The following is a 144,179-nucleotide window of genomic DNA, read 5'->3' as shown; positions in this document are numbered from 1 at the left end:
TTATTTTTTTGCCTACCAATCTTTCTTTCTCTCGCTTTACCTATATTTACCCATCTATTTACCTATTTATCTTTCTACGCCTTAGATGCACATGGTATGTTTCAACAGATCTTCAAAAATTGTCATTTGTTGTGGGCCTAAATGATGGAATATATTTTTTCACTTCTGTGTTTTAAGAAGGATCATATATAATTTTATTTTATAGTACTGGAGTCAAACCTAGGACCTTATGCATGTTAGGCAAGCACTCTACCACTAAGCTATATCCAAGCTGGTTTTCCACTCCCTAGAGAAAGAGTCTCATTAGTAGGTTGCCCAGGTTGGCCTAAGTTTGTGATCCTCCTGAGTAACTAGGATTACAGGCACGTGCCACTGCACCCAGCTAGGTCATGTATAATTTTGATAAAATATATCAAGGATAACAGATTGAGTTGGTGTAGTGTATTCTTGGTTATCAAAAAATACTCATGTAGCTTCGGGATTTTGAGTTGGTGAATATTCATGATGTGTGGAAAAGCATGATACACACCACAATCTCAATCACACAAAATGGGATATTGTGTATATATATATATATATATATATATATATATATATGCACATAACCTAGAGGGACACGTCCAACTAAGCTTCTTGTGACTGGATGACTTTGTTCTTTGCTTATGTTTTTTTTTCCCTGTAATGTATGATTTACTTTTAAAAATAAAAATTATTTTAAAAACTATATATATATATATATATATATATATATATATATATATATATAAATTCTGCAAAAATCAAGCTTTCTTTTTTTTTAACAAAGGAATTTTTCCCACTTTATTCTGGAAATATTTTGTAACTATGCACAAGGAAAAATGAATACCTGCCCCCATACCCAAGCAATAATAGAACTTATGTTCCAAGCTTTTGATTTTACTATAATTATGAAGCGAGATGGTAATGGTGTAATTGTGAAATCAATATCCACACCTCTCGTCATACATCTTCCAGAAAGCAATATTTTAAGATCGGTAGTCTCATTTTCTTTTTGTCAAAGGGAATGTTTAACCTCACTAACAAATACATTTAAAAACAGATAGGGAATATTTTATCCTCATTTCATAGGTGAGTAAACAGCGTCCAAGGTAATAATAGACCTAAATAGTAGTAGAGCAGGGACTAGAACTGAAATGTTCTAATTTTCAGACCAGATGTTCCCAGAGAAAGACTGTTATTGTTATTTTCCCCTTGTTGAATATGACTGGTTTTCATGGCAATAAGACAGCCAACAAATACCCAGCAGAGCCATTGGTTCATAGAATTTTAGACTTGCAAGGGACCTTAGGGATTGTCTTCTGTGCAAATTCTGCAGAGGGCCCTCAGCAATCTCCTCTCTCAGCCCAAGCTGCAGTGAGGGTGGGCCTCCAGGCTCCCATTGCAGCCCAAACCTCCTTTTTCCCTCTTATCTGGTTTACATATTAATGCTCCACATAAGACTTCCTCTGAAAAAGAGACATGGCTTCCACAAATAGGTTTAACATCACTGGTAGTCTAATCTTACAGAAATAGAGAGGTGATTTAATATAATTGTGGCAAAGTGAGGACATTTTAAGAAGTACCAACCAATTCACAGGAGAATAAGCAATCTTGGACCAAACTTATTTTGGGACTGGGTGATTTCATTCCATTTAGGAGCAGCTGTTTTTCTGAATTCACATTTCTCCTTTTTTTCTAAACCACTAACTCCCCAACCCAAGTGCACAGACTGTACCAATCTTATGTGGTCAAGAAATTATAGATTTGATACATGAATAAGAAGCAGAGAAAATTTTCAAACATTTTGTTTTATCATGGTTCATGTTCTAGCTTTGAACATCATCAAGCCAGGAGCAGCTGGCTTGATGCAATTTTAAAATATGGGTCCGGTTAAAAGTAGCAGGAACCTTCTTTGACATGAATATCACTATGTTTCTGAGGTTGATGAAGTTGGCTGAATGCAAGTTGTAGGCAATATAACAATATATATTGATCAAGTGCTTTATAGATAATAATGAGCAAAGGAGCATTTGGTCCCCTTAGCTGGGTACAAGCTTTAGAATGATATATACCCAGTCTCACTTAGCAGCTGGGAAACCTCAAGCAAGTCCACTTAGCCTACTGGTACTCAGTTTTGTCATCTGTGAAATGGAACTATTATGAGGACCAGATGTAATGTCATGAGATCTTCCTCAAGACATTTTAGTTTCCTTTCCTTCTCCTTCTTGGGATGTTGAATAAGTGACATTTTATTAATTTAATTTAACTCTATTTTAAATATACAATAGTACAAGCCATAATATTTGGTAAATTACTTCTTTAACAAAGAATTATTTTGCAATTGAATCAAAGCCAGTTGTCAATACATTGCAAGGAAAAGGCCCCTGGGCCAATAACTGTTTTATTATACTTAAGTGGAAATTTACGAAATAACCATTTTTTATAGTCACAGTGACTAAATGGATTTTTGGTGCTGAATAAACTATAACCTCTCTCAGATCATTTCCTCATCCATTAGATGAACTTAGATAACCCCATTCATTCACTGATGAAACGATTTGCATGTGCCTATTATGTGGCAGGCATTTTTCAGGTGATGACCATATAGTAAGGAACATGACATTCCTTACCTTGTGGAGCTATTCAATAAAAGAGACATATGATAAGAAAATAAAGACTGGGGATATAGCTCAGTTGGTAGAGTGCTTGCCTCACATGCACAAGGCTCTGGGTTCAATACACAGCACCATCAAAAAAATAAAATAAAGTTATTGATAATAAAATCTGTTCAGGTAATGATAAAGTATTTGGTGAGTAGGTGATCTCTTGAGTTTTGCTTTGACTAGAAGATGATAAAATACCAGGCTATTCTTGTAATAAAGTATAATTATTTTTCTTACTGAATTAGTTTAATACAAGATATACCTATAGATAAACTTGCAACTTCCTTAAAGTAGAAAAAAGTACTATCACACAGGAGATTTGAGAAAGAACATTTAATAAATCTTAAATAAAAGAATTCAGAGGATTCTAGTGGTAAATATGTTAGGCTGCATGTGTGAAAGTTGTCCAAATCAAATGGAGTTGCTTGTGTCAAACAAACAAATTTTGAAAAGCCAGAATGTTATGAAGGAGGGAACCTCATGCACATATACTGATAACAAGAACTATCACAAAAAAACTGCCAGAACAATGATTTTGTATTAAGACCATCATGACAGTACACAAAGAGTACTTCTACAGGGATGTCTGTCCAATAACTGCCTGTTCAACCTTGGTCTGGAAATGCCCTTTTTCATTGTTCTTTATGGCAAAGGATATTGTTTCAGAATAACGTATGCAATTCTCATTTTGCCTTTAAAAGTTTCCCTTTACCCTGTCACTTTTGAATATTCCCCTAGTTTTTGTAGCATGCATGGAAATGCTCCTTGCTTATTTCCAGATAAATATCATTATTTTTTAGAGAACCTCTTTCTGTTTGTTATTTAGATTGCCATATGAAACCTAGAAAGATCCAATAATGGTTTAAAGAATCAGGGGTTTATTTTTCTCATGATCAGGAGTCAAATGCAGTTGCTCCAGGGCTTGTCGGGCACCACAGTGCCATCAGGACAGACTGCTGCAGCTATCTTTATCAAACATCGTCTTTGCCTGTTGCTTGCTGGTTGCAAGATGGCAGGTGACACATCTTTCTTCAATACTGCACCAATGTTTCAGGCAGAAAGACAGTTGGAGAAAAAGACTAAAAAACAACTGCCAACTTAATTCTTCTCCTTTTAAAGAGTTTATCCAGAAGCCCCACCCAGCAACTCATTAGGCGGAACAAGACCACCCCTACATGGTGGGCACAAGCCTACCCTAAACAAATTCAAAATTATGTTACTAGGAGGAGGGGGAGGATCAACACTGGCTAGAGAACTGGCAGTATCTACCACAGGATGGACAGACTAAGAAATATGAATCTGAACATCTGTGAGACAAACATTTAGCAAGGAAAATCACCACCAAAAGAAATTTTTGACATGAATCTTCTATAGCAAACTTTGTCTGGCATACAAATGACCTCCAATTCCCTACTTCAAGTTCTGCCTCCCAAGGATTTGTTTGCTTAAGTTCCATTTGTTATTATTGACTAAAGTAAACCCCACTTGTGATATCAACTCCAAGGCTTAGTTTGAATAAATATGGAAGCATCCCGTTTATCTTCAATGATTTTCTATTTTATTTCTTCCACATAGATGTGATGAGGCTTATAAACAAATGAAACCAAAGGATGAAGTAAATAGCCTAAGGAGTCATGTTGAAAGAGAAGCACAAGAAAATAAAATCCAAGACAGGTGAAAGGCACAGAAGACCTTGGGATTATGATAGTATTATGCCAGACCTTAGGATTAAAGGTGTGGGCATCCATTCATTACCTGCTGAACTCTAGCAAACTAAATATTTTCATAATGTCTCATTAACATGTTAAATGAAATTCACCATCCAAATAAAAAATGAGCTACAATGAATACACAGATGTGTACCGAGTTTGATAGGTGGGTGACTGTCACAGCTTCCTGCAAGCATAACCTCATTTTGCTGTTCAGAGACATTCTGGAGCAGAAAGGCAGGTACAGGTATACAAGCCATGCGTGAGGTTCTCCTGCATGAAGCTGTAGAAGCTGAGGGCCTGGTGTCTGCAGCGGTGGCTGGAAGAGAGGAAGTGGAGTAATGTTTGAGGCCACCGATCCACAGACCCACTCTTCTGAACCAGATGTTCTTGTGCTAAAACCTGGGAATATACATTAATAGGTTCCTTGGTGATTCATATAGACTCCAAAGTTTCAAGAATAAGTCTACATTAGTATTTCTCAGATGCTGTTCCTGACCTTCCATATCACAATCTTTGTCAGGGGGCGGGGGAGGGTTAAATAATAAGTAATGAACAGTGTGGAATTGAAAATTATGTTTTCTGGTAAAAACCTAAGCGTGTAGGTATTTGGCATACCATATTTCACCACATAATTGTCACAGGTTTTATGCCAATTTTTTTTTTTGCAAAAATGTTGCGTGTGACCATTGTGTGAAGATTTTTTTTTTAATTGTGCCAGTATTACTTAAAAATTATTTATTACTAAACTGTCTTTGATGCAAGATTAAATGCATGGAATAGCTATGAATATACATTAAAATTGAATAGTCCAAATGGACCACATCATTTCTTTGGAACAGTTTAGTGAATATTTTTCCTACTCTAAAAAACTAAAAAAGTTAATACTTTAGTTGTTATTGATTTGTGCATCCTAGCCAAAATATTGCACTTGAGAAATTTTTCTATAGTGTTGTGAAATATAGGTTTACAAAATTTAATCTTCTGTGTCCAAAAATTCTGTAGTGTTATTATTGGTTTCATTATCCGATATGCCATCTTCAGTGCCACTCATATAAGATGTGTCTACTATTAATCCTGCAGTGATCTAAACAAATTGACTTTGGGAAATATACTGACAATGTGCATGCACTGAGAATTCTGGGTTTGTGGTTCTCAGTGTGCAAGGAGACAAATGCACCTCCATAGGCCGCTGGTGAATACATTGCTACTCTGTTTACCTTTTAAGCAGTGTGACCCACAGAATGCTACTATGTGACACTGGATGAAAGATCATAAACTAATTTTTGGACTGAAAAAACGAGGGTTTGATGATTATGCAAAGATGATGATGTTTATGCAGCAAAATACTGTAGACACTTAGGGGTGGGTCCAAATACTTTAATAATGAGCAAGGTGAGCTAGGGACTTGTTTTTTAAAAACGGATATAGCAAAGGTGATGCCATACCATTTCTAAGATTAGGTTGCAAAAACACTGGCTTCTGGCTCGCCCCCTCTTGCTCTCTCTGAGGAAAGGCTGCTGCCACACGTGATCTGCCTACAAAGAAGCTCACGTGGCAAGGAACAGAAGACAGACTCTGACCAACATCTGGTGAGGAACTGAGGCTTTTGGATGAACCACCCAGAAGGAACTGAATTCTGCAAACAACCTATGCACGAGCTTGGAAGCATCAAGTCAACAATACCCAGTTATAACTTCACTGAGGCCTTGAAAGAGACCTCCAGACACTGAACTAAGCTACACCTGCCTCCCTGACACAAAGACTGTCCAAGCAGCTGCTAACTTTGGAGGATAAATTTGGTACCCAGCAAAGAATAATTAATACAAGAATGCTCCATGCAAAAATCTTACCAGTTTTTAACATTTTGGCCCATTAAAGAATGTCTTGATCATATGAGATTTTCATTCATGTGGAATACCTTCTTTGTTTTTTCTTTCCTGTGTATTTGGGGGGGTGGGATACTGGGGATTGAACCCAGGAAAATTCTGCCTCTGAGTTACATCCCCAGACCCATTGTATTTTGAGACAATCTCATTAAGTTGCTAAGGATGGCTTCAAACTTGGAATCCTCCTGCCTCAGCCTCCTAAGTAGCTGGAATTACAGGTGTGCACTGTCATGCCACAATTGGACTACTTTATTTCTTGATATTGTCCATAAACAAAAAAAGTTACTGCATAGTACAAAGTTTGACCAGTCGTAATTGACCAACCCCCAAGCTAGTCAGAGAGCAAATGTAAATCCCCAACACAGAGGTGCTAACTAAACAGTAAGAGCAGAACTGAATTGATAGATCAGGGGTAACTGAGAACTCTGAAGGATAGGAAGTGAGACTCCACTTGATCCCCTAAGTCTGTAGTTTTCAACCTTGGCACGAATCAGAATCATGGAGTGGGGCGGGGGCTTGTTAAACTACAGATTGCTGGTGCCCGTCTCCAGAGTTTCTGATTCAGTAGTTCTGAGATGAGGACAAAAATTCGCATTTCTAACAAGTTTGATGATGTCAATGCTGCTGGTCCAAAGATCACACTTGGAACTACCTTCACGCTAGTTCTTCCAGACCACTCATAAGGCACCAGAGAAAAGCAAGGCAGAAAGGAGTCAGACTTGAAGCAACTATGAGGCTCTTGCTGAGGTAATTAGGTGGAGGTATTGGGGAGAAAGGAGCCTTGTGACCAGGGGAAATTGAAAAAGGAAATATTGAAAGGGCTGGTTAACTTCTTCACTTCTCCTCCAAATGTTGCAGTTTAAACAGTCCCTCTAGCTACAGAGGGAGAAATAAAATTATACTGTTATTCCTAATGAAACAGCCACGCAGCCAAGTTCGCTGGGCATTGGGAAATGAAGTCCCATTCAGCACAGCTCTTACCAGTCAGATGCTCTGAGCACTCTTTACTGCTATAATTAACTCTACCCATTCTGTTTACCTGATAGAATTGTTTTGGGGCTTCCAGATGGCCCTGGCTTCCTCCAGGATTATCAGCAGGAGATCCTGAAAGCCATTCAAACCCTTCAGATGTATGCCTGATCTGATTTATGCCATTTTGGAACATGGTGAAATTTTCCCTATTGGCATCCGTCGACTCTATTTCCAAGTTGAAAATGATTCAAGAAGTCAAGAGTATGTGATCGTTTTATTCTTGGGTTGTTTTTGAAACACATTTATTTTCTTGATGTTCCAAAGACAGTGATGTTAATAGAGTACTTTCCAAAGCACACAGACCCAGGGGGGGGGGTGCCCATTTCCAGGTTTGTGGCATCTATTAGCAGATGTCACAAGCAATGGCAGTGTACTAGTAAACAGAGAAGGCCTTTTTATCTGCACCTTGGCTTGTTCACTTGAAGACTTGCTTCCCTTTGCATTTTCCTTATAATTCCTTCCAAACAATTCAAGAGTTCTGGTGTAGCTAGGATAATGTCTAAGTGACAATTTCAGATGCCAACTTATTTTTGTAATTTGGGCCTTGGCTGCCTTCAAGTGATTTCTAGTGCTGAGACAATGCCTCTAGAACCTGCAGCACAAGAGCATTGTGCAGAGATATTCTGGTTATTTACAGAGAAAGGAGGGAGCAAAACACCTTGAGGGATAAGATGATAGAAATTTAACTCCAGGAAACTTCCAGTCTAGCATGGAGAGAAACATTTGTGAGCAAGAAGACTGGTATAACATTTTTGGGCTAAAACACAGTATCCCAAGTGAAAATTGCACATTTTAAAAGTTTTTTTTTTTTTAAACCAATTAGCATACCAGCGACTTGGGTTCAAAGCCAACCTCAGCAACTTAGAGAGGCCCTAAACAACTTAGCTAAAAAAATTTAAAAAATAAAAAAAAGACTGGGTATGCAGCTCAGTAGTTAAGCTCCCCTGGATATCATGCTAAGCAAAGTAAGCCAATCCCCCAAAACCAAAGGCCAAACGTTTTCTCTGATAAGTGGATGTTGATTCATAATGGGAGTGGGGGCATGGGAAGAATGGAGGAACTATAGATTGGGCAGAGGGGAGGGAAGGGAGGGGAGGAGTACAGGCATGGGAAAGATGGTGGAATAAGATGGACATTACTACCCTATATATGGGTATGATTGCATGAATGGTGCGACTCTATATCACGTACAACCAGAGAAATGGAAAGTTGTGCTCCATTTGTGTAAAAAATAAAATTAATTAAAAAAATATATAAATCATGAATTATCTCATTTCTAGAGGCTGCTCCTATATAATGATTGTTTATAATGTTTTGCCAACTGCTAGAATATTCAATATTATAACTAAAATTAACATAAAAGGACTCCCATATATGAAGATATATGAAGTCACATAACAGGAATGAACACTTTCTCCTCAAATATAGGGACTGGTTTTTACCTTTTTAAAATAAAGGTTTACAAAATGACATGAGGCAAGGACCTTGGGAATGTGTCTCATTTAACTGTTCTTTAACATAATATATCCTTTATGACTTGTTTTCTTAGATAATGATCAACATCTGCTATATGTCTTTCTAATCTGAAATGAAATTTATGTTCTGCAAGATGGTGATGGCAGAAGATGTAGCAAGATTTGCATTTGTTCTGTTTACCTATTTTTAAAGTAAAACCATCTTATCAATATTTCTAATATTAAAAAAAGAAAAAACAAACAAAAACCAGTTAGCATAATTAATTTCCAATATTATCAAGTTGTTGTTGTTGTTGATTCCATGATAGAAACAAATAGAGACCTAGATCTGAAAAGTGAACAACAGAAGGAATTCTTTTTTTTTTTTTTTTTTTTTTTTTAGTACTAGAGATTGAGCCAAGGGGCATTTTACCACTGAGCCACATTTTTAGTCTTTCTTTATTTTTTCGTTTGAGACAAAGTTTCTGAGGGTCTAAGTTGCTGAGGCTGGACTTGAACTTGGTGATATTCCTGCCTCAGCCTCCTAAGTGGCTGGGATTACAGGCACGCACCACCATGCCCTGCAAGGGAATTCTTTGCTGCCTCCCCCTCCCCTTACTTAGTAATCAAACTTATTTCTTGAATAAACATTTTAACAAGCAAGTGCCCTGATTTCCCTCACTCCCTTCTCTCCCTGGCCTCCTTGGCACAGAACTTGTTTGCTATGATTTGAATATCTCCTCCAAAACTCAGTTGGAGATTTAATTGCCATTTCAACAGTAGTAAGAGGTGGGAATTTTAAGAGGTTTTTAGGTCATTAGGGCTCTGCCCTCGTGAATGGATTAACCCATTAAGTCCCCAGCTTTCAATTCAGTATTTCAACAAAATAAACCAAGTGCATTAAAATTGGTTGGAAATCATAATCTAGAGCTTATGTATCCTTTATATATATTCTCACATACATCCATAAGGAAATACATTTTCTAAACATTCTAATCATTCACCTATTACTTTTCTCAAAAGAAAAGAACTCTAAAAACTTAGTATTTATTTCAAAAGTTACCATATGTGGTTTATTTGTGGCTCAGTTTAAGTTTTTTAGGTGTCTCACTTCTGGGATGATGGGTCTTAACAAGTTAATGCTGGGGAGTAGGTTTCTGATAAAAAGGATGACTTCGACCCTATTTCCTGCCTCAGGTGTGCTTGCTTGCCCTCTGCCACATTGTGATGCAGCCTGTAAGCCCTTGCCAGATGTGGGCACCCTGCTCTTATATTTCCAGACTACAGAACTATGACCCAAATAAACCTCTATTCTTTGTAAATGACCCAGTCTGTGGTATTCTACTATAGCAATGAAAACAGATGACAACAATACTAAGCATTTATATGCTCATTTACTAAGAGCAAAGCATCCACTTATATAGATAGTTGTAATCTTTTGTTTCAACATCAGCTTTTAGAAATAAACCCTCTCTTCGGGGTGCTAACAGGTATATTTGCAAGCTAAACTACTTATTTTTTTTTAAGTTGCAGTATAAAACCCTTTTATGCCAAGATAATGAGGGGTATTTGCTGACAGAATGGCCATGCATTATCGCAGGTTTCCCACCCTGTCATGATGCTGAGGCTAATGTTCATATGAAACTTCTCTCTGGAAGTTTCAAGGTAAACCTGCTTCAGAAATCCGTATGCAGTTCCTCAGGGGACAACCTCCTTTACAATTTAAAGCTTATGAAATGACCAAAAGCTTTCCAAAGCATGGATTTCCCTGGGTCTTTTAGATTGTTACACTGTTCATTTTCTCACATCCATCAGACATTCAGCTCCTGGCAACCCAGACCCACGAGTCCATTCACTTCCCATGGAGTTGTTTACATCTACTTTGAAGGTCTTTTCAGTTAACCTTTTTCCTGACCCACCCTACAATTTCCTCTGGTTTGTTATTTGACATAGTATCCAAATAATTGACCTAAGTCATTTACTTCCTTCCTATAAAAGCTTTTCACTGCTACCACCAGGCTCTTATAGAAGTCTGTCTTTCTGAGCAAGGATTCAAGATTTTCTTTATTCTGGACCCTGGTACACAGTCTCCAGAGTAAAACCCTGTGTTTTGAGCTGCTTGTTGGGGGATGGGGCAGGTATGAGTACAAACTCAGCTACAGTGTGGTATGACATAATTAATCCGTGAGTACCAAGAATAATGAGATCTAAAGCAAACAAAACATTTCATGGGAAGGGCCTTCTGAGGTTATAATCACCAGGCAAGTGCAATTAATTTCAGTGTGTTACTTGTTTCTGTGAGAGGAGCTTATTTTCTAAAATGGTTTGTTTACCTCTGAAAACTACTTATAGTCAATTATTTTAATAAGCCTTATGTTTATCAACATTACAAAGGCAAAGTCAAAAGATCACAAACACCAAATCAGTGAATTCTGAATCTAAGGAGTGGAAGCATCACTGGATTTACCCAAAGCAGAGATGGGGTATGTGTTTTAATTTTCTCAAGTAGCACCGAAGGCATCCCCCAATCTCCTGCTCCTAAGGCAAACTAATCCTTTCAGACTTCACCAGTCCTAGCTCTGGGTCCTGGAGTCTAGGTTATTACTCAATATTTGCCCTTTTCTCTCCTGGAAAATCCCTAATATTTAGTGCTTTTTCATATCTAAACTGTGCTAGTGTCTCAAGTCGACCTTGATAAAGAATTTCCCAAATGTGAAACTGGCACCAAGAAGTGTTTTTAAATTGGCAGATGAAACAGATCTGAGAATATTACCATTAGTTCCCCGAAGCCAGTTCTCCTAGTGACAAGGTATGAATTTGGGTAGATGACTAGATAGTCTGAGATGGAGACTGGGGTTAACAAACTAGAGTTCTGTGTCCTAAATGTCCAAGTGATCCACCAGTCACGTAATCTGAGCCTGATAATAATAGAAATACAAATGAATAATGTCACGTTTGAGCTCTTTGACAATAAGATATGAACATGAGCTGAATGTCAGGAGATATGAATATAACCCTGATACCTTCACTAATTATCATCTATATTAAAGACCTATTCAATGCAATGGTTTTATGTATATATGTATGTATTTATACAAGTATTTTGTGATACTGAGGGTAGAAATTAAGGGCACTTTACCACTGAGCTACAATTCCAGATCTTTTAAATTTTTTTTTTTTAAATTTTAAGATAGGGTCTTGCCAATGCTGGCCTCAAATTTGCAATCCTCCTGCCTCAGCCTTCCAAACAGCTGGGACTACAGGCATGCACCACTGCGCCCACCATTACAATGGCATTATAAGTCAGTGGAACCTTCTGCTCAAAAACAGGTCAGGGTGTGGAAGGTTCATTCCACCATCTGTTATTCCATCAGTAAAGTTCTACTCTTTAATTTTGACAGATGAATCCTCTACTGAAATACAAATATCCCCTGAAGGAATTATGCTAATCTCTTATCAGTTGACATAAACAGTTTGTATTTTAGCAAAGATTAGTACAAATGCAACACAAGCAGGGGAGGGAAGGGAAAACTCAGGCTGACAAGGGAGGGAGGAGAAAACTGAAACAAATTCTGTTACATGTATAAAACGGCTTGTTATAAGGACAACTTTATTTCTGCTTGCAATTACTCCTGTTGGCCATCTGGGGATAAAGGTTGGTGGCTTTCTGGATCATGAGGTGAGATTTTTCAACTTTGGTGATGAACAACAGCAGCCTTGGAACTTGCTAGCCTCAAGGCATGTTCGTCTTCCTTTCATTGGTTAAAAAAAAAAAATCACATTTGCTTGATTTTCACAAAGTGCTCAGCTGTCCAACTGTCATTTTCACCGGGGACGCTCAACAACACAGAAAAGCATAACACGTGACCCCTATTTACCTTTCTCTTTTCATGAAAATCTGTAATACCAAAACTATCCCTAATGCCAGAATTGATAGGAGAGTTGCATTTTGAAAACAAAAGGTAGGGAGGACCTATTTTAGATTTTCTTCCTGGCAGTCCAAAATGTCTAGCCATCACCACTAATTGAATTAACAGGCAAAATGAACCCCGAATAGCTAGTACAAAGGAAGGAAGTTATAAATACCAACAGTGGCCTCAGGCCAATTATAAAAACAGGCACAATAGCAGCCACTCATATTTTCTTCCTGACACACATAATTATGGATGACAAATACCCCATTTCCTCGTTTCAAATAAGGTATACTGATGATGGTTAGCTTTATATCATAATTCTTAGGTTACAGAATATCCAAGAGATATTCTTTCTAAAGTAGAAGAATTAACATTGCCCAGAGATGGGTCTGAAAAAGGGGACTCTAATTTCCCCTTTCAGAGAGATTTTGAGCATGTTTCCATTTGCACAAAAGTAGAAGCATTCTATTAGGTAGAAGCATGTTCAGATTGCTATTGTTTAAATCAAAATATGGGTTGAAGGTGAGTATTGATGTTAAGTGGCCAAAGGGGTGGACTGTAATAGCTCTGCTGATTGCTCTTGGTACATATTCCAAACTCCTCACAGAGAGTCTTCCTGTACTGCAGAAACCAGAGAAAGAGAGTGAAAAAAAAAAAAAAATGGCATTTCTGGGCCAGGTGCACCCCGAAATCCCAGATATAATAAAGGTATTTACAAAAGGTATAATAAAGAGATGTATTTAAAAAGAAAGAAAGAAAGAAAGAACTTAAACCTCTGGGGCTAAAAATAAGAGATAAGAACAATATTTTGAAAGCTGTCCAGTGCCAGTGAAGAAAGGAAAGAAGTAAAATAAATAAATAAATAAATACATTACAGAATTTTCATAATTTTCAAGAATTAGTGGTACTAGGTAACATGGGAACTGGGGTAAAAGGAAACCTAAGGCTGAAATAAGGACTAGATGAAAGATGCTGGAGAGGCAGTAAGAGCTCTGAGCGCCTTCCACACTCCACATTGCTGGGTAACTGCCCCCCACCCCCCACCCCATTCCCTAGCAGAGCCTGCAGGTTTGCTTGCAATGGAGGGAAGAATGGGCATTGGAACTAGGGAATGCCAGGTCCCACTGAGGGCTGGGTTCTATAACAACAAATGGCCCACCCCGGTGTCCCAAAAGTGAACCTGTAAGTTATAAGTCCCCAGGCAGGATAGAAAAAAATAGGAAATAGGAAGGAGACATGAAGAAAGACAAGAAAGAAAATATTTAAATTCAGAAGTTCTGCATACTTTTCCAGGTCTGTCAAGAGAGTCTCTCTTCCAGGCCTGTTACTTCCAAATTCCTAGGAAATCTGTAAATCTACCTGTGCACTGTTAATTAACTCCCCCACTAAACCAATTATGCTGTGAGAGATACCATATTCTGAGGAACCTATAATTCAAGGAATTTTCCGGGTGCTATATACCAATCAGATAATGAAAACCAAGTCAGCTTGAAGATCCTAAGAATGACCAGACCATCAGAATCCCAAGATCAATGGAGTGATAGCACTCCTACATACCTTTCCGTCCCCACCCTTCACCAAGTTTCCTTTAAAAGAAAAGCCAGGAAAGCCAAAATTGGGTCTCTTACTCTCCAGATGGTCCACATCACATCATCCCTTGATTGCATATGCCTCACTGTATCTGCAGTCTCTTGAGACTGTCCTCATGCTCCCTTGAATGTGTGTCTACTTTTCTGAGTAAACCTCTGTCTGTGCTTGATTGAAATTCTTTCTCATTGTGTATGCCAAGAACCCAGCTAGTCCTGAGCTGAATTTTGCCTTCTCTCTGGGAACTCCTTGGGCCCTTCTTGGGAGACACTTCTTCTCCCATGGCAGTCCCACTCAGGCTTTCAGTGTTTTCATTTTTCACTTTAGTTGTTTAACTATGGCTTTTTGTTATTGTTGTTGTTCTTGTACTAGAAATTGAACCCAATGGAGCTTCACACCCCCAGCCCTTTTTATTTTTTTAAAATTTTAAGACAAGGTCTTGCTGAGTTGCTTAGGGCCTCCCTCAGTTGCTGAGACTGACCTTGAACTTGCAATCCTCCTGCCGCAGCCTCCTGAGCTGCTGGAATTACAGGTGTGTGCCACCAGACCTGGCTAAGTATGACTTTCCTTTTTTTAAACTTATAATTTAGACAGTAGAGCAATGCACAGAACTTGAGTGTACAGTCTAAGCAGTTTTGACAAACGCATGCACCCAAGTAACTCACACCACTACCAGAATATGGAACATTTCCAGCAACCAGAAAATTAGTTCCTTTATTTATTTATTTTGGTACTGGGGTTTAAACCTAGGGGTGCTTAACCACTGAGCCATATCTCCAGCCCTTTATATTTTTTATTTTGAGACCAGGTCTCTCTAAGTTACTTAAGGCCTTGCTAAATTGCTGAGGCTGGCCTTGAATTTGAGATCCTCCTGCCTTAGCCTCCTGAGTAGTGGGGATTACAGGTGTGAGCCACCATGCCCAGCTTATCCCTTACTTTAAATCACGAATAGACAACTAAGAATTACCCACTTTCTCAGGCAAGATGCTATCATCAAGATGCTAAAGACTAGAGCAAGAAAATAGAAAAAAAGAAAAATAGTAGCTTAGAAGAAAGAACTTTATTTAGGCAAAATAAATCATACTTTAAAAAAATTATATTAATATCCTTGGGGAGATTAGGTTCTGCACATCGAATGCTATGAAAAAAAAATGAAAGAACAATAACAAAGAAAGAGCTCTTAGATGTTGAAAACCTAATAATAGCAATAAAAAAATTTTTTAAAAAGCAATAGAAATTTTGAAAGAGAAAGTTGAAGAAATTTCCCAGAAAACAGAGCAAAAAGACCAAAAGAAGAAAAATAGGAGAAGTGGAGTCTGGTCAGGAAATCCAAAATCTAAATATCAAAGGAGAAGAAAACAACAATGAATAATTCAAAAGCATTTATTCAGGGTTTCCAGACTTCAAGGGCCACTGGTTGCCCAACAGAAAGGGTGAAAATTAGATTCACATAGATAATGCCCTACAAAACCCATTGAATACAAGGAGAAAATGCAACCAAAAAATGGTGAGATATGGGGCCTGGGGATTTAACTCACTCCTCTGTGGAGTGCTTGCCTCACATGCACAAGATCCTTGGTTCAATCCCCAGCACTGAAAAAAAGAGAGAAAGAAAGAAAAGAAAAGAAAAAGAAAATACCAGCAATCAAAATTTATTCAGATTTCTCAGTTTGTAACATTTGAAACTAGAAGTCAATAGCCATGATGGCACATAGCTATAATTCCAGCTACTCCAGAGGCTGAGGAAGGAAGATTACAGTACGAGGCCAGCCTTAGCAATTTAAAGACACTGTCCCAAAATAAAATAAAATGGTCTAAGGATATAATTCAGTGGTAGATTGGCTGTGGGTTCCATCCCCAGTATCCCGCCCCCCCCCCAAAAAGAGGGAAAGAACCTTAAAGTCAGTGGAACAAAGCCTTCAAAATTCTAAAAAAAAAAAAAAAAAATGTAATCTATAATTATCTATATAGGGGCCTCACCAATAGAGCAGGAAAGTAGTTAATGATGTTTTCAGACATCCAAGATCTCAAAAAATTTAGCCTCTAAATACTCTCTTTCAAAAAGCTACTGGATAATGTGCTCTATCAAATTGTCAAAAGTACATCAAAATATGCTATCAACAGAGTAAAAGAATAACCCTCAGAAGGAGAGAAATATTTGCAAGTCTGATAACCCCTAAATTAAAAAAAAAACTGATTTAAAAATAGGCAAAAGACTAAGACATGTCTTTAAAAAAGATTCACAAATGGTCAATATGCACAAGAAAAGATGCTTAACATCATTACTCATTAGGGAAATGGAAATCAAAACTGCAAAGAGATATTACCTCATATTCATTAGGATAGCTACTATAAAAAATATAGAATAGTTGGCAAGAATTTGGAGAATTTGGAACATTTGTGCACTGTTGGTGGGAAAATAAAATGGTACCACCACTGTGAAAACAGTATGGAGTTTCCTCAAAAAATTAAAAATAGAATTACCATATGATCTCTCAATTCTACTTCTGGGTATATGCCCAAGAGGATTGAAAGTAAATTCTTAAAGAGGTATTTGTATACTTTTGTTCATAGCAGCATAATTCATAATAAGAAAAGCATAATAACAACTTTATTGTCCACTGATGGATGAATGGATGAGCAAAATGTATACTCATAAAAAGAAATAGTATTCAACCTTTTAAAAAGGAAACTGTGCATCATGCTAAGTAAAATACATCCATCACAAAACGACAAATACTGTACGATTCCACTTATATGAGGTGCTTATATGAGTAATCAAAAACATAAAGACAGACACTACACTGAGGCTGGGGCTGGGGCTGTAGCTTAGTGGCAGAGTGCTTGTCTGGAATGTGTGAGGCACTGGGTTCGATCCTTAGCACTGTATAAAATAAACAAATGAAATAAAGGCATCTGTTCATGTACAAATACAAAACAAACAAACAAACAAAAAACAGACACTAGACTTGCTGTTGTCAGGGGCTGGAGGGAGGAGGGAATGAGAAATTATTGCTTAATGGGTAAAGAGTTTTATGAGATTAAAAAGTTCTGGAGATGCACCATTCTTGTCTTTATACATGTACTTAGGGTAATAAATTCCATTTCATTTCACAGTCTTTCCTTCCCCCATGCCCCCTCCCTTCTCTCCGTCCCCTTTTCCCTATCTAAAGTTCATCTATTTCTCCCATGCTCCCTCACCCCATCCTCATTATGAATCAGCCTCCTTATATCAGAGAAAACATTCGGCATTTGGTTTTTTGGGATTGGCTAACTTCACTTAGCATTATATTCTCCAACTCCATCCATTTACCTGCAAATGCCATGATTTTATTCTATTTTAATGCTGAGTAATATTCCATTGTGTATATATACCACATTTTCTTGATCCATTCATCTGTTGAAGGGTATCTAGTTTGGTTCCATAATTTAACTATTGTAAATTGTGCTGCTATAAACATTGATGTGGCTGCATCCTTGTAGTATGTGGCTTTTAAGTCCTTTGGGTATAAACAGAAGAGTGGGATAGCTGGGTTAAATGATAGCTCCATGGGCTGGGGATGTGGCTCAGGTGGTAATGTGCTTGTCTGGCATGCACAGGGCAGTGGGTTTGATCCTCTGCACCACATAAAAATAAAATAAAGATGTTTTGTGTCCACCTAAAACTGAAAAATAAATATTAAAAAATTCTCTCTCTCTCTCTCTCTCTCTCTCTCTCTCTCTCTCTCCCCTCTTAAAAAAAAAAAAAATGATAGCTCCATTCCCAGTTTTCCAAGGAATCTCCACACTGCTTTCCATCTCGGCTGTACCGATTTTCAGTCCCACCAACAATGTATTAGTGTGATTTCCCTAAGGTAGTATTGATTTGCATTTTTCTAATTGCTGGAGATGGAGACGGATAGTGACAATGGTTGAGGAATATTATAATGCATTTAATACCACTTAATACACATTTTAAAAATAGTTAAGTTAGGATAACACCTATCAGACCCCCCTCTCACCCCTCAAGAGCTCTGGCTCTTTTCTTTTCACTTGAATAAATACTTTTATGCTCAAAAAAAAAAAAAAAAAAGGTTAGTTTTGTTTGTTTGTTTGTTTAACTGGGGATTGAACTCAGTGTTATTTTACAACTGAGTTAGTCCTCAGCCTTTTATTTTTTATTTTGAGATAGGATATCACTAAGTTGCTGAGGCCGGTCTCAAACTTGCAGTATTCCTTCCTCAGCCTTCTGAACTGCTGGTATTACAGATGTGTGCCATAGTGCTTCAGCTATGTTAATAAATTTATGTATATTTTACATAAATATGTATATTTTACCATTCTAAAAAAAAGTGGAAAATAAAACACAAGGAGAAAAATGTCTCTGGTTCCTATAAACTGTTAGATCACCCTGGTATTTGCTGTACTTATATTCTGTGCTTTGCCTTTGTGACATTTAAAACAATAATTAATGATTATTTGTGTTAAAAAAAAAAACCTTATACTTCTCATTCTCCCTTGCAACTGGTTCTAGATGTAAAATAGACTGCACCAATTAGATGCATTGTGCAAGATTTGGGAAGCAGAAGGAGTAGGTACCACATCCTCTCTGGTGTTGCTGCTGACAGTTGTGGTCACAGAATGACTGGGACTTTCTGCAACAGTAACCTAGTGTGCGGGAATTGGCTTTACAGATGTTAAGAAGCAGTAGTGGCAGTTTCCTAATCCCTACATCACAGCCTCTGTGATGTGATTTTTTTTTTTTGTACTGGAGATTGAACTCAGGGGCACGCAACCACTGAGCCACATCTTCAGAGACAGAGTCTCACTGAGTTGCTTAGCACCTCATTGTTGCTGAGGCTGGCTTTGAACTTGTGATCTTCCTGTTTCAGCTTCCCGAGCCACTGGGATTACAGGCATGGACCACTGCGCCTGGCTGTGATGTGTTCTCTTTTTTTAAAGACAAGTTTTGTTCTTTTAAAAAAATTTTTTTTGTAGTTGTAGATGTATACAATACCTTTATTTTATTTACTTATCTTTATGTGGTGCTGAGGATCGAACCCAGGGCTTCACACATGCTAGGCAAGCGCTCTACCACTGAGCTACAACCCCAGCCCTGTGATGTGTTCTTAAATGAACAATTTCAGAGGGGGCTTGAATTCTCCACCTTCCTGACAACTACACTCCCTGGCAGGGCAGTTCAGTGATAAAGTTCCAATAAACATAATAAAGAGCCCAAACTATCCCACTCCTATCAGCCTCCCAACAATTCTGTAAGCACCTAAGTCCCTGCATTCAGTGCTCTTTTGCTTGAAATAGGCAGAGTGGTTTGTTTCCTATAACTAAACTTTAACTGATAGAATTGATTATATGGAATTTTCAATAGAAAACCTACAAACCAGAAGGGTATAGTGTGCATGCCTGTACTCTTATTCACTAAGGAAGATGAGGTAGGAGGACCTTGGATTCAAGGCCACCCTTAGCAATTTAGAGAGACCCTGTATCAAAGTTAAAAAAAAAATAATAAAGTTCTGGAATGGCTAGGTGCAGGGGCTTATGTATGCCTGTGGTCTCAGCTACTTGTACTTGGGAGGCTGAGGCAGGAGGATCCTGAGTTCAAAGCCAGCCTCAGCAACTTAGTGAGGCCCTTAACAACTTACCAAGACTCTGTCTCAAAATAAATTTTAAAAGGACTGGGGATGTGACTCTGTGGTTGAGCATCCCTGGGTTCAATCTCCAATACTGTAATAATAATAATAATAATAATAGTAATTATCATTATTATACATTTTTTAAAAAGCAAAACTTACTTTTAAATCATTATAGTAATTTATTTGTGTCTCTTCTATGCACTATATGCTACCAAAATGAGTGTTATGGTGCTAAACAATTCAGAATCATCTATGGGATTCTCTTTTTTGTGTGCTAACTAGTGGCACATCAAAAAGTACACATCAAATATCAAATCAGGGTCAGCATGTTTAAATTTGTTTTTAAAGTTTATTCTGAACATAGACTGAATAAATTAGTTGGTATTAAGAAGACCTTTATTTTATTCATTTATTTACATGTGGTGCTGAGAATTGAACCCAGTGCCTCACACGTGTAAGGCAAGTGCACTACCACTGAGCCACAATCCCAGCCCAAGGATTATTTTCAACAAAGCATATTTTGTATGATTTTAATTGAAGAAATGAATATGATTGGCAGGATGGTGGCTTATTGTACTTCTTGAGTATTTTCTAATTAAGTAATTAAAAGGTATGTCAAAGAAAACTAGATGGTTCCAGGGTTCACTTTTCTGTGACTCAGCATTCCTAAATGACTCTTAACATGTGGTTGGGGTGGGGGCAATTAGGACAGCTACTGGCCCATAACAGTAACAGGTTCCTTACCTTTCCTTCATGATGATACTGTGGGAGATAAGGATGATTCTGATTCTCTTTACTTTGTTCCCAATGTGAATTGGATAGCGTGTGAATAAAAAAGGATGAAACATGGGAAATGATAACCACAGAGGACCACGGAGCATACCATTGAGATAATTTGTTTATTTTGGAGGCAGTTTTTTATATTTACATTTAATACAGTGACATTTTTGTATGTGCTTTTAGAAGAGGAACATCGATGGATAAGAGAGCAATTGACTAAGAAATCACAGCTGTCTGTAAATGCAGACACACAAATTCTGGCACAGAACAAACAACAGCAAACATCTGAGTCTGAGTTTTCAGAAATTTATTCTACATTAATGAGGTCGCCATTCAGGGCAGAGTAAGACAGAATTGCTTTGACTCTCAGGCCTATTGAAGACTGACTGGAGCTTTCGATTCTTGACCATATGTGAATTATCCACTTGGCAGATCACTGTTTCCTTGAAATTCAGCCAGCATAACCCCAAGTGACCTGTTCTGCCTAAGTTATTTTTAGGAAACACTAACTTATTTAAACACTAGACTATGCAAAACCATATGGGGTGAATATGTCAGAGATTTAAAACACACACACACACACACACACACTAAAACTAAAGGTTTTTGGGGGATCATGTAGAGTTTTGGAATTAAAGTTATCTTAAGAGCTTTTGTCCAATAGGTTCATTTTATAGCTGACAAAACAAGCACAGTGAGGTTTACTGACTTGCCAAGAATAACCTTTAATTGTGAAATTAACATGTTTAAATCTTAGCTTCCCTTCCATTAGCCTGCACATAAGGGCATTTTGGGAATTATTTTTAGAATTCTCTGTGATATGGGGGAAATGATCCAAGGCCAGACCAAAGTTCCTAAAAACAGAACTGGACTCCAGAGACCACGGGCTGACACCCTGAGGTCAGTGGCAGGAGGACAGAGCCTGCCAGGTGTCCCTTTGCTTGTCTTTATCAGCCGGGGCTGTGATGAGTGTTTAGAGACTGTCCTCTTTCCTTTCATTTTATTTTGTAACTGAGACTGTTTATTGCTGTATTGTATGTCTTTCCTGCAAGTACACCTCAGTTGCGTTCTCTGAGCTATGTAATCTTAGGGACGCGGAGGACCCACAGGAGGCTGGAGAAACAACCCAGAAGCTAATTGAGCATGCGCCAAAACTGCTAGAGCCGGAGGAGAGTGACGCTCATCGCGTATATTTAGTGCTGCTGAGCAGCTGGGTGCCAGAAATTGTGAAACTTCATGCCGTGGAAGCTGCTCAATGGTGGCCTGTGGGGGACCTGCAAGGAACCAGCAAGGGAACCAGTAGGGAGGCAAGATGGTCTGCAGTTGGAGGCTTATGTCTATTTGGAGATGCATGTAGATTTTAAAAGTCTGCACCATCTCATGCCCAAGGATAGCTACTATTAAAACACAACAAAACACAAAACATAAAAAGTGTTAGCTAGGATGTGGGGAAATTCTTAGCACTGTGCGCTTCTGTGGAAAGTAAAATGGTGCAGTCCCTATGGAAAACAGTATGGAGGTTGCTCAAAAAAAACTAAAAATAGGACTACCACATGATCTGACCATTTCTCTTTTGGTTATTTGCCCGAAAGAATTGCAAGTAGGGACTTGAATAAATATCTGTTCACTCATGAAACAATGCAAGTGTCCATCAACAGAGGAATGAATAAGCAAAATGTGGTATGTACATATGATAGAATATTATTTAGCCTTATAAAGAAACAAAATTCTGAGACATGCTACCACCTGGATGAACCTTGAGGACATTATGATATGTGAAATCAGCCAGTCACAAAAGATGAATACTGTATGATTCCGCTTATGTGAGGTAGCTAGTCCAAAATCACAGAGACAGAAAGTAAAAGAATAATGGTGGCTAGGGATTGAGGAAAGGAGGAATGGGGAGTTATTGTGAGCAGTTTTGCCAGACAAAAAAAAAAGTTCTAGAGATTGATGGTGGTGACAGTAGCCGAACAAGGTGAATGCACTTAATACCACCACACTATACAATTAAAAATGGGTAAGATGGTGTATTAGCCAGCTTTCCATCACTATGATAAGCTATCTGACATAGTCACTTATAAAGAAAAGGAGAGCCAGGTATGGTGGTGCACACTTGTAATCTCATCTATTTGGGAGGCTTGATGCAAGAGGATCACAAGGCATTTTTAAGAGACCCTTTCTCAAAATAAAATAAAAAGGGCTGGGGATTGTAGATTAGTGGTGTCACACTTGTCTAGGATATGTAACCTATCCCGCCCTTCCATCTCCAGTAGGGTGGGGGGGGGGGGGGGAAAGAGAGAGGTTTTGAAGTTCATGAACAAGATGCCTGCTTCAGCTCTTTTCTGGTGAGGACCTCATAGGAAATGGTGGATGATGGAGTATGTGCAGAAGAAGGAAAACACCTCAAACAGGAAGCAGAGACTAGGGGTGCACCACCCCGTTGGAGGGAAAATTTTCAATTGACCTAAGTACTCCCCAGCTAGGTCCTATCTCTTAAAAATTCCACCATACCCAATATTACCACCCAGGGGACAAAGCCTTCAATCACAGTGGACCCTTGGGGGACACTTGAACTATACCCAAGCCACAGCAGGTAGTAAAATTTTTGTGATTTTTTTTACCACCATTTTGAAAAAAGGAAATCTGCAATATTCCTAAAATGTATATTAATTGAAAATGTCAAGTATTCAAAGTTCTTTTTTAATTCAAAGAAAGACCACAGACATCTTCCAACCATTCTTCCCTTTGTTCCTTCTTTCTTCCCTTTCTTCCTGCATCCTTCCCTCATTCCTTCCTTCAGACATCTATGGGGTACTTAATATATGCCAAATCTTTTATCAGAACCTCCAATAAAATATACTATGCCCTGCTCATAGTCTGGCAGGGAGACTCCCTAGGTAAACAGACACAGTCATCTATGAATTCGAGTGACCTCTGATAATGTGTGCAGTTTCCCATGGGATCTTGGAGAAAAAATAGCTAATGCAATCTTGGAGATGAAAGGAAATCTTGTTGAAATTTGGGATTCCTAACTGAAGTCTTGAAGGGCAAATAGAAGTCAGCCAGCTAAAGAAGGGAAAAACATGTAAACTATCATAACAGCATCTGTAATAACATTTTTATAGTAACAACACTGCAATGCATATGTTCTTTATCCAACTAATGCTTATTTAACACCAGGTTCTAGGTGCTAGAATATGGAAGTGAGCAACTACATGTATGTAAATACACAGTATTATCAAATTGTGGTAAGAGTTATGGAGAAGAATAGATTGTGGGGGAGGAAAGGGAGTTTTGAAATGAGAGAGAGATGTCACATTAATTTTTCCATGGTGGCTGGGGAGGGCCTTGCTTCAAATGACATTCGAGCAGAGGAATGAAGGCAGGGAGGAAGGAGCCTAGAGAAAAGAAGTGGAGGCCAAGGGAATAGCAGGTGCGAAGTTTCTGAGGTGGGAGCATGCTGGGTGTGGTTAGAGGACAGGGGCTGGAGTAGAGGAGGAAGAGGGAGAGTATTTGCAGAGGAATTCAGGGCAGAAGGAGGGCAATGCCATTTTATAGGGCATTTGAGGCCACTGGAGGACATTGGCATGTATTATTTGTGAGATGGGAGACACTGGAGGGTTTGGAGAAGAGGAATGTTACGATTTGACTCGGGCTTGAAAGGGAATATTTTATCTGCTCTGTTGAGAAGACTGGAAGGACCAAGAATGGAAATAGTGTCACTGATTGAGAGAATATGGCAACAATCCAAGAAAAATCAATGGTGGCTTGGACCGGGATGGCAGTAGTTGATATTGTTATAATTCAAATATATGTTGAAGGTGGGGTCAATAAGATTTGCTAATAGTTTGGATAGCAAGGGTGAAAGAAAGCAAAATAGTCATGATTGACTCCCAAATTATTGGTCTTTTAAGTGGAAGCCTAGAAATTACATTTATTGAGATGGGAGGCCTGTGGATAAGCAGGTTTGGGGTGAGAGTAGATAGGGAATCAGACAATTGGTTTTGGACACATCAAGTTTGACATCCCTATTAGACATCCATATGGAGGTATCACATGTGTGATATAAAAAGATCCAAAATTCAGAGGAAAAATTCAGCTGAAGGCATAAATCAGAAGTTCCCTGCCTGTGTTGGTTCAAAGTCATGATACTGGAAGAGATCGCTGAGAGAGGAAGTATTGAGAGAGAAGATGTCTAATGACTCAGCCAAAGGGTACTCCAGTAGTCAAAGGTCAGGGAGAGAAGGAGGAACCAGCAAAGAATACTGAGAAAGAGCAGCCACAGACATAAAAGGAGAACCCAGAGTGTCTTCACAATCAAGCAAAAAGTGCCTGTTTCAAGAGAGTGAGCAACTGTGTCAAATGCTGAAATGAGGTCAAATACAACAGGGTCTGAGATTTGGCAATTGCACTTAGCAGCATGAAGGTCAGTAGTGAGTGACCTTCTTGAGAGCTGTTTTGGTAGGGTGGTAGGGTGTGTGTTTGGAGCACAACTGAGAGAAAATAGCTTTTAACTATTTGGATTCTCTGGTTGGTCTCCTTATCTATAAATTTAGAAGCATGTTAGTACCTTTCCCATAGAGTTGTTATAAAATTTAAAGGAAGTAGCTGGGCATAGTGGTGCATGCCTGTAAACAGCAGCTCAAGAGGCTGAGGCAAGAGGATCACGAGTTCAGACGAGATCAGGCGTGTTCAGGGTGGTATGGCCATAGATGGAGGATCATGAGTTCAAAGCCAGCCTCAGCAAAAGCGAGGTGCTAAGCAACTCGGTGAGACCCTGTAAAATTCAAAATAGGGCTAAGGATGTGGCTCAGTGGTCGAGTCCCCCTCTGTGGTTGAGTTCAATCCCTAGTTCCCCCTCCAAAAAAAAAACACATTTAAAGGAAGTAACACATTTGAAGTGCCTGGTAAAGATCGAATATGAAGTCCTTCATCTGTATTAGCTATTATTGTTTATATTATTCTTTTAGATTTCAACCATTCAAAAGAAAATTTACACTACTTATCTTTACCTTTCTTAAGTTAATCAACCTTTTCTGAAAAGTTTAGGTAAGAATTGCCACATGTAATGACTTTTTTATATTTCTTTCTTTAAATATAGAAATAAAGTGAGGGTATAATAAACAAATACAAAAAAGAGAAGGGGAAGATATAGACAAGACTTAGGGATAGATATAGACAAGACTCCTTTAACGAGTTTTGTTGCCAAGAAGACCAGAAAAATTGCATGCTTGCTGGAGTGTTTTATTTTATTTTAAGATGAGAGAAATAGAGGAAATGATTCAGTCAAGAGGGAAAAGTGAATGATACAGGATAGGAAGGGGTATCACCAAGAGGGAAGAAGGAATGTAATCAGGTGTCAGATACAGATTTGGCCTTACAGATGCAGCCAGTTCATCTGGGTTGGAAGGCCAGCAGCATCTACAAGTGTAGATGCAGGTGGGTGGGAGATGGAACAGGGGGCATGGGTGGAGTTTCTCTTCATGGCTTTTTCCTGCTTTCTTAGTAAGATATGCTGCAAGATCCTCAGCTGAGGGTAAGTAGGGGAGAGATGTCAGGACTGAGAAAAGATGTGAGAAGCGAGATACTTATGGAAGAGAAAAGGAAAATAAATATCTTTGAGGGGTGAAGGATCTCCTGGCAGCCCTGAGCCTAATGGAGATTGGTGCTAAGGAATTGAAAGGGAGACTAGGGAACGTGTTTTCCAGTCATGTTTAACTGGGTGGATGATGATTCAGAGGAGGTAGAAAATTGACATTATCAGGTTTGGGATTTTGTCAGGCAAGAATAAAGGGTGATTGTAGGAACCATGCAAACTAAGTGGGAAAGCAAGGAGATGAGGCTCTGAGGAGGTGAGGGATAGTGAAGTGGTAGAATCCTGACGGGGTACTTGAAGCAGGCAGTGACTAGTTAGGAGACAGGTCGGAGGTTGGGTTTCAGAGATGAGAGAGAGGTTGTGGCTATTGGTAGTGACAATGCATGATTTCAGGTGGAGGATGAGACTCCATTAGAGAGGAGAGGCAGAGGCCAAAGACTGGAGAAGACAGTGGACAGGAAAGATCATCTGCATGTGGTAGGAATTAACAGGATTATCTTTGGAGAAAGAGGCAATAAGACAGGGTGAACCTCTTCAAGGAACAATGAAGGGTGACCCCAGGACCCAGAAAAGATTGGCAGCTGTTTAGACGAATGTAGAGATTCAAACTTTGGTTGGAGATGATGTGGAAAGAGGGTGAGTTTAGGAAGAGGGAGGGACAGAGTTCCAAAAGCAGCTGCACAGCGGTTACTTATCCCCCCTCAAGCCCAGCTGGAACACGAGATGTGGCAGGAAAAGCAGCCTTCACTTGAGAAAATTGCTAAAGAAGCCAGGCCTATGGAGGACCCAGGCCTGTGAGGATGCTAGTTTTCAGTTCGGCCAAGAAAGTGAAGGAAATATAGGAATTTTTGCTGAGCAAGTTGTTGATTTTCTCTAAGCCTGTTTCCCAACTGGAAGGTAGAGCCATGTATCATCATCATCATCATCATCATCATCATCATCATCATCATCATCTCTGTGATATGAGTTAAGTACTTGGAAAGTATGCAATGGTGAGGAACCTTGGGATGGAGAAAGAGCAGTGCCTCTAGTAGAGGACTGCCCTGTCCCAGAAGAGAGACATTACCCACAGCTGAGCACTCGAGTGTGTGCCCGGTTGGCATGAGTTCTGTCTCCCCCTTGGGAGCAGGAATCATTCTCACGGTTATTCTGAATCTCCTAGAGTGCCTAATCTAGGGCTAGGGAACAAAGGTGGCATCTTGGACCTGCTGCCTGCCTGGTCTGGGTTTTTAGGTTGGGAAACCACTTCTGAATCTTCACCACTCTGAAAACAAATAATCTGTAGTTTTGTAGAAATGCCAGGGACAGTTCTGATTGGACCCTACCAAACAATGTTTTTTTGACTGAACATTCAATAAAGTCTTCTCTGGTTAAGAAGGACACAAAACTAGAGGTCCTGAGATTACTTAATTGCACTTTAAGAAAGCTCTGTGCCTGCAACACTAATTCTAGCCAGCTGCTTCACACATGCCCATTAATGGCCATGACAGAACAATTAATTATTCACCACATAACTTGTAGAGAAGGTGGGGTAGAGGTGCTATCACCAGCTGTCAGAGTTAGTATATTATTCTTTACCAATTTCTACCTTACAGAATCAGCTAGAACAAGGGCGCTGAGCCAGAAAAAATGTAGGTTAGCTTTGCCCACCATTAAAAAAAAAGGGTGGTGGTGGGGGGGGAAGCAGATATGGTGGTGCACACCTGTAATCCCAATTACTTGGGAGGATAAGGTGGGAGGATTGCCAATTTGAGGTCAGCCTGGGTAATTTAGTGAGACCTTGTCTCAAAATAAAATTAGGAAAAAGGGCTGTGGGTGTAGCTCAGTAGTAAAGCACCCTGGGTTTCATCCCCAGTACCACATACACACAAAAATATCACATAAACTGATGGAAGACAGAAAGATAGATAGATGGAGACATATAAGAACATAAATATGGTAAAATGTTAATTACAGAATGGAGGCAGTTATAAGTTTGCTATATCAATTTTTCTAAAAAATATTAATAATAAACTGAAATAATTCATACTGATTAATTAATATATAATAAGTACTAGTAACAAATAAATGTATAATATAGTTTTTTAACCTAGTAACTAATAAAACATTTAAAAGTTTTCATAATTAAATGCTGAAGGGTAAAAGTGGCAGAATGGTTCTTCCCAGGCCAACTGGGTTATTTTACAGATGAGGAAACTAATGCTCAGAGAGCATGTCTGATCCTATTATTCCACTCTTCAGAAGGTTCCCAATTCCCTTTACAATAAAATCCAAGCTCTTTGGCTTGTCACACAAAGCACTTCATAACCTGTCCTCTGACCACATGTTTAATCCTCTAAGCAAAAGAACAGAGCTGTAATGAAACACTCAGGCCAATAATTTGGTGCTCTTTCAATACAATTGTATTTAAAACTAATTTTTACTTATCAAAGCAATATATGTACATAGAGTAAAAGGTCAAATAATGCCAACAGGCTTATAATAAAACACAACAGTATTTTCATGCAGTCCTGCCCCACCATCACCACCCTATTATCCAGAGACAATTATGTCCAGTTTTTAAAGCTATTTCTATTTCCTTTCATGTTTCTGAGTTTGTGATTCTCTCTTTATTCATCAAGTTAGCTATTATCTATTGAGGTCCTCTCAGTGTAGGTGAGGCTAGTAGTGTTCTTACTCTTTCCCTGCCCCATCCCATATTCTTCCAACATAATTGTACCATTCTTCAGTTTAAATCCAAAAATTTGGTATAATTAATATGACTGTAAATACGGTTTGCTGATGAATCAAAAAGTATATTGTGGCTGTGGTGCATGCCTGTAATCCCAGTGGCTCAGGAGGCTGAGACAAGAGGATGGTGAGTTCTGAAGCCAGATTTAAAGTTAGGTAGTCAGTGTAGTTAGGTAAATCGGGTCTAATACCGAGTGAAATCTAAAATGGAGGCCATGCTGGCAATGATTCCGGGAAATGCAGGACAACTCAAGGAATGTTAATGAAGTCCGAAAAGGCCCTAGGCCAAAGTCCACCTCAAAGAAATGTTAATGAACAGCCCCCAGCAAAAAGGTGCTGACTCAGAAGTCCTTCCTGACCAGATTACTTCTTTGGCCCACCTGTGTCCCACCCCTAGGTCCTTCCCACCTACATTCCATCACTGAAAGAACTATAAAAAGGGGAGACAACATCCCTTCCACGGATTCCACCTCTTGGGTCCCCTTCTTCCTCCGGGAGAAGTCTTTTCTGCTGTCCTTTAATAAACTTCTAATTTCTACTCTGACCTTGCCTCGGCATGCTTCTTTGGTGTTATTCTTCAACATTGGGGAAGCAAGAACTCGTCACCAGTCAACAGCGGTAACAGTTCAACGACAGCCTCAGCAATGGCGAGGTACTAAGCAACTCAGTGAGACCCTGTCTCTAAATAAAATATAAAATAGGGCTGGGGATGTGGCTCAGTGGTCAAATACCCCTGAGTTCAATCCCCAGTACACACACAAAAGTATATTGTGGAAGGTACAGTGGAACATGCCTATAATCCCAGCTACTCGGGAGGCTAAAGCAGAAGGATCACAAGTTAGAGCCCAGCCTGGGCAACTTAGTGAGACCATGTCTCAAAATACAAATAAAAAGGGTTGGGAATGTAGTTTACTGATAGCATATCCATGGATTCAGTCCTCAGTACCACCATGACCACAACAAAAGAATAAAAAAGAAGCATATTGTGACTACATTTTCTTTCTCGTGTGCCTTTTATTTTCTCTGAAAGTTGATAATTGCCTTGGGTTTTGTTGTTGTTGTTGCTGTTTAGATTTGATTAAACTAATTATAAGTCTTCCTATACACACCAATGATTCTTTAAAACACTTCTCAGTACAGATTTTTTTTCTTGCTGGTAGCATCCTTCTCAGAGCCCTCTATCCCACTTAATTCACCTAGTTGCTTTCTAGGCCCACCACATAGCCTAGTCTTTTCTGTCCTGTATCTTCTGAGACTTCCTTTTGCTATCATTCTGGAAATGCCCTTTACCCCACTCATGTATTGGATCCCCTGTTCCCTGGATCCACTATGTTCTTTCTTGGTTTATTTCCTCTCTGACAGATTTTATCATCTAGTAGCTTTCTGAGAAAGTGTATGTGAAAAGAACATCTTTTTGTGATTTTATATGTATGAAAATACATATACTCAAGCTAGGTTTGGTGGTGCACACCTGTAATCCCAGCAGCTCGGGAGACTGAGGCAGGAAGATCAAAAGTTCAAAGCCAGGCTCAGCAACTGTGAGGCACTAAACAACTCAGTGAAACCCTGTCTCAAAATAAAATACAAAATAGGGCTGGGGATGTGGCTCAGTGGTTGAATGCCCCTGACTTCAATCCCCAGTTTAAAGGAAAAAAAAAAAAATATATATATATATATATATATATCCTCACCCATAATCAATAGTTTGTTTTGGTGAATGAATATAGATTTATAGGTTGAAAATCAATTTTACACATTTTTTAAGTGGCATTACTTCATTAGCCTCTAGCTCTCATTCTGGTTGTGATACCTCCAGTAACAAGTCCTGCTTCTTCACATGTTGAAGTATAACATTAGAGAAACACTCTGAGGTAAGGTTTATTTAAAAAGAGGTAACATCAACTTCGTCCAGGAGGGAGCAGAAGGCCATAGCTGGTATCCTGGTATCCTCTTAAGCTTCCTTTCTCCTGTTCTCTTCCCCTGATCTCTCTCCTTCCTGCTTACTGGACTAGGCCCAGGGGATGCCTGGTGGATGGCCAAAAGGTGAGAAGCAGATGGGCTAGAGGGGCCTAGCTGGAGTTATCTGGGCAGGAAGGGGGCGTAATTAACAACTCCCTGTAGGGAGACAATCTGTGGGACAGGTTACCTTAGCAACAGGTTGGAGCACAGGCAGGTTATCTTGATCAGGGTGGAGGAAGGGCTCCAAAGGAATTAACATTTCAATTCCTCCATTCTCTGGATCCAACCCTTGCCTATCTGCCTGTCTAATACTGGCTTCAGTTGCTGAGAAGTCCAGTAACTTTCTTTCCCTCAGACAGTGGGAATTATTCTTTTTTTCTTTCTCTGAAAGCTTTGCTTCCTCCCACCACCCAAGTTGTGGTTGTTACTGTTCTAGTTTCTAATTGCCTTATTGGAGGAGTCGTTCACACCTCCAGTGATCTTTGTTCATACAGTTAGAAGTTAAAATAATGTAGTTATAAGCTATTTGGAAGCTATTTGTGTGGGGGCGGCTTTGTCTTTTGGTGGCCTTCATAGTAACATAAGCAAGTAGTTAGCTAGCTTCTTCCTTTAGTATCCTTAAGTTTTAGTGTAGGTAGGTCTCCTCTCCAGTGTTCAGAGAAGGTCTTATCCCTGGAGTTCAGTTTCTCTATGGAAGAATCACCCAATGTCCTGTGAAAGAAGGGGAGGGAGAGGGTGTCATTGAACCTGACAGTGAAGAGCACTGAAGTAGTATTATGGTTTGGCTCTTAAATGTCCTCCAAAACTCACATGTTTAAGGCTTGATACTCAAAGTGGCAGTGTCCAGAGGTAGGGCTTTTAGGAGGTGAATAGGCTCATGTGGGCTCTGACATCACCAATAGATTAATCCACTCTTAGATTCATAACAGGCTGTTGGAACTTGGTGGAAACTGGAAGGTGGGGCCTATTTGGAGGGAGTAGGTCATTGGGTGTGTGCCCTTGAAGGGTGTATTTTATCTCTGGCCCTTTCTCTCTCTTTTTCTGTCTCTCTCCTTCCTGGCTGTCACAAGGTGACCATCTTTGCTCCTCCATACACTCTGTTCCATGATATTTGGCTTCACCACGGGACCAGAAACAAAGGAGTCAAGTAAGTGTAGATTGAAACCTCTGAAACCATGAACCAAAATAAATCTTTCTTCCTATAAGTTGATTTTTCTCAGGTATTTTGTCACAGCAATGAAAAGCTGACTAATTCAGGTTCTTACTTCCCACTTTACAGACTCTAGGACTTCACTGACAGCTTTCTAGACTTCTTTCCCAAGATTTCTAACTGATATTCTTCAGAGATTTTCATCTTCCTGCCTTGTAGAGTGGATGGGAACCTAGAGGTTTAGCTGTTCCTTACACACTTTTATTTTTTCAGTGCTGGGAATTGAACCCAGAGCCTTGCACGTGCCAGGCAAGTGCTTGGCCACTGAGGCAGAAATACAATGACAATTTTTCTAAATTGTATTTTGAGACAGGGTCTCTCTAAGTTGCCAAGGCTGGCCTAGAACTTATGATCCTCTTGCCTCAGCCTCCTAAGTGACTATGATTACAAGCATGTGCCACCAGGTCTGGCTTCCATATACAATCTTTAATTATGTCTGTTTTTACTCCCTTTTCTGGCCTCTGCTTTCCAGGTACCTGGTGCTACCAATTCCTGAACCTTTGAGTTCAGGGGAGAGAATCAGCTCCTTTAGATTAACATGGTCCTGGGCAGGGACTTTAGTTTGGCTTCCTTTTTCTTGCTTTAGAGTCACAATTGTCCCCACAATTGTTTGCTAAAGATAAACTCCATTATTATTGTTGTTGTTGATTTAAGGACCTGCTTTATGAGGGCAGTGGGGGAGAGGACCAGCTTTACTCTCTTGTCTTATAACTGGAAGTCTTCCATCCAAATGGATATTCTTTATTATATGTTGTGTGTCCCCCCACACCCATACTGGGCACTGGACCCAGGGGCGCTCTACCACTGAGCTACATTATTTTTCATTTTGAGACTAGGTCTCACTAAGTTGCCCAGGATGACCTTGAACTTGACCTGCCTTAGTCTCTTGAGTCACTGGGATCATAAACATGCACCACCATGCTCATCATTTTTTAAAATTTTTTGTTCAAGAAGGTATTTGTTTTTGTTTTGATTTTTTGTAGTAAAGATTGAACCCAGGGGTGGTCTGCCACTCAGCCATATCCCCATTCTTTTCATTTATTTATTTATTTATTTTTATTTTGAGACAAAGTGTTGCTAAATTGCCCAGGCTGGACCTGAACTTGTGATCCTTTTTTCCTTGGCCTAACGAATAGGGCATTGCTTGATGGAGGGTAGTGGGGGATTTCAAGGGCAGTGCCCTGAAATTTTAAGGGTGCCCCACCATGCCTGGCTGTTTAAAAGCTATTAGAGAAAGCCTTTGGGTGTTCCATGGAGAAATGGTAGAGACAAGGAACAGCTCTGCCTCTGCTAGTAAACCTTACAGTTTGAACAAACTTAGGCCAAAGGGGAGTGGAGTGACTTACATAACTAAACCGCTGAAAGGACAGGGCTGGGTCTTAAGAGAACAAGGCTCTTCCTCCTGTCAGGACTTTTTCTAGAGGTGGTTCCATTCTCTAACTGGTGGGGAATGACTTGGGCTGGCACCGTCACACTAACACCATCAGAGAGGAAAGAACTGTCCTCACTGTCACTCTGCTATCCAAGGAAATAACCAAGGGAAGTTTTTTGACTGCCTAAGCTTACAACATAGGTTCACCCTTCTGGGCCCTTTATAAGTTCCATTTGGACTACAAGAGAAAAAGAAAAGTGTCAAGTCCCCAAAAGAAGGGGAAGCCGTTAATACAAATGCTACCTGGGGACATCATCCATGTCCTGCATATTTATTGCATTGTTGACTGACAGCTCAGCATTGACCCTAAATGAAGTTTTCCTTGGACAAGATGGCTGGAAAATATAAGGTTCAGTTACTACTCACTTCCCAAATACCAATGAGCAACTATTGTATGACACTGGGTACTAGGAACTAAAAGACAAATAAAACCCTGTCCTTGACCTCCAGGAACTCACAGTGTAATTGTAAGAGAGCCTGCAAACAGACTGAGTGCCACAATCCAGATGACCAGAGGACAGAGAGAGAAAGGAAACTGTACTTTCCTCTGTGGGAAAGTATTTTGGAGTGGTGATACAAGCTGAGTTTTAAAAAACATAAATATGAGTTCACCAGACAATTGGGAAGAGGGAAAACACTCTAAGCAGAGGGAGAAGTCTTTTGTATTTGCTTGTTCAAAAAATATTTATTGAGCACTACCAGATACGTGGCACTAAGTAGACATTAGGGATGTAATTCTGAACAAAACAAAATCCCTGTTTTTTTAAGTTTGTAGTATGATGAAATCAGACAACCACATTATCAAACAAATATCTAATCACAAACTGTGATAACTGTCATGGAAGGAAAGTAATAAAGAAGTAGGAGTATTTGGGGGGAAGGGGTCATCACATGGTGTATTCAAGGAACCAGACAGTTCCAAACCAATGGCCAGATAAGAACAGAAGCTCTAAATGTCTTGGACAGGGTAAGAAGTCCATTGCTCTAATTTTACCCTTAGGCATGTTCCATGCTTATAAAATAACTCTTCAACCCCTGGACAGAAAATTACGAATTCTAGAGTTCTTTCCCTCTATCAGCAAATTTAGCTTATCTGAGGATTTTAAACTTGCTTTTGAAAATTATGGAGACTCAAGTCCAACCTGCTGTCATACTGAAGCCTGCAAGCCCTCCCATCATGTTCCAGTCCATCTGGACTTTCTCAGACTCCTCCAGTGAGTTTTTATTTTTTAACTTCTCCAAACAATTTAGTGTCATAAGACACCTCCAACTTAGAGTTCACCTCTTCCTGCTGAATGCGTTAAGGACAACAACAGTTGGAGACATTTTTAACAGTTGACTTTGGATTACTCTCTCTTCTACTTTAAAAACGACTTATATTTTTTATTCCCATTTAGCAAACCAAGGCTGCCAAGATTTGTCTTTATATGTGATATCACCAAGTTGTGGTGAGTCAATGGACTACCCCACAAAGCACCAGCTTTCTGATAATGTCAGGTTAGATTCTTTTAAGTCACAGGCTTAATATCTGCCCTGTCTCAATTCGCATTTCCAAAAGATACCCCCCTGAAGCAGCCTATTAAAGGCTTCACCTAGAGATCAAGTCCGGGAGTACCCAGAACAACTACCTAGTATCCTCAGCAAAGATGCAAAGTAGGTATTGTTTGTCTGTTTGTAGCCCACATCTTTGCCTCTCCCATGTGTCTTCTTCTCAACCCCCGTGTTTGTGCTCCTAGCTCTAGTGAAAAACTCCTTTAGAGGGAGGCATGGGGAGAGAGATGAAAAGAACTGTCTTGGAGTGACTCTGACAATTAATCATCCTGCCTGGGAGTACAGAATGTCCATGCATACACACCCAGACTGTTCTTACACATCTTGAAAGAAAGGCCCTTAGGGAAGGAGAAAGGAGCCTGTGGGAACAAGATAAGTGAGCAAAGAGGTTCCGTTGCAGAGGATCTCTGCTGAGAACTCTGCCTTTGGGAGCAGAAAAGGAGCCATCTGTATTTCTGGCTACCAGATAAAGATAAAGTTGGGCACCAGATAAGCCTTTTGGAAACTTGGTAACTTCCTAATGTTATTATTTTTGCCTCCCCTCTCTGTTTCCCCATGTAATTTGGAGATCAGCCTCAGCAACTCAGTGAGACCCTGTCTCAAAATAAATATAAAAAGGGCTGGGGATATGGCTCAGTGGTTGAATGCTCCTGGATTCAATCCTTGGTACCAAAATAAAAATTAAAAAAAAAAAAAACAACACTTTTTTTTTTTTTGAGAGGGCCTGTGTGCTTATTTAGATGCTCAGAAAGAGGAGATATAGCCCAATCCACATCCATTCTTGGAGGAAAATGAGAGCTAGGAACTCAAGAGTTTAACTAGGAAGAGTTTTAGAGTTCTGCACCAATCTTGAGAGCAGTACATCCTTATCCCCCCAGAGATCCATGATTTTAAATTAATTCTCCTTCCTTACCTCTAATCCAAGCTTGAACAAAATGGGAAGAGAGAGTGCCTGGAACACCATGAGAGAATTGAAGAAGGTTTCACAGAGGAGGGAGATGCCTAACAGCTTTTAAATTTGGTATCATCTCTAATCAAAAAATTGTAAGCTATCTATATATCATCCATGGAGCCTGGTCAGTCTCCATGGGATCTCAGGGCAAGCATAATTTTCCAAAAGGAATACCTACTTTGTATTTCATTCTTGGAAGAAGGCAGGGCAGAGCCTTTCCCAAGAGACATAACAAGTGGAAGAATGTTTTAGAGTCTGCTAGATCCACTTCAGAACCCTTGATTTCCTTGCATTTATTCCCAAGGGTGATTCTATTCACCAAGTATAAATGGCAAACACTTTACATTAATGACTTCAGTGTGAGTTCCTGAGCTCTACAGAGTTGTGGTTATGAGGGTGGCTTCGGCAGTCTGCCTGTGTTAGAATCCATGCCTCCTTCACTTAATATAGTGTTATCTTGAGCAAATATCTAAATTCCCTAAGCCTGTACAATGAGGATTATAAACCCTTGACATGGCCAGACTAACAGCAGTACAGACCTGACTGCTGCTAAAATAACAACAAATATAATAATCCAAATTGGGCACATCACTTACATAGCAAAGACAATTGACAGGCCTAATCCTGAGTGGGCAGATACCACTTGCAGATAGCTCAGCACTTATATAATACCTAGTGGATAAAGCCAAACATTAGCAACTCATAAGAAACACCTTAAGACTCTTTTCTTAATACAGAAGAGAGCTGGTTTGTGGTTTTCAGCTTTTAAAGATGTGGTAGCTAACCCCAAGCTGGCCCCTCAACAATCCACACCTCCAGATATTTATGCCCTTGGAGAGTCCTCTCCCACTTAGTATCAGAGTTGGTCTATATGATGGCTAGACAATGGCAAAAATGATGGATGTCATTTCTGAGCTAAGTAATAAAGACATTGTGGCTTCCCCCTGCTTTCTCTTGGACTACTCTTTCTGGAGGATTCCATAGCTGCAGGCTTGGGAAAGAGACCTATGAGACCTGAGGTCTTTGCCAACATCTAGGAAGTAACTGAGGCTCTTGCCAAAAGCTACAAGGGTCAGCCTTCTTGAAAGCCACTCCTGCAGCACCGGTCAAACCTTCTGATGACTGTGGCCTTGGCTGACATCTTGAAAGCAACCTAGTGAGAAACCTGGAGCCTGAAACATGCAGAAGACCTACGTCCAGATTCCCAACCCCCAGAAACTATAAGATAATGAATATTTGTAGTTTTTAGGAGGTAACAGCAATAGACACCTAGTATAAAATGTTTTCTCACTCTTAAGCCTCAGCCTCCAGAGCCAATTCTCCTGTATTATTGACCAGTAGCAGCAGAACTACCTACTCAGAGATTACTCTCTGGGAAGACTAAGCAGAATACTACATGCAAAGGGCTTAGTTGAGCCTAGTACATGGTCAGCATTCAGCCAATGCCACTTACCACTACTACAAAGAAGTATAGGCCTGTGGGCAGTTGTGAGGAGTTGCTCTGGATCTTGGCGCCTGGAAGTCTTAGGGCACAGCATAAAGAGTGAAGACTTAGAGGGAAGGGAATGGACAGGAAATCCTATGGCATCTTTCCACTCTAAATAGCTTACAGGGAGCAAGTGCCTAGCTGCGAAGCAAGGCTCCCTTCCATGGGAGCAAGAGGAACGGTATGGAGGAGGAACATTCCCTTTTCTTGGTCCTAAATTATTAAACAGTATCAAAAAAATGTAGAAAACATTTGTACTAAGTAAAGAAAAGAAACAGGAAATTAAAGTGGTGGAAATCATCTTTATCTGCTTAATTTTGTCCTGAATCTACCTTGCTTATTTGCAGCTTCTATTGGGCCAATTAGAAGGCGTGCTGAGAAACACTCCTTTTGTACACAGCCGTGCACTTTGCAGCTCAGTACAAAGCACAAAGATATGGTCTAGTATCTGCTTGTGGCCTAGTCCACCAGATACAATCTACACGGAAATGTGGTAAGCTTTGGGGGTTGCAAGCTAGGAGGATGATTATCAGGCCGTTCATACTCAGCGGAACCACACCAGAAGGGAGTTTTAGACACACACACACACACACACACACAGTAAAGGACCTGATCTGAAAGTTTGTCAATTAGTGTGACAAACTAAAGTGATTAGAGAGGAGAGAAACTGAAGAACAAGAGCCCAGAGTGGCAGACAACTAAGTAAAACAGGTCTGTTGGAGCAATGTTGGAACTAATTTGGTGAATGTGAAGTTTTTTTTTTGGAACCAGGGATTGAACTGAGGGTATTTAACCACTGAGCCACATCCCCAGCCCTTTTTATTTTTTTATTTTGAGGCAGGGTCTCACTAAGTTGCTTAGGGCCTCACTAAGTTGCTGAGGCTGGCCTCTAACTTGAGATTCTCCTGTCTCTGCCCCTGGAGGTGTGCATCACTACACCTGGCTTGAAGCACTATTCTTAACTACACTAGAAGAAGCATCACAATTTTTTTTTTCTGTTTTCCTCACCATTGCGTTCCTGTTGCCCAAAATCAGAGCTTGGCACATAATAGGTACTTGGTAAATATTTGTTGAAGAAATTAATGAATTTGTGACTTAACATGGCTCAAGATCAGTAGGGGTAAATTTCAGAAAACCTATTACTATTATTTTTTCACTGCTGGGGATTGAACTAAGGAGCACTCTACTACTGAACTACATCATCAGCACTTTGTAGTTACTAGTAGTAGTAGTAATAGTATCATTTTGAGACAGGGTTTTGCTAAGTTGTTGAGGCTGGCCTCAAACTTACAATCCTTCTGCCTAAGCCTCCTAGTTGCTATGATTGTAAGTGTACCACTGTACCCATCAAAAAACCTAATATGCAAGGGTATGAACAGATTTATTCTAGATTATGCCATCTCCCATATAATTCAAGAGTCAAATGTGCATTATGTATTCCACTTGGAGACTTGGATTTCAAGTTTTCTTGTTTCAAAACTTTGAGATCCACTCACTTATTAAAGAATTAGAGAGAGTATTGTAGTTTTGTGGGTTGTAGAAATAGAAGAGAGAAACAAACTGGCTATTTCTAAAACGTTTTATGAGAAAATTATAGTTTGAACTCATAGGTCAACATAGAATTAATTGTCCCTTGGGGTTGTAAGGTACCATATTTTTAAGGATAGAAATATTCAGCTCGTAGTCTAACACATGGGACCTCAAATGATTTACCACCTTTTCAGAAACTGCTTTGATAAGACCAACTCTTTAACTCAGGCAAAGATTCGACCAGATTGCTCCATAGCTGTTGTTTCATTTGTCTGAATAAAGCAGAAATCTAAGCAATTGTAATATCTTTCCTCTGCTATTCCTGGTAAAGAAGAGAGACATACGTGAACTCCGTTTGACTAGAATCCTTTAGACTCTATCCTTAGGATTTTGAATCATTTCAAAAGTCTCTTGCTGAGTAAACAAATCTCTCCACACAGGGAGATATCACAATAGAAAGTTTACATCAGAATCCTTGTGAGAAGGAGTCAGTCCTCCACTGTCTGTCCACAGTTGAGTTGGTCTGAGCTTCTTCAGAGCTTGATTTGGGAGTAGAACTGTCATCTGAAGCCATTTTGCGTTGAATGACAGCCATCTGCTTGCCATGTGCCCTTTTTATTTGAACAAACAAAACAATCACCCCACATGAAACCCATTAATTAGTATCCTTCCAAGACACTTAGCCTAACTCAGAGCAATAACCCCTCTCGCTGCAATTCTTTGGGTATCAAGAATGGACCATGATGAGCACACCTCGGAAGTATTGGAAATGTTTGTGTGTTTCTAACATGAAAAAACATCCCTGATCATCATTTTTGGAAACTTTTATCTTCCCATCTGTCTGTAATCGGATTACTCATAAGATGCACAAAGAGTGGGTGAACAATTATTTACATGAACACTGGCTTAAAGCACTAAATTTTGACCATACTAATCCTGGTTTAAAATGCTGTATGATTTGCTATAATCCTCTATTTATAGTCATGATATGTTTTCTTATCTTCACAGATAATCCACTATCTAAGTATAAGGATTTGGGGATAGTGACTAAAAGGAGAGAATCAAATCCATTTATTCAGAAAGCATTATTATACCTGCTAGATATTGGCTTAGTACCAACAGTGGTTTCAGAGGTGATTTTATAAGTTTTTGTTTTGTGTGTGTGTGTGTGTGTGTGTGTGTGTGTGGTCCTGGGAAGCTTTATCACTGAGCTACATCTCCAGTCTTTTTAAATTTTTTATTCTGAAACAAGGTCTCCATAAATTGCTCAGGTGACCTTGAATTTGCAATCCTCCTGTCTCAGCTTGTCTGAGTCACTGGGATTACAGACATACACTACATATTCAGCATAATTTTATACTCTTTGAAAGCAATCCTGTAACTTTTACACTTTCTTCCTCATTCAGAAGGTACCTGCAGCTATGCATCTATCAATTGCCTTCTTTATTTTAAATTTATTCTTTTTAGATATACATGACAGTAGAAAGTATTTTGACATATATACGTGGAGTATGACTTATTGTATTGGGATCTTATTTTGTGGTTGAACATGATGTGGAGTTACACTGATTGTCTATTTACATATGAACATAGGAAAATAATGTCTGATTCATTCTACTGTCTTTCCTATTCCCATTCCCGCTCCCTTCCCTTCATTCCCCTTTGTCTAATTCAATGAACTTCTATCTCCTGCCGCCCCCCTGCCATTAATTCTAACATTATATGCAGCCTTGTACCAATTTGCACTATAATTACATTTTAAGCCAAAAGTTTTATAATTCTTCTATACGTACATTTTAAAGTTTGGACAATTAGTCTAAAGCAAATATGATCCCTTTTTTTTTTTTTTGACATGGGATTTCATTATGTTGCTCTAGCTGGTCTTGAACTCCTGGGCTCCAGTGACTTTCCTGCCTCAGCCTTCCAAGTAGCTGAGATTATAGGCATGTGCCACTGTAGCCGGTTTATATTCTTCTTCTTAGTTCTCCTTTCTGTCAAAGATTATGTTGTCAAAACAAATAAAACCAGAAAAACACGGTACTTAGAGAACCAATGCTACTGTTTGTCATAGTACTATAAAATTTTCCATTTCAACACTGTTGATGAAAGTGAGAACAACCCATGAGAAGGAGCCAGATTCCCAGGCTTGCACATACTATTATTGATTAAACAAAAAGAGCAAGTGGTGAGAAAGTTTCAACATCAAAAAAGAGAATTACAAAGGCAAAGGTTTACAGCTTTGGCTCTACCCCCCGCCTTTGAGGAATCTCCCTTGGGGGTAAAGACACTAGGGTGACTACTGCTTTAAATAAAATTCCTCTTAGAACTACTATGAATGCAGGGAAGAGAAACAGGCCTTAATAAACGCACCCACACATACACATATCCACACGTACATATGCACAGTAGGTGCATACAAATGCCCATATTATATAACATGATTTATGTCTGAGGGAAGGTAATGGGAGGAAGCCGGGGAACCAAAGGGAAGCTTTGTGTGAAGCTCCTCCCACCTCAGGACTTTGAAAGGTTCTGTGTGGCCTTTTGAAGTAAGTGCTTCTCTAAAAGGAAAGAATTCATACCTGTGAGCCTGTTTTTGTTTGTTTGTTTGTTTGTTTTCCCCACTAAACAGCAGAATGCATGCACTGGGAACTCTTTTTAGACAAAGAGTAGTTTAGCTCTGGATACTGCTAGAAAGTTAGGGGTTTGGGGGGTACGTAATTTGAAGAAGAAAATAAAGTTAACCTGTTGTTTTGTTTTTCCTTATTCCAACCACTGAAGTTCACCTTTCCTAAGAGCACAAACTTCTCACAGGTGAGATTTGGTCCCCCAGTAAATATTACTTGATTGAATGAATGGATGAATTGAAAGATCAACCAATGATATCCATCAGTATTTTTCTTTAAGAGAGAGAGAGAATTTTAACACTTATTTTTTTAGTTTTCGGCAGACACAACATCTTTGTTTGTATGTGGTGCTGAGGATCAAACCCCGGCCGCTCGCGTGCCAGGCGAGCGCGCTACCGCTACCGCTTGAGCCACATCCCCAGCCCAGATATCCATCAGTATTGAGGGTTTTCTGTATGTAGTGGAGAACAGAAGAAAGTGCAAGAGGTGATTGTTGCCTATAGGAAACTTTGGAGATGCAAAGTTAACATTCATAAAGTGACTGGGAAACAATATGCAATATTAATAATGGTGATTATAAAAGCCGGTTTATAAGTATTTCAATTTGTCCTGCTCTTATAATGCCTGAAGAACAGAGAAATGATGCTGAGCTAGGCCTTCAAAGAATTGATGGGAAGGCTGGGCATGGTGGCACACACCTGTAATTCCAGCTTTGGAGGCAAGAGGATCATGAGTTCAAAGCCAGCCTCAGCAACTTAGAAAGTCCCTAAGCAACTCAACGAGACCTTGTCTCAAAAAAAAAAAAAAAAAAAAAAAGAAGGACTGTGGATGTAATGTAGTTTAGTGATTAAGAGCCCCTGGGTTCAATCCCCAGTTTAAAAAAAAAAAAAATGAATTGACGGGGTTACAGGGGCATTTCCTCAGACTCTCTGGGGCTGGTTCTTATAATATAAAAGTTTAAAAATGTGTTAACTCTGTCTGTCAGACCTACCTGTAAGAGCAGCACTGTCTTCTCTAGGAGCAGAAAAACACAAAGAATGATTTTATAGTATAGTTATGGTCCCCATATGTTTCTCATTTGTTTGTTTTTGTTTTGAGGTCCCAGGGATTGAATGCAGAGGGCTTTACTGCTAAGCTGCACTCCCAGACCTTTTTATTTTTTTATTTTGAGACGTGGTCTTGCTAAGTTGCTGAGGCTAACCTCAAACTTCCAGTTCTTCTGCCTGACCTGACTCAGCTTCCAGGGTAGCTGAGATTACCAACATACACCATCTGCCCAACAGTGACCATATATTTAGAGCTTCCAAGTCCAGTCTTAAAATAGGACATCATGTTTGAAATTGACACTCTAGAAAAATTTATGCTCAATAAATACTTGTAAATTATCTGATATGTATCCTGCAGCCCTCTTTTTGTTGTTGTTGTTAAGGGGGGGTACCACAGATTGAAACCAGGGGGGCTTAACTACTGAGCAACATTCCCGACCCTTTTTATTTTATTTTTTCATTTGAGACAGGATCTCACTAAGTTACTTAAGCCCTCACTATTTACTGAGGCTGGCTTTGAACTTGCAATCCTCCTGCCTCAGCCTCCTGAGTCTCTATGATTATAGGCTTGTGCCACTGTGCCCAGCCTGCAGCCCTCTTGATGCTTATTTAAGGTGAGCTCATTTCAGGTGACCAGTTATTGTGACACATAGTAGACTTCAGTTCTTTGCTTTTTTTGAATACTTCAAGAAAGTCAGTCTTCATAGAGAGCTTTGCTGGAGGCTTACATATTGGGGTTTCAAATTGATCTCAAGGTAAGTTTTAGCAGTATAAAGTCCAAAGATCAATGGATTCGATGGATCAAAGCTCTTTTGTTTGTCTAATCTGAATGGAGCAAGGCTGTAGACCTGACCAGATAGTGAGGGATTCTCTTGCTTCTCATATTTGGTGGTGTCACCATACTAATGCTACCATACCTATATAGGAGTTTTGCTGAATGTGGGGTGTTTGTTTGTTTGGTTGGTTGGTTGATTTTTTTTTTTTTGCAGAAATATGCTTGAATGGCAAAATATTTTTATTTTCTACATTTCTGGCATCTTGCTTGTTTTCTTCCTAAACTGTTCTTAAGCCAGGCTGCATTTAAAATAAATATTTGTATGGAATATTAGTCAGCCATAAAGAAGAATAAAATATGGCATTTGCCTGTAAATGAATGGAACTGGAGACTGTCATGCTAAATAAAAGAAGCCAATCCCAAAAAACCAAAGCCTGAATGTTCTCTGATATGCAGATGCTAACACACAATAAGTTGGGGAGGTAAGAATAGAAGTTCATTGGATTAGACAAAGGGGAAGAATGGGAAAGGGAGGGGGATGGGAATAGGAAAGACAGTAGAATGAATCAGACATAACTTTCCTATGTTAGTGTATGAATACACAACCAGTGTAATTCCACATCATGTGCAACCAGAAGGATGGGAAATTATACTCCATGTATGTGTGATATGTTAAAATACACTCTACTGTCATGTATATCTAAAGATAAGAAATAAAAAAAGAAGTTGAAAAGTAAATAAAATAAAATAAATGTTTGTTATTCCAAGAAGGGGCTTTATGAAATTTAACGGAGAAATGGGGTCACCTGAGGATGTTTGGAAGACATTGACTAGTGTCCTAAAATAAAACAATATACAGCTTTCTAAGCGTTTTGTGTTTTGCACTGCTTTCAAAAAAGAACAGCAAACTGGGTTTAGTAGTGTACACCTGTAATTCCAACAATTTAGGTGGCTAAGACAGTAGGCTTGCAAGTTTGAGGCCAATTTGGTAACAACTTAGCAAGTGCCTGTCTCAAAATAATATAAAAAGTACTAGGGATATAGCTTAGCTGTAGAGCACTTGTGTAGCATATGCAAAACCCTGGTGCAATCCCCAGTACCACCGGAAACACCAAAACCAAAACCAAAACAAACAAAAAGAGCTTTTAAAAAACAGATTAAAAATACACAAAGCAAGCGTATAGTTTAATGTGTCATTATAAGGCAGACACCTTTGTAACCATCATCAAGGCCAAGAAACAGAACTCTGCAAACCCAAAACCCACACAGAAGCCTTTTCATATGCTTGTTTTAATGATGGTCCCCACAGCCCCCAGAGTAACCACTTTCTGAGTACTGAAGCCATCCTTATTTTCTTTACAGTATTACAAAACTTCCAAATGTACATCCCTAAATTATAATTTAACCCTATTTTATTTAAATTTTTTTTATTTTAAATCTCTTTTAAGCTAAGATTCCTTTTTTTTTTTTTTTTTTTGGTTTGGTAATAGATGTTGAACCCAGGGGTGCTTAACCACTGAGCCACATCCCTAGCCCTTTTTATTTTGAGAGGGGTAATCTTACTTGTGATCCTCTTGCCTCAGCCTCCCAAGCCACTGGCGTCTGCCACCACACTTGACTCCTTCTGTCGTTCTTTTAACACCTTATCTGTGAAAGAAACCAGACCATGTGACCTGCATACAAGTTCCTCTGGATCTTTATTTTCTGCATATGGGCAGCTAGACCCAGAGGTAGGATCAGACTCAACACTGATCCCTTTGGGAAGACAAGGTGATGGTGTTTTCTTTTACACATGTCACACGTGCCTGAAACATATGTCTGATTCTCCCTTTTTCTGACATCAGCAGCTTTCGGTTTAATCATAATATCCATTAATTCATCAGGGGTTGAAAAGTGGTCATACTCTAATTCTATTATTCTTTTTATTAGCTGAAATAGTTTTATATAAAGATACTTCCCCTCATTTACTATTTAGTGACATAATGGCGTTGTTCATGCAAGAAAGGTACAATAATCACTTGATTCTTTCCCAGTATAGGAGTGAAGACAATAAATTAGCTTCCTATCATCCTCCAAAGGAACCCAATTTAAGAGAAACAAATAGAATAGGATGTTGCTTGGTGGTAGAATACTTGCCTAGGATGCATGAGGGCCTGGATTTGATCCCTGGCACTGCCAAAAAAGAAAGAAAGAAAGAAAGAAAGAAAGAAAGAAAGAAAGAAAGAAAGAAAGAAAGAAAGGTAGGAAGGAAGGAAAGAAAAGAAACAACCAACAATATATATATATGTATAGAAATTTGTGTATGTGTGTATATATAATTTTGAACACATGAATTTAAATATAATTGATGGATTTATTCAATTATTATCAATTTTGTTTTTTTTTTCTTTTTTTATTGGTTGTTCAAAACATTACAAAACTCTTGACATATCACATTTCATACATTTGATTCAAGTGGGTTATGAACTCCCATTTTTACCCGGTATACAGATTGCAGAATCACATCGGTTACACCTCCACGTTTTTACATACTGCCATACTAGTGACCCTTGTATTCTGCTATCTTTCCTATCCTCTACTATCCCCCTTCCCTCCCCTCCCATCTTCTCTCTCTGCCCCATCTACTGTAATTCATTTCTCTCCATTGTTTTTTTTTCCCTTTCCCCTCACTTCCTCTTATATGTAATTTTGTATAACAATGAGGGTCTCCTTCCATTTCCATGCAATTTCCCTTCTCTCTCCCTTTCCCTCCCACCTCTCGTCCCTGTTTAATGTTAATCTTTTTCTCATGCTCTTCCTCCCTGCTCTGTTCTTAGTTGCTCTCCTTATATCAAAGAAGACATTTGGCATTTGTTTTTTAGGGATTGGCTGGCTTCACTTAGCATAATCTGCTCTAATGCCATCCATTTCCCTGCAAATTCCATGATTTTGTCATTTTTTAGTGCAGAGTAATACTCCATGGTGTATAAATGCCACATTTTTAATCCATTCATCTATTGAAGGGCATCTAAGTTGGTTCCACAGTCTAACTATTGTGAATTGTGCTGCTATGAACATCGATGTAGCAGTATCCCTATAGTATGCTCTTTTAAGGTCTTCAGGGAATAAGGTCCGAGAAGGGCAATAGCTGGGTCAAATGGTGGTTCCATTCCCAGCTTTCCAAGGAATCTCCATACTGCTTTCCAAATTGGCCGCATCAATTTGCAGTCCCACCAGCAATGTACAAGTGTACCCTTTTCCCCACATCCTCGCCAGCACTTGTTGTTTGACTTCATAATGGCTGCCAATCTTACTGGAGTGAGATGGTATCTTAGGGTGCTTTTGATTTGCATTTCTCTGACTGCTAGAGATGGTGAGCATTTTTTCATGTACTTGTTGATTGATTGTATATCCTCCTCTGAGAAGTGTCTGTTCAGGTCCTTGGCCCATTTGTTGATTGGGTTATTTGTCTTCTTATTGTTTAATTTTTTGAGTTTTTTGTATACTCTGGATAGTAGGGCTCTATCTGAAGTGTGAGGAGTAAAGATTTGTTCCCAGGATGTAGGCTCCCTATTTACCTCTCTTATTGTTTCTCTTGCTGAGAAAAAACTTTTTAGTTTGAGTAAGTCCCATTTGTTGATTCTAGTTATTAACTCTTGTGCTATGGGTGTCCTATTAAGGAATTTGGAGCCCAACCCCACAATATGTAGATCGGAGCCAACTTTTTCTTCTATCAGACGCAGAGTCTCTGATTTGATATCAAGCTCCTTGATCCATTTTGAGTTAACTTTTGTGCATGGTGAGAGAAAGGGATTTAGTTTCATTTTGTTGCATATGGATTTCCAGTTTTCCCAGCATCATTTGTTGAAGATGCTATCCTTCCTCCATTGCATGCTTTTAGCCCCTTTATCAAATATAAGATAGTTGTAATTTTGTGGATTGGTTTCTGTGTCCTCTATTCTGTACCATTGGTCCACCCGCCTGTTTTGGTACCAGTACCATGCTGTTTTTGTTACTATTGCTCTGTAGTACAGTTTGAAATCTGGTATCGCTATACCTCCTGATTCACACTTCCTGCTTAGAATTGCTTTTGCTATTCTGGATCTTTTATTTTTCCATATGAATTTCATGATTGCTTTATCTATTTCTACAAGAAATGCCATTGGGATTTTGATTGGCATTGCATTGAACCTATAGAGAACTTTTGGTAATATCGCCATTTTGATGATGTTAGTTCTGCCTATCCATGAACAGGGTATATTTTTCCATCTTCTAAGATCTTCTTCTATTTCTCTCTTTAGGGTTCTGTAGTTTTCATTGTATAAATCTTTCACCTCTTTTGTTAGGTTGATTCCCAAGTATTTTTTTTTTTTGAGGATATTGTGCATGGGTTCCTCATTTCCATTTCAGAAGACTTGTCGCTGATATACAGGAATGCCTTTGATTTATGCATGTTGATTTTATATCCTGCCACTTTGCTGAATTCATTTATTAGCTCTAGTAGTTTCTTTGTAGACCCTTTTGGATCTTCTAGGTATAGGATCATATCATCCGCAAATAGTGATAATTTAAGTTCTTCTTTTCCTATCTTAATGCCTTTAATTTCTTTTGTCTGTCTAATTGCTCTGGCCAGTATTTTGAGAACTATATTGAATAGAAGTGGTGAGAGAGGGCATCCCTGTCTTGTTCCAGATTTTAGAGGGAATGCCTTCAGTTTTTCTCCATTCAGAATGATGCTAGCCTGAGGCTTAGCATAGATAGCTTTTACAATGTTGAGGTAAGTTCCTGTTATCCCTAGTTTTTCTAGTGTTTTGAACATAAAGGGATGCTGTACTTTGTCGAATGCTTTTTCTGCGTCTATTGAGATGATCATATGGTTCTTATCTTTAAGTCTATTGATGTGGTGAATAACATTTATTGATTTCCATATATTGAACCAGCCTTGCATCCCAGGGATGAATCCTACTTGATCATGGTGCACAATCTTTTTGATATGTTTTTGTATCCGATTTGCCAGAATTTTATTGAGGATTTTTGCATCTAAATTCATTAGGGATATTGGTCTGTAGTTTTCTTTCTTTGAGGTGTCTTTATCTGGTTTGGGAATCAGGGTGATATTGGCCTCATAGAATGAATTTGGAAGTTCTCCCTCTTTTTCTATCTCCTGAAATAGATTGTAGAGTATTGGTATTAGTTCTTCTTTAAAGTTCTTGTAAAACTCTGCTGTATATCCATCTGGTCCTGGGATTTTCTTGGTTGGTAGTCTTTTGATGACTTCTTCTATTTCCTCACTTGATATTGGTCTGTTTAGGTTGTTTATATCATCCTGACTCAATCTGGGTAGTTCATATGTCTTAAGGAATTTATCGATGCCTTCACTATCTTCTATTTTACTAGAGTATAGGGTTTCAAAATAATTTCTAATTATCTTCTGTATTTCTGAATTGTCTGTTGTGATGTTGCCTTTTTCATCCCGTAAGCTAGTAATTTGGGTTCTCTCTCTTCTTCTCTTTGTTAGCATGGCTAGTGGTCTATCAATCTTATTTATTTTTTCAAACAACCAACTTTTAGTTTTGTCAATTTTTTCGATTGTTTCTTTTGTTTCGAATTTAAATATAATTGATGGGTTTATTCAATTATTATCAACTTTGAAACCCAGGTTATAATTGTTCTACCTTTGGCCAGTGGGAGCCTCTTTAGATTGCTCTGGGTCTTAGAACATGACCTTCGTAGGTCTTGTCAGCTTCTTCACCATCTAGTATGACACTATCTAGTATCTAGTATGATGAGATATTTGAACAGTTCCTGCCTGTTATGGGCTGAATTCTATCCCCAAAAATTTATATGTTGAAATTCTAACCACTGATATCTTAAGATCTGACCTTATTAGGAAAATAGGATCTTTACAAAGGTAACAAAGTTAAGGTGGGATCATTAGAATGGGTCCTAATTTAATATGACTGGTGACCTTATCAAAAGGGGGAGTTGAGGAACTGAAATACCTTTGGCTAGATATGGCAGCCATCTGAAAGCCAAGGAGAAAGGCCTGGTACAGATCTTCCTACTCAGAGCCTGTAAAAGGGACCAACCCTGCCAACACCTTGATTTTGGACTTCTTTTCTATTCCCCTGAACTGTAAAAGAATCAATTTTTGTTGTTTCAGCTGCTTAGTTTGTAGTATTTGATTACAATAGCCCTAGTAAATGCATATATTTTCCATGGAAATCAGCCTTTCTCCAAGGAGCCCTCATTTCTCTTAGTGAGAAATAGTATTAGAGGATTTCAAAACCACAAACTGGCTTTCAGGGATGTGTATGACAACAGGGATGGTCACTTTCTCTAGGTCTCTTCAGTGGACAGAGATATGAAAGTTAAAAAGAAAACTGCTTCTATCCAGGCATTGTACTCACACCTGTTAATCCCAGTGACTTGGGAGGCTGAGGCAGGAGGATTGTCAGCCAGCTGGAACAACTTAGTGAGACCCTGTCTCAAAATAAAATAAAAGCAACTGGAGATGTAGCTCAGTTGTAAAAGTACCCCCTGGGTTCAATCGTTATTACTTAAAAGAAAGGGAAAAAAAAGAAAAAGAAAAAGAAATAAAATCACCTTTAAAACACACATACACAAACTTTTTATTATAAAACACATGTTTTTATTAGAAAAGCACACATTTTAAATACAAACTCTAGTTAATAGTGATATTTCCAATTTTATATTTAAGACTATAGAATTTTTTGTATTCAGTGTTCCATACCAGAAAATTCTGATTCTCAAGGCAGACGGTAAAATAGAATTAAGATATCTCATAATTGCTGCTTACTATATCCTGAATTACATATATGGTATGTTTAGAAACATACAAATAGATTACTGAGTTAAAATTTTTTCATGTATTCTTTCCCTATTTTCTCCCTCTTTTTTTTTTTTTTTTGAGGAGGGCACTGGGGATTGAACCAAGGACCTCATGTGTACTATGCTACCACTGAGCTATGCCCCCTATTTTATTAATTGTACTGTATTGACATTGTCAGACAGCCATGACCTAACATACACTTCCTTATAACCCTTATTTAGTCTTAGGTCCTACAAGTAATTATTTGGTGAACGCTCAGGAGCCGTCCTTATGCTGGTTGTCTAAAGCTCCTTCTCTAGTAGATTCCTCAGGGCGAGAAAGTGAGAGCAATATTCCCTGAGTGTTTGCATGCTGATAAATGTTTGTGTTTTTTATACCTGAAGGTCAGTTTTGTTGAATATAAAATCTTTGGCTCACATTTTTTTCTTTGAGTGGCTTAAATGTGTTACTCTATTTTTGTCTAAGTGTTGACTAATCTGATTGTAATCTGTCTATAAAACCATGTGGTCTGTGTGCTTAGATGCCTAAAGAATTTTTTTCCCTTTTTCTTTTCTTTCTTTTTTTTTTTTTTTTGAGTCGCAGAGATTTATATAGGAAAGCAAGGATTACGTACTTGAAGGAAAATAGAAAGGATGTAGTCTATCTCAAGAATGAGAAGACTTTTGGTTTTTAAATCTAATAATTTTACAAAATTATGCTTTGTTTTTAATTATTCTGGGTAAACATTTTCAAATACATGGGGTATTCCATCATTTTGTAATTTAAATTATTACTTCTTTTTGTTTCAGGAAAGTTTTCCTGAATTATGGTATTAGTATTTGCTTTGCTCACTGGATTTCTTTGAAGGACACTTATTATCTGTATGTCAGATTTTCTTTGCCTTCAAATTGTTACATTCTCTTGAATTATTCTCTTAATTTCTTTTTGATTTTTAAAACTATTATTCTTAAAAAATTATTATTTTTGCCTCATCTTTCTCTTAAGATGTTATCTGTATATTTATTCTCTGTGTTCTTTCTAGTTAAGAATTTATTACCAGGTGCACGCCTATAATTCCAGTGACTCAGGAAGCTGAGGCAGGAGGATTACACATTTGAGTCCAGCCTCAGCAACTTATGAAGCCCTCAGCAATTTAGTGAGACCCTGTCTCAAAATAAAAAATAAAAACAGACTGGGGATGTAGCTTAATGGTAAAGGCTCTTGGTTCAAACCCCAGTACTCACATCCTCCCAAAAAGGAAAAAAACAAAAAAACAGAGTTTTTTTTTTTTTTTATGAAATGGTTTTACTTTTATTTCTAATTCTCTGGGTTCTGTAACACCATTTCTCAATTAAAAAAAAAAAGTTTGACTTCTGGGTTTTTTCTATGTTTTGTATCATGTCAATATCTTTCTTTCAGTTATTTTGCAATTGAAAGTTAGTCTTAATGTGTTCTCTGAACATGTTTCTGATGTGCTCTCATTGTCTGAAGTGATGTCTTTTGGCTCTTTATTCTTTTTTTTTTTTAAAGAGAGAGAGAGAGAATTTTTTAATATTTATTTTTTTTTTAGTTTTCGGCGGACACAACATCTTTGTTTGTACAAGGTGCTGAGGATCAAACCCGGGCTGCATGCATGCCAGGCGAGCGCGCTACCGCTTGAGCCACATCCCCAGCCCTTGGCTCTTTATTCTTGTTTTGTTTTACTTTGTTATGTTTTTGCATAGAAATTAACTTTTTGTACATTCTCATGTGAAAAGAGTTTTTCTGTACTTTCTTTTCTTTTCTTTTCTTGGAACTAGGAATTAAACAAAAAAGAACCCAGTTCTTTTTATTTTTTATTTTGAGACCTCAAACTTGAGATTCTCCTGCCTCAGCCTCTGCAGTAGTTGGGATTATAGGAGTGCACCATCACACCTGGCAAGTTTTTCTAAACTTTGATTGATTGATTGATTGATTGATTCATGGATTGTGGTCCTGGGTACTGAGCACCCAGAGATGTACTCCCACTGAACTATATCCTTAGATCTTTTTTATTTATTTAAATTTTTTGGAGACAGGGTCTCTCTACATTGCCAGGCTGACCTTGAACTTGCCACCTTCTGCCTTGGTCTGAGATTATAGACATGCACCACTGCTCCTATCCTTTCTGAACTTTTAGAGGAAGCCTTTGTTGAGAGTAGTCTTGCTCTTTCTTCTATTGTTTTCAGGAGGTATTTAAAAATTAACTGTTGTTGGGCATGGTGGCACACACCTATAATGCCAGTGGCTCAGGAGGCTGGGGCAGGAGGAGCTTAAATGCAAAACCAGCCTCAGTAGTTTAGTGAGGCCCTAAGCAACTTAGCAACACCCTGTCTCAAAATAAAAAATAAAAAAGGGCTGGGGATGTGGCTCAGTGGTTGAACAAACATGGGTTCAATCTCTGGTACCAAAAAAAAAAAATTAACATTAAAAATAATTTTTAAATAATAAAAAGGGCTGGGGATATGGCTTAATGATTAAGCCCCATTGGGTTCAGTCCCTGGTACAAAAAAAAAAAAAATTAACTGCTTGCTTGCTGAGATTCTGTGGCTATGGGTTTTCTCTTCCTTTGTTTCTATTGTCTTTATCATGGTCAATTTTGATTTCACTCCCAGAAGTCTGGGTTATGCTCTATTCTGGAAGGGAGTCTTGGCTGAACTATTTTCATGACTTTATCAGAACCAAACTGTACTAATTCCTTTCACCCTCACTGAGGGCCTCTTGCTATTGGAGTGGAGGCAAAGTTCTCCCAAGTTCGGCTGCAATTCTTGAATTAGTCTGCTGTACTTTGCATTCAATAAATATCTCTTGCTATTTTTCCATGTTCTCAGGTTATCAGAGGCCCTATTGTTTCCTTCTGCTTTCTCCCACACAAACAGCAGATCTTGTAGATATTAGTAGATTGTTCTCATGTGCTTGTATTTGGGTCTTAATGGGGATATCTTGTCACCTCATTTTATTGTTGTTATGTGGGGATTTGGAGAGATTTAAAAACTATGTCACTGGTGCTTTGATCTCAGCATCTTCCAAATCCTAATAATACATTTAAAATGTTCATTTAAAGTGCCCTCACACAGCGGCAAGAAGACAGCCTCCTGACATTGCATATTACATCATAGATCTTAAAGTTAAGTCTCTGGTCCAGCTCCCTGTGGTCAGGCAGAAAAAGCACCATCCTAAATTCAGAATAGGTATCAGGAACCCTCACACATTAAATAGGAAGAAGAACCTCTTATTTAGTAGTTTTAAATGTTGATGTTTTCTCATAGTAATCAGATAATTAAACATCTAAATGTATAAATATATACCCCTGAAGTGGCACCCCCTTTCTCCACAGAAAAGCCCTCTTCACCATGGCTGATTTTAGGACTGTCAGCAAAAGAATCTCTGCGAAAGAGTCCAATGTAGATAAACTTCCTATTTTCGTGTTGCCCTGTTTTACTTGGCCATTGGCCAAGAAGATACCAGCACTCCAGGTGCTGGACACCCCCTTACTAGTTTTTCACAAACATATCCAGTATAGTACTTTGAAGAAATGGGCAAACAAGGCCTCTGACCTTGAGCTGGGGTTTCACAGAGATGTCTACATTTTTAAGATAAATTACAAATGGGCTCCATGGTAACAGCTGGCAGGGGGAAGAAAGGAAGGGGAGAAGAAGCTCTCCCCTTCTCAGGTGTTGTCCTTGAAGAGTTAACTTGTCCAGAACAATGAAGGAAAAAGCTGCTTTTATGTGAACTTCTGCAGACTGTGAACTTCTGAGCCCCTCCCCTTACATGCTGGGTATAAAACTCTGAAACTCCCTGAACTTGGGGTTCAGGGGATTAATTGATTACAGCAAAAGCTGTGCCCTCTGAACCTGGCTGCAGCCAAATAAAACTATTTCCTGCTATCTTCGGTGCCTTGCCTCGTTTGTCCCTACAACACCCCAGAATATTACTCATTGAAATTAAAATAAGTACTCAAATAGTTCAAAAGTACAAACCTTAGTTTTAGGTAACATGGGTATGGATGAGTGTTAAAATTTCTATAATAGTTAATGTAGTTAAGAATTGAAAATATTAGGGGCTGGGATTGTAGCTCAGTGGTAGAAGGCTTGCCTAGCATGGTTGAGGTACTGGGTTCAATCCTCAGCATCACATAAAAACAAATAAATAAAAATAAAGGTTAAATTCTTGAAAAAATGGAAATATTAATTTGAAATAGCTACTTTTGAAAATCAGCTAAAAGCAACACCCAGTCCAGCCAGTTTGTAAATAGGTTATTGAGTGATCCAGAATATTTTAACGCAAATTTTTATGAATTAACTAGGGAATAAAATCTCTGGTAAAATATTGAATTAACAAGATATTGGACTAACAAAAGATAGGACTAAAAAAAAGATAGCTCTCTCTAATAACAAAAATAAATAACTATAATACAAGATGAAAATAACCTAAAAGCAAACAGAACATGTCATTAATAGAGTCCTTCATTATCTAGCATAGCCTATAATAGAGAAAATGGCAAGTGTAATTCTGTTATCTTACCACAGGCAGTATGCACACACTGTAAAATCCATCTCTTCATTTTCTGGTTGAAAAGATCATTGTAGAAAAGGCCTGCCAGGGTTTGGAGGTCATGCTGATTTATTGGCAATTAAACCTGCAGGATTTCTGCACTCCCTTCAAAACAAAGTGTCTGTGGCTATTCAGCCAGGATGATTACATAGTGGGCTATCTACTAAAACCCAGGAGTCTTTCTGTTAGTGCACAACAGATACAATTGACTTGGCTGTATTTAGAAAATTACTGCTATTTTCTGCACAGATTCTTGTTGTATCTTCCTCAAATCGCCTGAGTGCAAAGAATTACCTTGTTAGTCAATTTAACAAAGCAGAATCTTACCAAGCGGTATATAATTCAGCTTGGAAGTATAAAAACTTCAGTAAAAATACAAACATGGACTCATTTAAAGAAAATGAATGTGTTACCCAGTCTATATCCTCTGTCTATGATGACTCAGCTTTCTGAAATGATGGCTAGTTGGATGTTTTGGGACTTGATACTCATACAGTTTAGGTAGCTTTTGTCTTCTCTACATCTAGACACCCAACTAACACCAAGTTACTCAGTTTAGCTGTTTAGACCAAGATGCCATTTATATGTGGGCTAGTTCTACAGATTTCCCTTTGTCCTACTAATGGTAGCAGGCAGGCTTAAGTGGTCAGAGTGACAAAATCCCAGAAATACAGGCAAGTAGGAAAGAGAAGGAAGGTAGAGATAGGTTGGGTGAGGAAGGAGAAAAGTGAGCAAATCAGCATTTCTGCCTCTAATCAACTCCACCTGCCAGAATGAATCTGATTATACCTGAGTTAGTCCTTAGAAACAGGAGCATGGGGGCTCTGCATTGTGCATTGTGTATCCCCACAGGACCATCTGCCTCAGGTACTAGCAGACTTTCACCATTCCTAGCTTCCTCTTCCTCTTGGCTGGCCTGTGTGGTGACAGGTCATTGGTTCATTCATTCGCTAAATATTTATTGAGACTTTAATGTGTTCTCATTACTGTTCAAAGTCCTTGCAGTATAGCATGTCTCTATAATGTATCCTTTTTCTTAATTTGTTAATTTATAAAATTTTAAATAAAAAAGATACATTTATTTGGAAATATGTAAAGAAGAAATTTTAACCCACATATAATCCCAACAAATACTATTAAATATTCCGTTGTGCATCTTTTTGTTCTTCTTTCTTGCCTCTTCTAATGTTTTTAGGTTGAAATATTTAAGATACACCAAATATTAGAGATCAATTAAAAATCCCACATGTCCATTACCCATGTTAAAATACTGTACAAATTGATGAAGGTGTATTCTCAGCTGTATTTAACTGTGTCACTACTGATCTACCATTAGCATTCATTTTATTTTATTTTTTTGTCCTATTACATGTGATATGTAGCATGTTTACTATGTATGCATGATATATAGAATTCTCTGTGTGTGTGTGTGTGTGTGTGTGTTGTGGTGCTAGGGACTGAACCCAGGGCCTCAGACATGCAAAACACGTACTCTACCACTGAGCTACCCACCAGCCCTGATTTGTGTTGTTTTTCTTTTTTTAATTTGATATGAATATAATTTTAAACACATTCTTTTGCAATTTACTTTTGTTTTTCATTATTGTTTAAAAATGTATCCATTGATATCTATAGCCATACTTCATTGATTTTAACTGTTGTGTCATTGTTAAAATGGATGAATATGCCATAATCAATTTATTCATTCTTCTATGTATTGGCAGGTAAGTTGTTTCTAGTATCTTGCTGTTATATTGCTGAGGCTGGCTTTGAACTATGATCCTCCTGCCTCAGCCTCCTGAGTTTCTGGGATTAAGGTGTGTACCAATGTGCCTGGCATTATGAGTTCTTGATGAGACTGATGAACTGTTGAAGGAGGGAAAGCAATTTCCTTTTTCTCCCATATAGAGTTCAGGTTGTTATGTAGTAGCTATGAATGAGCAGTGAAATACTTGGTAAGACACAAATGTTCTTTAAAGTACTTCAGAGTCTTCTTTAACTATTCTCAAAGTGGACGAGAGAGCAAAGGGTGGTTATTGATTTGTAGAAAATAAACAGAAGGTTTCTGAGTCCTGAGGCTGTACCCTCTGGTTTGGTGTCATGGAGGCTCCCTTGAAGCTAGCTTTAGTTCATCCCCCTGTTGCTGTGACTTTGTTTGGATATAGGGTACCAGCAGTCATGAAGATCTACTGTGGTCTCATTTGGCTTCAAGTTGATCTTAAAGCACTGACAAATGGCAATTGGTATTTGTTTCCTAATGAGGGGTTTCTGGGTATGGATGTCCTGTAACCAACATGCAGCAGCATATTTTCATGTTTTTATACCCTACAAGTGACTGTGGCATCCAAACTCAGATTGCAAAGGGAAGGATTATTTTTAATAATCCTAACATTTATCTTGAAAACATCACCAAAATAAGAAATCATTCCTGACTCATACACTCTTCACCAAGGCCAACCCTCATCATGACCTGCAGTTTATTCATCCACCCAATGCAGAGCAAATCACTGGCTTCTCCAATTTTCCTAAAATATTTCCAATGCCATTTCAAATGCTTGAAGTCATGTTGTCATACTTCTCTATCCATGAAGATCAATGAAGTCAAGGAAGTACTTAACATTAGAAAACTGCCCACCAGATGCCTCATTTTATTTTCAATGGGAAATGGAAATGGGTTACATAAAGATGTACGGAGCAACGGCAGCGAATTGAGGACAGAGTAGCAATAACAACCTTTGGAAATGGCACAGCTCTTAGTGATACCATGTGTTTTTAGATGTTCTTATGAATCTGTAATTTTAATAAAATTGACATTCCTCTTATGAGAAAGGAGTTTGAAATCATACTGGAATAAAAATAAATAAATAAAATAAACAGAAGCAAGGAAGCCAATGGGAAAATATGTTAAAAGAAAAGGATTAATGAGACTAACTCTTGACAGGGTCCACTGAGGTTGATGTGAAGCTAGGAATTATAGCTATAGGTGTCTCCAGTTGTCTGGGAAGGAAGATTCCTTTAGTAGAGCATGCTCACTAAGATAACTTCTGACCAGCTACTGACCCCAGTGCCCACATTAACATGGAATTGACTTGCAGATGAAGCCCCCTAAATAGGGTGGCCACCATGACAGTTCCAAAGAGGACCAACTAAGATCAAAAACTCCACCACCCAATATGAAGGAAGAGTTGAACACCTGATAGGCCAAAGAGTACAGAAGAGGGTCCCCAGCTCTCCTGACAAACATTGAACAGTAATAAATTTGGAGGCAGCATTGTCTTCTTTTTGTTCTCTGCTCAGAGACAGCCCACCCTCTCTCTTTCTTGAGAGTGCTGTCTGCTTAAGCCTCACTCTGCTTTTTACTTCACTTTCACTTATAATAAAGTTCTCTTGCATGGCTTTTGGTATCTGACTTCCAGTTTTTTTTCTTAGGAACACAAGAATCAAGATTTGGAGTTTCAGCTCCCTGCTTTCCTGTGACAAGGTCATTCTTGGGGCAACTTCCTACCAACAGCTGTCCTCTCTCACTTAGGTAATATCCAGCTCAGATGCAAGTCTGCACGCTCTTTCTCCAACAGTCTCATTCCTCTGTATGTACCCTAGAGAAACTTCCTGGGTGTGTGCCCCTGCTTTACTCTCACAATCTCCTTTCAGTAAATTCCCAATGACAGCAACATGCACTTAGGCTAATCTTTTTGAAGCCACTACAAGTGATAAAACTATTCTTTGAAAATCATAGTCATGTATAGGTCAGCAATAGAGGCTCACAGGGCATCTATGCTCAATGTGGAAGAAATCCATTACTGACAGCCTCCGTCTGCTCAATTACCCACATACACTCTATTCCTGATCCCTGAGGAGTCTGGAATCTACTGTTTTCAATTTCTAGCTATCTTTTAGTCTTCTGCTTGAACAATATACCCTTTCTGGCATATATAATCATAAACTTTGTTATGTTTCCCTCACCAGGCTATCAAATATTCAGATATATTTTCTTATCAGATACTGAATCTTCTTTCATTTTAATAGCAGAATGGTATTGTGAAAAGAAAGCAGATTTTTAGAGCAGAAAGGGTTGAATCTCTACTATCACTTTACTGTATTGTGTTAGGTAATTTAAGCCTACTGTTTGTTAGGCAGGGAAATCTGTGCCTGTCTTATGGTTGCTGAGAGACTTTAACAGGATATAGTAGGTTAAATTTGTTTATTATAGTGTCTTGCATGTAGTAGGCACTTAATAATGAGTAGTGTCATTTCTCTCTTCCTCCCCCATATTATTTGTTGAGTAGAGATGGAGTAGAAAGTCACCTAAGTGACTGTTTAAGACTCCACCATAAGCCCCACAAAATCTCTTTTCCTGTTTGCATTCCAGAAATTCTGCCATTATCAATTATTTGGGGCTCCTGAGAGGTATTATAAGTCCCTTCTCCAGTGTAAATGAGTTTATCAGGTACTTTGTTCCAAGACAGAGAAATGTGATATGAACCTTTTGCCAAAGTATATGGTGGGGACATTCTTTCATCTAACCAAATAATCTTAACCAACCTGGCAGAGGGACCTTCTGTTCCCAAAACAGGGATGTTTCTCTTGGACAATTATGTATCTATCCTTGTACTTATATACAAACAGAAATAAATGCCATCATTACACCAGAGGTATCTACCTCTATAAATAGTGAATATCCTTCAATTTAATTTTGGTTTGATTTGGTTTGGTTTGGGGATTGAACCCAGGGGCACTTAACCACTGAGCCACATTCCCAGTCCTTTTCATTTTTAATTTCAAGACAGGATCTGGCTAAAATTGCTTAGGGCCTCACTAAGTTGTTGAGGCTGGCTTTGAACTTGCAATTCCTCCTACAATCTCAGTCTCCTGAGCTGCTGGGATTACAGGCATGTGCCACCATGCCCGGCTAATGAATATGCTTTTTACCATACGTTTCTTAATTGTTTTTTTTTTGTTTTGTTTTGTTTTTTTGGTTTTTTTCTGTAGTGGGGATTGAACCAGGGGTGCTTTACCATTAGTTACTTCCCTACATCCCCAGACCTTTCTAAATTATTAAAACAATAAATTATTTAAATTATTAAAAATAATAATTTGTTTTTATTTTCAGACTGGGTCTTGCTAATTTGTTCAGGCTGGCCTCAAATTTGTGAAACTCCTTCCTCAGCTTCCTGATTCCTGGGATTACCACCATGCCCAGCTATCCAAAATATTTTTAGACTATTTTAGAATAGCATATTATTATGTAAAATAAGTAGTTATATTTTATAGTAAAAATCTTGATGCCAGTAAGATTGCCATCAAAAGATCCACTGACAATTTCCCTCTTATGTATATCCACATCAAGGCAGATGCTTTGAATGGTAAAGCTTTTAGAAAAGAGCTAGTTCTCCTAAACGACTTAACTGAAGAAGTTATTTTAAAGCCTCACCGAATTTTAAATGATCAAACTGGAGCTATCCTAAATCACTACAGGACTTAGGTAACTTGAGACAAAGAAAAAAAGGGATCATTCATTAAGAAGTGTGAGAAATGTCTTAGGGTTGATTTTGTTTAAATGCCAGTGTGAATTGATCATTAGCATTTGCGAGAGCCGTGCAAATAACACCACCTAAGGGGCTAAACCAACATGGGATTCTTTCAGAGCAATTAATTCACTTAATTCACTTCCAAGCTTCTTGTATTAACACTACCTTATTTCCCTAGTGTAGATAGACAATTTGCTTTAAAAATCAACCAAAAACTGTGATATTCTGCCAACAAGATTACAGGGGTGAAAGAACAACCCCCTAGTCAAATGCAAATTGTAGTCATATTAGTATGCTAATGAGCTAAGTGATAAACTGTGGGTCAAATTTCCCCTTCTTCAGCTTAAATAGCACTTGAAAAGGGCTTATTTCTAAATGTTTGGGAAACCTAGGAGCAGCAGCAATTAAGGTTTATTACGTGAATATTATCTGTGCATTATCTGTTCAGCAATGTGAAAAATTAAGAGACTAAACTGAGACATAATTCTTCCTAATGATTTAGAAGTTATGGAGAAACATAGCTTAAAGGAGACACATTTAACCATTCTAATTTGGAATGAAGTCTTTTAGAAATTTCTTATGTTGCAATTTTTTTAAATTAAGTTTATTTTGTCTTGTTGAAGAAAATTTAAGGAAGAGCCAAGGAGAAAAATAGTAGAGAAAAGATGGAAGAAAGATATATTTTCATGAGAAGGAAGTGAAAGACATGTTTAGAGATATAAATTTCTATTTCTTGACCACTTACCTAAGAGGCTTTTTGAGCTAGGCACGGTGGTGTCCACCTGTAATCCCCGTGGTTCTGGAGGCTGAGGCAGGAAGATTGAAAGTTCAAACCAGCGTCAGCAATTTAATGAGGCTCTAAGTAACTTAGTGAGACCCTGTCTCAAAATAAGAAAAAATTAAAAAATGGGCTGGGGATGTGGCTCAGTGATTGAACGCCCCTGGGTTTAATCCCTGGTACTAAAATAATAAAAATATAAAATGCTTTGTGAATTGAACCTATACCCTGATCTCACCTTCTCACCAAGCACTTTTGTACTTTCATAGGATTTTTTTCATATTCACTAGCTTTTATATCCTTATGCTCATCTTATAAGTTTCTTAAAATTCAAGAACAGGTTTGACTGTGTTTTTCAGCATCATTTAGCTGTTGTCTGCAGGGCACATTCTGGAAAACCAGGTGAAGACTGAAGGTGGCGGGGAGGTGGGTGGAGAAAGTCTGCAGATGGGGGACACACAGACTCCCTCCCTCTTTCTGTGTGCCCCTGTCTCCCATCCCTACCCTTGCTGACACTCCCACAAGCTTTGTGATTATGTGCAAGTTACTGAATCTTCTTGGGTCTCATCTTTGACATTTGTAAAATAGAGATTATAAAGTGTTAGGTCCAAGGCAGCAATCCTAACCTTGGAGTCTCCTGGGGAACTTGATAGAGTACTAATGACTGAGTCCTATGCCAGAGCTTCTAAATTTATCAGGATGGTTGTTGCCAGGGCTTGGGGAATATTAAAGCTCCTCTGGGACTTGTAATGTGCAGTCCAGGTTGAGAACCAGTGTTCTACAGGGTACTATGAAAATTAAATTAAATAAGGAGGTGGGGAGAGAGAGGCAGCTGATAAGTAGTAGGAGATAAGAAATCATTGTTTCCTTCTATCTGCAGTTACTTTTCCTATTTGTGTTGGTAGTTGTGTTTGATCCTAGCAGGAAGCTAAGGAACAGGGGGAAAATTTTGTTCAAAGATTTGTTTTAGTTTTAAACATTTTATCTTGAAATAATTTTAAACTTGCTAAAAAGTTGGAAGAACAGTACAAAGAAGAATTTCTATACAAGCTTCACCCAGATTCTCTCTCTCTCTCTCTCTCTCTCTCTCTCTCTTTCTTTCTTTTGAGACAAGGCCTTACTAAATTGCCCAGGCTGATCTCAAACTTATGATCCTCCTGCCTCAGCCTCCAGAGTCTCTGGGATTACAGGCATTCACCTCCATGCCAAATAATTTGTTTGTTGTTGTTTTTAAATCTGGCATAATTAATTCCTCTTTCATGACACTGACATTGTGTGTGTGTGTGTGTGTGTGTGTGTTGATACTGGGGATTGAACCCAGAGGCACTTAACCACTGAGCCACATCCCCAGCCCTTTTCTATATTTTATTTATAGACAGTAGAGACACAGTCTTGGTGAGTTGCTTTAGGCCTCGCTAAGTGGCTGAGGCTGCTTTGAATCTGCAATCCTCCTGCCTCTGCTTCTGAGATTACAGATGTACACCACGACATCTGGCCTGACATTTTTTTTTTTAACACCGACCAGTTGTTTTGAATCCCATACCTTTTTTTTTTAAGTAAATTTACAATTTACCAAGATTCCACCATTTATTAGGTAGGGAAATCAGTGCCTTATGGTTGCTGAGAGAATTAAATGGGATAGATAAATTTGTTTAGTCTTGGTGGGGACTCATACTACAAATGGACCAGTAAGGGTTCTGTCGTGATGAAAACTAGAGTTCAAATCTTTTAGAAGAGAGGATGGGTAGAATTAATGCATCTCTAATACACAATTTGTGTTTTAAATTGTGAAACAATAAATAGACAATCTATTTCATTCCATTGCATGTTTGCCATTTAATATGTAGCATTCGAGCTTCTAAATTGGATAGGGAAAGGGAGAAGATGTAAGCCTGGCCAGACACCAGAAGTTCAATGTGGAGCACTATTAGTGAGATAGTCAATATATTTCTCTATTAAATGGCAACACAGATACCCAAGAAAGGCATAGAAAATGAAAGGGGTACATTATTTTATTTGCCAGATTAATTGAATTAAGATTAATACTTTTTTCTTTTAAGGATGTGAAGGTATGTTTTATTTTATTTTATTTTTTTCAGATACATAGAGGTTTATTTAGGAAAGCAAATACCTATTCAAGAGAGAATGAGGACAATCTTGACAGGGATGCCTGTGAGGGGAAAGCAAGGAAAACACATTCAAGGGAGAATGGGGATCATCTCTAGAGTGAGAGATGATGAAGGTATATTTTAAAAGAAAGTGAAATGAGCTGGGCCTCGGGTGGCTCACGCCTATAAACCCAGCAGCTCAGAAGGCTGGGCAAGAAGATTGCAAGTTCAAAGCCAGCCTCAGCAATTTTGCAAGGCCCTAAGCAACTTAGCAAGACCCTGTCCCATAATAAAAAATAATAAGGGCTGGGGATGTGGAATGTGGCTCAGTGGTTAAGCACCCCTGTGTTAATCCCTGGCCCCCAAAAAGAAAAAAAAATGATATGTGGTATTTGCTGACAAGAATATGAAATCATACTTCAGATTTGTTCAAGGTGCTGAATTACATACTGTATCAAGCTGTTTCCTGAACAACCTTTGAATAAATCCCACCTGGGCCTTACTGTCCTGACTGCCCCCAGCATTCTCCCCAGCCATAGTTGACTATATCAAAGGTAGATACCTGACCAAGGAGACACAAACCCATTCATCCAATCAGATTATCTTTCTCAATACTTTGGACCCTGAGTCACATTAATGATGGAGCACTTGACTCACGATCCTGAAGGTTGAGAACTAAATTGTTTCCTGCCCTTCCTGAGGTTCTTCATTTCCTCATAGACTGTGAGTTGATATTTCAATAGTGCAATTATTTTTAAAACAGCATATTGCATAAGGACACAGACAAAATGACAAAATTTATAAAGAATAACAAGAATAATTGTCTCATAAAGTATATTAGTGCTAGGAGTACAGCTCAGTGATAAGAGTCCAGGCCTTCCATGCTTGAGGTCCTGGGTTCAATCCCCAGCAGAGGGTTGGGTAGGGAAAACAGTATAATCCCCAGATGACAGATAGAGACATGTTTTCAGAAGGGGCAATTAAATGACTTCTAAGGTATAGTGGCGTATTCTTAGCCTGGGTAGTGGTTATAGTTATAGTTATTTTAAAAATTTATACATATGTGTTTTATATACTTTTGTTGTAGACGACACTCTCTCAAAAGGAAAAAGATGTTTAACTTGAACTAATTTAGTAGATTTCTGTTCCTTTCATGCAAACATATTCCAAAATCATAGTTATTAAAGGTAGCTTAGTAGTAGTATTCATTCAATAAATAAAGGGCTGTGTGTGAGCACATACACATGTGCTTAAAGAAGGCTATGCAAATGTCATTGAACTCCAGGATTAGAAGAAATCTTAGAAAATTTCTAGTGAGTTGAAGATTTTTATTTTACAAAGAGAAAATTGAGAGCTAACTCAGAATCCTGGGTTCTGCCCATTAAACTATATCATTCCCCTAACACAAGAGACAGCAATCATGTCAGCAAGAAATGCATATTTCAAAGATTCAATTATTTTTAATGTTTATTTTATTCTTAGAAGACTTGAATGCCTCTGTGCTGAAAATAAATTATTTCAAGTAATAAAATATCTACACATAAGCAACATTTTATATCATGATTGCTAGATATCAAGAAAATAAATTACTGCAATTTAAAATGGAATTTTACTGACAACTACTAAATTTTCTTCCTTGCTTATTAATTTTAAATCATATAATAAAATGAATTTACTGATACAGCTAGTCTTATGGGTACGGAAAAAATTGCTTCCCCTTTGCCAAACCCATCAAATGTAATTGAAGATTAATAATACTATGTGTTGTAAAAATTGGCTTATTTTCACTAATGGAAGACATCACTGCTTCTGATGCTATAATCTGTTACTTAGAAAGGAAAAAGAAGTAGAATACCTACAGACAGCACTGGCTAGATAATTTGCAGGGCCTATTGAAAAATAAAAATGTGGCCACCTTGTTCAAAAAGTGGGAATAGAGGGAAATGCTGTTAAAGCTTCTAAAATTTAAAGATTTGGGGGGAGAAGTGGTACTGGTATTGAAGCCAGGGGCACTTAACCACTGAGCTATATCCCCAGTCCATTTGTTTGTTTTTCTGAGACAGAGTGTATGTAGTTACGTTGCTGAGGTTAGTCTTGTAATTTTCCTGCCTCAATCTCCCGAGTAGCTGGGATTACAGGTGTGCTTCATCACATCTGGCTTAATGCTTTTCTTTAATAAAAAATATTTTTTAAAAAAAGCTTTTTTCTTCAGATACACCTCTCTTTCTAGCCAGTGTAGATTCCTTGGCTACTTAATGTCATGCTCTCTCCCATGGGGGTATTTGCAAGGTAAGTGCAGATGCTTCCAGATACCCTAAAGTCTCATTTCAAAACTGGTGTTGCACTCACCCTCCACCAGATTCACCCTCTTGCCAGCATCAGGACCCAGCCACTGGGCCCTGTAAGGAGCAAGAAGTCAACCTCCCCTTACTTATGGCCTGTCACCCCAATGCATGTCAGAAAGGCACTCCTCACCTTGATCCCCTAAGACTGTAACCTCCATGTTGGTACCTGGATCACAGATGGAAGAGATCCTCACTGGTACCAAAATATACACTAAATGTCTGACAGCGCACTGACAGCCCAGGGCACCACACCGTGCCCTGACCCAGGGTATTATAATATCACCATGTCCAATCTGGATTTTCCCCCACACCATATACAGGTTCCACTTACAGGCAGAACCACCACCATCACCATCCACCAACCAAGACTCATTGCCTCCCCAGGCAGAAGCAGTCCCTGGGCAAGGCAAAAAGGGAGAGGCCAGGCAGAGTTTGAAATGCTAGGGCATGATAGTGCCAACAGCTGAGAACTGGTCTTGGAAAGCAAGAGAGATGGCAAGTGATAGAATCATGTGGGAGCCAAGGTTCCAAGCCCCAGTGTGCCAGAATTGTCCCATCAAACTTCACTTGCAAAACACAAGTTCAAAGAGAAAGTAAGATACTAAAGAGGAGACTGCAGGCACTGAACCCTAAAAACAGTCCATTTGAGTACCAGGCCCTATTGGATTTTTCTGGTCATATTCAAGCCAGCCTGCATACAAAACTATAGTTATTTCCACAGCATGCCAAAAATGAAATCACAAATATCTGTGTGTATTTATGAGCACATGTTTATATCTGTGTTGAAATATCTTTATAGATGAAAATAGTATTGCTGGCAGGATTCAAATCAAGTTATGGTGCCAAGCAGTCAAAATAATGAAGGTAATTTTTCCAAAAACATTACATATAGTTTTGATAAAGAAACAGATGGGAGCCAAGCAGGATGGTACACTCTGATGATCCTAGAGACTCAGGAGGCTGAAGCAGGAGGATAGCAAATTCCAGGCCAACCTCAGCAATGTAGTGAGACCCTCAGCAACTTAGTGAGACCCCATCTCAAAATAAATAAATAAGTAAGAACTGGGGATTTAGCTTGGTGGTAAAATGACCCGGGGTTCAATCTTCACTAACAACCAACCAACAAACAGATGGGAAAACATTGGGTTCAAAAAACTTTTAAATTTTTAAGGATTTTTAGTCACCCTATGAAATTCAATGTGTCTAGCCAGGCACAGTGGCACATGCCTGTAATCCCAGCAACTTGGGAGTCTGAGGCAAGAAGATTGTGAGTTTGAGGCCAATATAAAATTAAAAAATTAAAAAGGACATTCTAAAATAGAATGGTCATAGGTTCAACCCCCAGTACCGATAAATAAGTATATTTTAGAAATAACATGTCTAATTTTTAGAAGCTCTCTGGCATTTAGTAATGGGAAACCATCTATACTTGGAATGTTAATTCTTTCTTTCCTTCACACTCCATTTGGTAATTCTTACTCACTTTGGTGCACAAATTTCACCTTTTCCTTAAGACCTTCCTCAGCTATCCCAGTGGTTAACTATGGTTTGCTTGTTTCTCTTTTTATCATTGTTTCTTTCTTCTTTTTTGTTGCTTATTTTGGTTTTTTGGAGGGTTTGGTGGTACTAGGGGTTGAACTCAGGAGTGTTTTTCTGCTGAGCTGCATCCCCAGTCCTTTCTTTTTATTGTTTGAGACAGGGCCTCACTAAATTGCACAGGCTGGCCTCAAACTTGTGATCCCTCCTGCCTCAGCGTAGAGAGTTGCTGGTATAAGAGGCACCAGCTTTAGCTATTGTTTTATTGTCCCTTATCTGCCAAAAACTGTTGTGTTTCCAAACCAGAACCTGACTTTCCTTAAAGAGAATACTCAGATCCTTCAGTATTTTCTGCATTCCTTATTTGGTTACTTCTCTACTCAGGACTTGATTGAAGTGAATGGGGTAATAGTTTGTCTTATATTATGCATACCTAATCACATTTTAAAAACAGGGCTCCAAATTGTCTTTGTTGTTAAGAACTAGCTTCAATGATAGCAAAATCTTTATTGGAAATAAGAGGCCAACAAGAAATGAGGATATCCATTGGGATGGAGATACCAGACCTGATTATAAAATGAAATTATAAGAACATTATGATAAAGAACCAATGCCTGGGGAAGGGGTTAATCTGCACCGACCCCCCCAACCCTACTCCCAGCCTCTCTAGGGGCCCAGAATTTCTGAGCACAATCTCATCTGACTGGGTTCTCCAGTCCCCAGAGTGCTGCTAGGTCTCTTGCTGAGCACAATTTCCATAAGACATGAACTTGAGACCTTTGGCTAGCTGTGGTTGTAGCTCAATAGTGGGGTGCTTTCCTATCGTGTGAGAGGCACTAGGTTCGATACTCAGCACCACATAAAAATAAATAAAATAAAAGTATTGTGTCCATCTACAACTAAAAGAAAAAACGATTTTATTAAAAAAAGAAAAAGAAAAAGACCTTTGGCCAGAAATGATCTGTGGGGAAATGTGATGCAATTGAATAGAACTTGATCCAATCTCTCACACGAAAATCAACACTTTCAACTGCATCCTGTGCCCATTGCCCAGGGCATGTACTGTGGTGCCCGTGCCTGTTTACCTCTGTTGGCAGTATACTTTGCCTCCAAAGATTTCCAAAACTCCTCTTCCATGATAAGCATGAATACTTTTCTTTTGTCCCCCTTTGGCCTTCCCCTGCCCCCAAGATTTTGCTTATGGTTTATTAAAGAAGCTAACAAACCTCAACTAACAAGTATGTTAGTGAGAGATGGTTGGGTGATACTTATACATTTAAAAAAATAATGCTTTGGGGAATCAAATTCCTAACTCCAAAGGAGAACTCTGAATTTTTGTAACATTTAGGGTCCCTTTCCCAACAATTCTCTTGCTTATTTGAACAGGTCTTATTAGTTGTACTAATCCTACACATAAAACTCTCTTACATAACTCTGCTGTGGGAAGCTTCCCTTTTCGCCCCAGGGCAACACTGAAGTAAGAATCAGCACACTCAAATCCCTTCAAAAGAAAATCCACCCTTCAAATATTTATAAGCAATGTAGATTTTACAGAGTATGTAAAAGAGGTAAGGGAGGATTTTATAAACCACACCCTACAGCACATAACATTATTAATCCTCCCTTTACTTTTTATTTCTTCCCCTCTCCCACCAGTGGGGTAGGGCAGGGACAGTGTTTCAACATTTTTTCCCAGAGAGGGAAATTCTCAGATCTTCCTGTTTACACCATTACTCCTGTTTTCTCCTTTCTTGGCTGTAATGCACTAGTCCCAAACCAGGCCACTGGTCTAAGCAGGAGTCCTGCCTCTCTGCCAACATATTAGACCAAGCAGATATCTGGACATAAAAATTTGGTTCTGTGCATATGCGGTATGGCTGAAGACCGTAATTGGAGTGGAAAATGGTATAAATACTATGGGGAGCATGAACTCTTAGGTGAGGAAATGTGAACATAAGCTTAAAGTAGAATTGCATTTAGGACACTTATTTATAAGAGTTTTTATTGTAACATGGAGGAGAAATTAGAAACAAAGAGAAACAAAAAGAAAATGGAAAATTCCCAACTCATGCAGTTATTTGCATTGTTAAATGATTGTCAATTTGGTTTAGTGTTTGTCCAAATAAGACCCTGCAGCAAATACAAAACTGTAACCACAATGGTAATTAATTCAACAAATATTTGTTGAGTATGTATTATATACCAACAGTGTTGGATGCTTAGAAAACAGGAGTAAATAAAACAAAGACTGCTGCTCCCGTGAAGCCCTCATCTTAGTGGAGGAGACAAATTTAACCAAAACATGATAAATAAGCTATCTAGTGTTAGAAGATGATTTCTGCGAGAATAGAAAATAAAGAACAAGGAACAGAGATTGGGATTCCTAGGATGGGGTTATTTGCATTATTAAGTAAGGAGGCAAAGGCAAGCCTAGGGAAGCAAAATTTGAGGAGATAAGAGCCTTACCTAAGTAGATATCTGGAGAAAGGACATTCCAGGCAAAGAGCAAAGGTCATTGGGCAGGGTGTGTCTGGTATTGTCAAGAAAGAGCTGCGAGGCCAGTGGGGGCAGGCGCAGGGGAAGTTGGATCTTGTAGGACTTGTGGGTAATTTTAAATATTTTGGCATTATTCTGAGTAAAATGGGGAGCTGTTGACCAATTTTGAGCTGAGGAAGGACATAAATGGACAAATTTTAAGAGAATCACTCTGGCTGCTATGTTAAGAAAATACTACCCTAGAGGTAGGAGGTGTAGCTCAGTGGTAAAGCGCTTGCCCAGCAAGTGCAAGGCTCTGGGTTCACTCCCCAGAAAAGAAAAAGAAAAATACTGACAAATTCAAGACTAGAAGCCGAGAGTAAGGAAGTTATTAGAGTCATTCAGATCAGAGATGATCGTGGCTTTGGGCAGAATGGTGGCAGTAGAGGTGAAGAGAGGAGATCAGATTCTAGAAATATTTTGAGAATATGAGAGAATGAGTGGAGCCAAAGATGATTCCAAGTTTGGGGGCTTGCACAACCACAGAGTGAATCTAAGTGCAACATGACTATAAGATCCTTACTTAGCATCTGGATGACCATCTTAAGTGACAGCCATCATTTTAAGACAAATTTCGCTTTCCCACCCAAAGGCGGGAATAGAAAGGCTCACCACTCCCTCATACCAACCCAACCCTTCATCTCCCCCATTAGGAACTGCCTGGCTCTAATCCCTGAGCCTGCACCATAAAAGTCCCAGAACTCAAGCCTGTATTGCCTCTGTTTGTCTATGGAGAGATGTGCCTTAATTTGTCAGCTCTGACAAACAAACTCTTGTGTGTATCTCTACCTGGTCTCTGTCTTTAATTTCTTGATCACCTGTCTCCCAGTTCCTCGCTTTCCTTTCCATGACTGTTCAAGCAAAAAGTTGCCCTTTTTGCACTTCCCTGAACATTTATCTCATTTATCAAAAGCTATTTTCACAACTGCAGTATTTAGTTTCAAATAAACTCTATTTGTTATATAGTGGATTCCTGCAGATATAATTTGTTTCACTCTCTTAGCAATAAGGAAGAAAACAGTCTTCTCTAGCTTCATACATGCAATCCTTTTGGGTGATATTTTTAAAAATTATAATAGGTTTCTAGGTGTGGTTGTGCATGCTTGTAATCCCAGCACTTGGAGGCTGAAGCAAGAGGATGACTTGAACTTGGAGTTCAAAATCAGCAACAAACGTAGCTAGACCTCCATGTCTAACAACAAAAACAACAACAAAGACAACAACAAAGGCAGTAGATTGCATTTCTAGTTGTTGTTTATTTTAAAATAATATTGAAGCCAGGAGAGGCAGCACACACCTGCAATCCCAGTGGTTTAGGAGGCTGAGGCAGGAGAATAACAAATTCGAGTCCAACTTCAGCAACTTAGGCCCTAGGCAACTGAGATCCTGTCTCAAAATAAAAATACAAAAAGGGCTGGGGATGAGTGTTAAAGCACCCCCTGGGTTCAATCCCTAGTACACACACATACTACTACTACTAATAATAATAATAATGGGGGGGCCACTGGGGACTGAAACACAGCAATTAAATTCCATGCATGTAAGGTTATGTCAAAATGAACCCAACTATAATGTACAAATATAATGTACCAATAAAAGCAAAATAAATAAACAAAAATAATATTAACAGCAGCTAACATTTATTGAGCACTTAGTTTCCAGGCCACGTGCTAAATATTCACAATCATTTACCTTATAGCACTGCTCTGAGGCTGGAATTATTATCTCCATTTTAGGCATGAAGAGGGTTAGAAAATATCTAATTTTTTTTTTTCTGGGCTAGTAAGTACCAGAGCTAGGATTCAGACTCATTTGCCTAGGTCGAGGGCTTTTATTTTATTATATTATTTACTTATTTATTTATTTTCTTTTTATGGTGCTGGGATCAAACTCAAGATCTCACACATGCTAAGCCAGGACTCTACCACTGAGCTACACCTCCAGACCTAGGTTGAGGGCTTTAAAGAACTGTGCATTCTGTCCCTCTACTTGACGTCCCTAGGAGACAGTAGGGAAGGAATATAGCTTTTAGTCACCCCTTCCCCTTTTTGTCTCTAAGATTTAATAAAGGATAAGGTTTGTCTCTTTTGTTAGAGATAAGTATGATATATTTATTTATTTTGCCATGCTGGAGTGGGGGGGCGGGTCAAGCCTAGGGCCTCACACCTGCTAGGCAAGTGCCCTGCTACTGAATTACACCCCCAGTTCCAGCATAGTTTTAAATATAGTTGTGGTTTAATGAAGTCTCCCTGGTCATCTTCTAAACCTTAACTTCCCTATTTTTAAGTCAAGAGAAGACATTTAGATAATGAGGTTTTGTTGTTGTTGCTTCTTTGGTACTGGAATTGAACCCAGAGGTGGTCTACTTCTGAGTTGCTACATCTCCAGCCCTTTTTATTTATTTATTTTTTTAATTGAAAGACAGAGTCCTTGTAATGCAAAAGGACAACCACTAAGTTGCCCAGGCTGGCTTCAAACTTGTGATCCTCCTGCCTCAGCCCTCCTCCCCCTCAGTCTCTCTCCTCTCAAGGGGTACTCCACTGCAACCAGCTCTAAATTTTTAAAATTCTAATATCTTTGTTACTCACCACAAAACCTTGTTTATGAAATATTTCTTGCCCTCACCCCCCAAAAAGTCTTAAGTTTACCAAAATGGTAAATTCTAGATTTCATTGTATCCTTCCACCTGGAGATTTCAGCCTGTTTTTCCATCTGCCTTACTCTTTTTGTCTGTCTGTTTGTTAAGTAATAAACTTCTGGGTGTTTAAAACTCAATGTATATACACTGAACATTGTGCCTCAGCCATTTCAGCTTAGCAAGAGCTATCTATGGAGGGTCTGGGAAATTTGCCATAAGTGAGTTATTTAAAGGTGGTTAGGGTGACACACTCTTCTAAATTTAGCATCTTAATGAACTTCTCTAGATTAAGGAGTTACTGTCTTGCATTCTTCCACCCTTTGTGCGAAAAATTTGGCACATACTTGAGATTGATTATTTTCTTTCCTGTGTTAGAATTTTCAAACAGTTCCTTTCTCAAAATATGTTGTCAGCTGCCTTTCCCACATTATCCTTTTTCTGCAGAAAGTGGGAGGGGCTATCCACTCTCAGAGCTGAGATTGCAGAGTTGACTTCCCCCTCACATCTCCATACCCAGCTGTCTAATGCAAGATCAGCAATTTTTATTTTTTCTCTAAAGGTCTAGGTAAGTAAACGTTTTCAGTTTTTTAGTCAGTAGGGTCTCTGTTGCAATTACTCAGCTCTGTCCTTTTAATGCAAAAGCAGCCACAGACAACATGTAAATAAATGTGTGCTGTGGTGTTCCATTAAAACTTCATTCATGCCAAGCACGTGGCACGCGCCTGTAACTCTGGAGGCGAAGACAGGAGGATCAAAATTTCAAGGTTACCCTGGGCAACAGAAGAGACCCTGATTCAAACTTTTAAGATTAAAAAAGCTGGGGGGAGTAGCCCAGTGGTAGAACCTAGCATCTGCGAGGCCCTGAGTTCAATCCCCAGTACTGAAAAAAGCAACAACAAAACTTTATTTACAAAGGCAGAAGAAGCCAGATTTGGCCCTCCAGGCCATAGGTTGCTGACTCCTGATCTACAAGCATGTGGGAGCTGTATCAGAGTGACTATAGCTCCTAGGAATTTGGAATTGGGACCTAGAGACTGAGGCAGGTATTAACTGCTGGTTGCTAAGCAGGTGAATGGGGTAGAGTGGGTGGGGGACAGAAACAGAGAGCCAAGACTGCTATTTGAGACAGCTATAGGAGGCCACATGTGAACAAATAAGTGAGCAGAGAAGCCAGTCTGTGGAGAGGGAAACACACACACACACACAGAAAAGCCAAGACTGGAGACCAGATAACGGGAAAGAGGAAGGAGAGAGGAGTTCTTGTCATTTGAACTGTGTTTTCCTCAGTTGGGTCTCACATAATCCCTTGCCTATTTTTATATTCATTTCTCCTTTACTTTAGCCAACTGGCATGAATGTCTGTTTCTTGCCACCAGATAACCCTTAACTTGAGCAGCCTTTTATACTCTGGACTTCCCAAATGACTGGCAGCTTTCCAATTTAAATAGCCATGCATTTTTACCACTAGGCTTTGCTGGGTCTGATTTCACCTGTGACCTACCCTTTTTCAGTTCTACTCCAAGAGTGTTCTCTGTCTCTCTGTCTCTGTCTCTCTCTCTATCTATCTATATATATACATATATACACACACACACACACACACATATATGTATATGTGTGTGTGTGTGTATATATATATATATATATATATATAGAGAGAGAGAGAGAGAGAGAGAGATAGTTGTAATGTACACAATATCTTTGTTTATTTATTTATTTTTATGTGGTGCTGAGGATGGAACCCAGGGCCTCACACCTGCAAGGCAAGCATTCTACCACTGAGTTGCAGCCCTAACCCCCCAAGTTCTGTTTTTTCTTCAGCTTTTGCTCAGCCATTATCTCCTATGCCCGAGTTAGGATTTGGTTTCTGCATTAGTTAACTCTTCATTACTACAACAAATAGCCAAGGCAGTCTTTCTTATTTTTATTAATTTATTTTTGGTACTGGGGATTGAACCCAGAAGCAATTAACCATTGAACCATATCCAATCCCTTTTTATTTTTTATTTTGTGTCTTAGTCAGCTATTTTGCTGCTGTGACTAAAAGACCTGACCAGAACAATTGTAGAGGGAGAAAAGTTTATTTAAGGGCTCTCGGTTTCAGAGGTCCATAGAAGGCCAGTTCCATTCCTTGAAGAGAGAGAGTGTGGTGGAGGGAAGCAGCTCACATCATGATCAGAAGCAGAGAGAGATGTCTCCACTGGCCAGCTACAAATATATAACCCAAAGCCACGCCCCAATTTCCACCTTCTCCAGCCACACCCTACCACTTCAGTTACCACTCAGTTAATCCCTATTAGGGGATTAATTCACTGCTTGAGAAGAATCATTTCTTCTCTGAACCTTCTTGCATTGTCTTGCACGTGAGCTTTTGGGAGACACCACATGTAAACCAGAACATTTTGAGACACAGTCTCACTAAGTTGCTTATGACCTCATTAAATTACTGAGGCTGGCCTTGAACATGAGTTCTCCTGTTTCAGCTTCCTAAACCCCTGGGATTACAGGTATGTGCCACCATGCCTGGCTAGTCTTTTTATTTTATTTGGTACCCGGGGATTGAACTCAGGGGCACTCAACCACATCCCCAGCCCTATTTTGTATTTTATTTAGAGATAGAGTCTCACTGAGTTGCTTATCACCTCACTTTTGCTGAGGCTGGCTTTGAACTCATGATCCTCCTGCCTCAGCCTCCCATCTGCTAGGATTACAGGTGTGAGCCATCGAGTCTGGCTAGTTTTTTAAATTTTATTATGTATTTATGTATTTATTTGTGCTGGGTATTAAATCCAGGACCTGATGCATGTTAAGCAAATGCTATAATAATGAGCTATACCTCCAGCACAGGCTACTTTTTAAAGAAAAGAGGTTTATTTTGGCATGTAGTTCTGGAGATACAAAGTCAAGGGTCTACATTTGATGATTGCCTGTTGGCAAAGTCCCAAAGCTACCCACAGCATCACATGGCACAAGACAGGGAACACATATATGACTATGTGCTGTTTAGTTCCTCCTCCTTCTCCTCTTTTCCCATTTCCCCTCTCCTCCCTTTCCTCTTCCTCCTCTTCCTCTACTTCTTCTTTCAGTATTGCATATTGGACTCAGGGGTGCTTAGCCACTGAGCCACTTCCCTAGTCCTTTTTATTTTTTAAGTTTGAGACAGGGTCTCACTAAGTTGAGGTTGGCCTCAAACTTGCAATCCTTCTACCTCATCTTACTGAGTAGCTAGGATTACCTCTAGTTTTAATTACAGCTTTCACCTCTGAACAGGGCCTGGAACATAGTAAGAACTTAATGTGTTTATTTGTGAATGAGGTAAAGGTACACAATGTTAAATATACCTGCAAAATATATATCCTGGTAATAACTAGAAATAAATTGTAACCAACTAAAAGGCTCAGGATTCTCTGATTTCCCACCCCCCCCCCCCAGTTTTATGAGACAAAACAGAAATAAATGAATTACTGCTGCCAAAAGCTTGGTTCTTGTCCCCAATGCCAATTCAATAATGAGGACACAGTTTTGAGAAAAAGGAAAAAGAAGGTTTACTGCTTTGCTAGCAAAGGAGAAACAGGGACTCCGGTCTCAAAGGCTGTGATTCTGCCCATCAGCAGGTACAGGGGGTTTTTAAAGAGGTGATTCAGAGAAAATGAGATTAGGGAGGAGAGATCAGAAAGGAGAAGTTTAGGGAAAAGAAGATCAGGAAAAGATCAGGGAGGAGAAGGTTAGGTAGAAGGAGGCTGGGAAAAACAAAACAAAACATGTAAGCTTCAAAGCAATAAGGATATAGTCAAAGCATCAAGCAAACCCTTTATACTACTGCATATACTTTATACTACAAAAATTTGTTCATAAGTAAAAGACTATAGAAATGTACTCTTTATGATTTACACTCAAATATGCTAACAGTGTTGTTCAAACCTATATATTCTTACTAAAATTTTTGTCTGCCTATCGGTAACTGAATGTGTTCACTTTCCCTATTGAAATTGTAAATTTTGGCGGGGCTGGGGTTGTGGCTCAGTGGTAGAGCACTTGGCTCACAGGTGTGGGGCCCTGGGCTCAATCCTCAGCACCACATAAAAATAAATAAATAAAATAAAGGTATTGTGTCCAACTACAACTGAAAAAAAATATTTTAAAAAATGTAAATTTTTTATTCCTCCTGTATTTCTACAATGTTCACCTTATTATACTTTGAGGGGGGCATGAAAGCTTACAATTTAAAAAAAGTTGGCAGATTAAATCTTTATCATTATGACAAGTCTCCCTTTATCACTAATGGTACCGTGTAGTCTACTTAATCCGATAATAACAGCTATTTCAGCCTCATGTTTTGGATAGTATTGCATGGGTTAGTTTTTTCATCCTTTTACTTTCAAGATTTCCTCATTTTTATGTTCTAGGTATGTCTTTTGCAAATAGCATATAGTTGGGTTTTGATTTTTTTTGTCCAGTTATAACAATTTGTGGTAGTTGGTTACATTAATTTGTGACCATGGGCTTATCTCACTTCTTAGCATTTATACCCTTATGTATAAGTCCCTCGACTCGACTCAGGGAGGAGACTATAATGTACTTTATCTGAGAGAATTGGCTGAAGTGACATGTGTTACTTCCAAGCCTAATCTTCTTGAGAGCCCTGTGTGTGTGTGTGTGTGTGTGTGTATAAGAGGTTTTCCAATTTGCTTTGAGAGACTGCAATGAAAGGCCATATGGAGAAGAAGTCTTGGAACTACCTGTAGAAAAATTAAAGAAACCAATCAACAGTGAGAAACAAGGCCCTATAAATATAGTCTCAGTCAGACTATTTCAGGGAGCCCTCCACCCAGTCATGGAAGTCATCCTTGCTGAAGGGCCACTGAGTGAGAGAAGATGCCATCTGGAACACACTGACCACAGCAGACATCACCTAGAGGAGAGAGGTGCCATCTCCATTTTGTCCTATCCAATGTCCTGACCCACAGACTCACGAAAAGTAACAAAGTCTAGTTGTTGCTATTTTTTTTTCTCCTAATACTGGGGATTGAATCCAGTAATGATTTACCACTTAGCTATATCCCTACCCCTTTTTATTTCTTACTTTAAAATAGAGTCTCAATAATTGCTGAGGCTGGCCTTGAGTATATTATAGTCTCCTCCCTGAGTCGAGAGGAGGGACTTATACATAAGAGTATAAATGCTAAGAAGTGAGATAAGCCCATGGTCACAAATTAATGTAACCAACTATCACAAATTGTTATGACTGGACAAAGCAGGAGGATCACAAAATCCTGCTTCAGCCACTGGAGTTGCTAGGATTAGAAGTGTGTGCCAGCCACTGTACCGGGCTACAAAATATAGTTTTAAGCTACTAAATTTTTAGGTAGTTTGTTACAAAGCAATAGGTAACCAAAACAATCTATTATTAAACAAGGATCTGTTTTCACTTAGTATAATTAGTGATATATTTGGTTTTAAGTCTGTCATCTGGTTGGGAGTATAGCTCTGGTAAAGTTTTTGTCCAGCATGCAAAAGGCCCTGGGTTACATCCCTAGCACCACTAAATAAATAAATATCATCTTATAAATTATTCTCTCTGTCTCTTTTCATGTCAAGAGTTTGGGGATCAAACTGTGGGCCTTGCACATGCTACCAAGCACTTTACTACTGAACTATAGAACTGTCCCTTCCTCCTACCTCTGTAAGTAGTACTTTTTTTTCAGGGGGGCTCGGGGGGGTTGGGGGGTGGGGTGTGGTACCAGGGATTGAATCCAGGGGCACTTAACTATGGAGTCAAATCCCTAGACCTTTTTTATATTTTATTTTGAGACAGGGTCTTGCTAAATTGCTGAGGCTGGCTTTGAACTTGAGACCCTCCTGGCTCAGCCTCCTAAGCTGCTGGGATTACAGGCATGTGCTACTATGCCCAGCTAGTAGTTTCTATTTGGTTGTCACTTTGTTCTCATTTTTTCCCCCTTATCTTGCATTTAGATTAATTATTTTTTATTTTTTCATTCCCTCTTTTCTCCCTTTTAGATTCAAAATTGTTTAGCATAATGGTTAATTTACAATTTGCATATTTCCTGTTAGAATCACCCCATTTGTCATTGTGGCAATTTTGATATGTATGATGACCAGGTGTTTGGTTAAATGTTAGTTTAGATGTTTATATAAAATCATTTTTTAAAATGAGATTAACATTTAAATCAGTAGACTTTGGTGAAGAGGGGATATAGCTCAGTGGTAGAGCATTTGTCTAGCATGTGCAAGGCCATGGATTCCATCCCTGAAAAAATAAAAAAATTAGTAGACTTTATGTAAAGCGGATTACTCTCCATAAGGTGTGTGGGTCTTATCCAATCAGTTTAGCGTGTTAATAGAACAGCTTGGCCTCCCATGAGTTAAAAGGAGTTCTGCCAGAAATCCACCTTTGAACTTGAACTAACTCTCCTTTGGGTCTCTACCCTGCTGGTTTACCCTATAGGGTTTGGATTTATCAAGCCTTCACTTCTATTTCTCTGAAGAACCTTGACTGACATACATAGTATTTTATAATTCTCTTAGTGATTATTCTATGGATTGCAATGTGTATTCTTGATTTACCAGAGTGATTAATAAGTCAAACTTATTAATTTAAGTTTTTTCATCCTCCTAAAGAATGAGTCCATTTATCTTCTGACATTGTTTGTGTGTGTGTGTGTGTGTGTATTTTTTTTTTTTTTTTTTTGGTATTGGGAATTGAACTCGGGAGCACTCAACCACTGACCCACAGCCCCAGGCCAACTTTGTATTTTTTATTAGGGACAGGGTCTCACTGAGTTGCTTAGCACCTTGCTGTTGCTGAGGCTGGCTTTGAACTCACTCACGATCCTCCTGTCTCAGCCTCCTGAGCTGCTGGGATTACAGGCGTGTGCCATCACGCCTGGCAATTGTTGTATATTTTACCTACAGAAGACATTAATATTACTGTCCTATATAATTGATATTGATATTTGTCTATATTTGCCCACATATTTATTGTTTTTATTGATCTTTATTTCCTTCTGTATTTCAGACCTTATGACGGGAAACATTTTCTTTCTACCTATAGAATGCCACTGTAGGATACTGGGGACAAATTCTTCATTTAGTTTTTTTGAAAACTTCATTTCATCTTCATTCTTTTTTTTTAAACCAGGATTTGTTCAAACCCTGGTGCAAAATATGGCTCAGTGGTTAAGCACCCCAGCCCTACCCTTTTTAATTTTTTAAATTTTGAGACAGGGTCTTACTGAGTTTCTTTAGGGCCTGACTAAATTGCTGAGGCTGGCTTTGAACTTGCCATCCTCCTGTCTCAGCCTCCTGAGCCACTGGGATTACAGGTGTGTGCCACCTTTATTTCATTCATTCTTAAAACGTATTTGCTTTCAGGTCTTTAGTCATCCTATCATTTTTTGACTTCAGTTATTTCTATTAAAAAAATCAGTATTAAGGCTAATGCTTTCTTTAAAAGTCATCTTCTTTGCTTTCTCTGACAATGTTTAAGATTTGTAGCAGGTGTTTTATCATGTGTCTGTGTCAATTGTATGGAATAAAAAAAATTATCCTTCTGGGGATTCACTGGTGCAAATATTCTTCACTTCTGGAACTCTACTTATTTGCACGCACCTTAAATTTTCTCACTATATCTTCTATATATTTTCCCTGTGTTCTGTATTTTCTATCCTTTTCCCTTTTTGTGCTTCATTCTGAATGTTTTCTTTTGACTTATCTTTTAGTTCACTAATTCTGTCTTTATCTGTGCCTAATATGCTGTTATACATATTATTGAGTCCTTATTTTCAGTTAGTGATTTTTTTTTTCAGATTTCTATTTGTTTGACTAAATGTTTAATCTTGTGTTTTACTTATTTGAACATAGTGAGCCTTGTCATTTTAAAATCTGGGCATGAGCAGGGCATGGTAGGGCATGCCTATAATCCCAGCAGCTCAGTAGGCTGATGCAGGAGGATCACAAGTTCAAAACTGGCCTCAGCAATTTAGAGAGGCCCTAAGCAACTTAGCAAGATCCTGTCTCAAAATAAAAAATAAAAGGTGTTGAGGATGTTGCTCAGTGGTTAAATGCCCTGGGCTCAACCCCTGGTACCAAACCGAAACAAAACAAAATCTAGGCATGATAATTTCACTATCTGAATCACTTTTAGTGTCTATTCTTGTTCTCTGCTATTTCTCCTTCCTTTCTCTCTCATTCTTTCTCCTCCCACCCCATGTATTGGGAATTGAACCCAGGGGTGCTTTATCCCTAACCCTTTTTTAATTTTGAAAAGGGTCTCACTAAATTGCCCTAGCTGGCCTCAATCCTCCAGCCTCAGCTTCCAATGTTGCTGAGATTACAGGTGTACACCACCACGCAGGCTCTGTTATTTTTATTTTCTTGCATGACTGATTTTTTAAATTGTGTAATAGACATTGTATTTGCAAAATTGTAGAAATTATTTGAAGTTTACTAGCCAGGCCTGGTGGTATACACCTGTAATCTCAGTGACTTGGGAGGCTTAGACAGGAGGATCACAAGTTCCAGACCAACTTCAGCAATTTAGTGAGAGCTGCTCTCAAAAGAAAAAAAAAATTATTTGAAGTCTAGAATATGCATTTTATTGCACAGAGGAGGAGTTTAGTTTGCTCTGCCAAGTGCTTGGGCATTAGCTCAAAGGAATTACCCTATCTAAATTCAGGGTTGAGAAGATCCAAAACTGAGCTGTAGCCCCTTTACTTTTAGAGTGTAGTTGTTTGGATTCCTAGCCCCAAACAAAGTAGATTCTATAGGGTTCTTCTTCTTTCCCCATAACATGCCCTGAACATTAATCTCTGTTCCTCATTCCTGTTCATTCTCCCATCAACTGTTTGGAATGGACAAGTACATTTCCTTGGATCTCCACCATTCCTCAGGTAATGAATGGCCTCATAATTCCTCATTAAGTTATTAGCTCTCCAATGCCTTTAAACTGACATTTTAAATATTTTTGTTGAGCTTTTCTTTTTCTGTTTCTCAACAGGAGGATTGCTCTAAATTACTGTCAATACCAGGGTTTATAGAAATGTAGATATTATTACATATAAGTGGTTGCTTTTAAGAAGTACATTGAAAAAGATCCCTAAGGGGGAAATTAGACTCTTATTTTTAATTCTAACTTTTTAGCACAAGCGGTAGGCTAATACTTAGGAACATTTTATCCCTGTCCTGGTATTATATAATTTGAGGGAAGTTATTTCTTTTATTGACAAGTATTATTGCATATCACCTCTATATCAAGAAGTTGTCCTATGAAATTAGACTATTCAGATGAAAAATATGTGGTCCTTATCCTTATGGGGCTTAAGTCTAGATTCCTTATTCATAAACTGGTTATTTTTAGAGCTAAAAATTCATGATCACTTTAGTTAAAACAGTCTTTGTTAAATATATGTAGCATTACCAATGATAAATGCACTGAAGACATAAACACATATTTGAGTTCTTACTACTTTTCAGCCTAAATATGAGGGAATTTTAAACAATATATTTTCTAATGTATTTGTCTTTCAGTAATATTTACCATTGAATATATTTCTTTGAAGTCTTTTGGAGAAAGAAGAATAAAGCTTCACAAGAGATCCTGAATGCCAGGATTCTCTTTTTCCTAAAGAGATAAGTTCTGTCTTCCTAGCCTTATTATTTTTATAAACTCCTGGAAAGTTACTTAACTCTGAATCATCATTAATTTTAATAGGCTGTTCTCCTTGACAGATGTTCAAAGTCCTCTAAAATAGCCTCTAGGAATACAAGTATCCCTGGACTTTAAACTAAGAGTGTAACACATTTGTGTAGAGACTTGAGCCTTACCCACAGATAGTATTTAAATGTGTGCAACCAGCCAGGCACAGTGGTGCTGTCTGTAATCCCAGCTATTTAGGAGGGATCAAGGAAGATTGAAAGTTCAAGGTTAGCCTCAGGTACTTAGGGAGAGATTCAGCAATTTAGAGAGAATGAGAATGTAGTTCACTGGTATAAGCACCCCTGTGTTCAATCCCCAGTCAAAATAAAATAAAAGTGCCCAGCATCCCTGGGTTTGATTAGTCAGTGAAGAAGATGAACAGAGAGAATTTAGTAAGGGTACAATAGATTCATCATTTGACCTCTAATGAGTTCTACAAATTCTGGATTTATTTTCTAATCCATAATAGATTGAGATCTTGGATGATGTATTTCAGCTCTGAAATTCTGTGATTCTTTTAGAGTTGAGGAAGAGTACTTAGCCACTTGAGTTCGAGTTGAGGGAAATATATACTAATATATACCTGATATACATTTCATGAAAGGTATATCAGGTATATATTAGTACACATCTGTAAGGAGATGAAGACCTATATTATGTTAGTGGCCCCCATGGCAATGACCAGCAGAGATAAAACAAACCAGGTACGAGGAGCTTGTGGCCTTTTAGAAGCTGGGTTCTCTCAATCTTTCCTTCCTTCTTTCCTCAGTTCCCTCTCTTCTATACTCTTCTTCCAGGAACTGGTATCATTTTGTCCATATGACGGGACAACAGCAATTGCTCTGAAGGGAGAATTGGCAGCAACTCTGGCTCCAATTGAAGTGCACTGTGCCTTGTAGCCTCTCCCTGTGAACACAGCTGTGAAGCTCTCCAGGACAGTGTAAGGGAAAATACACAGAACTAGTAGATGACCTTGGACAAATCATATAAGTGTATTCATCTATGTAATGAAAGGATCAAATACTCCCATTTATTTTTGTATATCCTGATGCCTATAATTCTTCAATATTCATTATCCCTAAGGCTTGACCTGTTTTATTTTCTGCAGGCAGCTTGTTTCATATTCAGCTCACTTGATACTCAAAGCCTGGCTCATAGTGAATATCTAGTTAACATCATTGTTCAGGAAGGAAATGAACTCTATTGAACATCTACTTAGGCGATGTCTGGGTGTCATATCCTTTTCTTTTAATCTACTCAATACCTTTGTGAGAGAGGTTATCACTACTCTAGCGTTTTAAGTTGTAGGTATAGAAATTCAGAGATTTAATTATCAGAATCATAATGATAGCAGTAAATGGAGTTTTAGTTCTGCTGCTGCTTCTTCCTTTTTTTTTTTTTTGGTACTGGAGGGTGAACCCAGGGGTGCTTTATCACTGAGCTACCTCACCAGTCTTTTTTTTTTTTTTTTTAAATTTTGAGACAGGATCTCTCTATATTGCTTAGGGCCTCATTAAATTGCTGAGAGTGGCCTTGAACTTGCCATGCTCCCTCCTGAGCCTCCCCAGTCGTCTCCCCACCCCCATTACAGCTATGCGCAATAACGCCCGGCTTTGGTCTGCTTCTTATTATGTATTTGACGGGCTATTTTTCTAAACTTTAATTCCTTATCTGTAAAGTGAGAATTCATGAGTTAGTACAGGGTTGGTAGATTTAATAAAAACCAAAATCACCAGAAAGTATGTCCCAAATGGAAAGTTCCTATATTAAAATTTTTGCTATATTTATCTGAATTTCAATTTTAACTGCATACTCCTGTTTTATCTGGAAGAATGTTAAGTTTGCGTTAAGGTTATGACAATGCATGTAAAGTTCCTATCGCTGTCTGTAGCACTTAGTGAGCGCTCAGTAAATTCAATTCTTACTAATTTTGGATCTGGTTCCAGAGTCCATTTTTTCCCCCACCACAAGCTCGCGGAGCTTAGTTTCTACAAAATTTCACTCAAGTGAGGGTAACGCTACTTTAAATTTATAGCAATGCTTTATAGTCCCTAAAGCGCTTTTGAGGCTTGGCCAATGGAGGAAAGCTCTTGGGAGAAATGACAGAACCTCGGGCAGTACAGGGCAGTCATCGCAAGCAGAGCACTGGCATCCCGGGTCGACCAGCCCAGGCGGCCACCCTCGCCCCGCCCCGCGCCCGCTCGTCCACTCAGCAACCGCGCCGCGCCTCCGCTGCGCTCCTATAGGTCCTTCCCGGGACAGGCGAGACCTTTCCATTTTCCCGCCTTCCCCAGCCAGGGTTCGGCCCGAATTCCGCACCGGCCCACAGCCTCTCCGCCCTTCCTTGCCTGCGAGCCCCGCCCTTGTGGACGCGGCATTTCATGCCAACACCACCTGCCATTCTGGTCACCCTGCGCTCTGTTCACCCGAGTCGTCCCTTCAGTAGGAGGTGGGAGGGGACGGAGAGGGAAGGGCCGAACCCTCTCAGTGGGGGTCGCGGGAGGCGGGGACGGAAAAGGGGGCGGGGCCAATTGCCTAGGCGCCGCGTTGCCATGGCAGTTGGGCGGGGGGAGGAGGGGGAGGAAGCGAGCCGGAGGGGGATGTGGTGCTGCCGCGGCCGCCACCGCAGCTGCCGCTGCCTGCTTGTTGCCGCGTCTTCCCGGAGGCGGCTGCTGGAAGCCACAGGGAGCAGCTGCGGTGCTCTGCCATATTGTGTCTTTCCCGGCCCATCCCTCGCTTCCCCGCTGCGGCGGCAGAGCTGACGGTGAGTCCCGGGCAGAGCGGCGCGGCTCCCGGGCGCGGAGGCAGCGCGTGCGGCCGGCGCCGGGCGTGGGTTGCGGAGGCTGCTGTCCCGTGACGCGCCCGGACATTTTTGTCCCGTGAAGAATTGGCGCCGGCGCGGGGGTGTCCCCAGCGCGCGGCTCGGGTCGCATGTGGGCTCCCAGGGGTGTCGAACTGAGGGAAGTGTGGCCCCGTGAGGAGTTAGGAGTTTTTCCTGAGAGGTAATGATCTCCGGGAGGGAGTGTCGCGGCGGAAACCGCGGCACGGGTGTCGGCTCCCGGCAGGCTGGGGGATAGCTCCGAGGACGCCGAGGGCTCGTCCGCGGGGCGATCTGCTGTTGGGGAAGTACCGTAAGCCCCTCGGGAGCCTTTGCAACGCTGTTTCCCGGCTCCGAGTGGAACAAGACGTGCGGGGCGTGGAGTCCTCGGCGGCCCAGGCGGGACTGGCTGGGCCACGCCAAGTAGTGCCCCGGGAGGCGGCCGGGCGCGAACTTCGGGCTGCGGTGCGTTGGGTGGACGGGCGTGGGTCCTGGATGTCGGGATGTTGGACCCGGGCACCCTCTTGTTCCTCCTCCAGCGGGAGCCCGGGGCGCCTCCGAGGGTAACTGTTGGCTTGTGGGGAGTTAGTGTTTTAGCGCTGCAATATGGACACTTCCTGTTCACCGCCCCCTTGGGGGCCATGGTTGCCTCTGCCCTTTGGTCCTCTCTTTCCAGGCAGAGTAAGAGATCTGTGGTGGGAGAGGCCCATCAGCCTTAAGAGTTTGCCCCTGTGCAGTAGCAGCCTGCTTGGAACCCAGAAAAGTGGGAGCTGAGGGAAAGCAGTCCAGGTGCGCAGCCCTCGGTGCTCCCCTCTTCTTTAACTCCACCCCCATTTCCCCCCTTGCAAAACGCCTCTGTTCCCTTCGCAGCTCCCGGGAGTTAGGGTAGCCAGTTCCGTGGAAAGCCGCATTCTAGGGATCTTCTTGCACTTGATTTCTGCTTTAAAGTCGCATTAACACAGTCCCAGTACTTCGTTTTCCCTTCACGAGGAAAAAAGTCTTAGCGTGCAAAGAAATAATAGACTTTTTTCCCCTTCTACCTCAACTCCGATGTGCGGGGAGGAGTGAGGTTATTTATTTTCAGGTTAGTTGATGCTGTTTCTTCTCTCTTCCTTCCGATTGTGACAGCCACGTGGCCGGCTGAGTGCTATAGAGTGCCCTAGCGGCGCTAGGGGCTGAGGCTTTTCTGGTAGCCAAGGGGTTTTGAAACTGCTGTAGCTTCACATACAGATTTATCTTGGTGCATTTTGAGATGGGGAAGAGGAAAAAGAGGAATCGTTCAAGTCTGTATAAGTATCATTCGACTCTTAAGACTTAAGTGTTTCTTTTGCAGTCCTGAAAAGGTGTGTGTTGACATTTTTGCCGTCTGACGTCGTTTTGATGATTTATCTTTTAAAATGTTAGCAGTGTTAGGTATCAGAGTAATGGGAAGTAATAGTGCATTATGGAATTCCCGACTCTGAGAAATTTCAAAACCCTTAATGACTGACTTTGTAAAGAAATAATCACATTTGGGTGGTTTTTGTGTGTGTGTGGTTTTAGAAAAATCTCAATTTTTCTCGTTTTACATATAAATTATGACCTGAAATGCATAAAATTACAGCGAAGATACTTTTTTTAGGGATAAAATAGATACTAGTTTGATTTGTGTATATGCAGTTTCTTAAACTTTTGAAAAAAATATTAATATGAACCTTAACATGAACAGATTTTATTTCAAGGAATGAAATTTGATTTTTAGAATATATAAAAGCGAAAGGTCAAAGAGTTGAAGATAGGTGGGCACAGTGGCGCATGCCTGTAATCCCAGTGACCTGGAAAACAGGCAGGTAGATTGCAAGTTCAAAGCTAGCCTCCAGCAATTTAGCAAGGCCCTAAGCAACTTAGTGATACCCTGTCTCAAAATAAAAAAGAAATAAAAGGGACCTGAGGGTGTAGCTCCCAAGGTCCAATTCCCAGTACCTCCCACCCTTCAAAAAAGTCAGAAGTTAACTTTTGGGGATTTGGGGAAATTTTTGAATTAAGTACAGTCCTTAGTACTTACTAATGCATGGGGTTTCATTTTGTGAATGTTTTGATGGATTTGTATTATTTCTGTAACAAGTTTTTATTTGAATCAGTCTTCCTAAAAAAATGCTAATTCACAGGAAATATTTAAATCTGTAAAAGAATTGTGTCAAGAGTCATAGCAACACTATTTATTGGAATTTTAATTGCTGCTTAACAATTGTACTCAGTCATGTTAATAGGGAAAAATATTGAAAAGGTACCATAGGTGTCAGTGCAGAAAAGAAAGTACAATTGAAAAATAAATGTATATACTGACCACTGAGACCAGTGCTTAGTTGAGATAGAAAAGTAAATGAGATGATGAGATCAGTAGGGAGCCCTGAAATCATGCTGTAGGGTAACTAATTTACATCAGTAGTTTATGAGATTTGACTATCAAAATTAAACTTAAAAAAAAAATACCAACCAAAAAGGACTTATTCTTTTGGCACCTTATTGCTTACTACTTGTTCTGTTTTTTAATGTTGTACCCCTCTGCTGGTAGGCTATCCTGGCCCTTGGTTACTGGAGATTGAACCAAGAAGTGCTCTTCCTCTAAGCTACATCCCCAGCCTTTTAAATTTTTATTTTGAGACAGTTTCAGGCTCGGCAATTTGCAGTCCTCTTGTCTCAGCCTTCCAAGTTGCTGGGAATAGGTATTACCAAACCCAACTTAATTTCCTTAGCTTTTTGGTTGTTGTTATGTTAGTGACTGGGTTTTATATAAATGCAAAAATGGTACTCCAAAAATAGTCTTGAGACCCCTATACTTTCTTGATTACTTATGGAAGAAAAAAGAGGTCTAGATTTGATCCTTGTTCTTAGGTTAAAAAACATTAGTACACTTGGAAAAAAAAAGTTTACACTGTGAGAAGATATAGTTAGAAGTAGAACTGTGTGATGCAGTCAGGTGCTGTTATGAGTTAAAAGGAGAGCAAGACCTTAGAAGGTTTGAGTAGATAAGGGAAGGCTTTTTGCTTTCTCAAATAGAACTTTCATGTTACCCCCATTAATCTTGCAGATTGTATCATTCAAACGAACACACCCCTTACATCAAGCATGAATATCAGGCTTCTTCTCAAGACCATTCAAACTTTGTTTCCAGTCTTCTCCCACTAACCTACAGAAACTGTTTATTATTCACTACCTCATTGTGGTATAACAATCTTACTTCTTTATAATTAAACTGATGTAACATTTTTCTGTTGCAAATCCACATGTATATATCCTCTTGACTACTGAAGATCTACTTAATCTTGAGGCCTGGCTGAAATCTTGACTGCCCTCTGAACCTTAGATTCATAGAACTTTTAGACCCATATTCATCTCTCTAACTGAAAATTCTTTCCCTTTTCTGATAGAATGTAATTCTTTTGGGATATAGAATTCTATACTGCTTTGTTTTCATTTAATAAATATTTTTGAGGATTTATCATATGCCAGGCCCTGTTATAAGGAACTGAGAATATAGTATTAACAAAATAAATTCTCATATACCTTGTTATATTTTAAATTTTATCACCCCAGCTGGGTTATAAGGTCTTTGATTACTTAAAGGAGACTTATTTTCTCCATGTTATATGCTTAGTAAGAATGTAATAATTTTCTGTATACAGGAATAATAAAACTTAGGGTGTGAGGACTTAAAAAAAACTGTGTTTACAAGTGAAGGGTAAAAAAGAATAACTATGGATGGTCTTGAAAACGTTGCTTTGGAGTTTAAATATGGTTTGGTACCAAAATAATCATCATCATCATCATCATCATCATCTGGAGAATGACATAAACACCCCACCCCTTTTGTGGTATTGGGATTGAACCTAGTGACATTCTACCACTGAGCTACATCCCAACCATTTTTAAGCTTTATTTTGAGACAAGGCATTGATTAGTTGCCCATCCTGGCCTGGAACTTGGAATCAACCTCATCAGTCCCACAAGTTGTGAGTTGCTGGGATGGCAGGCATGTGCCACCATGCCTAGCATAAAATCCTTATTTGAGGAAGGCTTGTTTGACTGCAGTATATGTAGGACTAACTGGTAATGGAGGGGAATTGGAAAGAGAACTATTGAAGGGAAAATGAATAATTGCAAGGGAGGTTTGGAAGGTGTTCATTATCAAGAAGATGGTGAGTTTAGTTAGTTGAATATAAGATGAGTGGGAGATATTAAGGTAAACATGATCTGTAGTAAAGATGTAGGGAAATGCAGAGGTGACAGAGTTAACTAATTTTTATGAGTCCATAATTGAAGTGTTCAGAAATAAGAATGCTTTGGGAAACTAGAATTTAAGGGGCATTTATTTGTTTTGGTCTATCTAATTTCATAATGCTATAGACTTATGTGATACCTAGGTCTATTGTATTCATAACCGTTATTTCCATCATATGAGAATACTGTCTTGCCACCAAATAAAATAATGTATATCATCATTTATTCTCAAGAGAAATAGTTTTACATTTATGGGAAAATTGCAAGACAGTACACAGAGTATACTTCACCCAGTTTCCCCTATTGTTAACTTCTTACATTACTAGGGTACATTTGTCACAACTAACTTTTTTCATTTTTGATGACTAACAGTATTAAGACTTAGTCAGAAATTTTATAGAATGCCCCTTAACGGAGATTTGTATGATATTTTTCCCATCAGGAAACTGGGGTGGTGGATTTTAGGGAGGGAGACCCAAGAGGTGAAGTATTGATACCTTTAATCACATGATTGTCATCTTTGTCAGGTTTGACCCCACCCTCCCCCTTCTGTACTGTATTCTTTGGAAACAAATCACTAAGCAATTAAAGGCCCTGACCTAGTTTTGTTCGTTTTTTTTTTTTTTTTTTTACTTCCATCAACTTAGTTTTCTTTTCCATAAAAAAATTTAAACTCAGGTATTTTTTGCGTATCTACTGTATTTAGGTGCTAAGAGATGAGTGATAAGTGAGAGACATTATTTCTACTCTCTGTAGTTGGCCACATTCAAACACGAAATAATATTTACCTCCTCACCACAGGTCTTGATTTTATTGACGTTTATTTTATTTTTAAAATGTATTTATTTATTCTTATTAGGTATATATAACAGCAAAATGCATTTTGGTTCATTGTACATAATTGCAGCACAACTCTTCATTTCTCTGGTTGTACACGATGCAGTATTGCACTATATGTGCAGTCACACATGTACCTAGGGTAATGATGTTCATCTCATTCCACCCTCTTTCCTGCCCCCATGTCCCACGTCCCCTCCCCTCCCCTTCGCCCAATCACTGTTCCTCCATTTCCCGCCCCCATTATGGATCAGCATCCACTTATCAGAGAAAACATTTGGCCTTTGGTTTTTTGGGATTGGCTTATTTGGCTTGGCATGATATTCTCCAACTCCATACATTTATCTGCAATTGCCTTTTAATGCTGAGTAATATTCCATTGTGTGTGTGTGTGTGTGTGTGTGTGTGTATATATATATATATATATCACAGTTTCTTTATCCATTCATCTATTAAAGGGCATCTAGGTTGGTTCCACAATCTAACTATTGTGAATTCAGCTGCTGTAAACACTGATGTGACTGCATCATTATAGTATGCTGTTTTTAAGTCCTTTGGGTATAGACTGAGGGAGTGAGTTAGCTGGATCAAATGGTGGTTCCATTCCAAGTTTCTTAAGAAATCTCCATACTGCTTTCCAGATTGGTTGTACCAATTTGCAGTCCTACCAGCAATGTATGAGTGTGCCTTTTCCTCTACATCCTTGACAAACCTTATTGTTGTTTGTATTCTTGATAACTGCCATTCTGACTGGTGTGAGATGAAATCTTAGTTTTTTTTTTGTTTGTTTGTTTTTGGGGGTGCTGGGGATTGAACCCAGGGCCTTGGGCTTGTGAGATAAGCACTCTACCTACTGAGCTATACCCACAGCCCCTGGATTAGTTTTGATATGCATTTCTCTGATTACTAGAGATGTTGGACATTTTTCATATATTTATTGATCGCTTGTGTATCTTCTGAGAAGTGTCTGTTCAGCTTCTTAGCCCATTTTTTGATTGGATTGTTTGTTTGTTTTGGTGGTAAGTTTTTTGAGTTCTTTATATATCCTATCTGATGTGCATGTGGTCATTGACATTTATAAACAGAAAGTTATTGAAGTCCTAAAAGGCTAATTCTCATTACTTAAATAACCATTTAGAAAATGTGCTATTATCATAAAGATTTAATGTATATACCATAAAATAGCCATCTTTTTGCTACCAGCGCAGATAACAGAATATTACTTGATTCTTCCCAAGTAGATATGTTACTGTTGTTGCCAGGATAGTTTAATTATCATTAATTATATTTATATCTTTAAAAAAAGTTTGTGTTATAGGAAAATTCTTTTCTCCTTCATAGTATTTTCATAAGTATTTGGTGCTTTTGCTACTCAGATGCCTTTTTTTTCTGAGAAGTGATTTGAAAAGTATTTTGGGGAAGAGCACATTGGGAAAAGAACACAGACTCTGAGCTCTTTTCTGTATAAATAGACCATGATTATTTGTTTATGGAAAAGAAAATGAGATTGAGAACCAGGTATGGTTCTTACCTTGAACCTTGGGGCGCACCTGCCATCCTACTTACTCAGGAGGGTAATGCAGGAGGATTGCAAGTTGAAGGTCAGCCTGGCCAACTTAGTGAGACCCTGTTTCAAAATAAACAGGGGTAGGGATGTAGTTAAATGGTAGAGTACCCCTGAGTTCAATTCTCAGTATCACAAAAGAAAAAAGAAAAAGAAAAATGAGGTTAATAATTAAAGCAACAATTGATACCTTTTATTGTATAGCATGAATTCATATAGATATGAATCTATAATTTAGTTCCTAGTAACAACACTGAAGAGAGTATTGTGTTCTTGTAAATAAAGGAACATAATGAGAGATTATGTAAATGCAGTGCTGGGTATCTGAACTCCACTTTGTCACATTAAAAATATGCATTTTTTGTAGTACAATCTGAGGTCTTTAAGAAAAGGAATATTTATTTGCCAGAACAAGATCATGATATGCCCCCAGGAAGGAGTAGGAAAGAATGCTAAGGTAGGGAGAGAAACTAATATTAAAGAGTGCCTACTCTGACAGGAATACTTTTACTTTTTGTTGTTGTTGTTGTAGGATATCAAGAAAGTGGAATTAACCTCTGGGATTCAGTGAGATTCTGTCATTTGTCAAAGATTGCATAAGTTGGTAGCTAATGAGTTTGCTTGACTTAAAAGCCTTATTCTTTCATTATTTTTAGTACAGCATGCTGCTATATTTATTCATTCACTTAAACTTTGCTTAGCCAGCCTCAGTGGCACATGCTTGTAATCCCAGCAGCTCTGGAGGCTGAGGCAGGAAGATCCCGAGTTCAAAGCCAGCCTCAGCAAAAGCAAGGTGCTAAGCAACTCAGACCCTATCTCTAAATAAAATACAAAATAGGTCTGGGAACGTGGCTCAGTGGTCGAGTTCCCCTGAGTTCAATCCATGGTACCCAAAAAAGAACATTTGCTTATTAAATTTTATGGTCTGTACTAGAGAATAATAATGAATGTTTTGTATTTTGGGTACAAAGATTTATATTCTAGTATTATAATATTGCTTAAATGGGTACTCAAATCAATATAGTTAATTGTGCGGAATTTATTTCATTTTTTTCCTCTTTATTTTTTTGTACTAGAAAGTGAACCCAGGGGCATTCTACCACTGAGCTACATTTCTAGTTCTTTATTTTTTATTTTGAGACAGGGTCTTGGTAAATTGCTGAGCCTGGCTTGGAACTTGTGATCCTCTTGCCTCAGTCTCTCCTGGGTTTACAGGTGTACACCACTGTGCCAGGCTTTTTTATTTTGAGATAGGGTCTTGCTATGTTGCTCAGGCTTTACTTGAACTTGCAAACCTCCTGCCTCCCCCTCTTGAGTAGCTGGGATTATAGGCATGTGCCATTGTGCCCAGTGTGTCCAGAATTTCCTAAAAATTAGTCTATTGGAAAATTTCAGTGCATTGTATGTAGCAAAAGGTAAAAGTGTTATTTAATGAATTTTTTGTCTTGGTTTATATGTTTCATGGGTTTCTATGAAAAATGTATTTATTATTGTGGAATAGCATCATCAATTTTAGACCTACTTTTAATAGCAAAGACAGGAAGGTAAACAAATAATTATGAATAATCATAATAGTAAGTTCTATATTAAGATTGTATCCAGGATGTTAAGGAAGTTGGTAGAGAAAGCAAATAATTCAAAGAAATCTGGAGAGATGACTTTGAACAGTTTTGAAGCATGGGATAAAGGACCTTAAATCCCTCCAAAAAGCTCAAGGATTGAAAGAGCTTAGAATATTCAAGAAGCTTGGGGTGGTATGAAACAAACTGGATTCTGTATTTCTATGTCTGTATTTTTGGGAATTTATAGGCCAATTTATCAAAGATTTTAGGTTTTATTAGACTGATGATTTTTCTGGAGTCATAGTGGTGTTTCTTTTCTAAAAAGCAGGTAAATATGTATTTGGTTCCATCATACAGTCCAGGGAGAATTTTAGGGATAGAAAACTTGACCATATAACGTATGCATTATAACATGGTAACCATGAGCACAACTGTGCATGAAAACAATTATATCCTAAAACAGATAAGCTGTTTAGAGGTGACTATCAAATGCTCCTTTTCTGTTTTTTCTTATGATTTATCGTATGCTATTATTGCTAGTGGACTAATGGTACTAGATAATAAAGTTTTAATAAAACCTTATAAATAAAAAAGTTGTTTTCCTTTCCTTTGAATTGAGAAGATCACTATTATTCAATTCTGAGAACATCTGTAAGCCAGTTTGCATATTGTACCAACAGCTATATTTTGACTTGTGACATTTCCCCCCTTCCCCATATTTGGCATTTTTTTGTTATCTTTAAAATATTGTTACATTTTATATAATAGAGTTCTTCTATTTCTTGAAAAAGTAGAGTGGCATGGGGAGAGGGGAAGTCAAAGGAGAGGAATGGGGAGTGTAGATAGAATCAAAGCTCAATATATGTCTAAATGGAAGTGCCATAGTGAAACTCGTTAATTTGTATAATTAATATTACTGAATAATTATAATAAAAATAAATAAAGGAACAGGGTGTGGTGACGCAATTCTATAATCCCACTGGCTCAGGAAGCTGAGGCAGAGGATTCTTTGTTCAAAGCAAGCCTCAGCAATTTAGCTAAGCCTTAAGCAACTCAGCAAGACCCTGTCTCTAAATAAAATATGAAAAAGGGTTGGGGATGTGACTCAGTGATTAAGTGTCCCTGGGTTCAATCCCCGGTACAAAAAAAAAGGAAAATTTATTGTGGCAATGTTGATTTCAAGTAATAATTGGCAGAAGCTTCTAAGTAGCTGTTCTAAACCCATAGTATGTCATATAAATGGGTTTACTCTAGATTTCTTTCAGTACTACTTTATCTTTTATTTTTTTGCCTTGAGGTTTGAACCAAGGGGCACTGAACTACATCCCCAAACCTTTTTTTTTTTAATTTTTTTTTAACCTTTTTATTTTAAATTTTGAAACAAGGTTTTACTCAATTGCTGAGGCTGGCTTCTAATTTGCAATCCTTTGGCCTTACTTTACCAAATCTCTGAGATTATTGTCCTGTGCTTCTGTCCCCAAGTCTTCAACACTAATTCAAAATAACTATATTTTCTTAATTAGATATATGTAGAAGTTAGATTAATCCTATTTTAAATCTACTTAATTCTGTGTTAAATTAATCATGCTTTTGTTTCAAAAGTGCATAAAAATCAGTACATAAATTATTCAATATGGAGCCCTTAGTTTTACTCTTGTTTTCAGGGATTATTAGTGAGATTTTATTATCTGCCTTTATTTTTTATTTTTATTTTTTTAGTTTTCGGCAGACACAACATCTTTGTTCCTATGTGGTGCTGAGGATCGAACCCGGGCCGCACGCATGCCAGGCGAGCGCGCTACTGCTTGAGCCACATCCCCAGCCCTATCTGCCTTTATTAAAATTATTATTATTATTTTTTTTTAGAATAATTACTAGAGGGGCTGGAGTTGTAATTCAGTGGTAGAGCACTTGCCTAGCCATATGTGAGGCACTGGGTTTGATTCTCAGCATTGCATATAAATAAAAAAATAAAATAAAGGTCTATCAACAACCAAAAATATATTTTAAAAAATTATTACTGGAGATTGAACCCAGGGATTGTGATTGAGCCAGAAAATGGAGGGGGTTTTTGAGACAAATGTAAATGGACTTGAATGTGGTGTGAGGCGATAAAAGGACTTGAAACATTTCAAACAGTAGGGTCCACCTCAGAAGGGGGTAATGGGAAGGCACTGGCAGACAGAATAGGGGATGGTTCTAAGGTAAGGGTGAGGATCACGGGAGCAGCAGGTGAGTCTGGATGGAAGCATGTATGAGGGGAGAAGGAAAGCGTAGCCCCCCACCTTTTTTTTTTTTTTTTTTTTTTTTTTTAAAGAGAGAGTGAGAGAGATAGAGGTAGAGAGAGAGAGAATTTTTTAATATTTATTTTTTTTTAGTATTTGGCGGACACAACATCTTTGTTTGTATGTGGTGCTGAGGATCGAACCCGGGCCGCACGCATGCCAGGCGAGCGCGCTACCGCTTGAGCCACATCCCAGCCCCAGCCCCCCACCTTTTGAGGATGTCCCTTCCCATAAAGGGAATAGGCCACTGTGGAATGACCAAAAATGAGAAGGTAAAGTGAAATTTTTCTTAAAATGGCGGCTGTCACTTAAGGCTGTCCAGATGCTAAGCAAGGACCTTACATTAAGACAACCTAAAAGGAATTAGAAATTATAAATTCTTTAAATTTGTAACCAAAAAATGCTGTTCATTTGTCAGGTACTGCAGGTTTCAGATGTTTAAGTATTTAATGGAACAGATTTTTAGTAGGATGCTAGTATGGTGAGGTCCAAATGGTGAGAAACAACTGTCTGTAGGTTAAACGCTGTCATAGTTTGAGTTGAATCATCCTTTGCTTTAAGCACAGGACTGACTTTGGTCTTCAGAGCTTCTTGGTACTGTTGCTCAAGTGTTGGTTTCAACTTTTTCACAGTTCTATAGAATGTTAACAGATGGTATGGTTCTTTCACTTCAGTGTAGTAAAAGCCTATTAGATACAGCAAAATTGATTTTACCTAAAGAAGGTAATGAGGAAAGGAGTATTTAATGACTGGCTCCAGAGTACAGGGAGAAAATAAATTTGAGTAAGTTTGCTTTGTAGTGTTTAAGAATTGACTATTGGGGCTGGGGATGGGGCTTAGTGTAGAGTACTTGCCTAGCATGTGTGAATCATGGGTTCCATCCTCAGCACCACATAAGAAGACAAATAAATAAAATAGAGGTATTATGTCCATCTATGACTAAAAATAATAATTTTTTCAGTGCTATATTTTGTTTAATAATAAGAATTCTTAGTATAGTAAAAATAAACTTCAACAATTAAAATTACTGAGAAACAATAATAGAACTCTAAGTAAGAACCGTAATATAGGTAACATAGATGCTTAATTAAAATTGAAAATGTAGCATGAAGAGATTCAGTAATTTTAAAACCATCTTGTAAAAAATTGAACATATTAATGGAACTGAATTAGTTGCAGTTATTCTTTATTTGCTGTGGTTCTTTATAATTTATTAAAGTGTACTCCTTTATGATGAGAATTGCTGATTTGAGGGCCATTAAATAAGCATTATATTAATGAGCACTTATTTATTTATTAATTTTTATTTTAATTTTTTTTATGGTTCTGGGGATTGAACCCATGGCCTTGTACAAACTCTCTACCAACTGAGCTATATCCCCAGCCCCGAACACATATTTTAAAAGTACTATTTTGAGCTGAGGATGTAGCTCAGAGGATAGAGCATGAGCAAGACCCTGGGTTTGAAAATAGTAAGTAATTAAAAGTATTAGAGACACTATGCTGAAATTCATGATCTAAGTAATATCTAGAAAGTAGATAGGAAATTATTATATTTAGTATTTTAACTTCATAAGAATTCTGAAATAGGATAGTAGGTTCTACATAGTTGTATATGAATTAATGTAACTATATGTATGTACTTATATTCCTGTTTATATTATATCATCTTACACTTGTTGCTGTCTTTTTGTTAAAATAAATATTTAAACAAATTTCAGAGGTACTGTATTTATTCTCTTTATTTTTTATAAATTCTTTTGTGTGTGAGAATGTTGGCATCAGGCACAGCTCTTTATAAAGGAATTTATATCTTTCAGGGTCATTAATAATAAAATATTAAAAGTTATCAGTTGTTTTATATTATTTAAACTAAAAAAATATTTGAAGAAGGATTCCAACACATTGTGTGATTAGCAAAATATAGCTAAAGGAAACAAATAGAATAAGGAAGTGAAAGTTGTGTCCTAAAAAAAAAAATATGATGAAATAGCGATTGCAGCACTCTTCTGAGAAGTCCTAATTACGTTTGGCTGCCTTGCCAGTGGATGCTATTGGTCATGAGGGAGACCCATCCTTAATAGAAAATTCTTGTATAATTTCACAACTTCAAAACACCAATGTATTATTACTGATTTTGTACCCTAATTTTTGTATTAAAGAATATAACAGGTATGAATCTACTTTATATGGAGAAAAGTCGTAATTTTAAAGTTGATGACAATGATAACTTGGCATAATTACCATGTCTGCAACTAGTATTCATTGTGTTTACTTTGTATCTCTGTTCTAAGCGCTTTTTTAGGGTTCTCATTTATTTTCTATTAAAATCTTATGAAAGTAGGTATAGTATCATTGTAATTCTAATTTGGTGACTGACAGAACTAGGGTTTGAACACAGGCAGTATCTCTTCACAACTCCTTCTCTTGAACTTCACCATCTCCAGAAGTGATTAACATAAACTCTAGTGATTTAAATTTTACCTTTGTAATATTTTTATTATTGAAATTGTTTATCCTTCTTCATTTTAACTTCAAGTTCACAACTTCCTTAAAGTTCTGTTTCATATATCCTGGTATTATGCATATTAATTCCTTTCTCAAGGAAGAAGCTTTCATTTTATAGGTGTGCATTATTTACTATAGAATCTAACAACTCTCATAATAGAGATGTGAGTGTAGGACAAGCAAAAAGGTTTCTGCTTGAAACTCCTTGGAAAAGAATCAGGACAGAATGTCCTGAAATGCATAATTCTCAGACTTTTCTTTCTTTTTTATCCACATTGATAGATGTAGAGATACTAACTAACATCATAGTCCAATGTAGGTAATACTTCAGCTTTGAAATGTATTTAAAATTCTCTGTGAATTTAGGTACTTATGACATTATAGTTTTTCATGACATAGTTCTTATCAGGCAGTTATTATTTTGTATCCCAAGCTATCAAGCCACAGTACACAAAAAGATACTCAGAAGTAGTTGGAAAAATATCACAAAGTTTGTATATTAAGTTCATAAATCTTAAGATGAGCTCTTCCACCTTTGTAGAACTTAATCTGATCTGCGGTGTTTTATAAAATTCTAATGAAATTTATTTGGATTTCCAGTCTGTAGCAGATAATCTATAAGTTTATATCTATGATTTAGAAATTAAAAATGTGCTAAAAACTGAAAGTTTTCTTAACCTTTTTAATGGTACATCATGAGCTGAGCTAATAAGGCTATTGAGGATCTTTATTTGTACCCACCCGCCTTAGTGTAAGTATACATTTCCCCCCCAAATTAACATTTTTATTATGAAATATTGCTTCAGATCTCACTGGGTTATAACATTTCATAAATATATTGTATTACTTTCTTGAAATCCAAAATATTCTGAATTTTAAAATATATCTGAGCCTGGGGATTTTAGAGAAAGGATTGTAGACCTGTATATTCAGGTACAGTGACCATAGTACAATGAAGACTAAGATTCAGAACTAAGCATTTTAATCCAGTAAAGAACACAGCAGGGGCTGGGGATATGGCTCAAGTAGTAGCACACTCGCCTAGCATGCGTGAGGTACTGGGTTCGATCCTCAGCACCATATAAAAATAAAGATATTGTGTCCACCTAAAGCTAAAAAAATAAATATTTTTTTTAAAAAAGAACCCAGCATTGTGAGACCTTTAAATGTGGATCAGTTTCTCAGTCTTGTATAAGGTATGAATCCCTTAAAAAAAAAAAAAAAAAATCTCATTTTGAATATCATCACCTTTAGTTCTGAAAAGGTTTTCTTTGAAAAGTCACTTATTTTGTTTTTTGTAAATGTTGAAGTACATTTTTCATTTTGTTATTGGAATGAAATCACAAAATGAAAATTTATAACACTTGTAAACCCCCAGAATGTATCCATGGAACAGACTGATTTGAGAAACACTGATACAGTAGCAAATAGTCCCACATAATAGAGGAGTCTCTATAAGCATTATGCTTTAGGCAGACTTTGATTAAAGTCACAAGCTTGAAAAATAATTAACAGGTTAAAATATTCTTATATTCAAATAATATGATTTTAAAAAGAGACAGGAAGAGGTCTGTCTTACTTTTTTAAAAATGTGTATGGTTACCTTGACCTCCACAACTATGGCCTTTACATATTTGTAGTTGGGAAGTACCATCATAACAAGCAACTGTTATTGGTGGATGGGAGTTATGTCAAATTTATCCAAGGTGCTAGGGCAGAAAACCCTTAAAAACTGGTGAGTTTAAAAAAGAGAATAATGTACTCTCCTGACATTGCCATGAGAAACTAACGTAAACATCTGTGTATGTGTGTGTGTGTATGTACGTATATGTTGTTAATAGACCTTTATTTATTTATTTATATGCAGTGCTGAGAATAGAACCCAGTGCCTCACACATGCCAGGCAAGTGTGCTATCACTGAGCCACAGCCACAGCCCTGTAAACATCTGTTTTCAGCAGCATGATTAATAATACCTGGACCAGCTTTCTTCTGAAAACTTCCTAAAATACTGGTTAAATAATTTAGATGCATCAATACTGTAGCAAAAAGTAAAGAATACTTAGGCTGAAACTAAACCCAGTGAAGTAAGCTGAGTTCTAAAACTAGTTTTTGCATTGAGGGTGTTTGTCAAATCAGGTGAGCTTCTATTTTGTTGGCCTTATGGGGCTCAAGGGTTAAGAAGCAAAGCCCAGATTCAGTCAAGGTAGAGCATTTAGCAGGAATAGTTTTCTTCATTAATTTGGAGCCCTATAGGGAAGAGCATTCCAAGTGTTTTGTGCTCTCTACAGATTCTTTTCCTTCATGTCAGTAGAAAATTGAGAATATTGTTGCAAATGGGAAAAATAAAATCTCACTGAAAATTTACTACCACGAATCAGCCCTTAAACTGATTTACAGCATATGTCCACACTAAAATCCCAAGCTAAGAATTTAAAATGAACCTGAGCTGGGCATGATGGTGCATACCTGTAATCCCAGTGACTCAGGAGGCTGAGGCAGGAGATTCCAGGCTAGCTTCAGCAATTTAGTGAGGCCTAAGCAATTTAGCTAGATCCTGTCTCAAACTGAAAAATAAAAAGGGCTGGAGATGTAGCTTAGTTAAGTGCCCCTGGATTCCAGCATACCTAAAATAAAATAATCCTGCTCTATTACTACTCCCATGGGAATAATGAAACTTAGTGTAATCATTATTCTCCAAGAATTCCCATTGTTGAAAGTTATAATGGAAATAAGTAACTTTTAATAAAAATTACCAACCAACCAAAGAAATAGGGCAGTATAAGAGAATAAGTAGTCAGACCTGCAAAGAGTTCATATTTCAAATTATCAGATAGAAATAAGTACACTTTATATGTTCAATAAATGGCTTAAATGAGAAAAGGAACAAACATTTGGAAAAAGAATCAAATTCTAGAAATGAAAATTGTCATTGAAATTAAAATTTAGTGGAGAGGTATAAAACAAATAGGCTCTATTGAAGAAAAATTGGTGTTATGAAAGGCAAATCTGAATAAATCCATAATGCAACATAGACAAGAAAATGGAAAATAAAAGATTAAGATTGGGGAAAAATCTGAGAAAACTGATTACCTTCAAAGGAATATCTAGTTTCAATAACTATAATTGAAGTAGAAGACCATGAAATGACATACTAAGCTAAAATAACAACCTATAATTCTATAGCTAGCAGACATCTCTTTCAAGAACAAGGAGAAAATAAATATATGCTCAGACAAATAAAATCAAAGTAAGTGTGTGTGTGTGTGTGTGTGTGTAAGTGTAGGTGTAGGTGTGTGCTGGTGGGATTTAAACCCAAGGCCTCTCAAATGGATTCTGCTACTGAACTACACTAGTTCCAGGCTAGTTTTTAAGTAGGAGGATAATGATCATAGTTATAAAGTCTGAAATTTTAAGAAGGAATGAAGATCAACGAGAATGGCAAGTATAGGGGTAAATTAATAAAAATTGACTGGAAGAAATAATGATAGTATCCTATGATGAAAACCATTGTAATATCAATTCAGTTAAGTTAGAAATCAGTATCAAAACATTTTAGAAGAAAAATAACATAAATTAAGAAAATATCTTCTAAATAAATTAAGATTGAAAGAAGAAATGTTTGTTTAGGGGTGCTAAGATATTATTATAATTTTCTTTTTAGAAAAAAAAAAGGTAGAATGAAACATCAGTTAATATGATAGAAACCGGGAGGAGCTGCGAATGTTGGTACATGCCTATAATCCCAGAGTCTTGGGAGGCTGAGGCAGGAGGATCACATTCTTGCAGGTTCGAGGCCAGCCTCAGAAAACTAGCAAGACCCTAAGGAACTTAATGAGCTCCTCTCTCAAAGTAAAAAATAAAAATTGCTAGGGATATAACTCAGGGATAAAATGCCTTCCTGGGTTTAATCCCCAGTACCAAAAAAAAAAAAAAAAAAAGGAAAAAAAGAAACCAGGAAGTAATAATTGGAGCTAGTGTTCAGAAAGATCTTTTTATTGTCCTGAAGCAAAATAAACATGATTTAGTGTTTTTTTATAAAAAATTTTAAGGTAACTATTCAACAATAGTAAGTATATAACTTCCATATTAGTAGGCAGTAAAGAATGAAACAAGAAAGAAATCCACCCCCCCGCCCAAAAAAAAGTCAAGAAAAGAAAACAGAAAAATTGATGTGGTAAGAGCATGATCCTAAGTAAGATGGTAGAAGTAAATCCAAATATTTGCATGCCTTATTTTAAAAAATGTTCAGTTATGTATGGACTAAAACAGAGCCTGCAAGGAAACAAGGTAAAAAATTTTGAAAGTAAAATGATGGAAAAAGATGCACCAGGCAAATTTAATAGAAAGAAAGCTAGTCTATCATTTTAAATAGACTTTTAGACAAATAGAATCATTAGATACAAAAAGAATTGATACATAATGGTAAATGACAAAATTACAACTACCTTATATTTGACAAAGGGGCTAAAAGCATGCAATGGAGGAAGTATAGCATCTTCAACAAATGGTGCTGGGAAAACTGGAAATTCATATGCAACAAAATGAAACTAAATCCCTTTCTCTCTCCATGCACAAAAGTTAACTCAAAATGGATCAAGGAGCTTGATATCAAACCAGAAACTCTGTGTCAGATAGAAGAAAAAGTTGGCTCAAATCTACATCTTGTGGGGTCGGGCTCCAAATTCCTTAATAGGACACCCATAGCACAAGAGTTAAAAACAAGAATCAACAAATGCGACATACTTAAACTAAAAAGTTTTTTCCCAGCAAGAGAAACAATAAGAGAGGTAAATAGGGAGCCTACATCCTGGGAACAAATTTTTACTCCTCACACTTCAGATAGAGCCCTAATACCCAGAGTATACAAAGAACTCAGGAAATTAAACAATAAGAAGACAAATAACCCAATCAACAAATGGGCCAAGGACCTGAACAGATACTTCTTAGAGATGGATATACAATTAATCAACAAATACACGAAAAAATGCTCACCATCTCTAGCAGTCAGAGAAATGCAAATCAAAACCACTCTAAGATACCATCTCACTCCAGTAAGAATGGCAGCCGTTATGAAGTCAAACAACAACAAGTGCTGGCGAGGATGTGGGGAAAAAGGGTACACTTGTACATTGCTGGTGGGACTGCAAATTGGTGCAGCCAATCTGGAAAGCAGTATGGAGATTCTTTGGAAAGCTGGGAATGGAACCACCATTCGACCCAGCTATTCCCCTTCTTGGACTATTTTTTTTTTCTTTTTTTTTTTTTTAATTTTTTTTTATTGGTTGTTCAAAACATTATAAAGCTCTTGACATATCATATTTCATACATTAGATTCAAGTTGGTTATGAACTCCCAATTTTACCCCAAATACAGATTGCAGAATCACATCGGTTACACATCCACATTTTTACATAATGCCCTATTAGTAACTGTTGTATTCTGCTACCTTTCCTATCCTCTACCATCCCCCCTCCCTCCCCTCCCATCTTCTCTCTCTACCCCATCCACTGTAATTCATATCTCTCCTTGTTTATTTTCCCATTCCCCTCACAACCTCTTATATGTAATTTTGTATAACAATGAGGGTCTCCCTCCATTACCATGCAATTTCCCTTTTCTCTCCCTTTCCATCCCACCTCATGTATCTGTTTAATGTTAATCTTTTCTTCCTGCTCTTCCTCCCTGCTCTCTTCTTAGTTGCTCTCATTATATCAAAGAAGACATTTGGTATTTGTTTTTTAGGGATTGGCTAGCTTCACTAAGCATAATCTGCTCTAGTGCCATCCATTTCCCTGCAAATTCTATGATTTTGTCATTTTTTAGTGCTGCGTAATACTCCATGGTGTATAAATGCCACATTTTTTTTATCCATTCATCTATTGAAGGGCATCTGGGTTGGTTCCACAGTCTAGCAATTGTGAATTGTGCTGCTATGAACATCGATGTAGCAGTATCCCTGTAGTACGCTCTTTTAAGGTCTTCAGGGAAAAGTCCAAGAAGGGCAATAGCTGGGTCAAATGGTGGTTCCATTCCCAGCTTTCCCAGGAGTCTCCATACTGTTTTCCAGATTGGCCGCACCAGTTTGCAGTCCCACCAGCAATGTACAAGAGTACCCTTTTCCCCACATCCTCGCCAGCACTTGTTGTTGTTTGACTTCATAATGGCTGCCAATCTTACTGGAGTGAGATGGTATCTTAGGGTGGTTTTGATTTGCATTTCTCTGACTGCTAGAGATGGTGAGCATTTTTTCATGTACTTGTTGATTGATTGTATGTCCTCCTCTGAGAAGTGTCTGTTCAGGTCTTTGGCCCATTTGTTGATTGGGTTATTTGTTTTCTTATTGTTTAATTTTTTGAGTTCTTTGTATACTCTGGATATTAGGGCTCTATCTGAAGTGTGAGGAGTAAAAATTTGTTCCCATGATGTAGGCTCCCTATTTACCTCTTTTATTGTTTCTCTTGCTGAGAGAAAACTTTTCAGTTTAAGTAAGTCCCATTTGTTGATTTTTGTTATCAACTTTTGTGCTATGGGTGTCCTATTAAGGAATTTGGAGCCCGACCCTACAATATGTAGATCGGAGCCAACTTTTTCTTCTATCCGACGCAGAGTCTCTGATTTGATATCTAGCTCCTTGATCCACTTTGAGTTAACTTTTGTGCATGGCGAGAGGAGGGGATTCAGTTTCATTTTGTTGCATATGGATTTCCAGTTTTCCCAGCACCATTTGTTGAAGATGCTATCCTCCCTCCATTGCATGCTTTTAGCTCCTTTATCAAATATAAGATAGTTGTAGCTTTGTGGATTAGTCTCTGTGTCCTCTATTCTGTACCATTGGTCCACCCTCCTGTTTTGGTACCAGTACCATGCTGTTTTTGTTACTATTGCTCTGTAATATAGTTTTAAGTCTGGTATCGCTATACCGCCTGATTCGCACTTCCTGCTTAGAATTGCTTTTGCTATTCTGGGTCTTTTATTTTTCCATATGAATTTCATGATTGCTTTATCCATTTCTACAAGAAATGCCGTTGGGATTTTGATTGGCATTGCATTAAACCTATAGAGAACTTTTGGTAATATCGCCATTTTGATGATGTTAGTTCTGCCTATCCATGAACAGGGTATATTTTTCCATCTTCTAAGATCTTCTTCTACTTCTCTTTTTAGGGTTTTGTAGTTTTCATTATATATATCTTTCACCTCTTTTGTTAGGTTGATTCCCAAGTATTTTATTTTTTTTTGAGGATATTGTGAATGGAGTGTTTTTCCTCATTTCCGTTTCAGAAGTTTTGTCGCTGATATACAGAAATGCCTTTGATTTATGCGTGTTGATTTTATATCCTGCCACTTTGCTGGATTCATTTCTTAGTTCTAGTAGTTTTTTTGTAGACCCTTTTGGGTCTTCTAGGTATAGAATCATGTCATCTGCAAATAGTGATAATTTAAGTTCTTCCTTTCCTATTTTTATGCCTTTAATTTCTTTCGTCTGTCTAATTGCTCTGGCCAGTGTTTCGAGAACTATATTGAATAGAAGTGGTGATAGAGGGCATCCCTGTCTTGTTCCAGATTTTAGAGGGAATGCCTTCAATTTTTCTCCATTGAGAATGATGCTAGCCTGAGGCTTAGCATAGATAGCTTTTACAATGTCGAGGTAAGTTCCTGTTATCCCTAGTTTTTCTAATGTTTTGAACATAAAGGGATGCTGTACTTTGTCGAATGCTTTTTCTGCGTCTATTGAGATGATCATATGGTTCTTATCTTTAAGTCTATTGATGTGGTGAATAACATTTATTGATTTCCGTATATTGAACCATCCTTGCATCCCAGGGATGAATCCTACTTGATCATGGTGCACAATTTTTTTGATGTGCCTTTGTATCCAATTCGCCAGAATTTTATTGAGGATTTTTGCATCTATGTTCATCAGAGATATTGGTCTGTAGTTTTCTTTCTTTGAGGTGTCTTTGTCTGGTTTCGGAATCAGGGTGATGTTGGCCTCATAGAATGAATTTGGCAGAGCTCCTTCTTTTTCTATTTCCTGAAATAACTTGAAAAGTATTGGTATTAATTCTTCCTTAAAGGTTTTGTAAAACTCCGCTGTATACCCATCCGGTCCTGGGCTTTTCTTGGTTGGAAGTCTTTTGATTGCTTCTTCTATTTCATCTATTGTTATTGGTCTGTTTAAGTTGTGAGTATCCTCCTGACTCAGTCTGGGCAAATCATATGACTTAAGGAATTTATCAATGTCTTCACTATCTTCTATTTTATTGGAATATAGGTTTTCAAAATAATTTCTAATTGTCTTCTGTATTTCTGTAGTGTCTGTTGTGATATTGCCATTTTCATCCCGTATGTTAGTGATTTGAGTTCTCTCTCTTCTTCTCTTCGTTAGCATGGCTAAGGGTCTGTCGATCTTATTTATTTTTTCAAAGAACCAACTTTTAGTTTTGTTAATTTTTTCAATAGTTTCTTTTGTTTCAATTTCATTGATTTCCGCTCTGATTTTAATTATTTCTTGTCTTCTGCTACATTTGCTGTTGTTTTGCTCTTCCTTTTCTAGGGCTTTGAGATGAAGTGTGAGCTCATTTATTTGTTGGTTTTTCCTTTTTTTGAGGAATGACCTCCAAGCGATGAATTTCCCTCTTAAAACTGCTTTCATTGTGTCCCATAGATTCCGATATGTTGTGTCTGTATTTTCATTTATCTCTAAGAATTTTTTGATTTCTTCCTTTATGTCTTCTGTAACCCATTGATCATTCAGTAACATATTGTTCATTTTCCATGTGATGTAGGATTTTTCCTTCCGTCTTTTATCATTGATTTCCAGTTTCATTCCATTATGATCAGATAAAATGCATGGTATTATCTCCACCCCTGTATATTTACTGAGGGTTGCCCTATGGCATAATATATGGTCTATTTTTGAGGAGGATCCATGTGCTGCTGAGAAAAAAGTATATCCACTTGATGATGGTTGATATATTCTATATATGTCAGTTAAGTCTAGGTTGTTGATTGTGATATTGAGTTCTATAGTTTCTTTATTCAGCTTTTGTTTGGAGGATCTGTCCAATTGTGAGAGAGGTGTGTTGAAGTCACCCATAATTATTGTGTTGTGGTCTATTTGATTCTTGAACTTGAGGAGAATTTGTTTTATGAACGTCGCAGCACCATTATTTGGTGCATAAATATTGATAATTGTTATGTCTTGTTGGTGAATGGTTCCTTTTAACAGTATATAATGTCCTTCCTTATCCCTTTTGATTAATTTAGTCTTGAAGTCAATTTTATTCGATATGAGGATGGCCACCCCTGCTTGCTTACGAGGACCGTGTGCATGGTATATTTTTTCCCAACCTTTCACCTTCAGCCTGTGTATGTCTTTTCCAATCAGATGTGTCTCCTGGAGGCAGCATATTGTTGGATTTGTTTTTTTAATCCATGTTACCAGCCTATGTCGCTTTATTGGAGAGTTTAAGCCATTAATGTTTAGAGTTACTATTGATATATGGTTTGTACTTCCAGCCATGTGTGATTATTTATCTTCTTCTTTTTTTTTTTTTTTAATTTAGTTTGTTTCTCCATGGTTAGCTTTCCCCCCGCCCTCTGTCTTTATAGAGGCACTTCCCACTGATGGTTTTGGTTATTGTTTTTCATTTCTTCCTCGTGTAGTGTTTTGCTCAAGATGCTTTGCAATGCTGGTTTTCTGGCTGCAAATTCTTTTAGCTTTTGTTTATCATGAAAGATTTTTATTTCGTTATCGTACCTGAAGCTTAATTTTGCTTGATACAGAATTCTTGGTTGGCATCCATTGTCTTTCAGTGTTTGAAATACGTTGTTCCAGGATCTTCTCGCTTTCAGTGTCTGTGATGAAAAATCCGTTGTTAACCTTATTGGTTTACCCCTGAATGTAATCTGCCTCCTTTCTCTTGTAGCTTTTAGTATTTTCTCTTTGTTCTGTATATTGGATATCTTCATAACAATGTGTCTTGGCGTTGGTCTACTGTGATTTTGTGTGCTCGGTGTCCTGTATGCATCTACAATTTGTATATCCGTTTCCTTTTTTATTTCTGGAAAGTTTTCTGTAATTATTTCTTTCAGCAGGTTACTCATTCCCTTGGTTTGAATCTCTGTACCTTCTTCTATCCCGATGACTCGTAGGTTTGGTTTCTTTATGTTATCCCATATCTCTTGGATGTTTTTCTCGCTGGTTTTTAACCAGCCTTTCTGAGTTAGCTAGGCTCTTTTCAAGATGATATATTTTGTCTTCATTATCTGATGTTCTGGCTTCTACTTGCTTCACTCTGTTAGTGATACTCTCAATTGAGTTTTTAATTTGGTTTATCGTTTCCTTCATTTCTAGAATTATTGTTTGGTTTTTTTTTATAATCTCAATCTCCTGATAAAGATGCTTAACTTCTTCTTTTATCTGTCTATGTAATTCATTTTCAAAGTGTTCTTTCACTGTTTGGATTTGCTGTCTCGTGTCTTCTTTAAGGTTCCATTCCATCTGTCTAAGGTATTCCTTGAGTTCTTTATATGACCATTTTTCTGCTGACTCTAGGTCCTCCTGAATATTTAGGCTGTCCTTCATTGTTTGTACTCCTTTCTTCCTTGCTTTTTTATGCTGCTCATGTTACTTCTTGTTCTGTTTGACTGCTGAGTTTCTGTTTACTCTTATAGATTTATTTGATGCTTGAGAGGAAAGATATTAGAAGGGAAGGGAAGAAGTCACTAAAGAGAATGAGAGTAGGCAGGTAGAATTCAAGGAAGGGGGAATAAGAAGATTGAAAAGAAATGAAAAGACAAAAGAAACAAGAATAACAAAGATTAGATAATAAAGAAAGAAAGAAAAGACGAAAAAAAAATTTTAACAAAAATAATAGTGATAATAAAAAATGAAAATTAAAATTAAAAAAAAATAATAATAATAAAAAAAAAATTAAAAAAATAGAAACATTGAAAAAAAAATTAAAGAACAACAACAAATAAAAATTGAAAATGAAAGAAAAAGAAGAAAAAAAAAGAAAAAGAAAAGAAAAAAAAATGATAATAATAATAATAATAAATGCAGTCCTAGAGTTCTATTAACTTCTCTTCCAGTAGGTGGAGCTGTGCCCACTGGGCCAAGCTTCTCCTCTCAATAGGTGGGAACCATTCACTGTGCAGCAGCTCTTTCTCCTAGACTGGGCGGGTCTCCAATCCTGAGTGTCTAGGGCCTTGTCTTGTGTTTCCTCAGGCCAGGCCGTGCTCACCTGTGGCGCTCACCACAATACTGGCTACACGCCAGGTCTGCTGCTCCTGGGAGCCCTGTTTTCATGAACACCTGGGCTCACTCTCCCTGTTTGCCTCCCTCAGACCCTAAGTTTGTAGAGCTTGGGGCTGAGATCCCCCAGCGAATTTGCTTGCCCTCCTGTAGCCACGCCCCCGGTAGCTGGTGCAGGAGACCTCAGTTGTCAGCACTGGTGGGAGCGGTAGCCGGGAGTTCCGCGCCGCGAGTCCCGCGCCACTCCTGATTCCCTCGGTCTGGTTATTGCGTTCACAGGAGAGCTGGGAGTGGCCCTTAAGGTTTCCCCGCTGTGTGGAGAGAGATGGCTAGGGGATTACACACCTGTCGCGCTGGTTTCAATGCAGTTATCTCCTCCGCCCGTGACGCCATTTCTCTGTCATGGTGATATCCCATGCAAATGGTGACCGTTTGTTCCCTTTGCCGGGTGACCAATGCAACGGGTGGGTCCTGACTGTTTCTCCCAATCCCCGTTTCAGTCCTGTGGCCACTGCCTATGAAGGCTCGGTTGGCTTTTACCTCTGTAAGTTCCTAAGGGCCGGCCAATTATTTCAGCGGGATCGTTAGTGCTGAGTCACACGAAGCAGGCGAACCGGAGCTTAATTGCCTCCGATTCGGGCTCTGTGTGTGTGTTCTGAGGGGCCCAGCCTGTACACCCCAGATCCACGTCAGCTCAGCATTGCCTAGTGATCCTGAGCAAACAGCATTTAGACAGTTTACGGCTCCCTATGCCCCGCAGTTGAAGATGTCAGAGACTTGATCTCTCTGCGCCTGCCACCATGTTACATCTCCTCAGTGATATTCATGTTGCCCTTACAGCTTCCTGGCATAAGCAAGTTCTTGGGATTATACAAACTGCTGCTTCTGTTTCCAGTCCAGATTTCTAGAAATGAAACTCTGGGCCGCGCTGACGAGCGTCCGCGCTTGTCTGCGACCGTAGCAGAGCCGCCCTGGCCTCCGCAGCTCTTCAGTCCGGTGCCAGGCCCCAGGGGCCCAAGCGGCTGCCGCCGCGGCTCTCCGTCCCCCTCCTCCGGAGCACGGGTCCCCTGGCAGGGGGGTGCAGAACGACCCCAGAGCAGGCTCTGCCCGAAGGTGCAGCGGCGAACAGGCCACAGAGACGCTCGAGGCTGCAGTCCCGCCTTCGGAGGACAGGGCTCGGCACGCAGCCCAGCTCCAACCTCTAGGTGCGGCTGCCGGACAGTGTATACAGAGCCATCAAGACAGCAAGCAGAAAGCAAATGGCGGCTCCCGCGGAGTGGATTTTCGGCACAGAAACCACAGCCCCGCCAGCAATCCCAATCCACAAACTCTCCCTGTATAAAAAATATTCAAAAACAAAAGAAAAAAAAAAAGGCGGGGCGCACTGAGCTTTCTTTGCCTCGGGTACTTACAATCCACTGCTGATTACACATTCAGCTTCTCCGCCCGGAGCGAAGCAAAAGAGGAAGCAGATGGGAGCAAAGCGCCCGCGGCTCTGAGCAGCCAAGCGTCTCTTTTTCGATTTCTTTGTTCTTCCTGCTCCTTGGCAAAGTGGTCCACTACAGATTAACGGTGAAAGGAGCTTTAACAGACTGTGCGAAATCTCTATTAAAGCCGCTGCTTTGAGCACCACGCTCAGCACTTCAGCAACCCCCGTACGCAGCGGCCATCTTAGTGTACAAATTTAGTGTTTTTTTCCCCTTCTTGGACTATTCCCCAAAGAGCTGTACTATAGAGATACAGCTACATCGATGTTCATAGCAGCACAATTCACAATAGCTAGACTGTGGAACCAACCTAGATGCCCTTCAATAGATGAATGGATAAAAAAAATGTGGCATTTATACACAATGGAATATTACTCAGCACTAAAAAATAACAAAATCATGGCATTTGCAGGGAAATGGATGGCATTAGAGCAGATTATGCTAAGTGAAACTAGCCAATCCCTTAAAAACAAATGCCGAATGTCTTCTTTGATATAAGGAGGGCAACATAAAACAGCAGGGAGGAAGAGCATGAGAAGAAGATTACCATTAAACAGGGACGAGAGATGGGAGGGAAAGGGAGAGAGAAGGGGAATTGCATGGAAATGGAAGGAGATCTGCACTGGTATACAAAATTACATATAAGAGGAGGTGAGGGGAAAGGGGGGAAAAAACGAGAGAGAAATGAATTACAGTAGATGGGGTTGAGAGAGATGAAGGGAGGGGAGGGGGGATAGTAGGGGATAGGAAAGGCAGCAAAATACAACAGACACTAATATGGCAGTATGTATAAACGTGGATGTGTAAACAATGTGATTCTGCAATCTGTACACGTGGTAAAAATGGGAGTTCATAGCCCACTTGAATCAAATGGATGAAATATGATATGTCAAGAGCATTGTAATGTTTTGAACAATAATAAAAAAAATGGTAAATGACTCATTTTTCCAGGAAAATATAGATTTGAATTTTTATGCAAATAATGATCATAATCATGAAATTAAAAAAGCAAAAATAAACAGATCTACAAGGGAAAATTGACAAATTTCACCAGTATGGTGAGATTGTAATATATCTTACTCAATATTTGATAAAGAAGGCAGACCCCCCAAAACAAAAACAAAAACAAATCAGTAGGGATGTAGAAAATTTAAACAGTGCTTGATTTAAAAACTGCTTGTTGAAATTTAACAATCTTGATCCAATGAACATATATTTCATCTAGTCACCATAGAAACATCAACTGAATCATGAAGGGCAACCAAGTACTGACTTTAGAGATATATTATCTTGCAAACCATTGTAATACCAATTCAGTTGTTAAGAAATCAGTAACAAAAATCTTTTGAAGAAAAATAACATAAATTAAGACAATATATTCTAAATAAGTTAGGATTGAAAGAAGAAATGTTTGTTTAGGGGAAAACGTCAAAGTCATCCCTCAAGCTCGCTTATGGCCAACAAAACTGAGAAATGGACTAGATAAAGGCTTTGCCTTCTTGACATCCAGCGTGAGCATGTGCATGGATATTGAGGACCAGTGGTAGATTGGTTCTCAACAGGGAGGGTAAGATTTTTAATAACTAGTGTTGGAATAATATATATCCATATATTTTCAAAGAATTGAATAAATGTGCATTTTTGGTGAAACGAAGACTAAAGGTGAAAGGCAAAAATTATGAAACAAACAGTGGACCATAAAGGAAAAGTTACTAAATTCTGCCATATGGAAGTTAAGAAATAGTCAAAAGCTGCATGTGGTGGTGGATGCCTATAATCTAATCAACCTTGGAGGCTGAGGCAGGAGGATACCAAGTTCAAAGCCAGCTTCAGCAACTAAGTAAGGCCCTAAGCAACTTAAACCCTGTTTCAAGATTTTTAAAAGTAATAATAAAAAGGGTTGGGGATGTGGCTCCATGGTAAAGAACCCGTGGGTTCAATCTCCAGTACTAACAAGAAAGATTTTAGTAAAAGGCAATCAGTAAAGACAGGCCATCTACTAAGGAAAGATATTTATATGACATAAAAATTATTATCCAAATATTGCAAGTAATTTTTCAAAAAGACAGTCCTATAGAAAAATGGGAATCAGGTCTGTACTGGTGGCATGTTCCTATATCCTAGTGGCTTGGGAGGCTGAGACAGGAAGATCACAAGTTCAAAGCCAGCCTCATTAATTTAGCGAGACACTAAGCAACACAGGAATTTAAATAAAATTAAAAAAAGGGCTGGGGATGTGGCTGAGTGGTTTAGTGCCCCTAAGTTCAATTCCTGATACCAAAAAAGAAAGAAAGGAAAGAAAATGGGTATCAGTAAATAGTTCTTATAAGAAGTTTGAGGTAAGCCTTAGAACAACTCTATCTCAAAATAAAAAGGACTGGGGATGCAATTCAGTGGTAAAATATTCCTGAGTTCAATCCCCAGTACCCCCCCCCCCCCAAATATTGAAGGGGTTTGGGAATGTAGCATGTGTGAAAAAGAAACTTTTTTTTTTATTTAGTCTTCAATACAATGAGGTAAAGATATGGGAAAATAAGATAGGTTAATAAATGTGTGTGGTTAAATCAAAGATTTATGGTTAGTCGGTTTCTTTGCTCTATTGGGTCAAAAGGCTGTCAATATAATTCACCTTATTCTCTGTATTGCAGCATGAATGTTTTAGATAATAAAATTCTGTGACTTAATTTCCTTTTTCATTTAATCTCTGTAAAGTATTCCTCTTTGATCAGTGTTAATATCAACCAATGAGTGAGTGTACCAGGGTTATTAAATTCTTCACTTCTGAATCTCTTTGTGAGAACAAAGTCTGTTCCTTCCTTAACTGTAGAAGATTGAAGGTCTTGACACAAATTTGCTTTCCTCAGTTATCTAGAACATTCATGTACTTTTTTGGTAGCCATGGCTTGGCTTTAGAAATTGGTTTCTTAGTAGTTGTATTAATTACTTGAATTAAGCTAATTATACTCTAAAAATTTTAGAGTATATTTTTCAAATCCTACATAATATTCTCCATTATATTTTCTTGGCCTTAAATAGTTATTTTGAGTGATGTTTATTATATATATCAATTGTATGTGGTTTGTTGAAGTACTGTTCTTAAACGATTAGAAAAAGGAAGTATTACATCACTAGCTCAGGTTTCCTTTTTGTTCTTTACACATTTTGTTTTATGAAGGAAACTGATCGTGCATATTATTAACACTCTGCTAGTGGAAAATTTCGGTTCATTTTAAGACATGGTTTCACATAAAACTAGAATTTTCCAAATAACTAAAACTAAGTTTTCTTGATTTTTATTGTGAATATACTGTTTTGTAGCAATATTACATATTCTAAAAATACTGAAATTGTGCCTAATTGATGGATCAGCTCACCTAAAACACTGCAACTTTGTAATAGAATGTTAAGGAAAAAATACATTAGTAAGAATACTAAATATTTTAATACTACAGTCATTTTAGGATTAAAAAAAAAAGGTGTGAAAGGATGGTTGAAGCTACAGCATTTAAGAGGCCAGGGTAAAATGCATAAAGATTTGGAGAAAAGCTCACTAAGCATTTCCAAGAAAGACCATGTGGCCAAGCTGTGCCAAGAGGAAGAACATGGCTTGAATGAGAATTGTGTACAGCACTGTATTTTCAGCAGCTTGATGCTTTCCATGGTGTTAACCTATTTGGGGTTCAGCTGTTTTTATTTGGTAGTGCAAACAACAGGCTGAGGAAAAAAAATAATAAACCAATGTTATTTTTGCATTATACTAAAATTATTGCCTTATTCACTGATGAACTAATTCATGTTAGAAAAAGGTTTTCTAATGAATAGATATAAAAACAACAAAGAAAAGAGTTACCCAGTTAGTAACATAAGAAACCATTAGGTTTTTTTTTTTTTTTTTTTGGTACCAGGGATTGAACTCTTAACCGCTAAGCCACATCCCCAGCCCTTTTTTGTATTTTATTTTGAGACAGGGTCTCGCTGAGTTGCTTAGGGCCTGGCTAAATTCCTGAGGCTGGCTTTGAACTCCTGATTCTTTTTTCCTCAGCCTCCGGAGCCACTGGGATTACAGGCGTGTGTCACCACACCCAGCTAGACAGTCATTTTTAATGGCTACTAAATATTAGATTGAATATATGTGTGCTTGCCATTTCTCATTGTAGTTATTAATAGTTTTTCATCATCTTTAAAAATTCTGTGGACAATGAGGTTGGGTAAGGAAGGAAGGACAATGTGTGGGGAGAGGGAAAGGGGAATATTTTTTCCCTATGTGGGATTATATTATCAAAGTGACTGGAAAAGTTACTAGTCAAAGAATGTAAAATTTTTAATGATTCTTAATAATATTGTCAGTTAACTTTTCCAAAATGGTCACAGGTCTGTGCCCCAAATTGTACATTATGTATATTTTTAATTATTTGCAAAAATGAAGTTATTTATATTACTGATATCTGTGCTTAGTACATTCCAGACTGTTTTTAGTTCACTATATATAATATCACATTTCTGTTTTTCATTTTCTTGATCATTAGTGAACTTGAATAATCCTAATGTATTTATTTGATGTTTATATTTACTTAATTTGTAAGAGAAAGCCATTTGTCTATCATTTGTGGACTTGCTGCTCTAAAAGTTAGTGTTCTACAGTGTTCAGAAAAGATAGTTTAGAAATGATTCTTTTTCTTCTTGAAAATAAAATGACAGTTCAGACTTAGTATACTAAGAGAATGTTAGCCTTTCAGTGTTCATACTTGATTTTTAAAATTTGTGTGGATCCACACTTTGTGTGACAATATTTGTTGGCATCATATTGCATTATTAAAGCAATAGAATTTTATTATAAACTTGTAATTTAGAATAATACCATATTTGCCACCATCTAAATTAGTTTCTGATGAGAATGTTGAGCCAATAGTTACTAAGAAGGCTGGGGATGTAGCTCTGTGGTAGAGCACTTGCCTAGCATGCTTGAGTGCTTTGATTCCATATTGCTAAAAACATACTTTCCTTAACCCATTTTGTCCAGTTGTCCTAGGTGTGCAACCACCTTTAAAACTTAAACCGAGGGGCTAGGGATGTGGCTCAAGCGGTAGTGCTCTCTCCTGGCATGCGTGTGGCCCGGTTTCTATCCTCAGCACCACATACAAACAAAGATGTTTGTCCGCCGAAAGCTAAAAAATAAATATTAAAATTCTCTCTCTCTCTCTCTCTCTTTAAAAAAAAACAAACACTTAAACTGAGCCAAAAACAAATAAACCCCCAAACACCTTTATGTTAACTTTGAAATAATATTTGAATATTTATTATATTCTCAGAATTGAAAAATTGAGACTTAATGGGTTAAGAGATTGGGTGCAACTCTAATGGACAAAAACTTGAACTCAGTTGGGTTATAATTTTGGCTTTATTTTTCATTAACTTTTGAACCTTAGGCAACTGGTTTATTTCACTTCCATTTTCTTATTTGTGACAATGAAGTTCTGGTTTTGGATTGTTACCATTTAGAAGGTTTCCTTCCATTTAAGAATTCATTTCTAAAAAAAATACTTTGTTGGGTGTGGTGGTGGGAGTGACCCCAGAGACTGAGGCAGGAAGATTGTTTGAGGCAGCCTCAGCAATTTATTGACAACCTGCCTTAAAATTTTTAAAGGGCTGGAGGACCACTGGGTTCAACCCCCAGTTCTTAGGGCTGGAGTAAATAATTATTTTATTCATTAATTATTTTTAATTGGACTCTGGATGCATTAAAGAGTTTTGTTTTTTTAAAGGGAAGCAAGACTTTGAAATCAATGAATTCTTACCACATTAAGTCTCTGTTGTTATTAGAGACTTTGGTAAAAAGAATAATTCAGTGAGTTACAACGAACATGAGGTCAGTTCTGAAATTTATTGTGAAATACATTTATGTAGATTTTTGTATGTGTATTGATTGAAATAAAAACTTAATTTGTTATAGTTTGATTTTTTTCCTTTTTACAGTGTCTTGATGTTTCAAGTCATAGAGAGATAGAAACTAGATATGAAGAGAATGCTGATAAGATTTTAATCTGCCTGGGTTTAAATTCTGATATTTCCATTTTCTAGCCCCACAACCTTAAACAGTATGTTTAACCTTTCTGAGTCATTTTCTTTGTCTATAAAAGATGATTATTAATAATAGTATCAATTTTTTAGGGTTTAATTAATGATTAATTGATCGATAGTATGTAGAGTGTTTGGCACAATGTGTGGCCTCAACTGATGTGATTCTGCAATCTGTGTATGGGGTGAAGGTGGGAGTTCATAACCCACTTGAATCAAAGTGTGGAATTTGATATGTCAAGAAATTTGTAATGTTTTGAACAACCAACAATAAAAAATTAAAAAAAAAATCTTAGCTGATGGTATTGCTAATTTAGATGTCCATCGGAATTCTGGTAGCTATTAGCGACCAGTTTGAACAGTTTGCATAATTCTTGAAGTAACATGTCAGCTGTATTCCAAGCAAAATAAAACTCTGAAGGTACTTGTCCCTATTTTTTTCACTGCATTCAGAAATAAGGTCTTTTTATGAGGCATGGTGACGTGCCTATAATTCCAGCAGCTCTGGAGGCTGAAGCAGGAGGATTGCAAGTGCAAAGCCAGCATGCGTGTGGCTTATCAAGGCACTAAGCAACTCAGTGAAACCCTGTCTCTAAATAAAATCTAAAAATAAAAATAGGCTGGGGATGTGGCTCGGTAGTTGAATGCTCCTGAGGTCAATCCCAGGTACCAAAAAAGAAAAGAAAATGAAATAGCACATTAGTTCTATCACTTTCCTCTGTTTAGTTATTATCCCATGGTGTTATTTTTAATTTAAATGTGTTTTAAAAGCAAAACAAATCATTTGACAAAACGAATGAAAAAGGATAGTTTAGAAACAGCTTTTCCCCCTCTCTTGGTGGTAATACAGTATATACCACTAGGGGAATGTCAGCACTTGAGATGGCAGAATGCAACATTTATGTATGTATGTATGTACTGGGAATTGAACTGAGGGTATTTTATCACTGAGCTAAATCCCCAGTAATTTTTATTTTTAAAGACAAGGTCTTATTAAGTTGCTGAGATTCTAAGTTTATAAGACTGGCCTTGAACTTTAAATCCTCCTGTCTCAATCTCTCAAGTCACCAGTATTACATTGTACCCAGCAGAATGCAAAATTTAAAATACTAGAGTTTATAAAGGACAATAAATTTATAGTAAATTCAATTTAGGTGATAAGGAATTTGGTGAATAGGAAATGTTGAACTCAGAAAGCAGAATAGTGGTTATGAATTACTATTGGGGGTGTGAGGGAAGGTGGTTATGGAAAGGACAGATATTAGTCAACGGGTACAAAGTTTCAGTTACACAGGAAGAATAAGTTCTAGGCATCTATCACACAGCATGATGACTATGGTTAATAATAATAGCGTACCATATATTTCAGAATTGCCAAAACAGTAGATAAGTGTTTTCACTACAATGAATGTGAGCTGATGGATATGTTGATTAGCTTGATTTAATCCTACCACAGTATATACATGTACCATATCACATTGTACCTTCCAAATATATATATTTATAATTTTTCAATTAAAAAGAAATCATTTTTAGTATGATGCTATAAATATAATTAATGGTTAATCTTCTTATAGTAAATATTTCAGATCTGATGAAAGCATTTATTTGGAACTATCGTTTAAACAGTATTTTAATTTATTTTCATTATTTTATTTATGGTTTTAGGTGTGTGGGGTGGCTTCATGCCTGTAATCCCAAACTACTGAGGCAGAAGGATCATAAGTTCCAGGCCAGTCTTGGCAATTTAGAGATTTCCTGTCTCAAAAATAAAAAAGGGTTGGGGTTGTAGGTCAGTGGTAGAGTGCTCCTGGCTTAAATCCCTAGTACCACAAGAAGAAAAAATTTACTTAACCATTGTTTCAAATAATATAAATCTGTTACTTATATAATAACTCTTTATTATATAAGTATTGTCTTAAATATTAGGAGGGATAATTATAAATATTTTGATTTGTGAACATTTAAATCTGTATTTGCTTTTTCCAAAGTTTAAGAATGTCAGTATTACATTGACTGATCATTTTTTCCTTTGTTTCAGACCTATTAAAGTAAATGGGTCCAGTAATTGGAATGACTCCAGATAAGACAGCTGAAACCCCAGGAGCTGAAAAGGTTGCGGCACTAAGTCAGATTTATAAAATGGGAAGTTTGCCTGAAGCTGTTGATGCTGCCAGGCCAAAGGCCACTCTAGTAGGCAGTGAGTCCGCAGATGATGAGCTCACAAACTTGAACTGGCTTCACGAAAGTACTAATCTTCTAACAAACTTCAGCCTCGGAAGTGAGGGTCCTCCAATGGTTAGTCCATTGTATGACATAGAAGGAGATGATGTACCATCCTTTGGACCATCTTGCTACCAGAGCCCAGAACAAAAATCAACAACTTCAAAGCCCCCATACTCTTTTAGTCTTCTCATTTATATGGCTATTGAACACTCTCCAAATAAATGTTTGCCTGTCAAAGAAATTTATAGCTGGATTCTGGACCATTTTCCATATTTTGCTACTGCACCTACAGGCTGGAAGAATTCTGTTCGACATAATCTGTCCCTAAATAAGTGTTTTCAGAAAGTGGAAAGAAGCCATGGCAAGGTCAGTGTTTATGGAATTTCTTTATTTGGTGGAGGAACTAACATGGAACTCTTAAAATATGGGACAATTAAGGGAGACAATGCCATATTGCTTCATTTTGAGGTTAATTATATCAATTCATCATTTGCTTTCATTTGAGATATTTAGGAGTTTTAAGTATTGATAGAAATATAGCAGAATTATGTTCACTGTTTAGGTACTTGGATTGTTCTCTTAATTCTTAGTTTCTGTAGTGTTTTTATAACTGTATCAGTATATATTGTTATTTATTGAATATGATAATCTGCCTTATAATCAAAGGATAGACCATTTGCATTAATGTAAATGATAGCATTGGGTTGAAATCTTATACCCTGATATTTGTTTTGTGTTTATTTTATGTGTTCTTTTTAAAAGTTTGCTTTTAAAATGTGCTTTTTAAAAAAAGAATAGGTTTTCTGCAGGTAGAGAAGGTACGTAAGGGCGATAGTATATGTTTCTTGCAGCTTGGGGGAGAAGGCATATTCTCTGTGGGTGAGGAATGTAGGAGAGTGGGTGGAAAGATAGAATATGAAAGATGAATGTCACACTAAGTTGTTTGGACTCAGTTTTGAGATCAAGTCCCAGATCATTTTGAAACAAAGGTATGATGAGGTTTTTCTTTATTTTACTTTTGTGAAGGTGTGAATGATAGAGTCAAGTTATCTTACACAACATCTGAATTCCCTACCAGAGGAAAGTTACAATTAGTACCATTCAAACAGGTAGTTTCAGTAAACATGTGGGATTTGATCTGTTGGTAATAATTGCCTAGCTTATATCTAAATCAATTGATTTCTTTTGTCTTTTCCAATATTAAACTGCATTATAGCATAAGATTAGCTTTAGAAATTATTTTTTTCCTTGATTTGTTTATAATTCTACTTTGTTCATGTTTGCCTTGAATCCATCATTTTCTTCTACCATTCACCTTTTAAACTTTAGTGTTCACTCTTTTGTTTTTCCTGTGTTTTTTCAGTAATCTCATCAGTGGTTTCATATTTCACCAGGATTCTAGTGACTCCCAGTTTTCTCTTCTAAAGGCCAGAATTAAATTTGTATCTAATTATTAGATTTAGAGATATCTCTACAGTTTATATAGAACCGAACTTAATTCCTTTCTTCTAAGGCTGGTTTAGGATTCTTTTTATTGATTGATTGATTTTTTAAAAATTTTTTGGTACTAGGGATTGAACCCAGGAGTGCTTAACCACTGAGCCATATCCCCAACCCTTTTTATTTTTATTTTGAGATGGTTTTGCCAAGTTGCTGAGGCAGGCTTTGAACTTTAATCTTCCTGCCTCAGTCTCCCAAATTGCTGGGATTCTAAGCATGTATCACTGCTTATGGCTTTTTTCTTTTCTTTCCTTTTTTTTTTTTTTTCAGTTTAATATTCTAATCTAGAAATCTCAGTCATCTGGTATATCTGCCCTTCACTGTGCCTAGTTATTTGAATGTTAAATTTAGAAGGAATTTAGAAATTATCCTGATAAACATCTTAATTTCATAACCAGGGAAAACGAGATCCAGGTAGGTAAAGTTAATTGACCCTTGTCTGCAAAGCCATGGTTAGAGTCTAGAAAATTCAGTGTTTAGTAGCACTTATAAATACCTAAGAACCTCCTTTTTATTCTGATAATTGTTTATAGTTTCTATAAACTATAACATCAGATCTCCCTCATTTTTCATCAGATTGAACTATTATATAAATATATATAAATTGAGGAGTTTGTATGAAGGAGAAAAATCAGATGTTCCTAGACCCAAGTTTGACTTGACCTCTTAGCCCCTTTTTATTTCAGTTTTAGTGAATAATATATGGCATTAAATATAAGTAAAAAGTCAGACTTTCCTTTTTTTTTTTTTTGGGTACCTGGGATTGAACTCAAGGGCTAATCCTTAGCCCTCTTTTGTATTTTATTTAGAAACAGGGTCTCACTACATTGCTTAGGATCTCATTGGGTTTCTAAGGCTGACCTCAAAGTTGTTATCCTTCTACCTCAGCCTCCCAAGTCACTGGGATTACAAGTGTGTGCCTCTGTGCCTGGCTTTAATGAATAATTTTATTTCATGTTATTTAATGGTGACCTGTGGACAGACATTTGTTTCTTTTCTTTTCTTTCTTTCTTTCTTTTTTTTTTTTTGTAACAGTGCTAACAGTGAAAATCTTGCATATACATTTTTTGCTTGCTTGTCTCATTTCTTCCTAAGGCTAAATTTCTAGTCAAATTATTGCAGTGGTGAATATGCATATTAAAATTTTTGATACATATTATCCATTTGCCTTTCTGTCTTTTTCAGTTGGATGAAAAGTAATACATTTCTATTTTGTTTAGTTTTTGTTTGTTTTAATGTGGTGCTGGGGATTGAACCCAGTGCCTCAGGAGCTAGGAAAGCACTCTACCACTGAGCTACAACCCCAGCTTTGTTTTTCTTTTTTCTTTTTAGTTAGAGATCTTTGTCTATTGGTATCTAATTCTTCCTTTGTCATATAAATTAAAACATTTTTAGCCTATTTGCTGGGTAAGTAAATTTGCTAGTAACAACAGCAGCTACATTATGAAGTATATAACACACCAACAAGATCCATGTACTTAACTGTTTTATTGTGCCATCTTAACTAAATATCTGTCAATGTATTGACTTTTTAGCAATAGAACTATTAGTACTAATAGTAGCAAATATTCATATAATTAACTATGAGTTGTATAGTGTTTTAAATATCTTATATTTATTAACAACTCAACATGCAGAACAACTCTTTGAGGTAAAAAGTGTTGTAATCATTCTTCTAAAAGTGAAGACATTTAAATAGAGAGTGTCATGTACTTTGCCCAGGTTCATATAACTGGTAAGTACAAGAGTTGGAATTTGAACCCAGGTAGTCTGAGATCAGAATCTGTTTTCCAATATTCTTTTTTTTTTTTTCTTTCCTTGTGTTTTTGGGGATATGGCTACATCCCAGCCCTTCTTCTTTTCTTTTTTTTAATTTGAGGGTAGGTATTGAAGATTGAACTCAGGAGCATTCAACCACTGAGCCACATCCCCAGCCTTATTTTGTATTTGTATTTTATTTAGAGACAGGGTCTCACTGAGTTCTTAGCACCTTGCCTTTGCTGAGGTTGGCTTTGAATTTGCAACCCTCCTGCCTCAGCCTCCAAGCTGCTGGGATTATAAGCATGTGCCACTGCACCCAGCCCCAGCTCTTTTTATTTTGAGACAAGGTTTGCTAAGTTGCTGAGGCCAGTCTCAAACTTGTGATCCTCCAGCATCAGTCTCTGGAGCTGCTGGGATTATAGGGATGAGCCACCATGGCCAATTTGGAGTCTTGACCATTATACTATACAAACATAGAGGATCAAAAAAGAAAAAAAGTTGTTCTTTTAAAAGGTCTAACTAAATTGTTAACTTCTGCCAAAACTGAAAAAGAATAAAAGCAAAAGTTAGAGATAAATAATAGTAGGAATGCAAAGAGAATGACAAGTTTAGATACGTAATGAAGTTAATAAAAGCAAGGAAAATACAACTTTTCAAAACTAAAGGAAAAGTAGAAAGTATAAATCATCCTTTAATAAATAAACAATAAACAAAACTCTCCCCTCTTCTTCAAAGAACTCATCAAAACCAGATGTTTTTTATATTGTTACACCCCCCCCTCCCCCGTGGTACTTGGGATTAGGGGCACTCAGTTCCACTGAGTTACACCCCTCACCGTTAAAAAAAATTTTTTTTTTTTTTCCTTTGAGGATCAGATTGAGTCGCCCAGGCTGGCCTCATATTTGCCTTCCTCCTGCCTAGCCTCCCAGGTAGCTGGAATTACAGGTGTGCTCCACTACCCCTGGTACCAAATGGTCTTATAGCTAAGTTTTGTCCCACAATGATAGAACAAAGAGTTCCAGTCTTGACTCTTCAAATGATAATGAACTGAGTTAATTTCGATAACAAAATTCAATACAGACTGTAAAACTGGAAGATCACCAGCTAGTCTTCTTCATGGATATAAATGTAAGAATCCTAAGCAAAATGTTAAGAAACAGAATCTAGCAGTGCATGTACAAGATAATATCATTCCCAGACTGATTTATACCAGGAATGTGAAGTTGGTTTAATAGCAGAAATTCAGATTAAAAGAGAAAAATCATATGGTCATCATTGTGGATGTAAAATTTAACAGGGTTACTCAATACAAAAATCAACATCTAAGAACTCAGTTGTAGAGGCTGGGGAGATAGCCCAGTTGGTAGAGTGCTTGCCTTGCACAAGGCCATGGGTTCAATCCCCAGCACTACAAAAAAATAAAATAATTAAAACTCAGTTGTATTAACAGTAGTCAGAAAATGAAAGAATTTTAAAGATGGTGTTTGTAATAGCACTAAATAAGAATAACTAACAAAAGATGTACAAAACCTTTATAGAGACAGAAAATTAAAGTAAATGAAGAAAGCTGCTATATGAAAAGAAGGCAGTTCTTCCCTAATTGATCTTAGATTCACTGTAGTTCTAATCAATTTCAGGAGGGATTTGGGGGGAGAGAGGTATGGAAGGCTGGAAAACTAGTATAATAACAAGCTGATTCTAAAATTTAGATGGAAGTACAAAGAATTATCAACACACTTGTGAAGATGAACAAGAAATGGAATCCAGCTACCCTTAAATAAATTGCAAGAGTTAATATGAAGTTAGGATATTCAAGACAGGCCAGTGGAGTAGAATAGAGAGCTAGAAATAAATCATTGCATATGTGAATGTTCGTTAAGTATACATCTTGCTTTTCTGTTGTCAAAATTTATAAGGTAGACACAGCTTTTTTCCTAATATAATTATTTAAAGCTCCATATTTTTATAGGTGCAACTGCATACCAACAAGTTGTATTCTGTATTATATTATCATTCATTCTAAATACTTTCTACTTTATATTGCTTTCCTCTTTATCCATAAGTTTTTGTTGTTGTTGTTCTATTTAGATGTACATGACAGTAGAGTGTATTTTGACATATATACATGGAGTATAACTTATTTTAATTAGTATCCCATTCTTGTTGTTGTACATGATATGGAGTTTCACTGGTGGAGTTTTCATATATGAACATAGAAAAGTTATGTCCAATTCATTCCACTGTCTTTCCTATTCCCATCCCTTCTCTCTTCCCTTCATGTCTAATCCACTGAACTTCTATTCTTCCCTCCCTCCACCCTTGTTGTATGTTAGCATCTGCATAGCAGAGAGAATATCCAACCTTTGGTTTTTTGGTGATTGGCTTATTTATTTTAGCATGGTAGTCTCCAAATCCATCCATTTACTGGCCAAAGTCATAAACTCATTCTTTTTTATGGCTGAGTAACAGTCCATTTTGCATATATACCACATTTTCTTTATCCATTCATCTCTTGAAGAACACCTAGGTTGGTTCCATAGCTTAGCTATTATGCTATAAGCATTGGTGTGCATATATACGTTGTTAAGAAATACTTTAAACAGTTTTAAATGAATAGTTTTTTTTGAGGCATTTTTTGCTATTCTTTCTAATAGCTTTGTAATGATATTTATGATATTATCAGTTATCTATTGCTGTGTAACAGATTACCCATAAAATAAGTGACTTAAAACAACAAACATTAATTGTCTAGTTGGCTATGACAGATAGTGATCCTTGGAAATTGATTGAAGTTTCCTTTATGGCCTAGAATATAGTTGGTTTTCATAAATATTCCATGTATAATGGAGAATGTACATTTTTCAAGTTTGATTGTTATGATCTATGATTGTATGTTAATCATATTCAATTAATTTATCTTAATTACCTTCTGACAGACCCTATCTCCAAATATAGTCACATTGGAGGGAGAAAAGCTGACCCAATTTAGTTCATAACATCTGCCTAGCCTTCCTTTTGTCTTCTTTTGAATAGATTCCCTTCACTTCTTAAGTCATTGAATTGTTTTTCATTATGACTTTGGGAATGTTAACACTTGCCTTATTTAACACTACATAATTCACTATCATTTTTATATAGCTGGGTTCAATCTTCAGCATCACATAAAAATAAATAAGTGAAAATAAAGGTATTGTGTCCATCTACAATTAAAATTTTTAAAAAATTACTTTTATTTTGCTCTCAAAGGATAGTTTAATTATGAATATGCATTCATGGTATAATTGCTTTATTCTTAATAGTAACTTGTCTTTTTTCTTTCAATAATGTCTGAAAAATTTCAACCCATTGTTTCTTTGAATACAATGTCTTTATCATTCTATTATCTAGAACCATGTTTAGATTATATTAAACCTTTTCACTGTGTCTTTACTTTTTAAAAAAAATCTTTCTGAGTTTTGTGTTAGTTTTTTGCTCAATCTTGTTCACCTGTTCTTTCCTTAGTTTATGTCTAATATGTTGTTTACCCTACCCATTGAGCTTCTAATTTTAGTTAATTTATCTTTTATTTGTAGTACTTCTCTTTGGTTCTTTTTCAAATCTGATTATTTTTAATAGTGTCTTCTTGATTATATTCAAACTTATCCTTCAATTTTGAAAAATATTTCATATTATTTTATCATCATAATCCTAATGTCTGTACCCATTCAGGTAGGCATCTGTTGTTTCTGTTGTCTCTGCTTGGTCTCATGGTCTTTCTGTCCTATGAGATGTCAACATGGAAGATCACGTTATATTATAACATCATATTATAACAGATACCTCTAGGACAAAGCAAGGTTCAGACACTTAAAATTCCTGATTTCTCTTTATTTTTGTTTTTTTTTTACTCCCTTTCCTGCAAACCTAGTGATATAATTAAAATCTTTTAAAAATTATTTTTCTTGATTTTAGATATTTTGTTAGGGAGTTCATCATATTGTTTACTCTATCATATAAACAGAATCATAGTTTCCAGATCTGTTATCAAAAATTATACAATCTAGGGAAATAAGCCATAGCATTAGATTAAAAAAAAAAGTGAAGAAAAAATATAAAAGAAGAAATCATATTTAAATATATTTTTAAAAACCAGAAGTTCAACAGCAACCAAAGTACTCACTGTCTCTCTCTTGCTAGATTATGAACATTTTCTTTGAGGATAAGATCCATGTTCTCATTTTTATGCCTTTAGCATGTAACGTCAAGCTTAATGCACAGGAGGGCTCAGTTAACGTATATATAATTTAGTAGAATGTATGAGTAAGTGCATTATGTGAGATTCCTAGATGGGGTTAATGGGAGATGTTTGGTATTTCATAATAGACATAGCAGTCTGTCTGCCTTTCACGACTTAAATTTTAAAGACTATTGTAATATTTTCCTTTTCCAAGTTTCTAGCAATATTCTAATTGCAATATGTGGTCTACCTAATTTCTGACTAGATTAAAAATTTTGCTCTTTCTTTTTCCTTTCATAAAATCAATTTTAGAGTATGCTACTGGGTAAAAATGGTTTCTATATATAAAATATTGGAGGAAAATATATATAGTAAAATGTTTTTAAAAACTTGCCGTGGTAATTTTAAAACACTTACCATGGTTAAAAAAAAATCAATTTTCTAAGGGAAAGGATTTTCTTGTAATAGTGGATTGTTGGGGAGGAAGTTAGAGATTAGTGTACATTTTATTTTAGTGTTACAAATTTTGGATATGTACTTTACAAAGTGCACCGTTAAATTTTGTTATTGAATTATATTGCTTAATTCTTTTCTACTTTTGAAACTGTTGTATTTACACTTATAGCAGGTAATTGTTTATGCCAGGCATGGTTAACTCATGCCTGTAATCCCAGCTACTGGGAAGGCTGAGGCAGGAAGATTGAAAGTTCAAGATCAGCTTGGGCAACTTAGACCCTGTTTCAAAAAAGAGCCAGGGAGTATAGCTCCTTTTTAGAGCATTTGATTGGTATGTGCAAGGGCCCTAGGTTTAATCTCTAGTAACTCCCCCACCCCATTAAGTACTGGGTATTTAAAATTGAAAATAAGGGATTGGAATAAAGGTATACAGTGAGATTAAAGAGCTAAATTTGAAGGTCATAAGCATTGAGGAGAATCTAGGAAAGGTGTGGTGTAAAGGAAACCAAGGAAGGTATTTTAAGTGTGAATGACCAACAGTGTTCAGTGTTGCAGAAGCCTTAAATGATTGGCTAAGAAGAGACAAGTTAGCAACCAAAAAATTAGGAATACACACATACACACACACATAATGGTATTTAACAGTTGGCTGGGGGTCAGAGGTTTAGTTTTTCCAGATTTCTGTGGTAAAAATATTTTTATTATGGCTAATTTTAAGCTACCAACATCTTGTCATTAGATCTGGAGTAGAGAAGAGATTTTACAACCAGCAGTGTACCACTACATATAAGAAATTCATGTTATTCAATAAGGAAAAGGAAAACCTAATCTAAATATGGGCAAGAATATGAACAGGCATTTCACAGAGGGGAAATATGAATGGTCAATATATATGCAAAGATGTTCATTTTACTAGTAAGTAGGGACATACAAATAAAAAATATAACACTAACAACAACAAAACCTTTGTTTTTATCCATTAGAATGCAAAAGTGTCTGATAATATCAAATTAGGTGAGGACATGGAGGGAAATAGTGATAGTCTCACATTGACAGGAGTGTAAATTAGTGTAACTGTTCTTGAGGGCATCCTGGCAGTAGTTATTAAAATTGGAAATACGCTTTCCTTCGACCTAGCAAATCAGATTCTAATTTCTCCTTTGGGGTGGTATTCTTACTTGCACACAAGAAGATGAATATATTCATTATGGTATTATTTGTAATAAAATTTACAGAACAATATATCCAGTGGTAATATTGTGGTTGTGCTAAAAAAACAACCTAGTCCTGTGTACATTATTTATATAATCTTAGCATTTTTTTTGAGTGTTTAGAGAAAGAAAGGAATTCAGGAAGTAAGAAGTAGAGAATGGGAAGGGATATATTTGCCCACAGTATGGGTAGTTTGATCAAGAAAAGGAAGAGAAATCTTACAATTAAAAAAAAAAGGATAAATACAGAAATTATAACATTGGAACAAAAATTGGAAAGCTATCACAAGTCAGGGTAGGAGAGAAGGAATTTATAGATGATGGTGTTCCTAAAAATCAATAGATCTCTTTGTTTAAAAAACAGAGAGATACATTCATAGAGAATGGGGAATGCATATGGTTTTTTTAAAAATTTATGAATTCCGTTTGAGTTAGTATCTCAAACTAACAGTTTTTTTTTTTTTTTTTCCTAATCCATGGAAGACAAGTAGGTTATTCTTTCTTCCTTTAAATGTTGAAATTGAATTTGGAAATCTTGACAGCACTTTTCTGATAATTAACTGTTATCTAGAGATAGTAGCCCCTAAAGGAAGGCAAGATGGCAAGGTCTAAACAAACCAAAGTGATCATACTTAACCATCTGATAAAAGTGCTTGATTAGACTTTTTCTCGTATCATCAATGCCATAGTTAGTTTGCCAAAAAACAGATCTAATTAGTTTGTGTTCTGTCTCAGAACTTTAAAATCACAAAAGATAGACATGGTAGTGTTTTGGTTTGGTTTAATTTGGGCTCCATGTTAAACATTCACATTTAAATAATATATTGGTTTTTCTAAAAATTTATAAAGCCCAACTAAAACATTATAACTGAGATTTTAGTTCAGAAATGTGGAATTTAAAGTTTGCCTTGTTTGTCAATCACTTAATTCTTTTTAGTTCATTACTTATAAAAACCACTGAAGAGATAGACAGGTCAGGGAAGAACATAAAAACATTTCAGGAATAGTAAACATTACATGTTCTCTCAATTTATTCTTTAAAATTTCCATTAAGGTAAATTATATTAAGTTCAGCTTTTGATATACTTCTCATTTCTTCAGAAACTTTAGTGGTTTTCTACCAAATAAGTCCAGAAGCCTTAGAGTTCCAGTATGCAAAACAGTAAATGAGAGAATGCATATTTCCTGTTTCCATTGCACAAAAGATTATTTTTTATAGACAAATTTAGTTTAAAAGCAGTACTTAACTTCCATGGCTCTTGTGTTCCATCATCCAAGCACAATAATATAGAATCAAAAATTTTAAGTGAGAGTTAGTTAAAAATTAGTTGCTTTTTGTACAAAGACTCCAAAACATAGATTAGCAAATACATAGTTTTATTTTGTTAGTGATAGTTCATGAACAGAACCAGTGAGAGGAAATGCTGCCATGGTAACATAAGCCAGACTGTTATTTGCAGCAGTACTCAGGATACTTTACTGCCCTGAAACTGCAAGTTTTTAGTACTAGATCTTGCAATTTGCTGTTTCAAGGAAATAGTAATTCTACTGTGATAAAAACAATTTGCAGTACTCTCACAATAGAATTTGAAAAGTAGACTTGAACTAAATTGTTTCTAGGAGTGGAAAACCTAGGTAGAATATGGCTAGAATTATTAAAAGAATTGTTTCATTCAGTGTATGAAAAATAATGCCTGCATATCTTTCTTTTTTTTTCTTTTTTTGAGGCAGTGTCTTCCTATCTTGCCAAGGCTGGTCTCAAACTCCTTGGGTTCAAGTGATCTTCCTACCTATCTCCTAAGTATCTAGAACTATAGGCACCTACCACTGTGCCTGGCTCCTTACATTATTATTATTATTATTATTATTTCTTCTTCTTCTTCTTCTTCTTCTTCTTCTTCTTCTTCTTCTTCTTCTTCTTCTTCTTCTTCCTTCTTCCTTCTTCCTTCTTTCTTCTTTCTTCTTTCTTTTTCAATTGAATTGGCTTTGGGACAAAGAGTATTATAGTTGCTAACATTTCAAAGTTTTATTTCCCTTCCTTAAAGTATATTTATCATTGGGTTCACATGACCAAATATATATCTAAATTTCATCACTTAATCCAAAAAACATTTGTAAAACTTTCTTTAGACCAAAAATCATAATGTTGAATACTTCCTTGGTATAATTTATGTGATATCTTGCTACTAAATACCAGAAAGATTAATCTGATAATCTAATACATTCTTCCTGTATGACAGAGTGATAGGATATCCATAGTTTTTCTTTTCCTTTACATTTAAATTGCTGGGATGTTTAAAAATGCTTTACACTCAATTGTTGTATCTTTTCACAGATAGGAGTTTTTTGTTTTCCTTTCTAAATTTTTTTTATCCCTGTTTATTATCTAACTTGTGTCTCATGGTCAGAATTAATTTATTTTTGTTCTTATTATTAGTTTTGTTAAACTCTTTTATCTCTTAGGAGTAAAGGAATAAGAATATAATGTTATTTACCAATATTCAATAAACCTTTCTATGTGCCAAGTTTGGAATAACCCACTTATTTTGCAGCTGTGTCATCTACATATAAATTACCTTTTTTGAATCTCATCCCACCTTAGTGAAGTGGCCTGGATTGGTGTTTTGTTTGTGGATAAAATGTGATGAGAGGTCTAATTCTCAGAGATTAAAATATTTGTCCAGTGTCACATAGCCAGTTAATAAGCAATGATTGGGATCTCAGTCTTTTGTGTTTTATGTTTGTTTTCTTATTCTGACAATTGGGATAGAACCCAAGGCTGACACAAACAAGCACTCTATCACTGAGCTACACTCCAGCTCTTAGTTTCTCAGTTTTTAAATTTGTGGAACCATGTTTTTTTTAATTATGCCATTATTCTGTAAAAATTATGTCATAAGTACGCCTGTAATCCCAGCAACTCTGGAGGCTGAAGCAGAAAGATCACAAGTTCAAGGCCAGCCTCATCAATTTAGCAAGGCCCTAATGCAACTTAGGGAGACCCTGTCTCAAAATAGAAAATAAAAAGGGATGAGGATGTGGCTCAGTTGTTTGTGCCCCTGGCTTCAACCCACAGTACAAAAACACAACCAAACAGAAAATTAGTTTGAACTTCTCTAGTATTGTGAGGAAATTTTGTACATCACATGGGTACTACAATCATGCATAGCTAATTCACTTCAACTTTTGTATTGTACTCAAAAGATACTGGAGGGTTCCCCTCCACAACATTTATTAAAAACATTCTGACACTGATTGTGTATGTTTAAAAATTCCATGTTACTAATTCATATGCATTTTTTTGTAGGTTAATGGCAAAGGTTCCTTATGGTGTGTTGATCCAGAATATAAACCCAATCTTATGCAGGCACTGAAGAAGCAACCTTTTTCCTCAGAGCCTCGTAACTGTCAGTGGTGAGTTAGATGGTTTTATTGTGTGAGTTGGAGAAACTTAACAAAGTTGTGCGACTTTTTAATTGTATAGAGAGGTATCTGTGTATGACATTAACTAAAGCATTTATGTTTACTTATGGTTGAATTTGTGTCTAGGAAATAAGAAATTGGATAATTGAGAACAAATAAATTATCAGAAATTAAGACTATTAACAGTTTGTCATAACATTTTTATATACATTTTTAGAGTTCCTATTTTATTTTTTTCCTCTTTAATAGCACTTTTAATATTTATAATTTTGTTAGTTCTAAAAGTTTAAACAGCAAGTAGAATACTTTTTTGAAGGCTCCCCCTTCCTCGTAAAAGTAATTATAATGTATTTTCCTATAATTTCCCTTGACTTTTATTTTTAAACCCAGTTATGACAAGTACTGTGACACACATCTATAATCCTAGCTACTCTGGAGAAGAGGCAGGAGGATGGCAAATTTGAGGACAGCCCGGGCAATTTATCAAGACCTTCACAAAATGGAAAAGGGATGAGGATGTAGCTCATTGTAGAGCAGCCCTCTACTTAATGCCCAGTACTGCAAGAAAAACAAATAGTAAGCCCAGCTACTCCTATGGATTTTTTTCTAGCTTTCTCTTTTTAAGTTAGATCTGAAAATAATGTGAACTCCTTAAATACTTTTAGTGGTAGTCTGTGATGCTTAACTTGTATTTTGAAAACTTTAAAAAGGTTTTTAATAGGGGCTGGGGATGTGGCTCAAGCGGTAGCGCGCTCGCCTGGCATGCGTGGGGTGCTGGGTTCGATCCTCAGCACCATATAAAAGTAAAATAAAGATGTTGTGTCCACCGAAAACTAAAAAATAAATATTAAAAAATTCTAAAAAAAAGATTTTTAATAATATAATAAATGAAAAATTTCAAACACATGTAAGGGAGTACATTATAATGAACTCTGAGATGCAACAATTATTAATATTCATATAATGGTTCATTTGAATTCTTAAGGTATTATTAGATATAGAAGAATGGTTACAATTGAATACTGTAAAAAACTAGGAAAACCAAAATTGAAATGCTAATAATATGCACACCAATTGAGATTTTAAGTTTTTACCATATTGGAAGATTAGATGGATCATTTTTTAAAAAAACTATGGAGTGATTTCTCCTTGTGAAGTAAAACCTAGAAAAGAAGTTATCCGTACTTGTATCTTCATCTGGGAGTTATTTTCTTCAGTATTAGTTAATGTTGGTGTTTATGAGGTGTTCTAGTTAAGTTATACATTAGAAACTAGTGAAAAAGTTCTAGTTAATGTTCACTTGTGTGTTTTATTTAACTCTGCTTTTTTTTTTAGAGAGAGAGAGAGAGAATTTTTTTTAATATTTATTTTTTAGTTTTCAGCGGACACAACATCTTTGTTTGTTTGTATATGGTGCTGAGGATCGAACCCGGACCGCACCCATGCCAGGCGAGCGCGCTACCGCTTGAGCCACATCTCCAGCCCTAACTGTGCTTTTTAAAAATAAGAATAAGTGGGAGAATTGGCACTATTTTTTTGTAAACCATCACAAATGCATTTTACTGGGCCTTTGATAAGTTGCATTTTCATGTTTATGTTTTTTAGCGTTATCATAACTGTAGATGTTAAACAAAAGTGGTTTTGTGATTTAAAAATAGATTAACTGACAGCAAAGAGATTACAAATCTTTAACTTTAAAACCTTAATGTAAAATGAAATATTTTCTCCCTTTTTGGTTCATCTGACAGACTTTTTTATAGCCCTCTCATGTTATAATTTACAAATCTGAGAAAGGATGGATAAGATGCAATGTATGTAAAAGCTGATTAGGAAGGAAATAAACTTTTCATTCCATTAATAAAACAGATTATTTTGTACTGGCAAAAAGTCCAAAGAACAGAAGATGTTTTTCCCAAAAAATATTTTAATTTCTGGAATGGGAGGTAGGGGTGGAAACCCACCTATGTATGTCTTTCTCCACAAAGAAAGTTTAATTTGATATTGATGATTCTTAATAAAATCAGGAACTTAACTGGTATCATTAGTCTTCATTAAACACTAGTTTTTTAAATGCTTTGATTTCTGTGGTAATAACTATGTTAATACTATATCAAACATATACATATATGTAAAAAATACATATAATACAAAACCAATAACTATAACTGTTTCAGGCATTTAAGAAATATATTTTTAGTTGTTATTGGACATAATAACCTTACTTATTTGTTTGCTTGTTTGTTTGTTTACCACTGAGCCACAACCCCAGCCCTGTTCCAGGCATTTTAAATGTATTGTTCTTATTTAATTTTCCCAACATTGTGTGTAATTAATTATTTGGTCTAAGAGCACCCAAATAATTGTGATTTAATATTGGTTGAGCGCCAATATTGGTAGTATGTACTTTATGCTCTGGCCAACTCTTCCTAAATTGAGTATTATTAGCAAAATTACAAGGTAAAAACAGTCTGTTTTTTATGGTACAAATCAGTTCTATTTGTGACTAAGTTATGAAAAGCAAAATAAATTGAACATGCTTGTGTCTTTATTTTTCAGTGGTTCTTTATCACCTCACTACCTAAGCTCTGTTTTCAAGCAGAACCAGGTGCGAACCCTCAAAGGTAAGGGTAAAGATCAGTCTTTTAAATTAAAAAAAAAAAAAAAAAAAATTTAAAAAAAGTTAAAATTCAGGATTTTTTTTCTGATTATAAATTATATGTTAATTGTAGAAGTTTCAGTAATTAAAACACATAAAAGAGAAGGTAAATGCCACCCTTTATTCTATTGTTAACATTTTGATATAATTCCTTCGGTCTTTTATATATGTTATGTGTGTGTATACACACATATACACACACATTTTTTTCCTCCTAACAGTGGACTTGATGTGTGTATAGTTTTAAGTCCTTTTTTCATTTACCTTTTTTTTTTAGAATTAGTTGGGCACAATACCTTTATTTTATTTTATTTTATGTAGTGCTGAGGATTGAACACCCAGGGCCTTGCACCTGCTAGACAAGTGTTCTACTGCTGAGCCACAATCCCAGCCCTCATTTATTTTTATATGTATTTTTCTTTGAAAATTGGATTTAGTTTCTAGTAATATCTTCAATAAAGTTATCTTTATCTGTTTTTTGTGCATTTAATTACCTAAGAATGGCTTTATATTTATAAAATGGTTGGGGGAAAAATCAAAATAACAATATTGTTTCAAAGCATGCAAAATTTGCTGTAACAGCAGAGTTAAGTAGTTGCAAAAGAGACCTATTATTTCCTTGGTTTTTCCTCCTTTGTTATGCTTTATGCAAAGCATAAAGTATTTACTTTCTGACTCTTTACTGAAGAAGTTTGCCATTCCCTGGATTAGAATATAGTTCAGAATATTTCTCTAATAGGTTATTTAAATGTGAAGAGTTTTAGTTGAGCAAGCTAAGTTGACTTTTAAAATTTTTTTATTAATTATTAAAAACAAATTAAAAATTTGAATAAGGGATTTGCTTTCCTTCTCATAATTAATGTTATAGATTAGTAGTTTATTAAAATAGGTTTTTCTAACATTGTTGCTTTGATGCCTAGAGACATTTCCATGACCTTTGAAAATAAAATTCTCAGACTAACGCCTTTCTGTGTAACAGACATTTTTGGCTCTTTCAAATGATATACTAAGCTGAACCTCAGTAACGTTGTACTGATGTCTGCAAAAATATGGGAGGGAAAGAGTGAAAAAGCTTTAGAGAACTCTGCAAGAAGTCAAGTGGATAGGGAATTGGTTTTGGATAATGTTCTTTCTTTGCATAAGGCAGGCTTCGGTTTTCTTTTACTTTGTGGGTAAATGTGGTTTCTCTTTACATTTAGATACTGCTGAAACTGCTTTATCTTTTTATTGCCTCAATAAATGCTGACCTTTTGCTCTTAAGCTCAGTTTACAGATACATGTTGAAAACATGTTCTTTAAGGATTCTGTGACTTACTGTTATGCTTTGCATGCATTATCTCATTCATTCCCTGCAACCATCCTTTAAGGTATTCTTACCCCTTATTTACAAATTAGGAAACTAAATTTTGGAGAGGTTGACTAACTTTTTCAAGGTCACACAAACTAGTAAATGACAGAGGGATTCAGGTCCAGGAATTCTCACTTCAAAGCTTGCACCTCATACCAGATATGACCCATTGGAGGAGTTGCTGAAGAGCTTTAAATAATAGAAATGACATTACCCATTTTGTGGTTTTATAAAGATCACTTTAGTATTACTGTTGGCTGCAGTATTACCTTATACATTCATCTCTCACTTCATAGAATCATCTTTTCTGATCATTACATTGTAACTAACATTAAACATTTAAGATTAATGGAGGTTAGGTTTAGGAACTCTAGAACCACTATCAGCCAAAACTGATATAGCACTTTGTTTGAAGTATAGTTGTCTCTTGTTCAACTTGCTAACTTTATGTGCCAATATCTATATTACAGTGTTGTTATAATAGGTAGCAGGAAATACAGGACTTTCATACTGATATAGCAAAACAAAACTTTTTGGTCAAGATTTGGGCTTGGTGTGGGTTTGGGTAAATTCATCTGTTTTAAAACATTACTGAGCTGTGCTATGACACTGTTTTAGGTACAGGGTACCTCAGTAAACAAAACAGATAAAAATGGAACTCATATTCTGGTTAGTAAATTTTAGAAACACCTAGTATACTACAAATAAATATAAAATTGAGGCAGTTGGAAATGATGTTAGGGCTCAGCACAAATTGAAATTCAAATTTAATGTTGAAAATTAGCATAATTTCTGTCTTAACCTGAGTCCAGACTACACCAATGGACCAAACAGCTTAACGCTTTGATAGTTTATTTAAATTGCTGTCTTACTGAAAGAGACAGCCTCTTCATTTGGATGCCTTATAAATGTGCATGTTAATTTGTTTTGGTTTTGGTTTTGGTACTAGGGATTAAACTCAGGGGCACTCAACCTCTGAGCCACATCCCCAGCCTTGTTACTTTGTATTTTACTTAGAGGCAGGGTCTCACTGGGTTACTTAGTGCCTCACTTTTGCTGAGGCTGGCTTTGAACTCTTAAGATCCTCCTGCCTCAGCCTCCCAAGAGGCTGGGATTACAGGCATGCACCACTGCACCCAGCTATATCTTAGTTTTGATAGAAGCAGTTAATACTTTTCATATATATATATATATATATATATATATATATATATATATATATACTTTTTAAAGAGACAGAGAGAGAGAGAGAGAAAGAGAATTTTTTGATATTTATTTATTTTTTAATTTTCTGCAGACACAACATCTTTGTTTGTATGTGGTGCTGAGGATCGAACCTGGGCCACATGCATGCCAGGCGAACGCGCTACTGCTTGAGCCACATCCCCAGCCCCCTTTTCATATTTTTTATTAGTGAACTTATAACCCTTCAAATTCTTTCTACATTTTTTTTTTAACTTTATTTAGATGTGGATACTGACATTTAATTTGAGGTCAATCTACCACTGAGTTATATTCCCAGGCCTTTTTACTTTATTTTGAGACAGGGTCTCATTAAGTTGTTGAGACTGGCCTTGAACTTGTGATTCTCCTGCCTGTGCCTTCTGAGTCACTGGGATTACAGGGATGTGTCTTCAAATTTGACTTCTATTCCTACAGTCTTAATATCATCCTTTAAGCATGAGGACCGAGAATCAGACAATAGAATCATGTTTGTCTTATAACCTTTACTTTCATAGGGCTAAAACTTGTGTCCTAATTTTTTTTCTCAATCATTGTTAATAATTTCTCAGGATTAAAGCTAAGGAAATATAAATCAAGAGGTGGAAATTAACAATTTTGATAGATCTTCATTTGAACAGTTATGAAATTAATAGCATGTTTTGAACTACCAAATTTTGGTTCCTGGTGAACTGGATATGTTAGATAATATAACTAATAGTGTTGTTTGCCTTTTTGGGGGAGTGGGGGGCTGGGAAGACTGGGGATTGAACCTGGGGTGCTTTACCACTGAACAACATCCCCAGCTCTTTTTATTTTGTGACAGGGTCTCACTAAATTGCTTAGGGCTTCACCAAATTGCTGAGGCTAGCCTTGAACTTGCAATCCTCTCTCAGCCTCCCAGTTTGTTGGGCTCACAGGTGTGCATCACTGTACCTGGCAGTGTTGTTGTTTTAAAAAACAGCCTCCTTTAAAATAGTCAAAATGCTTTATCAGTGAAAAGTAACATTATATGAAGTATTTTAAGCTCTGTCAGTACATTGTCTGTACCCTATGAAAAAAATTGCTGTTTACATTTGTTTATCATAAGTAATTATTTGCTCATTTAGATTGACAATCACTTTCTCTGTGCTGAGTAAGCATCCCAACCAGTATCTGGTGTGTAGTAGAAGCTGTTTTTTTAAGTAGGAGAACATACACCAAAATCTTAATCTTTAAGTATGTGCAAATATTTAACAATAGCCTCTCTTTTGAAGAACATTAATGTTACCATTCTTCCCTTTTCAGAATCTGATATTGATGCTGCCGCTGCAATGATGCTTTTAAATACTTCCATAGAGCAGGGGATTTTAGAATGTAAGTCATGATGCTTTTGTTTTTAAGAAACATTTTCAAATTTAATTTAGAAATACACAAATTATTTCTCTTCAGCTAAATTTTCTTTTAATCTGAAAAACTTATTCTGTTTTATTATATTTTCATTAATTTATGAGATTAATTGAAAGATTGAAGTTAATGCTGTGAAAGATTTTTGCATTAAACAAGAAATGGAGAAAAATATTATATTTAGAAAATAAGTTTGATGAGCTAAAAGTAAAAATGAAAGGTGTATGCAATAAAATACAGGAAAGCATATTGAGTTCTGACAGCAAAAGATACCTGTAAGAAAAATAACATGAACGGTTAGGGTTGTAGCTCAGTGGTAGAGTGCTTGCCTAGCATGTGTGAGACCCTGAATTTGATACCCAGCGAGACTGAAAGAAAGAAAACAATAAACAAATAAAAGAATGGGACAATTTTTTCACTATGTGATAGACAAAGGATTAATATCCAGTCTCTATATAAAAGATCCTATAAATAAGAAATAATAAAACAGTTTAACAGAAAAGTCATCAAAATATATGAATAGATAGGTCTCAGATGAGGAAATATAGACAATACCCATGTAAAAAGGATGTATAACTCCTCTAGAAATTAGGAAATGCAAAATAAAATAATATGAAGATTCTATTTTTGTCTAGGAGATTGTAAGAAATTAAAATGATAGGTTTTGTCAAATACTGTTGGATGTTAAATGGTACTACCATTTCAGAAGGCAGTTGAGGAATACCAATTGTAACTTTGTGTTTATATATATCTTTGTTTTTAATTTTATTTTATTATTTTTATGTGGTGTTGAGGATCAAACCCAATGCCTCATGCACGCTAGGCGAGCACTCTACCACTGAGTCATGGCCCCAGCCCCATGTATATATCCTTTTACTTAGCACTTCTATCTCTCGGTCTCAATCCTAGTAAATGATTTGCATATGCATGAGGAAAGCTATTCAGAACTTTCATTGCAGCATTATTTGTACTGTACTGGTGAAAAGCTAGGAACAACTTACATATCGACAAGGAAATGGTTGGCTAAACAGTGGTATATTCATATTGGGGCATTCTGGGCAAGTAGTTAAAAATGATTGTATATTCCATGGAAAGGTGAAGACATACTATTAAATGGTTTTAAAATGTTTCAGATTAATGCTTATAGAATGGTATGATCTGGTTAAAAAAGAAAAAAACTACTAAACATTACTAGTCTAAGGCACTTACTGCTCAGTTTTTAGTGGTGTGTTTTTGCAATCAAATGCTTTTGACCTAGTGATAGAAGTTCTCTTTTCCACAGGTGAAAAGCCTCTTCCTCTTAAAACATCATTGCAGAAAAAGAGGAATTATGGTAATGCATTTAATCATCCCAGTGCTATAAGATTACAAGAGAGTGATTCTTCCACCACCAGCATTGATCCAAAAGAAGATCATAATTACAGTGCAAGTAGCATGGCAGCACAGCGCTGTGCATCCAGATCTAGTGTGTCTTCCTTGTCTTCTGTGGATGAGGTCTATGAATTTATCCCAAAGAGTAGCCATGTGGGAAGTGATGGCAGTGAAGGATTTCACAGTGAAGAAGACACAGATGTTGATTATGAAGATGATCCTCTTGGAGACAGTGGCTACGCATCACAGGCTTGTGCAGATACCGCTCAGAAAGGGCAGCCAGGCAAAAAGATGCGAAAACAGTCATGTCAAGAAATTGATGAGGAGCTCAAAGAGGCAGCTGGATCTCTGCTCCACCTTGCTGGAATTCGTACATGTCTGGGTTCCCTGATAAGTACTGCAAAGACACAAAGTCAAAAGCAACGGAAAAAATAGAAATGCTTTTTGGTGTGAAATTATTTTAAAGTGTGGCAATACTCTTCTACTTAATTCTTTACAAGGGATATCAAAGCCATAATCGACTTTAGTTTTAAGGTGAGGAGGGGTGCCAATTACTTGTTTCTTTCAAAACATTTTTGATTTCTGTTTATTTTTTAAAATTTAACCATTGCTGTAATGATCATGCCCAATCGTAAACATGTGATTAAAAAGCCTGAGAGCATAATTTTTGTGATAAGTGTCTCTTAAGATTTGGAAATTGTTACATATGAAAATCCATAGTTACTGATCCCATTAAAATTTTTGCTGATATCTTTGTCATATACTCCTCCCTGCCACATGACCTAGTAGGGTAAGATTTGAATTATTTTAATTGTGTCTTATTTTTTGTTTTAAATTATTTGTTGAACATGAGCAAAGTCAAATATAAATCAGAAAAGATCCTAGATGTCTAGAAAATTCCTGTCAATAATATAGGTAAAAAATCCAACAGTGTTGTAAGATTTAGAAAAGAAAATTTGGGGATGTGATTTCATCTAAGAAGACTACAGTTCCTATTACAGTAGTATCTGAAGTGTTTTTACATCATGGATGACGCATAGCATTCATTGGGGCCTTTTATTTTTTCCCAAAGTGCTCTGCAACCACTGTTTAAGCCACCAGCTGTCTATGTGAAGTGGAAATTGTCCACTCAGAGGATATAGCCATAGAGTGTTATGGAGTAACGCCAATTTTGACATACTTTTGCAATAAGAATCTTTCATTTGCTTTCCTAAATACACTGCATTCTAAGAGTCTTATAACCAGATGGAGTGGAATACTTATTACTTATGTTATCATAAATGAAAGTAGGTCATTTAGGAAAAAAAAAAGAACAAAACTTTCCAAGCTTTGTATGAATTAAAATTGAATGTATACGAAATAAATTTTAAAAGGCTTAACTGTAGAGCTAAAATACTTTCTCGGATTTCAACACTCATATAAAATTAGATCTTACACAAAACTTTTTGAGGAGGCAGTGTAATACTTATATGTGCCATTAATCCATGCTAAAAGGTTTTTATATTACTATTCCAGCATTGTCTTAAAATGTTTTAAGTATTTAAACAAATCTGCTTATGAGACAGTTTTTTATAATATCATTTATATAGTTTGACTACATTATGGAGAAAGAACAGGGATACTAAAACTATAATTTATTACATTGCTTTTTACAATGGTGGGGACGACTTTGGAAAAGTCATTCTTATGATACATTCTATGTCATAGACAATGACTTAATTTTCATTTTTCCCCATAATTTTTATACGTAGATACACACACACACATGCAGAGTCAAACTCAAGATGTTGATTTCCTGCTCTCAGCTGTGTTTATGACTATAAAACATTTTCTTGGATTTTTTTAAAGACATAAATGTTTTTATTTTAGCTTCTAAATTTTATTTCGACAAAACTGTCAAAAGAAGAATAATAACAAATGTATCTTTCAATTGATAAGACTTTTATACAGGGATAATAGCATTAATGTTTTCTGTCCTGTTTCCCTGTCAGTTGTCATTGATTATAGATAACTACCTTAATACAATTGGTGCTGTTGAAATACAGTAATTTTTTCATTTGTTGATAATGTAGGATGAGTTATTTGGACTTTTTCCTTCATAAATGTCACATCTCCAGCAAATAGCTAAGCCAGGTTAGCCTCTTTTACTATAGACAGTGAATAAAACACCAAAAACAAACAAAAAAACCCTTTTACCACGGTGTAAATAGTAAAGAGATTACAAAAATGGATGTATTCTCAGCTGTAATAGGGATCTTCAAAATGTCTTCATATATGTAACTCCTTAATTTCTTTGATTTTTTTTCTCCCTCTGTACTTATCCAACAAATTTAAATGTTTAAGCTACCTTCATCATTAGCAAGGACAATAAACACTGTACTAACATCTACCAGGGAGAAGTTAGACATTTTATTTACACCCAAGTCTTGTATAAGATTCGTGTGTCATATTCCATTTGCTAATACAACACAGCAGTTATTTTCAAGGGGAGCAGCTTTTTAATTATGGTCCCGCTGTTCTCACTCCTGAGGTGTGTGGAGATAGAAACATGTCTCATAGCCATACAATTAAGGAAAGTCATTCCAAGTCCTGTGGACTAGAAATTGTATTCCAAATAATAAATTAATTTTGCTGTAGTAAGAACAATTTGGAAACCCCAGAGAAGTTACATGTTTTTCAATAACTGTGACTTAAATTAACATACAATTTGCCTTACATCAAAAAAATAGAAAGTTGGTTGCAACCTATTCCAGTTTATACTAGATCCCTAGTGAGAGTTTTGTCTCAGCACGATTAATCTTCATCTGTGAAGATGAAGAATCTGTGTTTCCCGAATATGTATTTTTGACATTTGTTTGTGCAATATATTACTAAATTAGTTAATATTTTACTTTACAAATTCAGAAGAAAACAGATTACCTGCATTTGTGGAAAAGCTAACTATTGGTGGATACCTCCCTTTTTCCACCTTTGAGCTTTTCCTGTCCTCATAGTCAGCATGACTTCTCTTAAATTAGATTCCTTTGTATATTGTAAAGTTTAGTATATATATATATATATTTTTTTTTCTTTTGCTACTTTCTGAGGCATTATGTAAAGGGTTCATATTAGATGGTCAGTCAAATATACGTTAGCAAAAAATTCAAAGCTAGAGAAAGTGTTAAGGAGGGAATGTGTGTGTTTTGGTAGGCCAGGAAGCCTTCCCCAGCAATTTAAGCAACAGATGTGAATACTTCACAAAGTGTAAAGACTTTTGTCTTAAATACTACAGTAATTTAACACCCTTTTGTGAAGACTCATTTAAGAGACTTTGAGGCTTTCTGGTTTATATATACTTTATAGTTTTATTAGTTTGAAATGTGTAAGCTTTGATTTAAACAAAGTTTACTTCAGTATGTTATGATATAGTCAAAATATTTATTGAAAGGGAAAATAGAATATTTTAATGTTATACCTGCCATTTTTTCTTAAAGTACATTCTTTGCATCTAACTGCCAGTGCCATTGTCAAAACTTGTTTCTAAAATTGTTGTACATTTTTTTATTAAACTAAGTGCTTGATTTTAAAGTATTATGTTGCCATCAGATAGTATATAAAAATGTATAATTGCCAATTCATTGTAACTACTATTTATTTTTAAATGAAAGTATAAAGATGCTTTCTGTTTCAAGAAATTTGTTATTAAACTGTTTTCTCTTTTTTGATGTAGCATAAAAATTGTCTTCAGTTGGAATTGTAACTGCCAGTAGATGACCAGTCACAAGTGAACCACTTCTTAGTTGCCAGTCTTTGCTCATATTAAAAACAACTTACAAATGTTTAGTTTTTGTATCTAATCTCTGATAATTAAAATGTTTATAAAGTTTATTTTTACCAAAGAGATACAATTCATTATGATAAAGTATTGCAGAGTAAACTTTGTTTTATAACATTTTTTGTGCTTTCTCTGTTCTTTGGGGGATGAGAGGAGGGACAGTGTAGATGTAAGGTGGCACATCCTTCTACACACACACTAAGTGCAGTGGTGTTACTTCAAAAATATCAATAATACCATCTGTTTGAAAATTGGGACATGTATTATAAAATGGATTAATTTACAAGCAACGTTTTGATTTTAAGTTTTCAACCCCCATTAACTTCTGTACTGATAATTTAGTCTTTTACATGGAATTATTTATATGAAATGAGACAACTATATTGATTTTAAACTACTACCACTCTGTGTCCTTTGCCTTTTAAGGCATCCTCTTGAAATAGAAAATGATTAAAATAATAACCATTCGGGGGTCATGATGTATTCTGAAATACTTTTATTCTCATTATTACATTCATTTTCTAGCTCATACTAGTCTTGAAATAGAGAAATATATTTTAGGAAAATAAGTTATTAGAGTGAATTTGAAATACACGAATCTTTTTCTCAAGAATTTCAGGACATACCACTTGATGTGACTTTAAAATATAGAAATAAGACTGTCAAAATGTACAATAACTTAGATTTCAAATCACTGAAAACTCTTCAGGAATAAAAATTAATTTTAATCTCAGAAATAACAGTATTTATCTGGACACTGTGTGTATGCCTTGTAGTCCCAGCTACT

General features: G+C 37.3%; 1 protein-coding gene across 3 annotated transcripts; it reads left to right on the top strand.

The window, feature by feature from the left end:
- Positions 1-84,453: 84,453 nt before the first annotated feature.
- Foxn2 (forkhead box N2) lies at positions 84,454-143,868 on the top strand. Of its 3 annotated transcripts, none has more exons than XM_046424573.2 (6): positions 84,454-84,591; positions 118,845-119,395; positions 131,481-131,587; positions 134,153-134,217; positions 138,109-138,177; positions 139,490-143,868. In XM_046424573.2, the coding sequence occupies exons 2-6, from the start codon at positions 118,859-118,861 to the stop codon at positions 140,011-140,013; spliced, it is 1,302 nt and encodes a 433-aa protein (XP_046280529.1). In that variant the 5' UTR covers positions 84,454-84,591; positions 118,845-118,858; the 3' UTR covers positions 140,014-143,868. The 3 variants fall into 3 exon arrangements, with proteins under 3 accessions (XP_046280529.1, XP_046280510.1, XP_046280518.1); XM_046424554.2 differs by lacking the exon at positions 84,454-84,591 and adding an exon at positions 84,767-84,906; XM_046424562.2 differs by lacking the exon at positions 84,454-84,591 and adding an exon at positions 84,972-85,144.
- Positions 143,869-144,179: the final 311 nt, after the last annotated feature.

Source organism: Marmota monax, unplaced genomic scaffold, assembly GCF_021218885.2.
Source record: "Marmota monax isolate L192 unplaced genomic scaffold, Marmota_monax_Labrador192_F-V1.1 WCK01_AAM20220418_F8-fsc00015, whole genome shotgun sequence".
Classification (NCBI taxonomy): domain Eukaryota; kingdom Metazoa; phylum Chordata; class Mammalia; order Rodentia; family Sciuridae; genus Marmota; species Marmota monax.
This window is presented reverse-complemented; position numbering and strand designations above follow the sequence as displayed.

Excerpts from the sequence above, each read along its gene's own strand:
- Foxn2 (XM_046424573.2), top strand. The coding sequence starts at position 118,859 with ATGGGTCCAGTAATTGGAATGACTCCAGATAAGACAGCTGAAACCCCA. Across the intron at positions 119,396-131,480 it reads TGGAAAGAAGCCATGGCAAG|GTTAATGGCAAAGGTTCCTT; the intron begins GTCAGTGTTTAT and ends ATTTTTTTGTAG. Across the intron at positions 138,178-139,489 it reads AGAGCAGGGGATTTTAGAAT|GTGAAAAGCCTCTTCCTCTT; the intron begins GTAAGTCATGAT and ends TCTTTTCCACAG.